This window comes from Phoxinus phoxinus (assembly GCF_949152265.1).
Source record: "Phoxinus phoxinus genome assembly, chromosome: 5".
Lineage (NCBI taxonomy): Eukaryota > Metazoa > Chordata > Actinopteri > Cypriniformes > Leuciscidae > Phoxinus > Phoxinus phoxinus.
The window spans coordinates 26155586-26299764 of NC_136880.1; the positions used below are offsets into that span (position 1 = coordinate 26155586).

At 37.5% G+C, this 144179-nt stretch overlaps 1 protein-coding gene and 1 long non-coding RNA gene across 8 annotated transcripts; one reads left to right on the forward strand and one right to left on the reverse strand.

Moving 5' to 3' along the window:
• Positions 1 to 12934: 12934 nt before the first annotated feature.
• Positions 12935 to 23669, reverse strand: LOC306998089. The gene is made up of 4 exons (XR_013797511.1): positions 23220 to 23669; positions 18564 to 18750; positions 18233 to 18285; positions 12935 to 14233 (listed from the first exon to the last, which is right to left on the reverse strand). It is a non-coding gene; the product is annotated as an uncharacterized lncRNA (long non-coding RNA).
• Positions 23596 to 119145, forward strand: cdh7a (cadherin 7a). 7 transcript variants are annotated; one of them, XM_079611843.1, is made up of 15 exons: positions 23769 to 23978; positions 24510 to 24641; positions 26056 to 26154; positions 69624 to 69732; positions 69851 to 70084; positions 85187 to 85481; positions 88537 to 88656; positions 89655 to 89822; positions 90312 to 90499; positions 92863 to 93116; positions 94285 to 94421; positions 98284 to 98405; positions 105113 to 105230; positions 105375 to 105626; positions 115666 to 119145. In XM_079611843.1, exons 1-15 carry the CDS (start codon positions 23956 to 23958, stop codon positions 116172 to 116174), a joined length of 2760 nt encoding a protein of 919 aa, XP_079467969.1. In that variant the 5' UTR covers positions 23769 to 23955; the 3' UTR covers positions 116175 to 119145. The 7 variants fall into 7 exon arrangements, with proteins under 7 accessions (XP_079467972.1, XP_079467975.1, XP_079467969.1 ...); XM_079611848.1 differs by having other exon boundaries at positions 24510 to 24594; XM_079611849.1 differs by lacking the exons at positions 23769 to 23978; positions 24510 to 24641 and adding an exon at positions 23659 to 23675.
• The last annotated feature ends 25034 nt before the right edge of the window (positions 119146 to 144179 follow it).

A 144179-nucleotide genomic window follows, 5' to 3' on the forward strand; every position in this document is an offset into this window, starting at 1 on the left:
CATTCTCATCTGCAGCGAATATGTATACATGGGGCCTGAAGGAGGGAAAATTACTTCTTTTTTTCCTCTTAATTAAGATAACAGAAAGAAACTGCTGAATTGTGTTTTGAGCGCAGAAAATATTTATTCATCACTAAATTAAATATTAATGTCCTTTTTTTGAGTACATGTAGAAAAATGCCCTGAATGTTTGACCTGGTATGGAAAAAAAATAGATTGTTTTGGGAAATGCTCAAAGGGTTTCTCTTAGTAATGGGGAAATTATTTTTTTATAGTACTCATGGTTATGAAATTTTAATCCACACTTCTGAATTCTCTGTTGGCGAAGGTTGATTTATTAGCCAAGGGTCATGCACAAAAACACTGTAGGTCATTCTCAGGTTGGTACCCAGAAGCCTACAAAGCCTCAAAGGTCCAATCCTTTGTACACTGTTCACAAGAAAAGATGCATTAAGAGCCAAAACACTGTCAAGTTTGCTAGCAGCACTGGTTCGATTTAAGCGAGAGAAATTCGGCTTGCTACGCACAGCTCCTTAACCCTGCTGTACTGGTGCCTAAGAATCTCATGGAAAAGAATAAGTGCTCTCTTTATCCATGCTTTAGACTGCCTAAGGGTGAAGGGCAGTTCTAGCTCAGCTGTCAATACGGTGTCCATCTCGAGAGAGAGTCAAACAGACTGAGGTCTTATTGGCTGCTCAGTCAGGTAGTGTCCTCAAGGAATTAAAGCTAAAAGCTTCCCGTTTACTTCACTAGCAGACAACCAAAACATACAGACAGCCTCATAAAGCAGAACAACAGATAGCCTCATAAAGCAGAACAACAGATAGAGCATAAAAACCCATAGGCGGCTCATAGACAGTGAGTAATTACAAACTTGGGCAAAACTTCACACATGACCTTTCAACGAAATGTAAACTGCACATCAACATTACACTAAAGCTATGCTAAACTACAGTATACTGATACTAAAGTTAATTAACAGCACAGAACAGATAAGTGGGGATTATTAGATTAAAAACTTGCTTCCAAGTGCATGGTGAGTTCACATTTAAGCATAAAAAGCAATATAACATGGCACCTCTTGTGAAAAAGTACATCTATAGCATGTTTTATGTAGATATAGACATAATGATTTGTATACTGTATCCCCTAACCCTAAACCTACCCATCACAGAAAACTTTATGCAATTTTAATATAATTTTGTATTATTTTGGTGCATTTTGTGGTTATCTAAGATACATTTCTTATTATGTAAAAATAATTTATTACATTTGGTTATCCATATCGGAAATTGCAAAACCGTTCTATAGAAACTTTATATAATCTATATTTGTAGAAATATATAAATGTACCAAATTATTAATTGATTAACCATTAAGATCAGTTGGATTAAATAATAGGCAAATGTATTAAACTGAATGAGATAAAAAATAAAACGTTTGGCAGTTACTGTGATTGAAAAGTTTATGAAACACTTATTTTGTGTATTGTACTACACAAATGAAAACATGCTGAAATATTTGAGAAAAACTGCACTCTTGATGATCTGCTGTGATATTAGTACTAAGAGTTTTGAAAATGTTACACTTGCTTATGAAAATTGTGGCAATTTTTTAAAATTGCATTTACATGAAAATGTACAATAGTTTAAACTTATATGAAATGATATTAGATGAACTTTAGAGATATTTTTTGCCCAACTTAAAGGGGTCATGAACTGAGAATTTCCTTTGATCTTTTTACAGTTAAGAGTTCGTTATACTATAAAAAATACCCTGTACGTTTCAAAACTCAAAACTTCCTTGTTATTCCAAAAACTGCTTTTATTGAAACCAATGCCAGAAAACGACAGGATCTGAATAGTGGGGAGCAGCAATATAAAAATTATTTTTTCTTAAAATATAAAATATAATGTAATTTCCAATGACACGTGTGATGCATTTAAAGGATAATTCCGGTATTTAACACCTTGAGTCTATATTGTAGTTTGTTTTGGATGAACAAGAGTGGTGGACAACATTTTTTTGACAATGGTTCCTCTCTCGAGTTTTTGACTATAATAGAATTGGCCATGGACCCATTTAACATTGGAGTCAATGGCCATGTCCGAAAATGTCATTAAAACAGCCAATAATGTTCGTTTACAAAACTGTTAAACTCACCGAGTGGTTAGTGGTGTTCGTTGATGATTATAAACAATATATCGTCGCAATATATGATTCCAATCCGTTTATTTTGCTATAGTGGAACTATTTTTTCAGACACTTCACAACCGTGTAACTTCCGCTCAATATTTGAATCTGAAGCGTTAGCACACTCCCGACCACTTGATGGCGATAACCGATGTTTATGTCTCGCGGGACACTCACGGTCACAGTCGAGTTCAACTTCATATTGCACTGGTCAGTGGTCACGTCTTTCAATATTTTCAAGGTTTTGTTTGTTTATTTCGCTTACTCTCAGTTGCTCTGCTCGCTAGCCTTATGAGAAACGGAAGCGAGCAAAAAGACTACATCGACCAAATGTAAACAGCCCCCTTTCCGTTTCCGGTAGCGCATTTATATTAACGAGCACTCAGTCCTTCAACAGAATTCAATGGGATTTTACAAAATGACGAATAAAACACGACAGAAACTGTATTTCGCAACACTTTTTGTTTCTGGAACATCAACTAACATCACTAATCACTCGGTGAGTTGCACAGTTTTGAAAACTAATGTTAAAGGTTGTTTTAATGACATTTTCGGACATGGCCATTGACTCCAATGTTAAATGGGTCCATGGCCAATTCTTTTATAGTCAAAAACTCGAGAGAGGAAAATTGTCAAAAAAAATTTGTCCACCACTCTTGTTCATCCAAAACAAACTACAATATAGACTCAAGGTGTTAAATACCGGAATTATCCTTTAAATCTATTTGTATACACAATTGTAATGATGAAGTTTTAATTTAGTACATTTAAAATATAACAACTTTAAATATAAACTCAAAAAAATATTTGGTCAGGATACAGTATTTTAAAGATAAAATCCAAATAAGCTTTACAGATCTTTATTGGAAAGGGTTGAATGAACCATAAACAATTATTGCACATGCACCTGTGGAACAGTCCTTAAGACACTTAAGCCCAGACAGGGCTTAGGTTAAGCCAAGATTAGGCCTTAGTTAAATTAAAACGTTTAAGTAGCTTTTATAAATGTGCCTTAGAAAAAAACAGTACAAGTTGCTTTAAGTTAAGACAGCTCAAACATGCATTTTAGTCTGAGACTGCTTAAGCCTGGTCTGTGAAACTGAGCATAACGGTTTACAGGTGGTAGACAATTAAGGTCACTGTTCCAATAACCTATAGGACTCTAAAGAGACCATTCCATTGATTCTGAAAAACACCAGGAGAAAGATACCTAGGGCCCCTGTTCACCTGTGTGTACATATTCCTGCTGCAGGAGCCATGAGAACTGCAGATGTGCAGAGCAATAAACTGCAATGTCCGTAATGTCCGTAATGTAAGACGTCTGAAGACAATGCAACAGAAAGACAGGAAGGACAGCTGATCGTCCTTGCAACCTGCAGTTTTTTATATAGCCTTATACTCCGCAAAAAAAGAAAGAAAAAAAAAGTAAAAAACAGAAACAGCCTCCCACTTTCAACTGCTTTTTCCAGCATGATGTTATTATATGTAAATATTTGTGAACAAATATACAGCAAACTGTAAATAAATCTTATAAATAAATCAGATAAATCTGTTAAAACAAGTGATGATTTCACTTTTTCCAGAACGAGTCCAATACTTTAATTTTTATTAGGCTATTACTTGCCGATACAGATATCTGTATTGTCACTGCATTTGTAATTTTTAAATGTATTGGGTATGAGAAACAAAAAAGAATAAAAATCAGTTGGCTTAATTTTGTTCAGCAAATGTATGTAGAAACATTTATTTTCTTCAGTTATTTACATGCTTAATTAAGCCTGCTAAAATGTATTTTATGATCTCCTGTTACTTTCACTGTTCATTCACTTGCTCTGTTACTGTATGTTTCATTATAACAGCACAGCATACAGTATATTTAGAGCTGCTTCAGCAGGGTTCAGTGCGAGGGATTGGGTCACTGGTTTAAATGTTTAGATACTAGTAAAATATCAAAATTCTCTTAAAACAGCAAAACTACAAGCCTAACTAATGTAAATTTAAACATTATTAAAGACAAGTAAACAGGCAGTAATAAAATAAGAACAAATAATCAAATTACAAATAGCCTAGCACAAATAAATACAATAGATCAAAGAAAGGCTTCAAATAACATAAAGTGTTTTTAGAGTTTTTCAGGTCTTGGTCTAACAGTAGTTTTCAGGTAAAGAAATGTAAATAAAGTAATAAAATGTCAAATTACACTGCATATTCATATACTGTATAAATTAAATAGCCTATATATGGATCTTTATAAAGTTACAAAAGGTATTTGGTCAAGAGCAGTGATTGATTTCTTTGTTTGAATAACATTAAAACACAGCAGCAGGTTTATTAGACCGCTGCCCCTTTATGAGCGAATGCACGGGTCCAGTATGAATACTGTCTACGTTCACTTGTGATGTAACCAAAGAGAATTCAAAGACGTGAAAGAGAATTCAATTCAGTATTCACGCGCTGTCTGAGACGCAGGTTTTCGGGGCACGCTCGTCAGATGTTTGAGTTCATGATACTTCTTCAGCTAAAAAATCTTTATTGTTCAACTGTAGAAAAAAGTCACTTACATTTTAAATTAAGTGTAAATTAAAAGCAATTATTTTCATATTGGGGTGAACATTGCATTCTAAGGGCCTTTTCAATTAGTGTTGCCATGATGGTCTAAATTTTAGTTGTTAACATTTTTGTTTTTTAAATTTTGTGTGATGTGAATTTGGTTTGGAAATGCCATTGAAGAAAGTTCTGAATGACCATTGACTCCTAAACCCTGTAAAGATTTGAAGGTCTCACACTCACTTATAAAATAATTAGAAAGTTCTGAATGAAACAAGACATACTAGACTACTAATCCTAATGTGTCTCACTGTTATTTACAATTTTTTTTTTTTTTTTTTGCAAATTGAAATTCAGCCTTTGATATGTTGCTCCAAGCCACAGTGTGAAAGAAAAACACTGCTGTTATAAAGGTGAGAACTGTAGGAAAGCTGCATGTTTATCACTGTCGCTAGGTGACAAAGAGTTCAGAAGACTTTCAGACTAATCACACAAACCAAACTTTAAGGTCAGTCTGCACCAAAAACCTGAGAAAGTCATTATTAAGAGATAAAATGTCAAAAAAGTCAAAATTATGAGAATATGAAGCAAACATTACTTATTATCTCTCTCTCTCTGTAAAAATTATGATTTGCAAAAACATTTTTAATCATGAATTACCACAATTTCGACTTTTCAAAATGACCTAAAGAATTTAATAAAATGTAACAAATACACAGTGGGGAGAACAAGTATTTGATATCACTGCAAAATCAGCAGTGTATCAAATAGTTGTTCTCCCCACTGTGTGTGTGTGTGTGTGTGTGTGTGTGTGTATATATATATCAAGCAAAAGTAATTGAAATAGCTTAACACAACATGTTTCAAGTGGTTTCCCCAAATTTAACTGAAAATGCAACTTTAAATGACTTCTGAGTCTCAAGATTATTGAACTCTTAATTCAATAATAAAACTAATACAATAATAAAACAAGAAGTTAGAGGAGTCCAAATTTAAAGAGTAAACTTCACCTCCCATCTTAGACCATGTAAACTAGGATTGTCTTTGTTACAGGCAAAGTGTAGGATTGATTGACAAAGGCACCACAGTAGTTTTTCACCACTATCCCCTGTGGGATTTTATATTTTATGTGTTTAGCCTTGACTTATCGGACTGTACAAGTGTTCATCCAGCCAGTGCCCACTCACCACACACCGTCATAATCAGTGTGCATGGCGCTGCTGCCGTGGCAACCAAACTCCCGCTGCTTTCTCGCAATCGAAGGGGGAAACTGGCGTAAACGGCGGATCGGTACAGAAAGCTGATTTTCTAATTAAGGCCAGTCCAATTATTTATTTTTTTATTCAGATCGTGTGATATTAATTATGATTTGTTGGTTGTTGACATATCAATAAATGAGTAATTTGATATTCTTATTCATTTGCCCCTTGGGTAATAAGCAGCCTGAATAATTGCTTCTCCTGTTTATTTGAAGCATGCTACGACTGATTATAAGATAACGCCACAGATTATGATTACTAAGGAAACAATTGTCTTTCCCCGTGTTTTGTGATTCAGACATCTGTTACAGCTTGGCAAGCATCATCGGCGTATGTCTCACATTTGTTGTCTTGCGCTTGAGAGCAGTTGTGTGTCTCTCCAAATGCGGAGCTGGCTGTTCTTCCTGAGTGTGGACATGTGTGTGTCTGAAAGCTACATCAAATCTCCCGTTAATGTGATCCCTGTCTCCGTTTGATTGACAGGCCGACCTGTCCCAGAGGAATGGGCGAAGACAACACATCGACAGAGTGATTTAAGGAAGGCAAAACAGACTCTTGTCATTATCTGGTCTTCAGATGAAGGTCAAAAACACTGTTTGCGTCCTAGTTTTGTCTTCTCATTCACACCCCTTACCACTCGTGAAGGCCATGCAAAATATTCATGACAAAGGGCTGGCATTCAATGCTTGACTAAACACCACAATTAAGATCCAATTTACTTAACTCGACCTTGGCGCTTTCTAATGCTATAAACATTTACCCGCTTTCAATTCTCCAGCCTTTACCAGGCGTTAAAGAAAGTCTCAAGCACCTCATTATTTGAATATTAATAGTACATTATGCATGCAATAAAAGCATGTGTGAGCCTGTTTAATCAGGTTTTGTTTAGTTGTTCTAGCAGTATGCTTCAGAAAATACTATTTCTTTACTGATGGTGTGTAATTTTGAAATGAAAGGCTCTGGAATGTTTTTAGCTATACAGCACTGGGATTGCCCATTAGTTCATATTGTAAGTCTTCAATGCTCGATTAATTCAGAAACAGATCCTTCAAACGGCAGGTCTCATACTGAGGAATGTCATTGGACTAAAGTGGAAAAGAACAAATTTTATATTTTACCTGCATTTTTTACTATTCAGGGTCTGAGCAGAGCAAACATTTCTAGGGTTGACTATTTGTCTTCCTGTCGTCTCCTGCCTGAAGCTAGCTCTGAGGTTTTTATGCCAAAGCCTTTTTGTTTATAACTCTATCTTTAATAAAGACACATTGATAGAGTGTGATGGGGATATTATGTGTAATTCTATAGATACACATGCAAATAAAAGACTGAATGGACAGCAAATGATGCAACATTTGGACTCCCATGCACTACACACTTACCACACACACACACACACCCCACTTCACGCCATTGACTTTCTGCCAGCACATTTTGCTGCCACTGCAGGACTTGACATTTAATGATCTTTAGACAGAGTGATGTCACATTTATCAGTCTTCATCAGAGCAGACAGATCCCAAACCCCCAGTGTAAAGACAAGCCCGCGCAGCACAAACACATTCACACACGGACACAGCCACACACACACTCACACTCAGTCTCGCTTCTTGCACACATGCATATAAACGCAGTCACATAGAATTTAGATAATTATCACCATGGTCATTTACATATCAAATTGTAGTAGTAATCTTAATTCCCCCAAAGGAAAAATGGTCATGAGCCAACAATTTATTATGAATCTTTTTTCTCATATTTCCGCTCGTTGAGTCAAGTACTTCATTCAGAGCCCAAATAAATCCTACAAAATAGCTATATATACAGTATGTTTTATGTCATAGCTCATTATGACATTAATGTATTTTACATTAAAGGGGTGGTAAAATGCCATTTTCACAAGATGTAAAATAAATCTCTGATGTCCCCAGAGTGTGTGTGTGAAGTTTTAGCACAAAATACCCCACATAGTTTTTTATATAGCATGTTAAAGTTTTAACTTTTTGAGGGTTTGCAAAAACGCACCGTTTTGTGCCTGGCCCTTTAAATGCAAATGAGCTGCTGCAGAGGGCGGGGTTTCAAGAGCTTGCGTGTGTTAGCAGCTCCATTTCCTCATGCAGACACACTAAAATGACAGAAACTGTTCTGCCTTTAATGTTAAAACGGAGTCAGACAAAGATGGAGAGACTCAAGAAGAAGTGACAACATGTAGAATGCAACAGGACGTCTCTAAATGGTTAGTTCATGAATTTCTGTTGCTGATGTGGAGTTAACTATCTTCAATTAGGATATTCTGTCATGATAAATCGCTAGTATAGGAACTGTTGTGAGATGCACACAGAGTGACTTTCTATTGAAAAGATGGATGCTAAAGTTTGAGCTGACTCACAAATGTACTCTTATACAACAACTTTTCCTCTTCTCAACAAGGACTGCGTGTTCCCGGGGGCGAGGTTTATGTACATTTTAGGGTTGGTGATGTCACTAACCCAGGAGGAATGTCGTGTAGTCCCTACCAGCCGTTTGTTGTAGTCCTTTTCTTTAAAAGCAAATATCTTCCTTTGCTTTGAACTTTGAGCGTTGTAACTTTGCAGATGTTGTTTATGCAAATTAATTGAGTTAGTTTCTAACTAAAGTTAGAAATGTGAAATTACTTTACCACCCCTTTAAATGTTAAATTGCTAGATGACAGCCCGTGATGGTCTGAGTTGCTCCATGATAACACTATCAACCGCAAGATTAATCTGCAGTGTTCAGGTGGTACAGCGGTCACATGGTACAAGTCGGAGCTTGTTTTCTATTGGTGCATTCACGCCATGTCAGAATTACCGCCATTATGATATTCCGACTTGTAAAAAACATCCTCATAAACATCTGACCGCTGCAACGTCATGTGGAAAGACAAAATGGCAGCAGAACATTAAATAATTCCCATAAATGACTAATGTCTCAATGTAAGAATAATCTAAAAATGAATACAGTTGAATAGCTAGCACAGAGTTGAATATCCAATAATAAAGTGTATGTTTAATAAAGCATTTGCATAATAATTTGTTACTAACTGCATTGTGGTTTTATTGATTGATTACAGTTTACACAGATTTATTTTGTTGTTAATAGTGTTGCCATAGAAACACACAATTCTGAGGCCAAAGACATAAACAACTCAGTGGAACGTCCGGGTTCATCTAGAATTACAGTAATTTCGACATGACATGGCATGAACTCTGCATATTTTGCAATGGTAGCCCCGCCCACTGTAAAATCTCATTGGTCCATTATCCTACTCCTCATAACTGTGCATTAAGCATCAAATATCTTTCAATTGGCTGGTCACGCCGCACTGCACTTTTGCATTCAGGGTGTACAAACAAATTGCTTGCAATGCACACAGTGTAACGTAACACCAGCAACCGCACTTCGATTTTTATTCAGCACAGCAGGAAAGGAATTAACAGCCACATATTTCCAAGTTACAAAGTGTCTACACCATCCTGACAATCAGTTTGGTTTTTGCACCACATCAAATTCATTCCATCGCATAAATGAACATCCTCATAAACAGAGACATCAGCGGAGGGCATCAGTCTGTACATCATCACAGCCATAATCTTGTCTTTGAAATGGAAAGTTCGACCGAAAGCTTATGCCCCTTTAATTATGTTTGAGTAAAACATCAGATGCATTGATCTCCTCGAGTAATTCATCTATTAGGAAATAAAGTCGTAAAAAGAGTCTCACATTAACGATCTGGCAGAGGATAATAGTTTAGATTGATTGGACCGACAGACCAGCTTTTTATGGGCCTTATTAGCCCAGCTAAGGATAGAGGATCCAGGGCCGACGCGGCAGTGCGCTCTGCAGATTTATGGGAGAATAATGCACCTTGGCCCAGGCTCTTTTTGCCCTCGACACCATATCCTATTAACCTCGGTAATGTTTATCAATTTAAGTGTGGCCACCAGCATAATACTGCTGAAATAACGTTATTGAAACATTGACCCATGTTGGTGACCCAAGGTGGAATGTGATTGCTCTGGAGGAGGTCAAGATGGGGCTGGGAGACCAGAGGACACCCAAGACATTAACTCCCCCCGCTGAATCGCTCTACCTACGGTAGCAATCTCTCCCTCATCTCATCTACTCTCAGGGAAGAGTGTGAACGGCAAGAGTGACTGTTCGATGAGCCCAGTGGTGCTGGCTTCATTTAAACATTGGGGCAGGGGGACATTGCGCACACACACACACACACACAAGTTATGATGCGTTTAAACTGCAGCAGCTAAACTCAAAGTGCCAATCAAAACGCTAGAAAGCCTCCACCTTGAGGTTTGCTTGTTGCTAGTGTGTTTAATCTATGTTCATTTCAGTGCACTCCATCATCATATATATACAGTACACACGATTTAGGATCGTTCACACCACAGATGACAACTATAAAGTTTTAATAATCATTCTAATTTTATAAGAATAGTTAAGTCCACACAACAGCTATTACAACAACACCAGAAGAACAATACCGTTAGAATCACTTTCATTTTTTTTTTCTTTTTTCCAGCTGATGAACGATAAAAATCAGCATATTTTTAAATGTTCATGACAAATGCTACACCTTAAATTGATTGGCTGGCGCCTGGTGTTTTTAATTTGACATTTGCATAAAGTTGAGCTTTCGATGCTCCAGAGTAAACACACTGTAAAAGTTTTTTTTAAATGTATATTTTAAGAAAGAAAAGATTTAATCTGGGTAAAATTTTTACGTAATTAATATCCAGGTTGGGAGCTTGTTTAGGCCAAAAAGTTCAGTCATTATACTGCAGATCTGCCACAGGCAAAAACCAAAGGTTATGCATGTAAATCTTTTCAATACTTTTTATTAATTCTCTCAGTGTATTTAAATCAGTTAAAAAAATACGAATGGCCTAAGGCAGAAATTAAATGTTTCACAGTTTCGCATACAGAACTGTTGTGAATTGTAATCTAAAGGTTAACAATTTAATAGCATCAGAATATGATGTGCAGTTGATATGTCGCCTTACACACGCTCACGTTGACTACACATACACATTCACTTTAATATACAGTACACAGTCCCAAGTATACAGTCATAAATCACATTTCCTACCCTTCTGCCAAGGCAGCACTGCTCAGGGTAAAATACACAGCATCACCCCAGCACACTGCCATGCTCGTAAATTCAGTGTGATGAGTAATGAGAGCGGTGGGCTCGCTGCCTCCCTCACTCCCTCTTTCGTCATTCAACTCTGACCCAACCCCAGCCCAGCTCAGACGGTCAATCTCCACTCCTCTCAGAAGAGACTTGCTCTATGACCAACACTGGATTGCATTGCAGTCACATTTCCTAGTATCCAGAATTAATTATGCATTAATTTACCAAGCTGATGAGCAGCATATGTAGATTGTGAAAGCCAAAGGTCAGTGTTCTGTGTGCTGGAGGTGGAATGAAGAATCTTTGCAAATTATTGCCCCACATTTTTAAAGGAATACTTCATTCAAAAATGACTTCTCTTCTGTGAAACACCAAAGAGAAATGTTGAAGAATCTACTGGCCATGTAATGAAATAGAGTGGTCCATATGATTAATTTTGTTTCAAGTCTTCTGAACTGTATTTTATATCAGCAACAGACTGAAATACAAGTTATCTAGTATTGTTCCCCTTCTGCTCTGAAATGGACTTCAAAACAGTAGGACTGTTAATCGAGATTAATCGCATCCAAAATAAAAGTTTGTGTTTACATAATAAATGTGTGTGTACTGTGTAGATTTTATATATATATATATATATATACACACACACACACACACATTCTTGTATATATTTCAGAAATATTTGCATGTATATACTGTATATAGATTTATATATAATTTATATTATATACAAATATTTTATACATAAATAACACATTTATCTTAAATATATACATGCACGTGTGTGTATTTATATATACAAAATAATTATACACAGTACACACACATTTATTATGTAAACACAAACTTTTATTTTGGATGCGATTAATCGCGATTAAAAGCCCTACAAAACAGCACATCAACACCATCTGATGCCAAAATCTTTTGTTTTTCATGTGATCAACATTGCTGCCATATTTTAATTTGAGAGCTACAGCAGAGAGAAAGACTTTCAGTGAATAAAGACAAAGTTATCATATGGCTAGGAATTTGATACACGTGTCAATTGACTGCTTTTATGATACATGTTCATGGTGTTTTTAACATTCTATGAGAGGAGAAGCCAATTCCCTTCCATTAAACAGAAGCTCACGCACGCACACAAGCTCGAGCTCTTGAAGCACCGCCCTCTGTGACGGGAACAGCAGCTCATTTGCATTTAAAGGGACAGACACAAAAACGGTGCATTTTTGCTCACCCTCAAAAAGTGACAATTTTAACATGCTATATAAAAATATCTGTGGGGTATTTTGAGCTAAAACTTCACATAAACACTCTGGGGACATCAAAGACTTATTTTACATCTTGTGGAAAAAAAGGGCATTTTACCACCCCTTTAACAGATTAGAGCATTCACACCGCAGAGGCGGCGCGGCATGCACGTAGCAGGAGCAGAGCAGAAGCAGCAGTGCCGCGATCGATTCGGCACAGAGTCTATTTTTGCCTCCGGGACCATAAATAGACCAAACGCTAACGCGTGCAGTGTGAAGTCAGCATCAGAGATCTAGTGGTCTGATAAAAAAAACAGCTTCAATTATAGTAACGCGCCGCATTTTTTGGCAGTAACGGTAACAGCGTTATTAAGATGGTAAGAGTAATCAATTAGATTACTTGTTACTGAAAAAAGTAACACCGTTATTCCTATCACTGCATATATGTGACTTTTGAAAGAGCTTGAAGCAAACTGAAACAGCAAAGGCTTGTAGAAGCAAGCTAAAATGGCATGGTTGCTTCAGAAAATTAGTTTTTTTTATTGCATGTTGCTTTTGTTAACAATATCAGATATGTTTAGGGTTTAGTGTAGTTGGTACATTATTTCAAAACACGATAGAGAATGAACCTTTTAGTGCCACTCACTGGACATTTCAATTCAGAATGCAGCAACACGTTCAAAATCCAACATTATACAACTTTGCCACATTCACGTTTATATGTCTCAGATAAAACTGAACACGCTTTTAGAGTCACTCACTGGAAATTTACTTTGAAAGTGTCACAGAACTTGCAAAAAACAATGTAATATAATTTTACAAGCACGTTTTTCAGATGAGCCTGGGTTTTACCCAAGTTGTGTTACATTTGAAGTTGCTATCACAAAAAGACAGTTAAAAGGATTTAAAGTACCATGTTGAGGCAAATTCCAATTTTAAGTGTTTAGATTTCGAATGATACCAAATTTATGATAACTAAAATATGTCATAGCAAAAAATAAAAATAAAAAGCAATAAAAAAAAAAGTGTGCCACCGCGCCACCTGGTTCTGCACCGGGAACCAGACAGTTAAGAGGTTACATTACACTTCTTATTTGACAGCTTAACACATAAAGCACATGCAATATCACAAGTTTCACACACACACACACACAAAAATGAGCATACTTGCAAACACTTTTCACATAACTCCAGTCTCTTCATTTAATTAATTCAACCCAAACCTGGTCTAAACTCACTCAGTCACAAAACATGCGGGGTAACTGGCAGCACTACACTATAAACATGATAGCAAGCCTTCAAAAAGTGCTAAACGAAGGTTGATGGACCAGTCAGACAGCAGTAGATGATGATAATTTAGACCTGCCACTCTAGTAATGGGCTTCACTACCTAATTGTTAAAGTTTAAAACTGCACTGAAGTCTGTTAATGTTGTTATAAACAATCTTCTTGCTACTTGGCATGTGTAAACAAAAAAGCTTAAGGGACGCAATAGGCAAATGTTATTTTTAAACTGATTTCTCTTTGCACAATATCATTAGCTCAATTAAAGGTGACAGCACTTCCACTCAGTAAACAGCTATGTCACAGAGAGCATAGAAACAGCTGTCACCGATTCATTGTTTTCTGTGTCACAGCCTCATACAATCTGACAAGGAAACGGTGACTGCTGGCCTCTTTTTGTCTTGTAGATATTTGCCAAAGCTCAGGAGAAAAGCCAGGGCTGAGAGAGAGAGAGAGTTTGTATGCGTGCGTCTATTCTGGGATGGTGAATTTGAGTGTTTGAGAGGTTGTGGCGTGACAGGAGTCGTGCTGTGCTGGGATTAATCAGAAAAGAGAGGAAGTGTTAGAACACTCTTTCGTATATGTGGGAGACTGACCTGGGTCTCACACACAGAGCGTTTAACGAACATCACTCAACATGTAATGCCTTGGAAATTTTCTGTTAAGAAAGTTGCAGACTTCCTAACATAGAAATGATTATGAACAAACAATAATACCTTTTTTATGCTACAACATCTTAAAGTTATACCGTAGCTCACCCAGAAAAGAAAATTCTAGGTTTACTCACCCTCATTTCGTTCCAAACCTAAAAGACTTCTGTTCATCTTCGGAACACAAATGAGGATATATCTATTTTTCTATCTATTCCTCTCATAATTTTTGTCTATACACAGGGAATTCACGGAACCAAAACTTTGACAAAATCAGAAAGTACAAAAAGAGATCGTAAAAGTAATCCATATAGCGGTTTAATTCTGGTATTCTGAGGAATTATTTAGGTTGTGTGGCCTTTTTAAAATGGAGGGACCGAAATCTCATAAAAAATATCTTCATTTGTGTTTTGAAAATGAACAATGGGTTCAGAACAACATGAGTGCGAGTAACTGATGGCAAAAGATTTTGGGTTTTTACTACAAGTTACAACCAAGCACAGTTTTTATTTTATATTTTAAAAAATAATAATAATCTCAAACGAAACTGATTAATCATTTTGTAATTAGTATTATGTAACACATTAGTAAACTGTGATGTTACTTTAATTTTAGATTTGTTTTTAGAAAATGCTTACATTTTTAACATCTAATAATGTAATATTTTTTAAACTTGGCAGATGTTTTAAATTATTTAGGGAAATCAGTAATATCATTGACTAACATCAGTAATAACATTGTCAACATTCAATCCTCTACCAAAATATTTGTATAAATAATAGTCCCAAAGGTCATCTTTAACTAAGGGGAAACATCAAATTAATTACCAGTTAGGCAACAAAGCCTTTTAGATTCTCCCACTCAGATGTATTAACATAATTTTAATTAGAGATTGCACAAAATAAATGATGAAGGCACAAATCAAATTTAAAGTGAAAGTTACGTCTTGACCTCTGAATAGTTATGCAGGTAAAATGGAAAGACAGAAAAATAGTGAATTGTGGGTGTATATTTTTTTTGCAATTTTGTAGAAAGAAATGTAGCGAGTCATGTATTTCCAATGAGTTTGGGTTGAAATGGAGGTACCAAAATAAAGCCAGTAGTCCTTGACTGGTTGCATGATCTTAACATTAGGCAACCTGATGAATATAAAAAAAAAAAATCAGGTTTTCTTAGGTAACTGATTCGTTGGATTAATCTCAAGTGAGTGCAAAAAGCACGGTTCATTTTCTTTGTGTGTAGAGCTTTTCTCAGTGCACCTTTAGCCATTCAACTTTTTTTGTCCAAACAGTTCTGGTTACTTACCAGAAGTTTATTCTACTGTGCCTGGTCTAAAGACAAAAGCAGGGCTCAACGCTAAGGATTTTTTCTTGCCCTGCCAAATTTTTTACTGGCCCCACCACAAAAAGTAATAAATAAATAAAACAGGCCTAGTTCCCTTTCGATACGGTTCACTCGCATTCCTACAGGAGCTGTTGGATGGTGGACACACACAGTATACACGGCAGCTATCACAGGTACCACACTACTATTGGTACTACTATATCAAGCGCCCTAGGCAACAGACTCGCAGGACTGCCTTCCGTTTTGTACTAGTAGTACAGCGTTTTGCAGTGCGTTGCCCATAAGCATCAGAAAACACTGATGCAATGTGAGTGAACCTTATCAAAAGGAAACGCTCTGATTACTAATGTAATTAAAGGGCACCTATTATGGAATTTTGAAATTTACCTTTCATGTAGTGTGTAACATAGATCTAAGTGAGCAAAAACATCTTGCAAAGTTTGAAATATGAAAGTGCACCGTATATAAAATTATTGTCTTTCAAAAGTAAGAGTCGACTCTGAGTCATTTTTATGAATCGTTAAAAGACCGAAGCTTTTTCTCTGACTAGATGACGTCAACTTGTCAAGTTATTTGAATACGATACGCCCACTTATTGCGCTCCAAGGCCAGGGAAAATATCATGGCGACGAGACGCTGTGTTCTGAAGTGCGACTCAAAAGCCAACTTTTTTCATCTGCCCAAGGAGGAGCATTTGAACACTAAGTGGCTGCAATTCATATATACAACTATACCACAGAAGTATAGTCCGAGCCTTGTGCTTTGTTCGCGCCATTTTGAAGACGATTGCTTTACCAACTTAAATGCAATCAAACTTGGATTCGCGAGCCGGCTGATATTGAAGGAAGGTTCAGTTCCAAGTGTATTTGCATCAGCTTCCTCCTCCGTATCACAACCTGTAAGTGTTATTAATAATTGTTGCTTTTATGTTTTATGTAGCATGCTTAATAATTATTTTGTTTGTTGTGTAAGCACCGTTTAGCTTCTAGGTCTTCAATGACAATTGTATTGAAATATGTGAAGTGTTTGTCGTTGTTTTCAGAGTTGTCTTAAAGAATAGAATAATACCTCGTAGTAACGTAACTGCATTTATTTATTTTATTTTATTTTTTGTAAAAACGTTATGTTTATGCATCGGGCTAACGCAAACAAAGACTGATTGTGCTTTTACAATATGAACTAACATAACATTAAATTCTTTATCTTATTTTTAGTTTTTTACTACAAACTACAAAGCAGTGGACTATAATCATTATTATAACACAATTTAATTGATAAAAGCATCATTGTACTCCGTGTTAAACAATAAGTATTATCTCTGTAAACACTGCTGGGTCATCTGACCAATCAACGATTAGCGTCGCGCAAAGGAGGGGTTTGGAAAAATGAGTCGTTGAACGATTCATTTGGGAGTCGGTGAGCAAATCAGGTAAAAATAAATGCATATTATACGACAACTAAAGTGTTTTTTGTCATCGCATGCATGTAAAACTGTTGTTGGGGACTCCCTAAACAACATTAGGAATATTTTAAATGTCATAATAGGTGCCCTTTAAATAAATACTATGTATTTTCAAGTTCAAATCCACTGACGTTAATCTATTAACTCTCTTGACTGCTTTGTCGCACAAAAATGGCAGATTATGATTGGTCAGATTGCCTGTCAATCAAACTCCCTGCGAAGGGTGAATTATGAATAATTCACTAAAAAGAACCGGTTCAAAAGAACGATTCGTTCACTAACCGGAAATCACTAATTCATACGGCAAAGAAAGATAGCTTCCTTTGTTGATAGACACTGAAAACTGTCGGTGGCTGTCGTTTTCAACTGATTCACATCATAACAACTGGTAAAACCTTAAACTTCAAAAGATAGAACAGTGAAACTGCTCGAGCGCAAACGGATCTGCTTGAGCGCAAGGTTAAAACACACAAGCAGACCATCCCGACAAGCCGGATTCCACAATATATTTATGTACACAAACATAATTACTTTTACATTATAATCCTTTTATTTTTAAAATTTGGCTGGTTTGTGTCCCTGTGTGTGTAATAAGCAGAGTGTACGCGCGTGTTGGACCCGCCTATAGGCGCACATTACTAACACACTCTTTAAATAACAAAACAAATATTGCACCATTGACTTTAGGGGTCCTATTTTAACAATCTAAGTGCATGGTCTAAAGCACAGGGCGCAAACGCAGTTAGGTCGCGTCCGATTTCACTTTTGGTAGATTAACGACGAGAAAAAAGCATGGGTGTTTTGCCTGTGGAGGCCTCCTATAAAAAACTGTGATGAGAAATTAATTGATTGGATATACATGTGTATGTATATATAGATCAAATTATTATCAAATAATAAGCATTAGAACTTAATGCATATGTGTGCACACAAAACTTCACCCTATTGAATTGAGTTCTCTTTCGAGTCTACTTGTGCTTGAATATTTAAATTAGCAAGGCTTAACATGTGCAAATGATAAACTTTCGTGATGCAGCACTGGCCTGATCAGGCAAGTGACAGTTGTGTTAACTTACCCGAGCACGTCTAAGCTGGCCCTGGGCCATCAGGCAGTCCTTATTTTCTAACCCTGAAAATACATGCAGAATATGAGCAAATAAGCAAAAAAGGGTAAGCTTTGTGTCACAGAAATAAGGACATGACACTAAGGGAGTAATATCCCTGGTGGGATGTCATAGCAACATCCCAGATACTTCTTTAGATCTTTTATGACAAAACCAGTGATGGGATTAACACATATTAATAATGTAATTCCAAAGCTAAATATACCTCCCTTGTCTAGAGCTCAACTAACTGTGGACAAAAGAAACAGTAGGAGGAAGGTAGGAGAGGATGAGTGGCGCTTACACAGTTTTCACACACACAGAGTTACAGGAGTCATTCCAGCCTGCTCCTCTCCACTGGAGAGAGATATGTGAGGTAATGGAGCACAGTGAGGGCTCTGGAGCAGTATCCTGATCCCAGTGAGGGGCCGATGAATGTCATAGGAGGCCAGCATTTAGTGTCAGCATGCCTCAGACTTGTGGAAAGGCTTCTGTTGAGGAAACAGAGGGGGATGATATTTGTCAGCTTGGCTGTGGTTTCTCACCCCACAGGTTGCCAGTAGTTTGAGGGCAAGCGCAAAGATCTGAAGATCTGAACATCTATAGCATGGGTGTTTTGCCTGGGGAGGCCTCCTCTAAAAAACTGTGATGAAAAAATAATTGATTAATTGTATATATACAATCAATAATTTCTCATCACAGTTTTTTAGAGGAGGCCTGTATGTGTGAACTTTTCTCTTATAAGTTCTAATGCACTTTGCTTATTATTTGATCGAAAAATGAAAATTCTGGCATCATTCTGGGCTCGGCAAGTGTGCATCGAGGGCGCATATCGACTGCAAAGGGGGCGCTCACGAGCACCCTTCTGAGACCTAAAATGACAAATGGAACACCCTACGGTCTCACGGACTTAACGGATATGCGTACGCATTACAGCCATTGCAAGTCCACAAGACCGAATGTGCATATGAAGTGTGCCATTTGGGACAGGGCCTTACTTACCCTCTAGTTGTTCCAAACCTGTATGAATTTCTTTATTTTTCTTAACGCAAAAGAAAGATATTTTGAAGAATATGGGTAACCAAACAGTTGAGATACTGTAGTAGTATGGAAAAAAGTAGTATGAATATAGTATAGAAAAAAATACTATGGAAGTCAATGGGGCCCATCAACTGTTTGGTAACCCATATTCTTCTAAATGTCTTCAACAAAATAATAATGTAATTGATGAAAGATTTTTTTGTGTGTGTGTGTTTTCATTAAACTATCCATTTAAGTTTGTTAACAGGCTAATATAAACATACACATTTTTAAGGGACTTTGCTTACTCACTTCAGAAGATCACAGATACTCCTCTGTTCAATATTACAATAGCTAAATAACTAGTGAGCTCACTGAGAACCCTGTTAAGCATGTTGATAAACCTCATTAGTAAGCATAATAGTGGTGTTATTGATGGCCTCATTGAAGATCTTATTTCTTAGATTACTGACTTGTCAATTTGGGAACAGTTAGCCTATTTAATAAATAATCATTAATTTGCACATAATGATGCAGATCTCCCTATAATGCATTGAAAATGTGCAATATGTTCACTACTCAATACATTTAGTAAGTTGTTTTATCTTAACTACTAAAGTAAGGATTTGTTTCGCCGGCTCACACTCATCCCTAAAGTTTGTACATTTCAATTTTATTCTGCAGCCAATAACTCATTGCAGAAAAAAGCTGTGTGGTTGGCACAAACCATGTTTATCTTCAGTGCAAGTGAACTTATACATAATTTAGTCTCGAGTTTTTTAACCTTGCAAAGTTTTGTTTATGGTTTACTTTTCAAGGTTGAGGGCATGTCATCCAACCTGTCCATGTTGGCATCTGTCTATTTTGGCTACTCCTACCAAGTAAAAAAATGAATTTTTGCCAAAATAAAACAGTTGACTGGGATACAGGATGCGTTTTCTCCATCCTTTTAAAAGCAGAAAAGCCCATTTATTTGTCTATATAACTATGCAAGATTATATTTGCAGTTAGCATTGTTTTCTCATGCTGCTGTGTATGAGATCCCCTGCAACTTATCTTAAGGTCATCATAACCAGTTCACTAAAATGGCTGTCTTCATCTTTTGTAAGTCTTCTCATTTTTTATTTATTTATATTTATCAAAAGTGTCATTCATTTTTTTGGGGCTGCTTTATGATTTTATTTGACAGTGAAAGTGGAGAGAGACAGGAAACATGTGGAAAGAGAGTAGGGGAATGACATGAAACAAATGGTCTGGTCATTGCTCAGGGTATATGTGTCCATGTGGTATGTGTCCTAAACACTTTAAATGTAAAACTTTTAAATGAGAGAAATAAATGACTAAGTGCACCTTTACAAGCCCGCATCTATGACATTCAGAAATTAACTTCTGTAGTAAAGAACCTGCGACATCAGGGACACTCCCGGGAGTTTGATTTCATTTTTGATTGAATTTCACATAGTCTGGATGGATGTTCCTGATCACTCAGCAGGCTGAACAAATGTTCGGAAATATCTCTCTCTGTGACTGGACAAAGAAAACACAAGAATGAGCCGAGGAGTGCTGTGACACTGTGTATTATGCTCTTTGGGGACTGATATTGTTTCATCTGGTCAATCAAGCATATCGCTTTACTTTACATGCATCCTGGGACTCCTCCGTGGCAGGGAAGACATATTCACAGCTGCTGACCGATATTACATATCTATCAAACAGGGCACAGACATTTTGGGGAGCTGGTGATCAAGTGGAAAAAAAAATGCCACCCCTCTTATAATTATTTAAAAAAAAGTTACATATGGTTGATCATCTTTTAATTAATTACACTATAAGGCTGTTATACCAATTAGCTAAATGAAATCAGAATAAACTAAATTACCATTTTATCGAAATCCATTTACACTGCAATTACATTGCCTTAATAATGTTACGAGATTAGTTTAGTTTGACGATGAAAAACATACCAAGCCCAATGTTCTGTCACCATTCCAGATTTCTAACTCGCCCTTACAGCGTTCACCGTGGTCTTGCTCTCAGAGCAAAAACGAAAGCTGCTGCACTCTGTGTGTTTTTCCGTCGTCTCCAGGCGCGTTCATATGTAAATTGCGTGCGCTTTTGTCCATTAGATCGAAAGATCTGAAAAAGCTCATACACGACCCTGTCCTTGACGAAAACAGGGCAGAAGTGGTTAAAAGTGGACAAATGAGATGTATTAAAACACCAGGGATAAATGGGTATGTGTGTCCCTCGTCTACTTGTGACCGATCGACTAAAACACATCTTAATACCAGGTGTAAACAGGGCCATAGAATTATTCATTCAACCGTTTTGCTCAAAGGAAAGAAGCAAGTGTCCACTAACTTTATGAATGGGTAATTTAAATCATTGATTCACCGGATTTCGTTCAAATGCGGCGAATAATTCAAGAACAAAACACTGCTGTGTGTGATTGGAGTAAAACGTAAAAAATAAAATAAAATTAAAAGGTCTTGCAAAAAGGGAACTTATCTAGTCAGAGGCCAAAAGGGCAGGTACTTGACACCCACTTAGGGTAGTCTATACCTGTGCATGTGCCTGCTATCAAACCACTCTGAAGGGCTACCACATCATTTTGACAAAAGGAAGAAAAGAACGCACAAACCCACAAAAGTCTCCTTTCTGAGAACTTTCTTTCCTGACTTCCACTGTTTTTATGCTGAGCTAATGATATCTTCTACCCTCACAGAAGTCTTTTTGCATGCTTACATTTTCATTAAGACATTTTTAATATGTTTATCAAGCTGTTTTCCTCATGGGAGCCATAAGGTGATTTCAGGTTTAACCATCCTTGTGGGAGCATTTGGTCCAAAATGCAGGTAAAAACTGACCCAAACATTGTCCTGCTTTACTTACACATACTTATTATTAAACAATGCTTGTTTACAGTGAATATTCCAAATAAAAAATATCTAAACGTTCCATGAAATCATTATGCAATTTGAAAAGTAGGCCTATTCCCAAAATCAAGCAAAATGCTTTCAATTTTCTTTTCAAAGCTAGCACACTTAACCTTATAAAGCCGGACATATACGATAATTATTTTTTAAATAGCCTAGACGTTTATTTAAAAAAAAAAAAACGTTTGCATTTGAGTTACATTAAGTTTTGTATCATATTTTGAATCATATTTTGATACATCAGTTTTTTAGTATGATAGTGAGAAAACAAAGCTCACATTCAGAGGTCAAATTGCAGAAATATGCAATTTGGTGCATTTGTTTATATTGCCAAAAAAGAAAGTAAGATAAAATATTTGTAAAATCACTGTTGACTTTTATAACAGTGTGACTTACATAAATGTTATATACAGTTATATATCAGTTGACACAGTATATCTCACAATAATAGGCTATGTCTTAGTAGGATGATATGAACATGCATAATTGTATGATCAAAAGCTCTGTAGGTTTCATTTTATTATATCAAAACATAATGAAATGCAATTCAATGATGATATAGAGAGATTAAGTAAACATTCCTCAAAAGCCTGGACATGTATTTTAAATTATGTATGGATAATCAAGTAAATTAAGTTGATTCCGTCCAGTAGCCTAAATGTTCATCTTGAAATATTATATGAAACAATATAAAAGTTGTTCTTACATTTATTTTTTATGAAAATCCTTACAAATTTCTCTGCAAAGAGACACCATGATCTGAAGGTGGACATTTTTAGATTTACACTAAAATGCATTTTACTTGTTAATGAACTATCAATCAGAGCCAGAAGGCATGTAGAGTGTGTGACATGTTTTTCAGCAAAAGAACAGGTTGCAGATAGAAACTCATAACGTTAAGCCTTTCAAATCTGATATAGGCTTTATAGGGTTAAGGTTGAAGGACATGACTGGAGGAGTCACTGCAGACTGTGTGCAAATTCAGATGTAAAGAAGGCTCTTACCTCAAAATGTATTCTGCAAGTCAGGTTGAGGAATACAGGTGGAGAAGCTCTTTAATGCTCCTAATGTATGATGTGAAACAACTCTGAGATCTGAGGCAGACCACAAGAGACGGCGCTGTAGACTCCACAGAGGCCACCGACACAAGACTTCTACAACCCTTCAGCATTCATTGTCCTCACTTTGGAGAGGTTTGTTTGCTTTCCTTTAGCGTGTAATAACAGCCGGAGAGTAGACTCCCATGAATATTATTTGTCTTGATGCTCATTATACATCTTCACAAACACCTGAGGGAACGCGTCTTACCGCAAGATGAATACTAATGTTGCCATCAGCTCTTAACGTTCGTACAAAAGTTTTCGGCAGGATCGTTTGAGATAAGAAAGTTCAGCACAGGACCGATCGCCGATTACAAACACTGTCCCATCTGATGTGACGTTTTGCCCTGATTCACAAAGGTAAGCCAGTGTTTCTATTTCAAAGAACGGGATACTTTTCGCGCGAAATTGGGTATACGTCTGTCCCCGGATGTGGGAGTGGCATAGAGTTGTCACAACAACAGAGCACGCTAAATGGGGAATCGGAATCACCCGTTTACAACGCCAAAAAGAGGAGCTTCTGTTTCCAAAAAGAGAACAAAGCTCGTAATAAAACTAGAATCAATATTGGTTATTTGGCTTGGCTTTTCAGATATGGCGAGAACTGAGGGATTTGAAATGTTGTAAAAACCATGCGGAGATGGCGTTTTCATTACTCAACAAGTAAGGGATTTTATTGAACTGATAAATTGCCATGTGAGTTAGAGTTAACAGAGCATTGTAAAACATTGTCTGTGAACGTGTCATTTCATTATGGTTATTGCTGAGCTGTGCTGGAATTTGAGAAAGAATGAGTGGGTAACTTATAGCCACAGTCAGAGCCATAGAGAGAAGTATGGCTCTATGGCTCTGGCCACAGTAATGTCTTCAGCTAACGTTAGTCATCCTTTCCATATAACGTTAGCACTACCTCTCATAACCCTAGTAGTGACTGGCTGTGTTCGAAATCGCTACTATATCTCATTCACCATTCCCTAGAATCCCATTACTCCACTAATTTAGTCCACCTGAAGGATTGAATGAAAAAGTGAGTAAATTCGGACACTAAGTGCGCCGGAAGGGCTGACCTTTTGCATATACAACTGGCAGCTCCAGTAGTAGCCTATACTAAAAATATTTATATTGAATCCTGTCATGGAAAGTAGCATGTTTAAACTATTTAATAACCAATCAAAAATGTATTTAAAACTGTAGGCTGCTATATTACGCTGTAGCCACATTGGACCAGTGGTTTGGAAAATGGATGGATGGATTATTCAGCTTGGGGCGCCATCTTCTGGTGAGATGCAGGAATTCATTCGGCAAGACCCTCACAGTGCATCATGGGTATTCCCTAGCTGTTGAGTAGGCTACATCAGTTGTACATTCGTTATAGCGGTGCATTTTGGGATTAAATGAGTGCACTCGATAACGTCCACTATGGTTTCATACACCACTACAAATGACTGTCCCCTGAAATAGTGCTCTATTTAAAGAGTTCGTTCATTCAAAAATGTAAATTCTGTCATTAATTACTCACCCTCATGTCGTTCCAAACCCGTAAGACCTTCGTTCATCTTCGGAACACTAATTAAGATATTTTTGATGAAATCTGAGAGCTTTCTGTCCCTCCATTGACAGCAACATTATTGCAACTTTCAAGGCCCAGAAAGGTAGTAAAAACATTGTTAAAATAGTCCATGTAACTACAGTGGTTCAACCTTAATATCATGAAGCAACAAGAATACTTTTTGTGAGCAAAACCCCCCAATAACCCCCCATAACGACATTATTACTATGGTACTATGGTACTACTTAAAGGATTAGTTCACTTTTAAAAAAAACTTTTGCAGATAATTTACTCACCCCGATGTCATCCAAGATGTCCATGTCTTTCTTTCTTCAGTCGAAAAGAAATTAAGGTTTTTTATGAAAACATTTCTCCATATAATGTACTTCACTGGTGACCAAACGGTTCAAGGTCCAAATGACAGTGTCAGTGCCGCTTCAACGGGCTTTAAACGATACCAGACGATGAATAAGGGTCTTATCTAGCGAAACGCTCGGTCATTTCAAAAATAAATTAAAAAGTTTACGTTTTATAAGCACAAACGCTCGCCTTGCTCTGTTCAATGATGCGCGTTCGTGACGTCACGTAATACGCAATTACGTTGAAAAGGCACATATTCAAATGTCTTTGTGTCAGTTTATCATTTAAAATGCCCATTGCGTGTGCGTATCCTGGGTGTTGTAATATTAAAAAGCCTAAAAGAAAATTTTCGTCAGGATGGAAATGTTTTACTTTTCATAGAAGCGTGACCTTTTCAACGTAATTGTGTGTAACGTGATGTCACGAACGCGCATCATTGAACAGAGCAAGGCGAGCGTTTGTGCTTATAAAAGGTAAACTTTTTTATTTATTTTTGAAATGACCGAGCCTTTCGCTAGATAAGACCCTTATTCATCGTCTGGTATCGTTTAAAGCCCGTTGAAGCGCCACTGAAACTGTCATTTGGTCCTTGAACCGTTTGGTCGCCAGTGAAGTACATTATATGGAGAAATGTTTTCATCAAAAACCTTAATTTCTTTTCGACTGAAGAAAGAAAGACATGGACATCTTGGATGACATCGGGGTGAGTAAATTATCAGCAAAAGTTCTTTAAATTGGTGGGGGAAAAATACACAGTTGCAATATTATAACAAAAATGTAGCCTAAGTTACTAAGAACACAAATGTGATACCTTCTTTATTGCTTGCACAGATTGCTGGTCCACTACGAGAAGAGGGGATTGTCCGTCTTAACAGCTCTTTTTTTGATCGCTTCCCTGCCTGCAAACGCCTACTCTCGTCTACTTTCAAGGTGAGGAGATTGACATCTCAAATGCTTGACATCCTAATCTCTTTTCTTTTAAAAAAAACACCCCTGTCCCTTTCCCTCTCTTTTCCAGTATTTGGTTTAAAACTCATATTTAAGTGGACTTGTACTCATGTACCCATTACGTTGACATGGAAATTTAGCAGAATACTTGCAATCACTGAAAAAGGGGAATAATAGCAATTTTCCCCAAAATAGCTATGTCTTAAAATGATAGCCTTTTGTTGAGTTCTGAAAAATAAATTTTTAGTCCACTGTATATGGGCAATAATTGTCTTTCCTCAAATTGTGGTAAACTAATCCATTTATGTCTTGAAGCAATGTCAAACCATTGTATTGCTTTGGAGACATGGCTAATGGCTATTGCGCTATGAGGTTCAGCAACTAATAAAGTTTTATGATGTCTTTCGTTTTTTTCTTTGTTACTTTTCATATAATATATTTTTTAGATTGACAAGTACTGTATGTGAAAAATGTACTAATTATTATAAGACTCTTTATGTGTGGTTCTCTAGTAAGTGCATGATTTTGCCTGATTGACCTGTCAAGCAACTGATTGCTAATTGTCGACACTTCAATGTTCAGTTTGTCTACATGCAGCACATGCTATGCTACATGTGCATACTGCATATACACAGAGTCTGTGTCAAAACAACCTGTCAAAACAATAGCATCTTAATAGCATCTTAAAAGCACAAAACAGTGTTAGTGTTTCATGCTTTCATACTTCAGTTTTCACTTTTTTTCACCCAGCATTTTATACTTTGGATACAGATAGGCAAGCATGCAATCCATATAAAAATACTGTTTTTTTTTTTTTTTACAAAATATGATGCAAATATTTTACATTTGCCTGTGCACATATATTGACTCTGAAAATATGAGTTATGATCCATTTTCTGCACTCTTTGTAAGTGACATTCAACCATAAATACTGGCTTTTGCCCCTTTTAATTTTTGCATGCTCACAGATCTCTCCTGTGATGGAAGGATAGTGTTGTAGATGTGTCATAGAGTCCGTATTATCCCAGTTATCTTTGTGACATTTTAGGGATGAAAGAGGCCCTGCTGTAGACTTTAATAACAGAAGGATATATCTGCTTCAACAGTTCTGCCTCAATCAGAAATGCAGACCAATTTGTCATTTTTTCAGGGCTCGAGTTATTGGGTTGAGACTTGTGAGCTAAGATGTGAAATAAACATGAATTAGAATTCAATGATTTAGTTTGCTAATGAGGCAGAGGACATGCACAAGGTCTTGCTGTAAGTCATGTATTTGTAAAACTGTATATATTATATACAATTTATATAAAACTAAAAGTGAAAGTGGGTGCTTTTTCTTTTGCAAACAAGATTTTCAATAAGCAAATGTAAATTTTTTGAAAACCAGACTGAGATGTTGGCAGGGACACATTGATTTTGACTTATGCCAAGGTCAGGGGTATTCTGAACTTTTTTTCCTGTTTAATTTCTGAGGTTAGGGGCAGGAAAATGTGTTACTGTATATTAGCTCGAGTAAAATCTAATTTACTCATTCAATAACAGATGGCTGCATTTTGATGGTATAGTGGATGTGTATTGTGGATTTGATGGATAGTATTTTTTCATACTATACAATGAGCTGTAACCTTATATTTAGTGTCTGAAACATGAAGCTGGTTAAGAATCGAGATAGCACTTTATTTTGATGGTCCCTTTTGAGCATTATGTTGACTATAAGTAACCTTGCAACTACATGTCAACTATAAGAGTATTAGTAGACTGTCTGCTTAATATCTGCTAACTCTTTATTGTGATGGTCCTCCAACAGACATTCTAAGGGTGTATTCACACCTGGCATGTTTGGTTCGATTGAGTCCAACTCAAGTTTGTTTACCCCTTGGTGAGGATCTTATGGGCAGGTGTGAAATCTGTGAATACAGCAATTCACTCGGGTGCGGACCAAACAACCGTACCGAGACCCCGCTGAAGAGGTGGTCTCGGTCCGGCTCCAAACGAACTCTGGTACGGTTCGAATTTCTGTACAATGAATGGATGACCTTAGCACACGTGTGGTTTTGTTTCCAAATTTTGGTTCACTTGCAAAAAGGGCAGTGTGAAAGCGACCCACACCAAACAAAACGTTAAAAAAAAAACATTGTATTTGGTCCGGACCAAGTGAACTAGCAGACTTTCCTGGTGTGAATACACCCTAAGTTACTTTGCAACTACATGTCAACTTATTCTAACCCTAACCCTACCATTCTACTAATATTCTTCTAACACTCTAATGAGAGTTAATAGATATGTAGATGCAATGTTACTTATAGTCAACAGAATGTGTTAAAGGGACCATAAAAACAAGTGAAACCAGAATCGAATATCCTCATGATTGGAGTAATTGATCAATTTCATATTTTGGTTGCTGTGGCACACAAAATTAACTTCATGTACATTTCTTAAGTATTCCGAGAATACACTTTCAGTTTTGATTATAGCATCCCGTTTATTAAAAATATTTGACTGGTGAAAAAAAAACACATCACTTATTAACAGACACAGCTAACATAAAACAAATCGATATATTGTTGTAGTGATGTTTTGTAAGATGATACATTTGGACTATTTTTATTCCCATAGTGTCAGAAACTGATTTGTATTTTTAAATCTGTCTGCCATTCTTGACTGGTGCATAACATTGTGGAGCTCTTTTGTACAATCAATATCCTCTGCCCCTTAGAAAATGGGAAGCGTTTTGTTGTTGTTCCTTTAAGACACCCATATACTGTAAATGCTCTTTTCACATGCTGAAAAGCACATTGTTGTGCTTAACTGACAAGCTTTTTGCATTGTGACAGGTCACATTCACAAAACAGTCCATACTTCTGCACAAACTATACTGTAGTCAGACTGAATTTATCAGGGAGGGACCTGCTTGGTTTTGTCTAACTTTATGGAGGAAATACACATGGCCAGAAACATAAGGTTTGCGAGACTTGCCCACATTTTACTTTTATTATTAGTTATTTTGTGTTAAGGAATAATAGCATATATTCAGTCTGCTCCATTTTGCCCCACTGTGACTGGATAAGCCAAGTTTCCACACACCAAATAGGGGTTGTTGATATTTAGTTGTTTATGTGTAATAGTTGAACTGAATGCTCTTGTTTCACTCAAGATGAAGGTTTGAGTTCTGAAAGTAAAACTTGTTTATAAGTAAACTTGTTTATGAAAACCAAAACAGGATTCCTCATATGGCCTATTTAACTTTAAATGTAATTCATATATCAGTTAATTAAACATAATTAAATACGTTTATTTAACAGGCCTCTAAACCATTTGATAATATATATATATATATATATATATATATATATATATGAAAATATATATAACATGAAAACACCATCTGTACAATTCAGGATGTTGTTCAGGGAATAAAAAAAAAAAAATCATTATAGTTTACAAAGCAACACACCATTTTCATTTTATGACGCAGACAGCAGTACCATTACTCATTACATTCGTTTTTTTTCCTGCTTTGTTTTAATGTAAGATAATTTTTTTTAGAAAGCACGCTGAGCATGTTAAATAAACAAAAGTGATTCATATTTTTGAGTGATTCATAATTTTCTTTTGAAAAACATTCAATAACAAGTAGGTTTCCTTTTTAAAAATAATAATCACATTGTTAGTGTTTGGTAAGATACTGTTGCAACCATAGTATGTTTTTTACACAATTATAAATCAGACTTGAGAAATCATAAACATTTACAAAGATTAGCAAATGGCCTGTTTTCATTATAAGACACGCCTTTTATTTCACTGTAAATGAATTAAATCAAGGCATTTAACTATTAATGGACATCTCAACTGTTTGCTGATAAAAAGACTCTTGAGTAAAACTGCCTCAAGGAACTACAAAATGCAAAGAAATTCTTTTTTTAACGGATGTCCCCATTAAAGCATTACAGCATCCCATCCTGCTCGCTACACACACACACACACACACACACACACACACACATACACACACACACACACACAGGCTAATGTCAATGACATCCTCAGGTCAAGCATTGGGCACATCAACCTTGTTGTTGAATACCCCCTTTGACATGTATTCTTGAATGTAGGAGATCTTAGAAGCTTATTTTGCACTTAAAACATAATTTAAAAGGAACATAAAACATATCTAAGTGTACTTGCAATGGGATTGTGTTTACGCTGACTTACATTTTAAGGTAAAACATGCAATTATTGAATAAATCTGCAATTACATGTAATACGGTATACAGTGTTGGGCAGTGGCTACTAGTTTAACTACATTTCTCAGTAGCGTGGTGGTAGCGTCGCGGTTTTCTGAATCAAATAGCTTTTCAGTAGCGAAGCTCCTTTTTTAATCAAGTAGTGCGGTAGCGTCCACACAAGCTACATTTTCTCAGGCATTTCTAAAGCTAAAGTTCGGAAATACAACTGCTAAGTATCACTGATGCTGGACCAGGTTTTGGCACTTTTGGCAGTGTGGGCAGGTGCCAAGTCCTGCTGGAAACTGAAGTCAGCATCTCCATAAAGCTTGTCTGCTGAAGGAAGCATGACGTGCTCTAAAATGTCCTGGTAGACGGATGCGTTGACTCTGGACTTAATAAAGCACAGTGGACCAACACCAGCCGATAACATGGCTGAATATGGAAACTTCACCATGGACTTCAAGCATCTTGGATTGTGTGCCTCTCCATTCTTCCTCCAGACTCTGGGACCTTGGTTTCCAAATGAGATGCAAAATTTGCTCTCATCAGAAAAGAGGACTTTGGTCCACTGTGCTTTATTAAGTCCAGAGTAAACGCAGCCGGCGTCTACCAGGACATTTTAGAGCACTTCATGCTTCCTTCAGCAGACAAGTTTTATGGAAATGCTGACTTCAGTTTCCAGCAGGACTTGGCACCTGCCCACACTGCCAAAAGTGCCAAAACCTGTTCAATGATCATTGGAATTACTGTGCTTGATTGACCAGCAAACTCGCCTGACCTGAACCCCATAGAGAATCTATGGGGCATTGCCAAGAGAAAGATGAGAGACCTGTGACCGAACAATGCAGAAGAGCTGAAGGCCGCTATTGAAGCATCCTGGTCTTCAATAACACCTCAGCAGTGCCACAGGCTGATAGCATCCATGCCACGCCGCATTGAGGCAGTAATTCAAAATGCAAAAGGGGCCCAAACCAAGTACTGAGTACATAATGATTATACGTTTCAGAGGGCTGACATTTCTGTATTTAAAATCCTTTTTTTTTTTTTTTTTTGATTTCATGTAATATTCAAATTTTCTGAGATTTTGAATTTGGGGTTTTCATAAGCTTAATGAAGGGTTGCCATAATCATCAAAATTATAACAAATAAAGGCTTGAAATATCTCACTTTGCATGTAATGAGTCTATATAATAAATTAGTTTCACCTTTTAAGTTGAATTACTGTAATAAATGAACTTTTGCACGATATTCAAATTTTTCGACTTTCACCTTTCTTTTTTTTCTTTCTTTTTTATATAAATAATTGTTAAATTGTATGTTTAATTTTTTTCAATTAATTAGACATGCTATTTGATTACTAAAATTTGATTTAACCATTAAAATGGGAGTCCAAAAATTTTTTTACTGAAAAAAATTATAATATATAGAATACAGAAATTAAAACAGAAAATTCTGAATTTGGAATGTGGGGGAAAATAAAATAGATTTCATAGAGCCCTAAACCAACTTTTTGATGCATTACCACCACCTTCTGCTCCGGATGGTGACATCACGTACCAATCTCAATCGATCTCAATCCTTGGGCTGGCTGACACTTGATACATTTACATACTGGAAAGACACACTCTCGAGACCTGGTTTTGTTATAGTTTTATATAGTTATGGTTTTGTTATTATTATTATTTATTGATCACTGAGATAGCATTGACTTGAAATGAAGTTGGTTCAATATAAAAATGAAATAAAAAAAAAATAGCTTAGATGTAGTAAACTACTTTTGCCCTATGGCTGTAGCTTAGCTTGCTACATTTCCCAGGGTGGTAGCTTCAGTGTAGTGAAGCTACATTTAATGTAGAGTAACTGCTAGCTTAGCACACTATTTTCCAAGTAGCTTGCCCAACACTGACGGTAGGCAATATGTGATCTCTCAGAGAACCTGTGGGATTACATTGCATATTATTTTATTACAGGCCTACGTGATACTTCAAGTCATATTTACAGCTCAGAAATATCAATGAGAATATGTTCTGTCACATGGCAGGCTTGCTAGTAAATATTGAAATGACTGCTCCATTATGCTTGTTTCCTGGAATAAACACAATAAGAATATCCAGCATAAATATGGATTTCATGTCTCCGGGATTTGAAACTCACAGCAAAGTACCTGTGTGTCAAATGCCTTTGACAGCAAGAGTTATGTGTTGCCAGATATTAAAATGAATGAATACTTCACAGCTCCACTGGCTGTGTATAGCCATGGGGGAAAATTAATTTGAACGTGAAATCTGAAAGAGACTTCAGTTTATTTCTTGTCTTGTTAAAAATGAATAGATAAACTAATGGCAAAAAATACAAATTCATGTTTTGGCATTTCTTGTGTGTCTTGAAATTTATTTTTAATTGTTTTTTATTAGTAGTGAAAAAAATCAACAAAGGTATTTATTTTTGTACTTACAAAGAAACAACAAAGAGAATATAACAATCACAAATTTATACTGATTTCACGAAGCTTTTTGCTGTTTAATAGCTGGAACAACAAAAGTACTCTTTGAAGCCTGCCTGTGATTTTGCAATTTCACTTTTCTCTGGTTAGGTGCACTTCTAGTTGTATGTCCTCTTACTGACATCCTGGGGGAACATATAGAGCCCCTGTAATTGATTCACTTGTTAATGCTGACGCTTAGAGACAAACAGGAGCTCTTGCGGACGTCCTTGTTCAAGCTGGAAACAATTTAGGACTTCCAACACTATGTGTCTCACACCCTTGCAGTAGGGGAATCGACTTGGTATTGATATACCTTCCCTCTCATTGAAGCCAGGGAGATAGAGAAAAATCAACAGCAGTGGGCCTATGGGAGAAACTTTTGAAGCAAGATTGATGCACCCCATGTTCACAATCCCTGCTAATTCCAGTCCTGTTGCTCCATAGATCAGTAATTATCATGTATTGAAAGCTTGTGGATTGCAATGCTTCATGTAGTCATGAAAGTCTTCTCACAGCTGAACTGAACGCTCTTCATCAGGTCACAATAGGGTCAATCCACCGCCAAATCAACCAAATTTTGGAAACTTCCCCAGCTCAATTTTTTTATTTTATTTTTTATTTCTGAAGAAAGACAAACATAAAAATTGATGAAAGCTAAATTATTAAATGTCATGTATGTATATTTACTGAGTAACCCACTATTTTGTAGATGGGGGTCAAAATGACAAATTTGGGGCCAAATTACAGAGGGGAAAATGACTTTAGCTCTAGATTTTATTTTGCACAATAGGTAGGTCTATTTGTAAAATCTGTTTACTTTAGCAATCCTTGTTGCATTATATGCCAACGGTGATAGTTCAAAAAACGGAAAACACTTGTGTTTTTTGACCGAAGTTTGCATATAAACTCAAGTATTGTAATGCCTGTAAGTATTAAAGATATCTTAATATCTTTTTATATTTTGGTTTTTAACAAACATTTCTTTTGGTATCTTTATTTTAAAGGCCCTATAGTTCAGTACCAGTACCTTAATGCTGCTCCATGAGTAAATTGGTCAATTGTACACTTTTTCAGACCCCAAAAACCAAATGTGGGTCACTTTGCATACAGCTTATACTTTTTTCTTTTAAAAAAGAATATCTGAACAACAAATAATGTTACTAGAAATGTTTTTTTTTTCTATCAACACAATTGCAGAATAATAGAATATACCTGTCTGAGTGCAATAAATATTGTTTTTCCAAAGTTTGCGTGCCTGTCACTCAAAAAGTATTAAAGATATCTCAATATGATTTTAGATTCTGGTTCTAAACAAACTTTTCTTTTGAAGTCTTCAAGGCCCTATGGTTCAATCCCATAGATATGGTGATTTCAATGCAGCTCCATGTTCAATTTGTTGTGTTTTACCCATTTTCAATGGTCAAAAACTAAATGTGGTTCACTTTGCTGATACTTATTGCATTTAAAGGGGAATGTCTGAAGAAAAAATCATGTTGAAACTATAAATATATCTTGTTTCCTAGCAAACCAATTGCATAGCCTACAACATGCTCCTCTGAGTCCACCAAAAATCCACTGAAATGGTCAAGTTGAGGGACATAAACTTACACTCAAAAGTGTCCTTATAATAATAATCTATATTTGAATCAGTTTCATGGATATTTGGAAGAAGGGATTTTGACCATTTTAACAGCTTCTGTAACTACAAAGAGTTAAACTACGCAGTATCATAAGTAACTACATGTGACTGTCTGACCACATCGACATCCCAATACCTACTGTATTGAAAGATTCCAAAAGAAAAGTTTCATAGGAACAAGAATCTAAAATTGTTTTAAAATATCTTTAACACTTGTCTTCCTGAGTTACATGTATGTAAACTTCAGGGGAAAAAAAAAACAGTAAACATCAAATTATTCAGAAATGTTGGCTCTCAGAGAGGGCTGTTGTATGTACCGGTAGTTATACTGATAAAAAGGAAACTGGATACATGTCTAGTTTCAGTATTATTTGTTCTTCAGACATTCCCCTTTAAACACAATAAGTATCAGCTGTTTGACAAGTTAGCCACTTTTTTTTTTTTTTGCCATTGAAAATGGGAAAACTATTTGAACATGGAGCCACATGGGGATCCCCATATCTATGTGATTGAACCATAGGACCTTAAAAATTATAATTCCAAAAGAAAAGTTTATTAAGAATAAAGAAGGATATTAAGACATCTTTAATAATTTTTGAGTGACAGGCACGCAAACTTTGGAAAAAGAGTATGTATGGCACTCAGACAGGTATGTTCTATGCAATTGTGTTGATAGAAAAAAACGAGATAGGTAAATTTCTAGTTTCAACATTATTTGTTGTTCAGGTATTCCTCTTTAAAAGAAAAAAGTATCAGCTGCATGCAAAGTGACCCAGTGGGTTTTGGCCAATGAAAAGGTGTACAATTCAACAGTTTACTCTTAGAGCCATATTGAGATCCAAATAACTATGGAATTGAACCATATATGGCCTTAAAATATGGATATCAAAAGAATAAAAATTAAGATATCTTTAAGTTACAGGCATGATAATTTCAGGCAAAAAAAGCAAGAAGTGCTTTTCCCCATCTGTGAACTGTCACCGTTGGCATATAATGCCACAAAGATTGCTTAAGTAAACTTATTTTACTAAGATCTACCAATCTTTATCTAAAAATAAAATAATGATGCTGCCATCTTTCTAAAGTAATTTTTTACCCCCCTGTAATTTGGCTCCAAATCTCATGTGAAAATTGTCATGACCCCCCTCGACAAAATAATGGATTACTCAGTAAATATACATCCATGACATTTCATATTTTGACTTTCTTTTTCCATTATGTATTTCTTTCACCAGAAAAAAAAAATCAAAATATTATTTTTTTAGCAGAGGACCTCTGATTGAGTTGAAACGGAATGACGCAACATATGTCTCACATTTGACCTGCTGCAATGTGTTACTAGTCATTAGTTATTTGAAGTGAAATCAATGTACATTTTGTGTTGTAAAAATGTTATTACGTACAGACCAGACTGGCCACTCAAACAAACAAGTTACGTTTCACCTTTAAAAACTGTTTCACTGAAAATGTGTGTCATGTATATTTATGCTTATTAGATTATCTTGCGCCATTCTGCCCATGTCGTCTGCAACAGTTGGCTTCCGGAAGCAAGTTTCATTCATTTTCTCCATAAGGAAATAGATTTTTAATGATAGCTTTAACCTTTGAAGATTTACCTATTATGAGCTATAGATATGTGCTTTTGTTGAAGCCTGAATTATTGTGTTTAGCAGCAGAATTCCTGGTGAAAAAATAATTTGCTTCTGCAAAGAAAGGTCTACCAATCAGAAAATCGTAGAGAGCAAATCACTGCAAAACCACCCCCTTTCAAAGCACTGTGAATGAAGTAATCTCCCCAGGCTCTCAAAATACTTTTCTGGAACCAAGGCCGCTGAAAAAGTGGGCAGGCACTACACATATTCAGTTGTGATTTGCGTCTCCCGTGTGTTTCGCATGCGGTCCACTATTTGTGTGGCGCATGACATTTCTTCCCATGTAGAGCATTCCAAACCAGTTGTTTATTAGGCTCAATGTCCATTGGATTCCGCTTTAGCTGCTTTTGTTGGCTGTGAGGCAGCTCTTGGAACAGAACTACTTTGTTCTTTTCTATCCTTCTCCATCACCTCAGCTTGTCGTTTGAGGAACAGGTCTTAATTACTTCCCTCAGTAGTTAATAGGGAGAAGCTTGGTGTGATTGCAAGGTGTCACTTCCAGAGTTCTTTTAGGCTGTCTGCCTCAGCACACGCATACACACACATTGCATTTAAAGGGGAATGTCTGAAGAAAAAATCATGTTGAAACTATAAATATATCTTGTTTCCTAGCAAACCAATTGCATAGCCTACAACATGCTCCTCTGAGTCCACCAAAAATCCACTGAAATGGTCAAGTTGAGGGACATTAACTTACACTCAAAAGTGTCCTTATAATAATAATTTTAATATAATATTACACACACACACACACACACACACACACACACACACACACACACACACACACACACACACACACACACACACACACACACACACACACACACACACACACACAGCATATTCAGTGCCATAACCTCCACTCATTAAAAGATAATTAAGCTTATTAGAATTTTATTCCGTTATTTTTATCTTAGCATCTCCATCCAAAGTGGTGTGATGTTATTCAACATTCGCAGACTAAAATTAGAATTAAGGACCTGTAATGTATTTATGATGATTCCCCCCCCCCCCCCCCCCCCCCAAGCTTAGAAAGAAGCATTTTAAAGATATGTCTATGCCTTTGTAATAATTGGTGAACTAAAAAAAAACGAGGGAGAGTTGGATACGAATGCAGTTATTTTATTAACAAAAAATAAACCAACAAATCAAACAAGAAAACCAGAGAACTAGGAACTGAATGAGCACACCAAATATACTGCCATTACTGTAAGAACAAGACTTGACAAGGAACACAACAAACAATGGGGCTGAAATACACAAGGGGTATACTTGGCAAACAAGACATCACACTATAGGAGTATATCGATATTTTAATTAATAAAATAAGGCGCTCTAAATAGGTTTCCCTGCTCCATGCGTCGCTACTTTATGGCTCCTCGAGGTGGCACTCAACACATGAAAGGGGGGAACGTGAACATAAGTTTAGTCTAAGAAAAATAGTTTTTTAATAGAATGGCAGATAACAGTGATTAAAATAATAGATGCCCCAGCCAAGTCCAAAATCTGGACTCACTTCGACTTTTATACCATTGATGGGCATCTTTGACGTTCTTCGCCGAGCGCTTTCACAGATACACACGGGAGCATTTGAAAACAGGCGTCTGACTATCAGGGGATCCATCTATCAGTGGATATATTAGGGATCCGCTGATAGACGCCTGCTTTCAAAGATGTCTATTTACAACATGTTTTGGAAGCTTTGATCATTGTAGCCAATCACAGACATATATGTTGAGCTTGTGAACACAACAGCCAATCAGAGGTGTTTAAGAATCCGTTCAAAATGCTAGGGGGAAATGCTGGTATCGTCACATTTAAAAAAATTGTAAATACCCAAGTCGGTACCTTTTGTTTTGATAAACACTATTCCCATGTTTATTTTAAGGAAGCTGGTAAACACTGAGATGTTCCCAAGTATAAATAAAAGAGGTTGGTAAATTTTGAAATGTATCTATCCAGGTTTATATAAAACGAGTCGATAAGCAGTTAAATGTGTCAGTTTACACACAAAGAAAAGTTTAGGCTTTTAAAAAGTATAAGCATAACATTTTTAGTTTACTGAAAATGTTACATTTCATTTACAGACTGAAAAATGTTGTGCTGTTTTCTAACAGTTTGGACTTTAATAAAGAGAAAACCTAGGCCTAAACTTAACCTTTTCACAGGCATTTTGTTTTCATAGTTATAATGATATCTTGATGTATCATTATAGGATTGTCAAGCAATATATTAATTATCACATAATTGCTGTATCGCGTTATTATCGGTATCGTGAGCTGTGTATCGTATCATGACGTACCCTGTGATTCCCACCCCTAGACACACCTTGACAAATCAGCAAGAAAAACTACAAAGGACTTCAAAACATGGCACAGAACATAAAATAACATAAACGTCCACACAAGACACATGGCTGGGATAATGACAGCCTTCATATAGCATTAGAATTATTACCATCCAATGAAACCCATGTTATGAAATAATAGGCAAAATACAGGTTAACAGGGAAAAAGCCAAAACTATAAATGAAGCAGCTTGTAAAAATGCTTATCACCTACTAATTTTTCCTTATGTTGAACTTCCCCAACAATTAATGGCTCAGGTATAATAATTATACTTTAAGAATTAAAATCCCAGAACCTATGTCATATACCTTTATATTAGTATTATGGCTAATCTTTTTTTATGATAAAACATGTGACTTTACATTTTACAATAAGACCATGCGTTAACCATAGTTAGCTAACATTGACTAACAGTGAGCAATATATATTTTGAAGCATGTATTAATCTTTGTTATTATAAAATATAGTTATTGCATATTGTATTATATAACATATAAAAGCAATAGCTTCTGATTTTGTGATTTTCTTCTTAGCTTATTGAAATGCCCAGGAATTAGTTTTACAGTCACACAATCAAGATAAGATAAATCAGTAAAACACATCACTACACATTACCATAGTGATTCATCAGAATGGATCTCATATACTGCTCTAAGAAAGTGCACTCATTTTGCATTTTGAAAATAGACTGATGTAGATGAAATGCTTCAAAGACCTTATTAGCATCTCATTTTGCATTTTTGCACTTATATTGTTGTGCATGTCAGAATTCACATAACAAACCAATATGGAGAATGGCTTTGCCAGAGCATCAGCATTTCCTCATAAAGCAGTAAATTTGCCCTGATTCCCTGCCTCAATTATTTTCTTAACAGGACTCGCAGCTTGAGAAGGGATGAATCATTCTGAATAAGGTTATGATGTTCTCAATCAAAGGCAGATCATAGCTGAAGATTTCATGCTTGATTATATTTGGCCATTACAGAAAGGAAACAGGATCCATTCCTAAAAATTATGCAAAACCCCAGGTATTCACCCACTGCATTTATTATTAACCAGGTAATGGGAAAGGTCTAAAATCTAGAAAAATCCTACAATCCCTCAACTGATATATCACGATGAGATTTCTAAGATTATGTATATTTTGTATGTACTTTGTGTATTCTATTTCAGTGTTTTCCTGTGTGTGAAATATATCATAAGTATGTGATCCTCTTAACAAAATTTGAAAAATATAAATAATCATAGCAAGGGGTATGTCATAAAGCTGGAGTTTTGTTAGAAAATGTGAAGTTTATTTAAAAAAAGAGCTAAATCCTAATTTGCATACTTCTGTGCACTGTAATATCATGCCATTGAAAAACATATTGCATACAAAGACCACTTTGTTTTAAGTGTTTCTTTACACTAAATTCATTACCGTAAAGAGATTGGATCATGAGGAATCAAAATTCCTTTATCTTTTGAAGTGAAACACTATTTCTGATTGCACTATGGAAATGTAGAGGAAAAAAAACAACATTTATTTTTATTCTAGTTTCCAAATATCTGCAACTTCCTGATCTCAGACAGATGAAGGCATCAACATATATGACCACCCACATTTAATTTGCCAATACCAATTTGATGTCCGGAAACTTGGCCCACCCAGTCATGGTGATATAATATGCAGGATAGATACAGTATATCATTGCTAAACACCAAAAATAATGATATTACGAGAACGCCTGTTTAACCTGGCTGTATAGCACTACAGCAAACTTTAAGAAAGAGTTTATTTAGAATGCTGTTTTTTTTAAAGAATAGATCACAATTTAATGCAGAGCTGTTATGTCGAAAACATAGAATTTTCATATGATTTGGTGGGAATTGTTTTGTTGTGAAAAACTGGCATATTTTGCCTACGTGGGATTGTATTTGGTTGCACAAGAAAAATCCACACTCTTAAAAATAAAGGTTATTTATTGGCATCTAAGGTTTCATAAATAGCCTCTATAAAGATCCCTTATTGCAATGAAAATATTTCATGGATGTTAGTGTAAAGGGTAGATTATTAAAAGTAGTTCTAGAATAAATGGTTAAGAACTGTACACTGAAAGGTTCTTTGTGGGAACCTAAAATGGTTCGTCTATGGCATCACTGCCTTTTTGGAACCTTTATTTTTAGGAGTTCAAAGTAAATGAATGTGACTGCAAAATGTTCACAAAATCAGTCCGTAAACTGAAAAAAAAGAAATCTAAAGAATCTAAGGGGGAGGGGAGCCTTGGGGCCTTCTAATCTTTTCTGTGGTGTGGCCAACCAGTGACTGTGCATTTGGGTGAGGGAATTAAAGCAAATAGTTAATTCCACCCCTTTTGTCACAGAAACGAGCTCTCTAAGCTCTAAACAAACTTCACCTGCTTCTCAGTTCATTTAGTTTTTTTCAAAATAACAAAAGACTTGTCTGAATGGGTGAATCCTTTCATAGTCCTGTTGATGCTGATTATTAACCTTCCACTGAACTCTCAATTAATCCACCCGAGGGTCATGTCAAGCAGAGCAGGAGTACAACAGCCCACTGTAGCCGGACAACCTTGCTGCATTCGAACAGCCTGATAGCAGGCTGCCGACGACTCTCATTGGTATTCCACGCAGCAGCGAGTGTGTGTGGAGAATTAATTTGTTACATATGTCATGTTCCTCATGCAGTCCTGGCACACATTATGGCTGTGTCTTCTGGGACTACCCTCAAACCATGCTCCAGGACGGTTTCCGCACTCCCAGGAGGCCTGGATAGAGAGAAGAGTAAGAATTAAGAAATTAAAATGATGCACGGCCCTGGAGGATTAGCAGCCAAGGCCTGGTAGCTCTGTGGCAGGGAGAATGATGTACATGAAGCAAAGCAAAAGCAATTCACTTTGAAAAATAATCAAAATACTGCAGCGTAAGCAAGGTAATGCTTTGTCTGATATTGATATGTTGGACTCCTCACAACACGAGAGAAGAAAGACAAAACTGAGCAATGACGCAAATACAGCCATCAGATAAATTTCCTCCATGGGCCGAGTGCAGATTAGGTCAAGTAGGATTTTCTGTACCTCATAGTGTAATCAATAAAAGCAGAAAGAAGGTCCCGGTGCTGGCCTATTTTAAACATCAGTGTAAATGCACTCTTAAAAATAAAGGTTCCAAAAGGGGGTTTGTAGCGATGCACTCGGATGTACATTTTAGGTTCTACCGACTTGGTAGGCAGATAAACATCCTATAATTTTTTTCTCCAAAAGAATTTTCAAACAACTATGAATTTATGTCCAGTCCAGTTACAGTCTTATCACAAAGTTCTTTGGCATAAGCCTCGTCCTTAGTCCAGGTCTTGACGTAAACTGGCAAGTCCTGCCTGAAGATAAAGGCAGGGGTGGATCCAACCCTGGAAAGGTGGAAAGGGCCAACCTAGTGGTGATGGTGGAGGGGAGGGTGTATGGAAACCTCGGCCACGTCTTCAATGGCAATAAAGAATTTTAAAGAGTGTGGTTGCATAAACCTATTGCACCATAACTTGAGAAAAGCATAGAAGACAAGATCGATCACCACAACGATGTGAAAAAACAAAACAGGAAGTGTCTAAAAAAAGCTCAATGTTTTTTCTCACACGCCAGATGATTGAATGCCTCCAACACAGGCCCAAAATTTTGAAGCATGCTTCTCCTCAGTGTAATTTCTCTGTCTTTCTGTCTGGCGCGCTCCCATCCTATCTAGGGTGAGATGAAGTGCTCTAACTCATTAGTGTCACATCTGTTCTCACTGGCTGAGGTGAAAGCTCGTCCTTCTTGGCCACTCCTCTGGGTGATTGACACATTTCGGTGAGCTCCGGTTGATCGATTGCTCTTAACAGCAAATCACAATGAGGACTCGGCAGCAAGACCGCTTTGAGTTTTGGCTCCGGCTCAGTCAGAACACAATGACAGAGTGTGTCTCAGTGATGCTGTCCCTGGCCAGTCTCTCCTATACTCTCATCACCCCATGGGACTCTTTTTAAGTGACATTCCCACAATGAGGCTTCCGATGTCCAACGGCTCTAAACGAAGAGGATGGCGTTCCCATCAGAATGACCAAGAATCTGCAGGGAATTGATTTTTGTCTCAAGCTGTCCCCCTTTCTTCCTCCTGTATATTTAAATCATTTGGGTCGTTTACTGTAGCAAGAAATAGAAAATAATGCGTAAGAAAAGTTTTGTGGAACATTAAGGTCACTATAGTCGGTTTCGTTTATCTTTCCCTAGTTTAATAGCCTTTCAGAGCTCAGCTGGAAATAAGTTGAGACCTACCTATTAAATATAGGACATATCTACTTATCTACTGTATGCCAGATTTTGGCTGCAGGGCCACTTGGGTGCTAATATTACATAAACAAACTTTTTCATCTAAGAGCAGAGAAAAAAAATACATATTCAAATCAGACTGTAAGAAAAAGAACACTTCTGTGTCCTAAAGACCATTGTTTGCGTTACATACAGCATACAAGAATAGAACCAGATTGAATGTGAGTTGTGGAATGTGGTTAATATTTAATATTTAAATGTCCTACAAGCAAGAGTGCTGTAATATTAAAAACAATAAATGGAAAGTGATATTGGGGACACAAGAAAAAAAACTATACATTGATTACCAATGACTAAGAAACATGTCTTGTTAGAGAAAACATTTTGATTAGAGAAATACACTACCCGGCCAAAAAAAAATCTGAAATTAATGCACCTCTTGATTGAAATAATATCACAACATTTATTTTCATCAAGAGGCGTGTCAATTTTTGATCAATATCTTGTATTTACATGCACTCTGGAAAGTCTACTCCAGCATATATATATCAGTCATGGTATATCAAAATTAATGGCACCTCTGGTAAATATGATCAAAACTGGCTGTAAAAAATAAATCTGCATTGTTTATCCTTTTGATCTTTCATTAAAAAAATTGCCAAAAATCTAAACGTTCATTGAAGTAAAAGAATTAGAAGTGGGGGTGTCAGGGACCAAGCAGTTAAGCTAGAGGAGTCACAAGGGAAGTTCAAAAGTAAGGAATTTTATTTCCCAAAAATCATGATAACAAAAATAAAAATAAAGGTTTGGGCCCAACAAAAAGGGTCAAATACACAGACAATAACTGAAGCTCTGAACGTAAAAGACTCAAAACACAAAATACAACTGACTTCCCACAAAAACAACAACGAGGACTTATATATTGGCTGATCAGACCAATTCTGACTCACAGGGAAAGACTAACAACAACACTACCACATAAGCTACAAATAACAGTAAACTCTACATAACACTTATACCAAAAAGAATGTACTTTTACTTAAACTTAACTCAACAAAAATACTTAGATACTTTTGGGGTTTAGATTTATACAATATTAAATAGAGAATGAACTATCCCCCCCCCCGGACATAACAAACAATGGTAGTGTCCAATTAGGCCATCTCCACTATAAAGCTGCTCCTGCTCCTAGCGCCACCCCTTTAAGCCAGCCGACTTCCTGGATCTCTCCCGGGTGTGGAATCCAACACTGGTAAGCTCAGAAACAAATAATACAAACAGAATGACAATCCCAAAAATATATTTCTGAATGGTCAATTAAATAAAGTATAATATATGTAAAATGAACTACGTGTCCTGTGAGTTATTTGTAACTAAATAAATATTTGCAACAAATGTATAATGTGTATGAGAAAATAGATATATAAACTAATCCCAAAGGAAACAGCATAAGCTCAGGAAAACTATAAGTGCATGAGGTTACCGCTCTTAAACTGGTTGTGAGGCCATAGCTGTGGCCATCACAGGGGGGAAATCACATTATGAAATAAATATTTTTCTCCAAAACACGTTGGCTACAATTATTGGTACCCCTAGAATTTTTTACGAGTAAAATGTCTCTGAAGTATATTCCCATTAATATTTACTTTTTTTTTAGCACACCTGGGTGACTAGGAACATTAAATTGTCCAGCCATGACTTCTTGTTTCACAGGAATTTAAATATGAGGAAACACAAAGGCCAAATCCAAATTCCATGGCCAATTCTATTATAGTCAAAAACTCGAGAGAGGAACCATTGTCAAAAAAAATGTTGTCCACCACTCTTGTTCATCCAAAACAAACTACAATATAGACTCAAGGTCTTAAATACCGGAATTATCCTTTAAGAAAATAGCTAAAGAATTAAAAATCCCCATTTTGACCATCAGGGAAATAATTAAGAAGTTCCAATCAACTAAAGATGTTACGAATCTGCCTGGAAGAGGATGTGTGTCTATATTGCCTTAATGGACGGTGAGAAGCAAAGTTTGAGTGGCCAAAGAGTCTTCAAGGATCACAGATGGAGAATTGCAGAGATTACTTGAGTCTTGGGGTCAGAAAGCCTATTAAAAAAAAATCAAACAACCCCTACATCACCACATGTTGTTTGGGAGGGTTTCAAGAAAAATCCTCCTCACTCATCCATAAACAAACTCCAGCAAATTCAGTTGTCAGACACGACAGGAACTTCAAATGGCACAGGGTTCTGTGGTCAGATGAAACTAAACAAAGAGCTTTTTGGCAGCAAACACGCTAGATGGGTTTGGTGCACACAAGGATAAAAAATACCATGTGTACATTTTAATATACCGTTGGATCTTTAATGTTGTGGGCATATTTTTCTGCTGGAGGTCCTGGACTTTTTGTTCAGATACATGGCATTGTGGATTCTATAAAATATCAACAGATAAAAAATCAAAACCTGATGCCTTCTGCTAGAAATCTTATAATGGGCCGTGGTTGGATCTTCCATCAGGACAACGATCCAAAACAAACATCAAAATCAACACAAAAGGAAGCTTCTGCCATGACCGTCCCAGTTCCCTGACCTGATGAGTGGAGTGAACTGAAGAGAAGCACCAACATGGATCTGGGAATCTGAAGAATCTGGAGAGATTCTGAATGGAGGATAGGTCTCTGATCTCTTGTCAGTTGTTCTCCAAACTCATCAGGCATTATAGGAGAAGACTCAGAGCTGTTATCTTGGCAAAAGGAGATTGCAAAAAGTATTTAATAAAAGGGTGCCAATATTTTTGGCCAACGTGTTTTGGAGAAAAACATTTATTTCATAATGTGAAATTCTGACCATGACTATATATATGTATAGTTCCAAAGAAACAAAGCCACAGCAGAAATTGTGCATGATTCTATGATTCACTTATGAAGACAGTTCCTTTGAAAAGTGCCGACTGATAATAGACCGGAAAACAGCCAGTCTAGAACACACAAGTGATACAAAAAGTGAAAAGTCCCATTGTTGAATATCAGCACTCTTGGAATGCCATTTAGCTGAAGAAATTAGAGGACATTAACTAACTGGTAACGCATATCCATGGGTTCTGGAACTTTTAGTTATGTAGCCCCAATTTATGGAACTCGCTTCCACAGGATATTTGAAATAGTGATAGTTTTCTTGATTTCAAATTTAGTCTTGACTCTTTTTAGACAGGCTTTTATGTGATTGTATACTATTTACCCAGCTTACCTAATGTTGTTTATTCCCAATATTTTGACAACCATGTGCTTTAGTATGCTTGTAAGGTATCATTGAGTGTCAAGAAAGGTGCCTAGAAATAAAATGTATTATTATTAAACAATTTTGGTGGGAAAATAAGGAAGTTATTCCTGTCAGATAAAGTTATTACTGTACATTTTGATGCAGGATGACTAAAACCATATACATTAAATACATTTTTCACAGAAAAAAATAGCATTGATTAATTATTCAGAATATTTGTAGAAAATTGCATTAATAAAGTACATAAATAAGGTCAGTTATGATTTTGTGTTGCCTTAAAACAACAGCTCTTCTATAAGCTTTCATCAAGGGCCCATTTTTTAAAAGGAGGATATTTGGGTAATACTTGACAATTTTTTGAGAGTTGCTGATGTGTAGGTCTTATTAAACATGATATCAGTGACCTTTATGTGTGCCAAGACATTTCCTGCGGCAAGACCAAGCAAAGGCCTCAGCGTAGAGAAAGGATGTGCTCAGTATGGAAGATGTTTGTCATAATGGGGGGTTGTCTTTATATGCTGGGCTGTTGTTACATATAAGGGTTTTGACCCGTGTCATTCGCATTATGGACCAAGAGTGTTATGTGACCTTTTTTAGTCATTTAATTACATTACTTGGAAGAACACTGATTCTTTTTTTATAAGAAGGTGCCTCAAAAACATAATCCTTTAATAATGGCCGTGACTGTCTTACACTGTATCCCATGGAGATCAAGGCAATGAAAATCTCTAGGTTTAGTCCCTTCTTCATTTTAGCATTATTCAATGTGTCATCTGCATTCTCAGACTTTACAGACACAGTTATAAATTAGATCGGGGAGCTGGTGGCAAGAGGCCGGTCACTCAAGTACAGCGCAGCAGTGCCCTGTCTACGGCTAGGGACCTAATGTGATTTAATAAAGATTTCTATTGAGGCAAGGAGCTTGATATTTCAAGCAGTGCTATGATGTCAAAAGCGCTGTGACTGTAATGAACCTTTATGACCTTGTGTGAGGGTATAGACGTCTTGGGTCTTGTTTTATGTGACCTTGAGCTCTAGGCTGTATATCCAATTCATTTCAGCGTCCCCGTTAAACATCACTCTTAAGGGACACCGGCTCACATTCACCATTCTTTATCACTACTTTATTTAATACACAACGAGCCAAAAGCAATTAATTTAACAATAAATTCCTACAGTACATATGTTAATAATTAGTCTTGCATTGTGCAGTTCTATAGACTATGACTATAATGATTGCAATCGCAACAAAAACACAAATTTGCGTCCAAAATATAGTAATTTGGGAAAATGTTGTTTGTGTCCATTGGCGGTTTCAGATATGATTCAGATAGCATTTCATTTATGCATCAATGAACAAAATTGACTCTTTTGAACTGATTATTTTTTAATGACCAAGAAAAAGGGGTTTGGATCCCTGAATGACTTGGTTTGTAATCCATACATTTGTGCACGTAATAAATTGATATCCCTGAGTGCATTGTTATGTAGCATTAACTATAGACTGTAAATCAACGCTGACCTCCACTGCATAAAAGGTTAAGAGGATTTTACTCGTCCAGATGTCGATAGCTAAAACAAGCAGCTGGGAGAGTGACTGTGGGTGAGCAGATTTAGGTGATAAACTCTGTGTGGAGTCAGAGGTCCATTGACTTGGACGGAGGGGGTAGTAATTCTCTAGCTGCTGGTGCAATAGCCTCTGTGTGCACGCTGGTTGATGGAGACTAACTTGGGGATCTTTGATGTGGAAGGTCACTGTAAAAGTCCTCATTAAATAGAGTTTTATTTGCCTCCCAGCCGCCCATCTCCCACCTCGGTAACCTCTGCCACTGTGTTCCATTTGCATGATAGTGCTACAGTACTTTCTATCTGGGGTGCATATTATCAATAGCTTCCTCTCCTGGAGTGTCTTGTTACCTGTCCTGGGCATTCATTGAGATATATCCTCAAGATAGAGGCTTTGTTGCTGTCCCTTTGAACCATGTTCATCATCTCAATGATAAGTCAATGGAACTCCCTGGGTGAGATATGATATGTGGAATGAACTGCAGATTTTCTTGATGTTCAGATATAGAGAGGTATATGTGGACTGGTAATTGTCACTTTGTAAATGGTGCCTCCGTACGGATAGAGATTAGATTTGGACTGCATAAAAGGCCATGCAGTAAAATTACATGCTGTGGCTGTTTATGTGATGTGACAAATGACTATATTTACCAAAAGAAATGCTTTGGAGCATTAGGCCTATATTCAAAGTGGACAACGAGCAAGTTTTGATGACTGTACTTAATGATCGGAGTGAAAATAATGGAACATAGTCAGCTGTGTGTAGAGATGACATGGGGAATGTGTGGGTCATTCCTGTTATGCAATGCCTTCTGAACTCTGTAACTTGAATGAATACGTTGAATGTGTTGTCATTTATATACAAATATTTATATACTGGGTATGCAAGGATTTCAGAGACATGAGGGTAGTGCTTCCAACATGAAAGGAGACATTGTGATTGTGGGGAGCTGGGTTCAGTCTGGGTCATGACCTATTCATGTTCTGCCTCTCTCTCGTTTTACTTTCCATTTGGTTTTCCACTGTCACATCTGATAAAGGCAAAAAACTAAAAAAGATCACTGGGTTATTTACACAATGTCAAGAAAATTAAAGGTACAATATGTAAGATTTTTCTAATACAATTTCCAAAAATCACTTGCACAGTGTGATATATTTCCTGCAGTTGTGCACTTACAATATCCCAAAGATTTTTCATTTCAGAGAAATTCCAATTTTAAATAATGGCTCGTCCATGTACACTTGTCACTGTGATTTTTGACCAAACTGTTTGGAAGTTATAAGCAAAAAGAGACATTTTTCATATCTCCTGACCACTAGGTGGCACTGTGCTGAAACTGTGCAGGTCCCCACAGATCATGGTTGTCATAAAACAAACCAAGTTTGGTCAGAATATGCTAAAGAGCTGTGGAGATATAGCCTCATGTTAATTTTGGTGTGGTCTTTGTTTGCAAGTTATTCAAGAACAGTTTGACGAAACAAATTTAATTCCATAACTTTTTGCCGTCATGGTCTGAAGATGATCTGATTCCTTTTTTGTGAAAACCTGACGAATGGTCTAGCAGGAGTTAGAAAAAGTTGTTTAAAAAAATAATAATTAAACATGAGTGCAACTTTGAACAGTTGGTGGCGCTAGAGCGATTGAGTTAGAGGTTCCAAAATGTTTGCGTTTCAGACTGTCCGCCATAGACTTCCAGAGCGAAGAAGAATAACAATAATAGGAACACTAACGAATACAATAGGTCCCTACGCACCTTCGGTGCTTGGCCCTTAATGACACTGGCTCGTTTCCATTGAGCGGTACGGTACGGTACGGTATGCAATTATTTGCGTTTCCACTGTCAAAAGTTGTGAATGGTACCAAAATGTCAAACCGTACCGTACCACTTTTTGGGTACCCTTCCGTTGGGGTACCTAGCACAGTGGTACAGTACTAAAGGGTGGAGCTAGACTCTCTGCAGAACGTTGATTGGTTGACAGAAAATCGTCACTTGGTTGAAATTTTAAACTACATTTCGTGACACAATAACAGTAGTATTATGAGTTTTTCAGGCGAGAATGTAGCTGTTTAAAGCTCAAATCTGTGGTTTATTTATAAAGACTTATGAAAATTTTATCCAGGTTATGAGATCCATTCCAGGCGATCACCGGGCATTCGGTGCTCATGTTCCCCGCCTGGAACAGCTTTTCCTCGGCTAGTCGTTCTTACGTTTGCCACTGACTCTGACGTCTCTGTAGTGGTTAACCCCCTGGGAATACCTCAGTGCTGGTTTGTTTCACTTCGAGGAGCAATGGATCCAGCTGAGGAATAGGTAGGTTAAGTTCTTTATTCGTATATGCTTTGTTCTAATCACAATAAATACTGTTTAAATATGAATCGCGTGTGTTCTCTAGCTTCCACATTCTGGTGAAATGGTGAGATTGTGACTTTGTTCTACAGAGGCATTTTATTTGGGTAGCACGACAGGGCTACTGGCCCAATAGTGGAAACGCAGCTTGATTTTGGCCTCAGGGCCCAAGATCCGAGGCTATTGGCCCCGCCCTGCACATTGTTAGCCCTGGCTCGCACTGACCCCAAAATTGGAAAAGCGGCTAATGTTCACGACAAGCCTGCGTGATTCCAAATGACTGGACTTCTTAGACTGTACCTATAGTTAAACACCTACTTCACAGACCCCCTGACCTGAAGGCCTGAAGGCTTACAAAGGCTTTGGGTTTCTTCAGAGTTATTTTCTCCCTCACTGAATTTGTCGAAGCTAACATTCAAAGAGTGACCTGCAGCTCTTGATCATTATATTGTGTAGAGCTATTTTTTCTTCTTTTCATTGAACTTACATGAAACTTTTCTACAATGGGATAACTATGTTGGCAATTTCTGTTCCTCTTTAGAAAATCAATGCAGTCTTAGTAAAAACTTGTGTGGTCGTCTTTGGAATTGTTTGCTTTTCTTAAGCTCTGAAGGTTACTGTAATTATCTGCTCCTAAATGATAATTATTAAAATGTCTGTAAAAAAAAAAAAAAAAAAAAAAAAAAAAAAAAAACGAAGGGATTAAACACAACACAGGGATTATAAGGGATGAGGCAATTATGAAAAACGTGTTCCAAACTCAAAGTAAGGTCCAGTGTGCAATTATTTGTACCAGTTTTATCAGGCATCGGGTTCAGGAGGGACAGGGGAATGATTAAGCTCAGCCAATCACAGCTTCTCCGCGTAGTTATGGTCAACTTGTAATGTTTCTTTTGGAGAAAAAGATGATGGCTTTTTCAAAAGCCGTAAAATCTAAGTGCCTCTGGGTGATTGAGAATGAAAATGCACAACTTGATAGCCAATTCAAGTTCGAGTATTGACCATTAGCATCTCATTTGTGCTTATTTGAACTAATTTGAGATGGTTTCACAAATAAACGTGAATTATTTGCAGTCTTTTATATATGTAATCTACATTGTTGCTTATACCAGGCATCAGATTATCATTCTCATTAGTGCCTTCAAAGCTCATTCTACCCTGTGAATAAAGTATTCTATCAGTCAGTGCAGCATGCAGAGAGAGTGTTATGATATGCCATGTCATATAATGAAATGTATCCAAACACACAAGCAGTCATTTCAAAGTGCAGTCTTGAGACTGTCACCACCGAATCGTCCTGATTGTGTTTCCTGCGGTAACGAGGCGAGCTGGGAGTGATCGTGATCTAATAGAGCGTGATTGAATGAGAAATAATTGAATTATGAGGGGACAAATCTCCACAGATGAGAAAATGAATCAAGGCGAAACGTCTCAGCTGTTGACTGATGAGCAAAACTGTTTACAGCTGTTTATGTGTGCTTCTGCTGCTTTTGACAGATGCAACTTGACTCAATCCCTCTCAAAAACCGAGAAAACTCAACCAGAAAGGCTTTGCATACTGAGTTGCCTCTTCAACTTATGATTAGTCTCATGAAGACCAAACTCTATTAAGTGAAAAGTCACTTCATTCAGTGATTCCTTTACAGAGTGCAGTGGCTTTAATACACTCCCCACAGCATGCTCTTTAGAGACTAATACCTTGTTGATCTAGGCTTGTTCAATAAGATCAGTAGCAGAAGAGAAGGCTTTGTGCGTTATCACATCACCCCCCGGTAACCCGGCCTTCTACCAGCTTTCATTATTCACATTTCTTTTTTGAGAATGAATTACACAAAATATGTTATCAACATAAATCTATGAGATATAATTATATAAATAATCAATAATCTAGTTTATTTTGTTTATTAAATTAGTTTCATGGATTAAAGTCTTCAAATGGATTCAAACATCAATATTAAACAATATTCCTTTGTAAACATTTACACACACACACACACACGCACGCACACACGCACACACACACACAAAACTTCTGGAATAACAAAATGGATCATGCTTCATCATTTTAATACTGTATATCAACACTCCTACTTTCTGTTAATTAAATAATCATTTAAATTGTCATAATTAAAAATATCTTAGCCAAATATGGTGTTGGGGGCCTGAAAGTCAAAAGGGAAGTATTAGGAAGTCTACAGTATTAGGAAATAAGTTAAAAATGTAACTATAACAATTTTTGTTACAACATTTTTTAATGACTATATCAAATTTCTTTTTACAATGTAATTTGACTATATCGAATTTCTTTTTACAGTGTAAAAAAATCTTTTTACACTGCATTTAAAAGCCAATTTTTTGCCCACTCATGAACTAAAAGGGAGTCAATTAATAAATTCCAAATTTTGCTCCCCCATACATTGGTGCTCACTTATAAACACTCATTAGAAAAGAGGGCTGATGCACGGTAAGTGGAGCAATCTGCATTTCTCTTCCCACTAGAGAATGCATTTTCACTTGATAAATGCTAATTATTTTTTTTAGACCTGTGAAAGATTATACATATTTGTTTTCTGCATCAGTGGTTGTAGTACCTCACTCTCTCTATCGGTTTGTTCTAAGCAGGAATCAAGCTCACAGTCACGCATATGGGTGGCAGGCGCTGTAAAGTAGTAAGGCAGAGGGACAAATGAGGCTTCATGCATAATATAAAGAGGTGGACAGGCCCTTGAAAAGTGTTTCTGTGACATGAACAATGCCTGCTTTGCTGCATGCCTCATTATTTCCTAGTGTGGTCATGTGTTTGGAAAAAAAACAGTCAACCTGCAAAATAGACACATATGTACATACATAAACTCTCCACCCCCTTTTATGTGTGTCACACACACACACACACACACACACACACACACACACACACTTTATTAGGTACACCTTGCATTAACACGGGCATTTTGTATGTGTAAATATACTTTTTTTCAGGATTTTTTTATGAATAAAAAAAAAAAAGAACAGCATTTATCTAAAATAAAAAATCTTTTGTAACAATATACATTACTGTGCAAAATGTTGTGGTCATTAGTTTTATTTATTAGCCGTGTGTGTGTGTGTGTTTGTGCTTGTTGAGTACATGGCCATCACTCATAAATTATACATTTCACAACTAATTACAAATAATTGGCAAGTAACATTTAATTAAACGTGAAAAAAAAAATTCCCTACTATTTCATTCACAATATTGTTAAAAATACGTTTTATTGTGTACAATGTGTTTTACAAGTTCAAATTAGCTTTTAAATCACAGATTTCATTCTAAATCTTTTGAACCCCAGTGTTTTTTTGGACACAATTTTTCCTTATTTGTTACAAACGAGTCGGGAATAGACCTCTTCACCCTTCATGGAAATGCACTCATAGATTTCACAAGATATTATTCCCCAGCGTTTAACTCACACGCTTGAAAAAGTGGCACACCTGAGATACAATGGCTCGCCTTATTCCGGAGTGCCCGAAGGCAGTGACAGCAGCGGCAACATCTGGGAGTGCTTTTCAGATGTGTTTTCAGATGTGTTGAGTGTTTACTCAAAACAATCTTGTTACTGATGTATTCAGACAGGCTTCTGGAGAGACACTTTAGCAACAAAGCAGACATGCGGGGTTGCCTGATAGATAAACACCCATTTATCTTGGTGCTTTCCTTTTGGGTGGGGATTCGGGGTTGGATTACAACTGATAAAAATTAGAGAGATCAGTCAAACGGGATTCTTTGGGGCTTTCGCACATATTAGCCATGTTTCTGGCCTTACACTAATCTATCCTTGTTCCTTTTCATCTCGGCCTTCCTCTGACTCTCCCCTTGAAATGGATTTTCATGCTCTAATTAGGTGTATCAGCGTAATCTCTGTAGCCTCCTCCATCGTCATCTTCGTGTCATTTAGAGATACTCACTTCATTGTATCCCTGACAGCCCTGGTTCAAACCATGTGTACAACATGGCTCCATATTGACTGTATCAAATCCAATCCCATGGTGCTTTGTTGAAGTGATCCAAAGTGCGTGTAAAAGTGACTTGAATGGCTGCAGCTAAATATGTTCACACCCTCAGTTGTGGCCTGCGCTGCTCTGATTGGTCACAGTGCATCTGTTTAAAGGGTGCAGATACCGAGAGAGTGGTTAAAGATGAGGATTTGTTCGGATCTGCGCAAGCATGATGACGGGCCCAACCGTGTGAATAAGAGCAAGACGGGACCCCAAGTCTTTCAGCACGAGCGCTGAAGCATGTGCACAAGCGCACGCCCCGCAGGAGATAAAACCATAGACGCACAAAGCCGCCCATCTTAAAATCCGCCCTCTCCCTCTGTGCATCTCCTGATCAATAGAGGAGAGAGATGTGTGCGGTTCGGGGGGCGGGTCACCGAGTTGCTGCCACAGTGTTGATGACATCTGCTGCCCTTCAGTAAGAGCCTGATTGATTGAAGACACGGTCAGTCTCCCAAAGAAAGGGAGCATTTGTTTGAAGCGAAAGAAAAAGTATTGAGATAACCAAAAAGAGCAGTGACAGTTTTGTTCTCCTCCTTTTAAACCATGGGAGGAGATTGATGCAATTTTCTGGCTTTTGAGAGCCTGTAGAGTTGGGTTAGGGTTTATTGTGTTCTGTCTGTCACTCCATTCACTCGTCAGACTCTGATGAGGGTCGTGTGAATGCCCCCCTCCCCCATCCACTCAGGGAAATGGAGGAGAAGCGAATCATCATTTCATTATGAAGTTAAATAAACTTGATCTGAAGGGAATACTTATTGTCTTAGCTTTTTTTTGCTTTCCTTTGGGCAGTTCATATTTCTGCTTGACACAAATAAACACATCTTTAAAATATTTTCACACTTATTACTTTGTGTCACCTTTGGTGTTTGGTGCTATTGTAGTGGAAAGCTAGTGAAAAAACTGTTTTTTATCCTCCGTCTCATGAAAATGTTGTTTTGACGAACCTCGCTCCAACACAACATTGTGGTGCTTATTCAGTTTTTTTTTAATGTGTTGTTGTGCGACTATACAGACCGTAATAATGGGGTGACCGGCCGTATGTGAGAAAATACAACATAGTGTGATTGAACAAAACATCTGCACCAAGGTTAACAGTTTTTGCCATTGTGAACCATATAATTTTCAGAAAACAGCAAATTATCATGATCCAGGTAGTGTAGCGAGCCTCAAAGCTGAGTTCAATAGAACCCATACGTGTGGTCGAAATGTGTTCTTCCAGGAATACATAAGTGCTGTCTACCAATTATTAGTCAAGACTGTGGGGTAATTTATGCTGCCTGTGAGCAGGACTTGAAGAAAAGAGATAATTGATTGACATGGCAGACATTGTTACACCCATTACCTGTTCTGAAATACTGGGCAGCCTCTCAATGGAGTCTCATTGTCCCGTTCCAAGCTCCCTCCATGGACTAATACGAGCCTCACATCAGGAAGCCCAAAGTAGCCCAGCAAGGGGACTGCGGTAACCACACTGATACAAAAGAAGCATTATTTTCACTCTGTTGCTTAACCTCGGAGACACAGGGTTTCCATGGTGCCGTATGCTTCTGGTGTGGTGCTCTGGTGGGGGGCACAAGCCAAACATAAGTAGACTTAAACACAGATGGAGTGAAGCTGGAACAAAAGCACTTGAGGTTGTGGTATGTAATGCTTTGTTAAACTGGTTTGAATTAAATTATGCCATTTTTAATAGTTTCAAACCTCTATACATTATAGTGATGCTTTCCTTCCTAAATTTGTCAACATATATTACACCTCAAGGAAAAGGCTTTAGTTGTTGATAAATCAATTATTTTTAATGGCATCACCTGGTTCATCAATATGCTTTAAATGCTTTAAAGGCACAGTTTACCCCAATATGAAAATTCTTTCACCATTATTTTTTGTCCATTTAATTTTCATTTGGACCTTAGTGACTTTCAAAAGATCTTCTTTTGTGTTCCACAGAAGAAACAGTCATACAGTTTTGTAACGACGTAATGGTGAGTAAATGATGACATAATTTTCATTTTTGGATGAACAGTCAGTATTTAAATTGTATAAGGACATGGATTGCTATAAGGGCAGAGATGATCTTACTAATCAATCATCTGACAGATGCCAAAAATCCATCCATCCAGTAATCATCATTCAGCTTTATCAAACAGTCTGACCTGGGTTAATAAGCAATATTTCTCTCTACGAGCAAAGGATCAAAGCTAAAGGTTTATTCACATATTGAGTGAATATTCGGTGTGAACGAGACTAAATCAATTCCAAATTGACTTATTTACTCTAGGGATGAAATTTGACAGAACAGGTTTCTGTATCACAGTTTCAGCACAGCATTTTTCAACATTGATAATATACAGTATAGCAGATACTTTTAGCCAAATCAAGAACATTAAGACACATCACAAGCAATTTATGATAAAACAGCCAATTAGTCTCTCAGTACCACAAATGGCAAGTTTTAAGTGCAAGCTAAAGTAGCACAGAAGCTGGAGCTTTATTACAATAAAGGAGAGAAAAAAATAAAAAAATATTTTAATACCTTTGATTATGGTTGTGGTTTAAGTGATCACAGAGGTTGTGTGGCTTTATCTGTTTCTTGAATGTTAGGATGGGGTCTGATTCAATGGGGTTGAGGTTGAAAACTCACTCTACCACAAAGGTTTTGGAAAGCAACATCCCGTCACTCTCACAAACTATAGAGGATGGGAGAGAACATCTGTAAGAGTGTGTTCAGGTAAGAGGCTGTTTCAGTACCAGTCTTGAAGCACCAGTGCTGATGCTATAAAGCAAGACCAGATGACCATTCAGATGTGGGCAGTAAATTTCAATTGGTCACTAAACAATACCCCCATATACCTGGCTGTCCTGGTTGGCTTTAGTGTTGTAAAACCCAGCTGTGCAGTGATGGTGTGGACTTGTTGTCGACTGTTGGCGTGGCTGGGATGGCACTTTTGGGTAATAATGTGTCAGGATTCTCCAGAAATAGTATTCCAGATATTCCAGCTGTTGATATTTTCTTGCACAAGGAACGTGTACAAGTCATTAAGTGATATGCCAAGTTTGTGACAAAAGAGTAACCAACAGAACCACCAACCGCACAATAACATCAATACTGAATAACATTTAACAAAACAGATCTTTGTGCACTTATTTGTTTTTGCATCCTCCTGCCCTTTGTTATTATTTTATCTATTTTTTTGTGTGTAAATGTGAATGTCTGTAATTTAATGTTACCAATGCTTTTGCAATGTAAATACTTTTTTTACCATGCCAATAAAACCACATAGTTGAATCTGAATAAGGAATGAAAAGCAATTACTTACAAAATGGAAACATATTTACTATGCCTATACCTAGCACCATTCTTTTAAAACAACTGCTATTCGTATTAATAGTACATTTCTTGTCATGCAATTATACTTCATATAAATTCTGTTTGTGTGTTGTATCTTGGATTAAAGCATGTGAATGACCATGGCTTTTTTCTTCACAAAGAAGTGAATAGAAAACCTTCGATGTCAGTCCATTTCTTTTTATTTTGTTCTGTAAACACTGGCTTTTATAAATTAAACTTTAACATTTCAAACTAGGGATGTCAATTTACATATATTCCCATAATCGATCATTGTCTAAATTAATTATCAATTGATCAATTTAATCGTTAACTACTCACTTTAATGATGACCAGGCTAATCGACCAAGTTTTCTAGATTCAATTATTATCGACAATTAATCAATCGTTGATTTAATCGTTAGCATCCCTAGTACAAACAACTCTCTTATTCTAAACATGTCTGTCAGTTTATATGGATGCTTATTTTGGATCTTTTATAGGTTGCTCAAGAGACAGAACGCTGAGCGTGTGCCTTTTCGAGTATGAATCGTGTTCTCCAGAACACCACTTTACCTTTGAGGCAACCCTTAAAAAAACATTTCTTAGCTTCTGTGCAACGTCACAGTGCTCTGTGCTTGCTGTCTGTACTTGTTAAATTGTGCACTTAAAGCAAATGCAATATCACAAGGCAGACACTTACTTGGATCGCAAACTCAACCACACTTTGACAATGTCCTTTAGTATCAAGGGCATGGTTCTATCTGTGAATGCCACGCATTGGCACAACTGTACAACAGCAAAAATTAAACCTTTTCTAAATATTATGCCTCCCTCGGTTGCACCCTCACTTATGAACTAGAGATCTGGTCTACCATGCACTTCTTCAAACAAATACTCTTCTCCTGCCTCAGCGCTTCTCAACTGTGGGATTAAATGCAAGAACATTGGACTCCGCGTAGCTCAGTGAAGCTCAGGGCTCTAGCTGTCGCCAATGTTCGTTAATCCAGGGCAATGTGACACTGCAGAGTGTCCTACTGTAATTGAGGAGTTGTTGCATTTGTGTAGTTTTGACTGGCTCAGCACTGCTGTTGAAAGCATAGGTCTATTGACGGTGACATAAGCCAGCAACAGTTAATTAACTTTTTCATAAAGTAATGCTCGCAGCTGGATTAGGGGACTCTCTTCAATATAAAGTTTCTCTTGTTTGTTTTAGGTCACAGAGGGATTGAGCCAAAGGAGCCTTGCAGCTATGTGACTTAAATCACACTGGAGTCGTGGATGATAGACACAAGCACACTTTATCATTGGGAGCTTTTTTGGACACGTCGTAATTCCATTAAAAAACTTGACTTTTTACTTTCTCAATGTCAGAAAAAACAGGCATGCTATTACAAATGAAGGAAGATCGAAATTTCAATTATTACAAAAAAAGTACTGTAAATCTTTCTCTCTTTTCGAAGAGAGGGTGGAAAGGACGAGATACAGCAGACTTCAGCATTTATGTAACGTTTCATTCAACCATGCCAATAAGCTTTATTCTAATGATATGCTATACAGCTAATGTCCAAATGTTCGTTTTACAGAGTAGATACATTTTTAAGTTAATTAACACCAAATTTAAAAAGCTTGATCTGTATTCATATGGATCCAGGCCATACTGTACTTGCCCTTATGAAAATATTCTGTAATTATTGTGCAGGATCTAAAGTTAACCTGCATCACTTTAAATAAATAAATAAATAAAGATTATGCATCGGCTGTTGTATCTTGCAGTATTTAAATTACAGGGTTTATATAATTATATATACCACTCTTACTAATAAATAAGTAGAATAAATTAATTTTAAGTAACTTTCTGACAAAAACTGGCTAGTTTGTATATCTCTTTGTATAATCTAGAAGACCAATGAAAGTACCGGTAGTTCCAAAATAGGCCAATACAAAAGAAATCCCCTCTGCTTAAAGCGTCCTCTGCCTCAGCTCCACTCCATGTTTTCCATTTTACGCTCCCTGTTTACTTTTAAGAGAAACCCATTCCAAGTGATCATGAGGCTATGGAAAAACACAAACAGTTTGCCTTTCAACAACCAACACGCTCCTCCTCGCTACAGGGGGAAATTACAAAGCTACGATTCTGTTGTGAGAGAGAAAACGGCAACACTCTGTCTTTCAAAATACGGACTCCTCACTCCAGGCAAATCCACTTCCTCTCAGCATGGCACGAATTAGCTGTGTCCCAATTCGGAGGCTGCATCCTTCTAAGGTTGTGAAGGTCGGACCGAGTGTTGTTAAATGAGACAGTCTAGCCCACGGAGAAAAGTTCTTGTCGCATAGCAACTGTGACCGCTGCCGGTGATGAGTGAAAGTAAAAAATATCCAAAAAACTAAATTGAAAGTATCGGTATCGGACTGGTTCTGGAAAAAGTGGTATCTGTGCATAGTTTGTACTGGACTTTTTTGAAAGTTATAATCAACTGTCTTAAAATGAAACCGGGTTCACAGCCTGTCTAAATACGTTCACCTTGGTCCATTTATTACATTATAAAGAGTAGAAACTAAATAAAATCGCATCTTAGTAAGACAAAAGTCAACATGTAATCCACTTTAAACTTTTTGATGATTATGGCTTACAGCTTATGAAAACCCTAAATTCAAAATTAGAATATTGTGAAAAGGTTTTCATAGCTGTAGGGCATAATCATCAAAATTAAAGCAAATAAAGGCTAGAAATATCTCACTTTGCATGTAATGAGTCTATATAATATATTAGTTTCACCTTTTAAGTTGAATTACTGAAATAAATGAACTTTTTCACCATATTAAAATTTTTCGAGTTTCACCTGTATACAGTATGTATCATTAGATGTTCGAGTAAGTTGAAACACAATACTTATATTTAAAAGTGTAAATCCGGCAATATCTCTCAAACAAATCCTGTCACCGGCACAATTCATTCTGAGGTAGGCTAGGACGCGAAGGATCCATTGCTTCATTCAAAATCAAATACTTTCCTATTACTGTATAACATGAGAAAACTGTATTGCCGCAAGAGTAGTATGTCCGAAAACATAGTATCCGAATAGTCCCTGGATGACCTACCTCCGCAGAGATTCTGAAGTGCGCATTCGATGGACACTTTACTATCCCGTGAGGTCCTGGGAGGGGATTTATGAATAGAAGTCAAGCGACGCAACTGACGTTTGTAGATCACGTGACAGTAAAAACATGGCGGATGTATGTTCGAATTTCATTCTTACTACCAGTACCCATTTTCATATTATAAAGAGTACTTTTTTAATGGTCACGAAGTAAATTCAAATGTAGTACCTACTCAGACAGTACGCGATTTCGGACGTACAGTAGCGCATCTGTTGTATCCTTTATTGTCAGGGAAATGAAGGACACATTTCCAGGCTTCATTTGAAGGAGCCTTTGATTTGGGACAGCCTTTGTCTCTCGGCTGTGACACAATTGGCCTTTAAATGCAGCCTTTGAAGGACGCTACCTCTGAATTGGGACGCAATTATTGAACGTTAAGAAGTCACTCACTTCTCATGCAGTGTTTTGTTTATAAAGACACAGCTTAAGGAAAATGGTTTTGATTCTTAAATCCAAAGTATCGATATTTTAGTCTATTTTAGTCTGTTGATGCGTTAACAGAACTTCACTTAATATTCGTAGGACTCCTCACATCCAATAAATCACATTAAGCTTTGTTACTTTTGATATAAAACAAAGCCTCCGCTTTCAAATTCTGTCAATTTTATCAGAAATACAAACAATAAATACCGCTTTAATGTGGTTTGATAGAGAGCTGCGAAGCGGCAGCGCACGTGAACCAATCATCTCTTACTCCTTACTGCTAGTTATAGCAAACAATACAACTTGGATGAACATCAGAAGGTATGTTGAAAGAAAAGCCCCTTTCACACAGCGTGTTGATCCCGGGAAATTGCCGAAAAATTGCCAGAGTGCCTTCTGTGTGAACGCAAACACGTCCCAGGATTGATGTCGGGACCTAGTAACATTGCCGGGATCAGTCCCGGAACGCGCCCTGTGTGAACAAAAGCCAGGATCAATGCCGTAAGGGGTGTGTCATAGTGTGACTTTTAGTCTTAGAAGAAAGTTTGTTCTCGTCATCAACAAAGAAAGAACGAAAAAATGTCTGCAAACTGGAACGAAGCAGAGACGAGGGAGCTCCTTACTATCCGCACTGAAGCTGAGATCGTTCGCCAGCTTTGTGGAACGGTACGCAATGCGTGTATATGTTTTCGATGTGTGCGTTACACGTCTCATCCTGACATCACGTGTCTTTACGGGATCTTACCGGGATGTGTGTGAATGCACTCACAGATCCCGGAAAATCACTGGCAGTGTGAGTGAACCAAAATCAAATGACACATTATCTGTGTAGCTATTTTCTGGAATCTCTGTGTGAAAGGGGCTATACTGTACAGTGCAATTTACCAAAATGTATCATAACTACTCATATAACAACTCAGTGTTTCAACCATGGTAAAGCCCGGGACACACCAAACTGACGCCAAAGATCTAGCACTGATCTAGCACTGTGTAGTCGCCTCGCGTCGCCTTGCGTCACCTCGCGTCGCCTGCGTTGGGGGAAAAAGCTGCACTTGAACACACGAGAGAACTACAGGCGACCGTCAGCTAGAATTCTGGGCCTGCGTGTAAATGAGACAACTGTCTATTTCTGCAGATATATTCATCATTCAAAAAGAGAAACCAACGCTGCAGGCTGCAGATACATAAACCATAAACAAAGCAGTGCGTGCTTACCGTTTTGAATATCAATCCTGTTAAAAACTTTCTTTATTCCACTCCGCTTATGTTCATTTTTAAATATTCGCCAAGGAACACTCAGGCAAGATGACGTAACATTAGAACAACCTTCTATCTGTACCGTTTTAACTTCTTTGTACGCTGTTTTGCTATTATTCTCTAATAGTAACTTTTCACTAAGCTGAACAGCCAATCAGAGTTCCCTCTTTCACCGACGGCCCGCAAAAAACCCAGATGGCGTCAGATTAGAGCCAACAGTGCGGAACACACTGGGAAAACTACGTCGGCCAACGCTCAAAAACGGTCCGACGTTGCCCAACGACCGATCGTCGGCTTAGTGTGTCCTGGGCTTAAAACGTCAATGCAAGCAGCTTGTGAACAATGTCACGTGACATTATACTTACCATATTTATATATCCTCAGAAAAGCCATTCAATGACCATAACTCATTATTTATTTAGATAAAAAGTAATCTAGAGGGGAGCATTGTGATAAATATATGCAGTATTGATTTGTATTTTTAAGGCACACTGTCACTTTTCGCCACTAGAGGTCGTTTATTCAAAACAAAGGCATAGCTTGATGTCGCAGAATCATGGGAGCTGTTGTCTTCACCTCTACAGCCGGTGGAGAATACAATGGGACTCAGGCAGAAATCATATTCATGAATGACTGGCAATTTTTAAAGTTACGAAAGCCGCTGGAGTGGAACGAGCCACTGGAGCGATTGCTAATGAGAGACAAGCACAATACTCGGCTCGAGAGCAGTGAAGCTTTTATTTTGCCACAGACCGCTTCCGCTTCTTCTGGTCATCCGTATGTGGGGTAACGCGCCACTGTTTTATCATACATTTAGATACATTTGAGTGTGTTGAAAGTTATTATAATGCTACTCTTTGCGCTCGCTCGGTGCATGGCTACAATATGAGACACTTGGTGCACACTAGATCAATATTAGGCATGGAAAAAAATGGTACTCGCGGTAAATCAAGAAAACAAGATTTAAACAAAACAAGATTTAAACAAAAATACCAACTGTTGAGCTGTTTTCTGTCGATGAACAGTTGCTCACCTGTCTAATAAAACACATAATATATTAAAGCAAGATATTAATATATATAGAATATTATATTAAAGTATGGTGTTTCCATGGTTTCTACAAAATAAAACGGAAAACGAGTGTAACGCGGGTATGATGTCATTGATAGGCGTCCACACTGACTGTGTCCGTATCCTGGTTAAAACTGCTTATTTCTCTGGATTTAAACATTAGAAACATTTATGATAATGTAAGTACACAAATCAACAAAATATCTAACATTGTTCAAGTGGTTTTTGTATATTTTAATCCAAAAATCTTACATAGTGTGCCTTTAACCTGTTCTCCAATATTTTAAGTATTTTCAAATAAATTGGAGTAGAAACAGAATTATGTCAAAAGTTATTATTATAAAACTACCTTATGTGCAATTTAAATGTTTGGAAATCAGTTGTAACCCACAGATGGGTTTGCCGTAGAGCACACCATGAGATATATGATTCTTAAGTAGATTGAAAAAATTAATAATTGTAAGTGCTTGAACCCACATTTCAGGAACACCGAATCACACTGACGAGATTTTAATTTAGTCCCTTTCTGCACACTTGGGGCCCCTCTGTGCCCCCCTAGAATCCTACAGTCGCCACGGCTCCTTGGATACGCTGACTGACATCGGCACCTCCCCTCAGTGCAACGTTTCCCTGATGAGCGATGCTCCTCTAGCACACTAACAGAGACTTGTCCATTTTGTCAGCCACTTTTCACTAGAGACAATAAGTTGCGCGTTACCACTGTTTTCCCAGAGTTTGTGGGGACTGAGACTCCCGAGGCATGCTTCACGGATGGCCGACAGTGTTGTGGTCCCTTTGTGAGTTTCTCCACAGTGCTCTCCCCTGGCTGAGGTTCGCTGCAGCTGTGGCTTCTCAATAGGGCTTATTGTAGACGCGCGGAGTGTGAGCGAGCAGCGCAGTGATTGAGCGGAACGGAGGGAAAGACGCCTGTAGTGCAGGGATGCTCCTGAATATGTTTCCTTCACTCATTCGGGAAGAGCGCGTCTAGAGCGCCTGCGACGTGACGGAATCCTTCTGCATTTTCACAAGAACATTTACAATTTATACGCACGCGAAGGACTAAGAGGAAAAGGTGAGCGTGATTTTTTTGCAGTGTTTACTGAGGTGCAATACCGTACAGACTGAGTTTATTTGCGGTGCCCGTTAACGGCTACAAAACCATTCTAGAATGATATCTAAAACTTGAGAAAGGGCAGTATTGTTTGTTATTTTATGAATTTATTTTTCAGAAATTGTCTGTTTTGTTTAACGGACTGCAATAAAAATATTGCATTTGCTATGGGGAAAAATAATAAAAAGGAAAAATGAACGAAGCCTTTTTAATTCAATTCAATATATCCACGCACTATGCAGTTTCAAATATTGTAGAACAGTGTGGTCAGCATCAAGATTTTAAGAGCCGCTTCTCAAAGTTTCTCTCACTGCCTGTGATGTTTTAATATTCAGCGCTTTTCCCTCATGGAGCATCTGTGATGTCCAAAAGTTAAGGTCTGGCAGTCAGCATATTAATCGAGCCGCTGCGAAGTACAATTTCTCAGTCCTAAGAGCAATAGTTGGGACCTTGCCAGAGAGTCGCATTTGTGATGCAAATACTGTCGTCTGTAGTGAGACTGTGAAAGATTTATTTTTGATGGGAAAATAACCCAATGTCTGTTACACTACAGAGGTTGTTGTTTTCCATTTTCTGTGTAGTATTATACCAAAACAAAAGCAGATATAACAGGTTCAAAGGTGCAGTTTTCCTCACACCTCTGTATCGATATCAAATACCTCTGTCAGGACGCCACTGCAATGCCAACAACAGCACGGAGGCTCGTAGTGGAAACTTCGCTTGTAATGTGAAGCTGGCGGCCGCTAGGTGGCGCGTTGAGTGTTTTGTGACTGTTTGTGAGGCCAACTTGATTTAGCTTATATGCTGTCCAAAAATGTATTGTGGATTTGGGTGTTTGTTGGTCAGTAGGCCTGTAAAGTAATTTTCAGTATTATTTGCAGAATATGTTCAGTTCCCTTGTGCTGTGACAATTGCTTACTTCCTGACTTAACATCTGGTTGTAGCATATTTGCACTATCGTGCCTAAGCAGTGGCTGTCTTCAGAGAGGGATGACCAGTAAATGTCGCCCTGAAATCAGGGGGTCCCACTAAGATTTGATATGCTATAGCCCATCATGGCTGTCGTGTTGTTTTTTGGCCCCAAAAGATTATGAAAAAGGGAACCGCTGTTGTAAAATGGTAGTTTTAGGGGTTTTGACATGTTTGTGAAACGGGACTGGTGTAGTTTTGCCAAGCCATGCTGTACACTGAAAAAAAAAGTAGCTAGTAAAATTCACAATTAATTACAAAGACACTGCAAGGGACACTTGCAGAATTAGAAATAGTATTTCTTCTCAAATGCAGTCCAATAATATTGGTTTTATTTACAACTTCAAAAAATATATATATTTTGGCTGGGTCACCTATAAATATTTTGTACCAGAAATTTTAAATCGACTGTGTTTTGCATTGACATGATGCACTGATTGCACTTTTAAGAAAAAGGCTTTTTTGTGAAGCATGTGATGAAACAGTGCCAGAAAAATTGTCTTTTAATAAATTATAAATGTATTCTTTATTAGAAATTTTCATCACGCATTCTCATGAGCAGCCATATCCAGCCCAGATCCTTTCGTAATCTTGTCATAGTCACCCTCAAGAGTCTGCACAGCGAAGGGCAGCCATAATAAGAAGGCCATATGCTACCAGTCCGCAATGTGCTGTGTTTGATGTCCAGATGCCAGGAGCCTTGCTTTGCTCTGTGTTGGAGCATACTGTCCCTGGTGCGTGCCACAATCGCTCTTGCACCGCAGGGGGGCTATGACTAGATAGTGTGTTGAGATGGGTTTTTGGAGCTGAGTCTCTGGCTGTGGCTGTGGGCGCTCTCTCACAGGGCGGTCTGCACTGAAGCCTAAGCTCCTCTCGTCAGATGGCATGGGGGGCTAATGAGACTTCATCATCCTGTCCCAGACCATTTGGGCGATCTGTGCTGAACACAAAGTCCGGGGCCTCAGCCAAGCCTGACAGCGAGCAGATTCGGGCGGGGAAAAATGATAGTGGGGGGCTGGACGGAGAAGAGAAACAAATATAGTGCACTCATGGTATGGCATATTGTCGCCTTGTAATGTACAGTAATGCGTAATAGCTTTTTAGTCACGATCCATTATTTGATCCATCCAAAATAATCAGAGAATAATCAAATAAAACCAAAAAGGATTTGTGATGGATCCTAATACAGATTGTTTCAAAGAAGCTTCAAACTGAAAAATAACATTGAAAATTCATCAATTATGGAACAATTTCAATTTAAGCTGTTAAGCAGCACAGAAGATGATAGAGTGCAAGAGTTGGGTTCCAGAAGTAAAAGCTCCATTCATTTTCTCCATAGGGGAACGACAACGATAACTTGTAAAACTTTAAAGACAGACCTGTCGTGAGCTCATAGATTGTTAATTGATGGTATATACTTTTTTTTGAAGCCATCCGTTTCAACTTTCAGTTTATTCAGTTCAATAACTGTCAATGCTGCAAAGTTCATCAATTATAAAACGAGTTTAGTTCAGAATGCTTTTCAGAGGGCATTATACAGCTAAAGTCAAATCAATGTTGATTCAGTTCAGTTCAATGATGGTGTCGATGTTGCGAAGGTATAACCATGATTGTGACACGCAGCCCTCGTGCTAATTTCTGGAAAAAATTCATTTGCGTATTGTGTTATCATTTTCCTTCATTATAGTTTCAGTCCTAATCTGGGTCCTAAGCAATTTAGTCGAGCAAACTTGTCCTAAGATATTGCTTCAGACGCAGAGCATTAAAAAATCCCTGGGTTTGTTTCCTATGTCCTTGTTTGCTGTGTTTTAATGCAAGCGAATGATAAATGATCCATATCACCTTCCAGCTCTCTATTAGCCTGCGCTACGCTACAAGCATTCCAGACTCAAAGCTCTTTTTATTTCGCAGCGGTGTCATGTAGCACTTCAATGAAACTATTGGAGGTCAAAGATAATTGAGATGTGTGGAGGACTATTTTGCCACAACTGTGCTTTCTTGATACCCATTGTCAACCATTTTTGAAAACTTTTTGTTGAATCGACTCAGTCAAACGCATAGAGATCTAATCAGCTGCTAAGCACTTGTAATTCCCCTATAAAGTGAAGCTTATGATAGAGATTACAGGCTTTAGATGAGACTTTTCCCCACTGAAGGGTCCTGGCACTGTGGTCTTCTGAAGCAAAGCGCAAGACGTTCTGTTCTTCTCCAGCAGCGCTGGTGCTTTTGAGCTTGGAGAGAATACAAGGAGGGAGTGGAATCCCAGAGGGATGCTTCTGTTCACCTTTAGAGCTCACGCTTCAATTATGCTATTATTTTGCAGAGTTACAGTATCTGTCAAAGCTTTAATGTTGCAGATGTGTTTAACAGCTTTTATTTAAACCCTATATTACCATCAACACTTTTTAACGATGCGAACACTTTAACACTTTGAAACAGTGACATCGTTTGAAGCCCACCTAAACCTGCAAGAAATATAATGAATCTTATGCACATTCTGCAATAATGGCGTAGTTTTGAATTGCCACGCACTCTAAACCCAATATGGAAGTTGTTCTCTCTGTAAAGCGTAGGTCAGATCTCATCTTTTCTCGGACAACGAAGGATTTCTGTGGAGATTTGACATCCCGTTCAACATCAAAATAAGCTGTTGAGGCGTGAATCCTGCTGCTGTTGGTTTGAACTGCTGGAAGGACAGATTTCTCTAGAGAACGTATATGTGCTCTACCCAAATCCCTTTTGAACTGTTTTTTTCCAGACTTGTAAGTGTTTCACTTTAAAAGGATGTTAGAAACACCTAAAAGGCTCTCTCGGACCAAGAAGCTCCAGGGACCCCTTAGGAGAATTTTGTGCCTGGAATTTTGTCACTTCAACTTAGAGTGCACACTTTTAAATTGTAGTCCTCCTTTGCAATTTGGAGCATGAGGGTTTTTATACAATATAAAAATCCAGTGTCACTTACATAACACACTTTTAAGGTGCAGTGCAGCTTTGTAGTTCTTAGTAGCAGCTCTTGAGCTGGAGGTTGTAGGTTCAAACCCCAGATGGGTCCATTCATGAGCCACTGCCATTGTGCTCTTGAGCAAAGCGCTTAACCAACCCCAGGAAAAGTTTCACACAGTAAAAAAAAGTCACATTAGATTAGAAAGTGATTGGTAAATGAAGAATAATATAATGGAACATACCTGTGAAGTATGATGATGATAAACCGTGGGTCAAAGAAATTATGCTCATTTTTATTTTGTCAGGAACTATTAGTTTATTTAAAAATACATTAAAATGCAATTCATACATGTTATACCACTTCTATGAATATTCAAATTTAAATTAATTTAGATATTTTGAAGTTAAAAATGGTACAACTCTTGGGAAAAGGCCTTATTAAAATAATTCAATTCTTGAAAAGAAACCATTAAGTACTTGGCATAATCTTTTGTTAGTATTTCTTTAAAAAAAGATGCATCTCTGCTCATTAATATTTATTAATAAGATCATTTGACCTTTTTATGACAAAGCAAGGTTAGTTAAGGCTGTAAAATGTCATGTGGTGTTAACCTTTTTAAAATATTTTTTTAAGTTTTTTTAATGATTAAGAATAAGATGTGTACACACATTCAAGATATAAGGTAAATGTTATTACGTTTTGCTTGATAGATCACTTGACATTATTATTAATTTTGTATTAAATGAAAACCTTTTTTTTGAGAATGGTAAAAAAGCCATATAAAATGGTTTCAAAACCATATGACACCATCATGAATACAGAGAACATGTGTTTTAAACTTATTTGACATGACCCATATGCTGCCTTGCATAAGATAAGTACACTGTATGCTCACTCCTTTGTTGGGATGGTACATATTTGCTTTATTTCTCCAAACCTTTGCATTGGATCTCTATCCCTCTCCTTCCGTCTGTTTCCCCCACCCACCCCGGTTCCCTTCAGCCCTAAAGATTAATGTGCTCCACTTTCAGCAGTGCTGTCAAATGCCCATCCAGAGGAAAGAGCTGAATGTCCGTTTTGCTCACCTGTAGTGGTCTGCCTGCACCTGCATCTCAGACTGCAACCTCTGAAATGCCAAAAGTCATGTTGTCTAAATCTGTGGTTCAAATGTGAAGTGATATTATAAAAATGACGGTGCATCAAGTCTGTATCTGTGCTGACAGACTCTCTTTTTGTAAATTTCTTTGACTCTTTTCTCTCACTCTGATTTTTTTCAACCTCTCCCCCTGATGTCTGTTCTCACCGCAGGTTTGAGAGCTTCAGCTACAATCATCGTTCATTCCTGTGGTCTCTCCCATCAATCACCGGTCAGACGGTCTGCTCTATCCCGATACCCGCGCCAGTGCTTGAGAGTGGGGTACAGTTTCCCAGGAGCAACTTCTTAGCCTCAAGATCTCTGGTGCCCGTTCAATACGGAGGAGTGTATTTTTTTTGTTTCCTTTTTTTACTTTCATCCTTTCATCCAAATGATGCAGATAGGCTCTGCAGTGTGGACTGGACTGACTGTGATGACTATGCTGCTGTTGGCTCAGTGGGACGTGGGCTGCAGGGGGATGACACTGAACTCTGTCCCGCTCCGTCCAGCTTCCCTGAGGCCCATCAGAGCTAGTGTGGGCGCATCCCTTCAAAGACACAAGCGCAACTGGGTGTGGAACCAATTCTTCGTCCTGGAGGAATACACAGGAGATGAACCTCTCTATGTTGGCAAGGTAAAGCAAAATATATCCTCTGCCTCTGATATTTTATGTACCAAGTCTAGTGCACTGAGGCCATTTCTGATGACAACTAGGGCTGAGCTCTATTGTTTAATTTTTATTTTCATTCTATGTTGTATGCATTATGTGAAATTCATAAATTTAAAACATTTCAACAGAAAGGCGGAACTTTTTAGAAAATACTGAGAAGGCTAAAATGAATACCTGGGATTGTTCAAATGTTTGGGGTTATAAGATGAGAAGTCTCTTATGCTCACCAATGCTGTATTATTAGATCAAAACAATATTATTACAATGTAAAATAACGGTTTTCTCTTTTAATATATATTAAAATAGAAATGATACTGAATTTTCAGCATCATTACTCCAGTCTTCAGTGTCGTTCTGAAATGCTAGTTTGGTGCACAAGAAACATTTCTTATTATTATCGATGTTGAAAACAGTTTCATATTTTTGCAGAAACCGTGATACATTCTTTTCTTTGAATAGAGATAAAAATAGGAATCTTGTTTTAGCATTATAAATGTCTTTACTGTCACTTTTGATCAATTTATTGCATCCTCGCTTAATAGAAGTATTAGTAAAAATAAAAAAAATCTTACTGACCCCAAACTTTTGAATGGTTGTGTGCATCTGACTACTTTTGGTCAGATACAGTGTGGTCACTTTTCGGTCAGTGTGTGACTACGTTCACCTCTGAATGTACAGTAGTTGATGTTGCACAATTAAAAAAAAAATTGGGCTTTTGTTTTCACTCTTATTTAGCAGTGTTCTTTTTCAAAGAAATCACCCGAAATGGATGTTTATACCAGGTGTTAAGGGGATCTTAGATCACGTCCAGTGGCTGCCTGTTAACTGAGCTGACATGTTTATTTAGATAATGTACTTGGGGTGCCCAGAAGCCAGTAGAGCTGTCCAGTCGCAGACTTATTTCTCTGGAGTGTCTGGCAATGTCTCGTGCCTTAGCACATGATCGCTATTTCTGCTAAACATGTGATGCTAATTAATCATGAGTAGCTAGCTATTGTGCATAGACCTGGCATATGCAGGCCTCTTAAGACAGACTCTTGCTTTTGTGAGAAAGTTTTCATTTTAAAGGAGTTGTATCATGAGGAATCACAAGGAAGATATGTGGTACTAAAATAAAATAAAACACAGAACTCAAACATTACTCTTTAGTAAACGAAAAAAAACTGGAACCGTAGAAAGGCTGCAAAGGCGCTTTGTTGAATGCATCGACACATCAGAGAGAGTGAGAAAAAAATACAATTTATAACAGAAAAAATGACGTGCTTGAAAGTTTAAACACTTTTGATTGTCACATTTTCTGAACTGATGTTTTGATATAGCAGCATTATATCTGCAGTGCCAATTAGAAAGCATTTCTCATTATGGCACAGTGAAACAGATACCCTCGCATACACATGTCTCATGTTTCTGTCATGGTGAGGTTTAATACTTTGTGAAGATGTGTCAATCAAGCTCCTTAATGAAGTGCATGTGAAGAACAGATGCTCTTGGCTGCATATTTCCTACATGTGAACATTTGAATCAGTAATATAGCATTACTCTGAAGCTATTTTAAAAGCTTTGCTAATATTAATTTACAGAGAAGACAGGGGTTGATGTATGCTGTTCCATCAAAGCCCGGGCATTGGCTTTTAAAGTGTTTTAGTCATTTTCCCTCATAATAATGACAGTCTGTAGATGAATGTGTAGCTTGTGAATATCTGATGCATTGTTTGATCAGAACTCTTTGGCATGTGGATGATCATGTTTTTAATGAATATCACATGTAGTGTTTGATCAAACCTCTTTGATGCGATGTGGATTTTATAGTCGTACTGTGATCTACAGTAAATGAGCCACACAAAGAGGAAAAAAAGCATCATCACAAAAGGAAGCGTATTTTCTTTTATGTATTGGCTCCAGTCCGCTAGCAATGTGATTGCTTTATACGCACAGGCTTGTAAGTAGTTAGCTCGATGCTAAACGCAAAGACAGCCAAGCGCTTTCCTGTTTTAAGGATAATGAGCCAGATACTCCAACACGCCACCTGCTCTACTATCCTTGGCTTTTACAATACATTATCTCTCAGCCACTACATCACACACCTCTCTACCTTCACACACTCAAAACCCTGACAGCCAGGTTGAACCTTATTAGATTTTGGCTCATCTCCAATTCACTCTAGCCAGAGGGATCCGGGTAAAAGAGAAGTGACTGAACACAAATGTTTCCCCCGTTCTGAATAATGATCAGCGGAGTAATGTACAGTATAGGGTGACTTATCTCTCTATCTTCCCATAGGAAAGAGAAGTCGCAAAATCTCTTGAAGCTCTCATATGTTTCTCCTGGACCATACAGAGATTATGCTTTGGTTCTCATTAGAAAGAGGTGTTAATATTATACCTCTATTGCTATATGTCAACATATGACACATTTGCGTCTATTTTTTAATTAATTTTAACAAATTCTAGGATAAACATCTCAGACAAAGTTGATGAGGCAGAACTGAGAACTCCATTAAGCTATGAAAGGGCGACCTTTGAGCAATAACATTTTCCTCCTGGTTTCTCTTTCAAATTTCACGTCTCAAGTGCTGAATGTATTCTGTATGATGGTCATTGGCTGGCTGCTTGTTCTTATTTCTTGGCTTTTATGTAGACATTCATCCTTTGATCTCTAGTGAGTATGAAAGATGGTCTTGTTCATCAAGATAAGAGTGGCATAATGCAAACATAAAAGACAGGGTCCTCATAAACAACTAACCATAAGATCTATAGACCGTTTTCATATTTTCTTTCTGTTTATGCCTATGCCCCTTTTGATGATATCAACAGCAAAACAATAAAGTTAAGAGTAGTGGTTGACTGAGATGGACTTCTTTTTATGGCTGATGCTGAAATCTGGGGGGCAGGGAGGCTGATATGTTGATTTATATTTACAGATTTTATGTTAATACATATTATTAATATTGCTGAATTAGCACCTATTTTAACACTATTTAAATGTAACTTTAAATTGACAAAAAAAGAATTTCAGCAATTTCTCAGCAAGGACACGTAAATTGATCAAAAATGACATTAAAGTCGTGTATACTATTACAAAAGGTTTCTATTTCAAATAAATTCTGTTCTTTTGAACTTTTTTCTCTATTCGGCAGAGAATACGTTTATTACAGTTTCCACAAAAATAAGCAACACAACAACATTGTTTTCAACATTGATAATAATGATAAAAAAGCAAATGTTCTAGAGGCCCAATTCACCAGAGTGAGCATCTGTTGGTGAGCATAGGTACACTCTCAGAAATTATGGTACAAAAAAGCTGTCTTCTGTGTACCAAATGTTCTAATGTACTATTTAGGTACTAATAACTTTTGGTACCAATATGTACCTTTCGAAAGGGTACCTCCCCATTGACAGCTTTTGTCCCTTTTTTCTGAGAGTGTATGACCGAGAGTAAGTGTACCGCTACTCTGCTATTACCATTGGACACAATTGGATAGTTGTTGTATTCTTGAGGTTTGAGGCAAATAGAAGAGCAGGATATAAAGTCTGGGACCAAAATCTTTTATTGATTTTCAATACATGTAAATAATGTAAATTGCATGTATTTTAGTGTTTCATGTAAATTGCAATATCAATCATAACATAAAAACTTTACATAAAAGGTAGACATGCACACTGTTGCAAGGCTTCTGACCTTTTGACCCTGATCTAACAGAGACAAGAGACTAAACCTTTTCAGCAGCAATTTGGCTTGATGATGCTCTTAACTTCTAACAACCTGATTTGTATGTTCATGCAGAAAGTGGAAAGATGCGTTGTGCTCCTATAAAGAGACAAACACACTTCCTAGGCAAAGACTTGATGTCGAGACTCCAGGCTGATTGAAGAAATACTTTGATGCTTCCAGAGAGTAAAAGAGTAGAACCTTTTGAAGCAATTTTCACATCAACTATCTTCATCTTTTCATTTATATCTTTGTTTCTTTGGTTTCAATCAGCCTTTGTAAGAAACATAAGAAAACTTTCATTTCCATCTCTAATTAACTCTTGAAATAACATTTTCTTCGTTTGGTTTTATGCTTTATTGATTGTTTCTCACTCTTGATTCATGCTGGAAAACAAGTTTTTTCTGTTACTGAGAACAATGAGCAGAGAAGCGTACAGAGCGGCTTATTCATAATCAAACAGGCAGTCTGACATACAGCAGTCCAATCTGCTCACCCGTTATTATCAGTGAAATTATACCAGAATGAATTTAATGAATATGTCTTTGCCATCTTGATATCGTACCATCAGCGACTGGGATTATTGCCCATGGTGACCTCTTTGCAGCCTGATGAATATGGATATGATAGGTCCAGCTTGAATAAAATGCTCAAACGAGAGGGATGTCAAAGAGAGCGCGATGAATAATGCATATCCGTGTCTCCGGGGTGAGTTCAGTAATATCAACAATTATTAGAAATGACCCCAGTGTCTCCACTGAAAGTACACATTCATTACAGTACTTCCAGGCGAGTTCACTTCGGAATAAGCATAAACAAGTGTCCGATGTCATTAATAGTTCCATCGCAATTCCAAGTTTCCCGGACTTTTATCCTACCGCGTAATTAAAAACCTTGCCTCTGGTTCGGAATCACACTGATTTGACGACTCGCAGCTGCTTGTTGCCCTCTCATTCTCATCTTTGAGCATCATAAGATGTGCAGGGCCCGTCGGTTTAAATCCCTCAGCTGGGTGTTGAATGTCCGATCATATTCTGCCTATATTTGTTGAGTACACAAGAGAAAAAGGCTTTGAATCCAGCTCTAATTGGGAGGGATCCTTTGATGGTGCAGTTTGTGCAATAGCAAGGTGGGGAACGTTCCCAGGCCGATTTCCGTCATGGCACATTTGCATTTCCTTTTTCCTAGCCTGCCAAAAACAACTCGTAGCTCACCTTCTAAATGCGCGCTTAATAAGAAGCAGACCAGGAGTGCCGCTGTAACCCGGCGGCGAGGATGAGAGATCTAGACTTTTCTCCCCTTCTGGCCACCGGGAAGCCTTTCGTCAGCCAGGCCGAGCAGATTAAACGCGCCCTCCGTCGCGCCCGCCCTCCCACCACATCAATGATTTGCGCAAACTGAATTAAACAAAATGAAACAGAAGAGAAAGAGCTCTTTTCATGTTGCAGATCAACAAGCGTTCCCCCAAATCCTCTTTGGAGTGATTTCTAACATATGCTGGGTAATTAAATGCAGTGCGGGAGAAGATGGGCCGCTTTTCATCTGCTTCCAGTCCGTACTGGTCCATGCCACGGCCATTTGTCATCAGTGCAGATGAAAGTCATTGGGTTGGCAGTCACGGCCTGGGCTCTGGTGCCAACCCTGCGAGCATGTGTGCGCGCACATATACAATCAGCAAGTATGGGTTTGCAGTTTGCACCCGAACGCACACAAATGGAGATGGTAAAGAAAGTGAATTGTGTCTTTTCAGATAATTAAGGCTGAGGGCATTGAGGGTGTCTAGTCGCAGAGGTGCTTTTTAATAGAATCTGGCAGAGTCTTTCTCATATGGAGAGTGATATGAGCTGACACCACTGAATCTAATGACAGGGAATAAGGAATCCTCCACAATAAGGGAGAGATGTGGCTCGCACCTCCTTGGCGAAGAGCAGCTCCACAACACAATAAAATACCATTTGCATTTATATAGCACTCTGCAGGTGTTGATTCAGGTGAAATATTACAACAGGGGGAAGACTCCCACACCACGAAAGCGTATTGAAAGGCACAGGCAAATAGATCCAGTATGTAAAAAGCTATCAAGTACAAATGACTGCCTTTCCTCACAGAATCAGTCGTTTGCCTTTTATTATAGACTGGATTTTAGCCTGGCTCTTGATTACCCGGGGTGGTAAGATGGTTTTAAAAGCAAAGGAAAATGACATTGGACAGCACTACATCATCTGAGCTTGGAACAGGGAAGACAATGCATGTCCCGGTTCTGTCGTTATCCATAAGAGTCGCAAACAGCAAGCATTGATGTACAAACAGCTCCGGAATGCCAAGCTAGGTTTTTTTTCACCTTTAAATGGTGAGCCAAGGGTATTTCTGAGGCAATTGTCGCTTTAATGAGACTGTGCGTGTCTATGCTTATGTGCTTACACAGCGATTATTGATGGCTGACAAACATGCCTCAGTTCAGTCCTTTATGCTAAAAATATGAGTTTGGATTTGTTTAGTTGGTGTGAATGCAGTTTTTTTTCTTTTTTTTTTCTAAATGTGTACCAGTGATTTATTGATTATTGATGAAGGGCTCCAGACTAACATTTGAGAGCAGTGGCACCAGATTTGATAGTGCCAAGGGAAGGGACAAAACAAATCATCCTAATTCGCATATTACTATTTAATTTCACAAATAATTACAGTTACTAATAATATTACATAATTAATCAAAAACACACATTTTCTTTTTAATATATATTAGCAACAGTAACATCTGTAAGAAGTGTAAACTTAAAACCTAATTATTATAGGGAAATAATTCAATATTCTGATGGTGTGACAAGTTTGTATTCTACAGCCCTTGATTCTATGTACTTGTTTTCACATAGTATCATACATTTGGAGTTCATGGAAAAAAAGTAACTATTCTAACTAAAATACTGTAAATATATTCCCTTATATACCTACAGTATTCAATATGTCTATCACCATATTTTTGCCAAAATACCATGCTTACAGTTAATGTTAGTACAGTATATCCAAGTTGTAGGTGATTTGTGGATTGATCAGCCTTCTAACTTTGATCAATTCAATGTTTCTCCTATTTTCCACTTTAAAAGGGTCATGAATTGAGAAATACAATTTTCCTTGATTTTTTGACATGCAAGAGGTCATTGTACTATTAAAACATCCTGCAAGTTTTAGAACTCAAAACTTTCTTGTTCATCCGAAAACATATTTTATTGAAACCAAGCTCCGAAAACGACCCATTTCGTCACATTATGACGTAATAGTGCGACTGTCACACGTGCTCAGTTTTGTTTGTTCTTAGTTTCTGTTTTCATGGACTTTCAGTTTGTTTTCATAAGTCACTTAGTTTCCCGCCAGTCAGCAGTTGTCATGGACACCATCTAATCACTATCTCATCTAATCACTATCTCATCTAATCATCACACCTGTTCGTTATAATTTTATTATCTCTGTGTATTTAGTTGTATCATGTGTTTTTGTTGGACACACGGTTATGTCTTTGCACCTGCTTTTGGATTAAATCTTGTATACATTTGAAATTTTCAGTCTTCTACATCTGTTGACAGAGACAAAAGATTGCCTCTACTGAATCAGATCAACACCTATTTCTACACCATTGCATATTTGGCCACTCCCACAGGCGCAATAGTGAGATGCTAACTAGATACAGGATCATTCGACTAAAAAATAACATTCCTTATTAGCGGTGGGAGAAAAAAATCGGTGCATTGCCACTCTCTCTCCAATGATTCTGGATTCTGAGCTTAGTTTTTAACCAGATGCGCTGTGACGCTGCGTGTGCTTTAGAAACACCCGTATTCTACTTGCTTCCAATTCCTCAGAACACCACTCGAACCTTCTTTAAAATAATCTTTCATAAAGTTTTGAGAGAGGTTGAAACGAATTATAACAACATTCACTGGCTTCATTGCATAAGATATGCGCTGTGAGAAACACACGCTTTGCTTTGTTACGCTTGCATATAAAACTTGTATAGCCTACGTGTGCAGTCTCTCCCGCCGGTATTTTTTATTACAAATGCTCTACGAAGGCATCAATTATGTCGTTTGGAATGCAGTGGGCTTATATTTTAAAATATGAAACTCACTGACAGAAGGCTGCTTTCAATTTCAAATGCTCGTGCGCTTTGGGAAGAGTGCTCGTACAGGCGGCTGTGTGCGACTCTGTTTAAATGGTTAAATGTACTTGCATCTCAAAAGGTTTTTTTTTTTACGTGAAATGAATGTACTGTAAACACAATCAGTTATGTCTCAAGGAATTAAAACAGACAAGACAAACCACATCTTGTATTTCAAAAGATATATGTGTATTAGTGTGAATGCAGCTTACTAGATCTCCTGATGTCTATGATGTCATCAGTAACAATCAAATAACAGTAAAGATCAGAAAGAGAAAAATCACATTCAGATACTCTTAAATACAGAAAGCACTCTGTTCATTGCATGTAATATGAAGACTTCAGATGCAAAAGCCTCTAAGTGCCACCTGAAATTTTCTTCTACAATGATCATTTTTATCAAGCTTGTATGTTTATGTTCAGTTATTTCACTTTAATGGCAATGAAAAGTACCTATTAATTGTCATTGAAGTGTAATTACTGAACCTAAATATACAAGCTTGATAAATATTACTTATGATAAATATATTAATTGTTTCTCTTCATTATTTTCTACTTGCTTTTATTTTTTGATATGCTATATTAGCTTCTATAATTCAATTTTAACATACGATTTTTTTTATTTAATTTGTCATTTGTAATTATTTTCAAAAGTACTTATAATTACTTATGTAATTCAATAAAAACAGATTTAAAATTCCTCAAGTTGGTAAACACCACAGTAAGACAATGGTTTTATGCAAGTTAATAAATTATGATAAAATAACTCCGAATGGCAACGGTAGGCCTACTTCATGTTCATGTTCCTAGTCGTTTTAGCTTCAAGTACTAGATCAAACAACCTTCATTCTTTCTGTCATTTCCTAAAGGAGAGGGTAACCTATTTTTGCAGTGATAGCATGATTAGCATTGCTCTTTGAGGATGACTGCGCTCTGTTTCAGGCTGATGAACAGAACAGGAAACTCCCACACATCGAGGTTAGCACAGTGACTCAGCATCTAGTTTGTTTAAGAATCATCTAACATTACGAGTTTTCCACATGGCTGCTGGTTAGCATTATTGCAATTAGCTTCCATGCTTCATTAGCACCACTATTCTAAAGCTAAGGGATTTAAGTCTAACTGATTAGACGCATTCAAATGTCATTATCTATTTTGTTTCATAATGTCTTGTTGGTGGATGCTTCATTTTTAGTTTCTTTCTGTAATATCGGATTCCATTATGGCTTTATTATAATGAAAAAAATCATATTGAGCTAATTCTGTCTCTTTAAAAAGCGTCACCAACATGAGTACCACTGTGAGTTTAGGTGAAGCTGTAGCTACAGTAGGTAATGGCTCAGGATGGGAAAATGCCACTTCCCTGTTTTATTCATATCTTTGTCACCTTGGATTTACCATCAAAACTTTAAGCACAAAAAACGGCACGGCACTTGGATTTGTCTGCCAAGACATGCAAAGAATGCGAGCTGTTATTCTGAGACAAGAAGCGATGAGAAATGCTTTACACTATACTAAAGGTGAACAGGCACATGCAAAGCATACATAAACAGGGCTCCTGAGTCCTGACTGTGAATAAATGTTGCATTTTGGGAACTTTTTCCCAGCAATTAAGTTTTGTTAGAGGCCCCACTGGTTCCACTGCAAATTAAGTTCTCTTAGATTATTGGCTGACATTCGTATGGCAAATAAGAAACATCAAACGGCAAATGCTACAAAGCGGAATTAAACAGCGCAACTTGTCTGAATTGTGCGGCACAGACCACTTATAAGCTCGGCCTAACAGGCAGCGCAGCGCAAGCTCAGAGCAGATTCATTTACTTGCAGATCGATCACACGACAGCTATTAAACTGAGCTGCGACATCCAGTGAGAAGCGTTGGAATTTGGCAAAAAAAATCTTTCACAAACCTCAAATGTCTTGGTGATTTAAGTTTGTTTAAGTCCAAATGAAACAATACTGACATTCTCAGCAGCATTAAAAGGGCATTTTTAATTATTATTTTGTAATGTTTCCTTAAAGGGGTCATGACATGGGTTTTTTTATTTTATTATTATCTTCCCTTAGGTGCAATTATAGTATTACTATAGTTTTTTTTACAAAAAACTTTTAAAATGTAGTGATTTATGACCTTTTCCCACCCTGTTTCTCATCCTCTGATTCAAACAGTCTGTTTTGGGGGTGTTTCCCCTTTAAGAGTTCAGTGTTAACGCCCACTGTTATGATTGGCTAACGTCAGTGCCTATGCATCAATTATTAATTAATAATTAATAATTAATTAATCCCCCAGCCAGAACATTTGCGGATTCAGCGTATTTAAAAAGTATTTTAAAGTTTTAAATACATTACTTACAGTTTGCGTCGTCGTTGTTGAGCCCAGAATAGTCGGCACGGACTTATCTTTGAGCAACAGTTTTCTGGCAAAGCCAGCATCATTTTGGGATTTGTTCTCAAAACAGTCATCCTTCAAATGGACTGGGACATCCGCAAAAAAATAAAGTGCATACATTTTTCCCTGACGACTGGATCTTTCGCAGCGTATTCAAAGATGTTGTTTGTCCACAGCCAGGAACAGCACATCTGCGTGGCATCATAATTTCCCTGTACACAGACCCACTCGCTGTCCGTCGACTGAACACTTGGGAGGCGCGCGGCGCGCGGGCGCGACAATGATACGAAATGAGCGTAGTTGTCTTGCGCTTAAAGCGTAGTTGTCTTGCACTGGAGCCGGTCATATGCAAACGCTGGTACGTCACTTCGTACCGTGACGTCACTTCTTACCATGGATCCAGAACGAGCTGTATTTAGAGCTTGATTAAATAAATGATTCGTTTATAATAGGGAGGACGTCTTAAGCTATGAAACTTGCAGGACGTTTTAATGGTACAAAGACCTCTTATATACCAAAAGATCAAGGCAAATTTGGTTTCTCATGTCATGACCCCTTTAAGGGTGCACTTATAATGTTAGTATGATTTTTACATCAAAAATTATCATAATTAAAAAAAAAAAAAAGTTGTCTAATTATGTTCTGTGATATTTCTTATGATAAATAATACGCATTGTTGTTTTGTGACTGTGGGTAGCCTAATACGGTTTAAAAACTGCTCTATTGTGGTGAAAAATGTATATTCTTTAATTCTCTTAATAGATTATTTAGTATGAGTCTACTATATGTATTGGCAAAAGATCATATAAAGCATGATAAATATGCATTTGTTTCAATACAGTTCATACTGCTCATAAAGTTTGGAGTCAGTAAGTAAAAAAAAAAAAAAAAGAAGTTTCTTATGCTCACCAATGCTGCATTTATCACAGAAAAAAATTGTTTTCTACTTGAATTTATTTTGAAATGCAATTTATTCCTGTGATGTCAAAGCTGAATTTTCAGCATCATTACTCCAGTCTTCAGTGTCACATGATCCTTTAGAAATCATTCTAACATGCCGACTTGCTGCTCAAGTTGAAAAAAAGTTGTTCTGCTTAATATTTTTTGTGGAAACCTTGAAAGCCACGTTTATTTGAAATAGATGTTTTTTTTTGTGTGATCATTTAAACGTACTGTATCACCTTAATTGTCCTGTGCGAATGTAAAAATAAGCAATTTCTACACATCTATATGATGCAACTTATTTTGCAGTGCTTAATTCGCAGACAAGAGGCATGTTCACCGCTTTGATTGAGTAGATGTAGTTAATTAAGGGAGGCACCATCTGTAATATATCTTGCTGTGCAATTTTAGTCACAGCTTCTGAATCGCTAAGAAGAAATTACACTAAATCAGTGTGAACGCCTCGCCAGTGCCGATCACTCCAGCAACAACACCCCTATCAATTGTGTTATTTATTATGAAGTTCGTTTCAGATTGAAAGTCACTCATTATGTGAGATTGTGAGGAAAGTAACCGATGTGCGCTGGCAGGCAAGACACTTCCACATTTGCCACATCCATAATCTTTCCGTATTTGGAGGGAGTGAGAGTGGCTAAGAGAGGGAGCATCATATTAAGGGCACCCCTGCAGGATCCAAGAAGGAGACAGATGAACATAAATTAGCTGTGTGTAAAACAGGCAGCGTTTGTAATCTCACAACGTAATTGGGCTCGCTGGTTTGCCAGAGACAGATGACAGGGATGTAATGACACTCTTCATTTATCTTCTTTATTGTGGTGGAATGCGTTGGCAGCGTGAGACTGGTCCCGGTCCAGATGAAGGAAACGTTACGTTGTGGTATCATCCACATCAACAACAACCCACATTGCTGATTTACAGAGTCAGACATGGCATGACTCAGCCGGATAGTTCGTTAGGGGTGGTGAGATTGCCGGCAGGTTGAGAGAGAAAAGGTGAGCACTCATCCCAAGACTTCACCGTCCTAACTGGCTTCCTCCAGTATAGTTTTCTTCCTCAGGCTCAGTTCTTCCTTCCTCTCGGTAATGTTTTAGCTTCTTGTTCTTGTTCTCAGCAGCCCATTAATGTGCACCTTTTGTCGCTCCTTGGTTCTTTATCTCTTTCTCTTTCTCTGAAAAAGAGCCAATGGTCGAGAGCTAGAGGACTATGTCAAAAAGCGACCCCAGTTTTCCTCCTATTCACGCACACACACACACGCACACACTCCACGCAAGCGCACACACACACACACACACACACACACACACACACACACACACACACACACACACACACACACACACACACTTACAATGAGCTATACTCAGAGAGCTGATCATATTGATTGAAATACTTGGCACAGATATTCCAATATTGTTTTAAGTCTTTGTTGTTTATATTTCCTGTTGAAACAGGAAGACTGGGCAGGTCATATTGAAGGTTTTGAAGGATTTGTTTTCTTCTTCTTTCTTTCTTACATAGCCAATTGATTTTAGTTCCGTCATAGCCATGAACCATGATTTGCTTCTTGGTAGTTGGTTGCTTTTGATATTAAAGTGAGGTACAATTACATTTGATTGGACAAAAATCTGTGTAGTGCAGAAATTAGTCATCAATTATTTCATTTATTCTTATTTTTGCTCTTTTTCCCTAGAATTATGTGCTCAGAGTTTGTGCCTGAAACTTTTAGGAGTACACTGGCATATACATGTGTGTATATATAACGAGTCTGCCGTGCTCACAAAGGCTGCATTTGTTTGATAAAAAAAAAAAAACAGTAATATTGTGAAATATCAGAAAAATAACTGTTTTCTATTCCTGGTATTCCTGTTATGACAACGCTGAAATTCACTGTCACATGATCCTTCAGAAATCATTCTGATATGCTGATTTTCTGCTCAAGAAACATTTCGAATTATCATTAATCATCATCACTATCATCAACACAGTTGTGCTGTATTATACTGTTTTGGAACAAGTTCAAACAAACAGCTATTATTTTAAAATAGAAATATTTTGTAACATTATAAATGTTTTTACTTTTAATCAATTTAATGCAGCCTTGTAAAATAAAACCATTAATCTTTAATAATAATAAAAATAGTGACGCCAAACTTTTTAACTGTAGGCAAAATACATTCTTTATCAGCCATACTGTTGGAAAAGAACCAAAAATGTGTTTGCACTGTTTTTGGATAAAGTTAAAAGGCAGTAAAGCATTTTTGAACTACCACTTTTCTAAAAAGTCAGTGAACAAACTTTTTGAACTTCTGAGAATGGTAATACGTTTGACAGCTTTATTCATATGAAAAGATATATACATTTATTGTAATCGTTTTAGATGAGTTTGTGAGCTGGAGCGATATAGCTGAGCACACACAATCTAATGATCTGCAGTCATCATCACGGTGAATTATGGTCAGAATAAACATTTGAAAAAAGAAATGCAGAGCCGAGCCACACAACAGTCATCAGACTGGAGTTGGCCTTGGAGAATTGCCAGCACTGACATCCAAACACACATTTACTTTGATTAATTAGCCTCAAATGTCATTAGCACACTCGGTTTCTGCACTGAAACCATTGTAATTTTTGATTAACTCACATCATATGTGGAGCAGCGCTGTATTATTGGCAAGTAAACTGCAACCTAAACCAGATGTGACTAGATGGGAGCATTTCTTTCCTTTTTGCAGTCCTGTGGTGTGAAAAATGAATTAAAAGTACAATTCCATATCGAGACTCAGTTCAAATGTGGTCATAAACTGCATGCGTAATATAAAATCATTAAAATAATGGTCTTAGATGAATTATAGCATGTCACACCACAGGGCATTGCATGCTTTCTACCCAAATACAGTCGTTCATTCACTTTCTCCCATGAAAGTAATGCAACTATGACACACCAGCCAATCATTCTGAGTATGTCTGTGAGAAACGGCATCATAAAGGCTTATGATATGACAGGACTGCTTAATTGAAGCAAACAAGTTGTCTTTTCATACCGGCAAGATCCTGTACATGAAAGTATTGTTCAGCAGTGAAAAGGCAGTGCATTGTGAAATGTGGATTTGAAGTCCAAAAATGTTAGATTTATATAAAGGAAAGAAAAGCAAAGGGAGGGAAAGCTAAGGACTTGGCTTATAATCCCCAAGGGAGCAAAGAAATAGTATTTCAAGAAATAAACAAGTAAATAAAATCATTCACTGCTGGTGACGGAAATACCAAGTCAGTTTCCATAAAATGGTAACGGCATGAGAAAAAAGGCTCATATTGAGGATTTCTGGACTGTGAATTAAATTGGTTTATGGTTTATGACGGATGTGCATTGCTGGCACTATTATGTAGTGTAAACTATTATGCTGGTAAATATAAAACAACAAACCGTGGATAATTGTCATGCTTCTCGCAAAACAACTGTACACTCATAAATCTGACCAAACATTTAGGACAGAACGACTGACCTCAAATAACTGAGATTCCCTCACTGTTGTTCATGTTTCTTTCTTTGTTGGAAAGGTAACTCACAGCAACAGCACCTCAAGCCATGTTCTGTATAACAAGAAAGATTTTTTTTTTTTCATCCATTCATGTGTTTTGAGATTTGTGAGGAAGAATAATTTGAGTTATGACATTTATTGAGTCCGTTCTCTTCTCTGCTGGAGATGGTTTATCCCCATTTATTATTTAAACCACTGCAGAAGTACTTTCACATGAGTAAACAGAATTAATGGCATTATTCATTACTATGCTAACTAGACAACCGTTACAACGATGATAGATATGAACAACTGTTTCCTCCTTTCATCTTACCCTGTAGCTTCATTCTGATGTGGACAAAGGTGAGGGCAAAGTGAAATACGTGCTCAGAGGTGAAGGTGCAACCTCCATTTTCACCATCGATGAGAACACAGGCGACATACATGCCACGAAGCGCCTGGACAGAGAGGAACAGGCCTACTACACGCTGCGAGCTCAGGCCCAGGACCGCGCCAACAGCCAGCCAGTCGAACCAGAGTCAGAGTTCGTTATCAAAGTGCAGGATATTAACGACAATGAGCCCAAGTTCCTGGATGGCCCTTACAATGCTCAAGTTCCTGAAATGTCTCCTGTTGGTAAGTGTCTTGGATTTATTCCTACAAAACTAAAGATGGATATACAACTAAATGATGCATTACTGCTGATTGGTTTGATTTTGCATGCTCATTTCCTCTAAGGTAATGTGACATGTAAAAATACCTTTTTAAAACACTCATAATTTAATACCGATAACAGTTACATTTATCTTTAGCAATTTTCAAAATGAATATCCATTTTTCCTACTGTACATTATAATGTTGCCAAGCCTACATTTACGATTGATTTAAGTTTTTATTTTATTTTTATTTTTTAGACAAAATACAAAAATATCAACCATTTATCTGTAATACATTGTGAAGATAATTATCAGCTTATCATATCAGCCAGGGTTTATTGGTGCATCCAATTTAGTGATGATTATTGGTAATTGTGTCATGTATTTGTTTAGGTATGGAGGGTTAGCTGAGGATCACCTCAGAACAGTGATATACATAATGAATGCCCCTGGTACAGGGCACTTGTTTGTCAGTTCAACCACGCAGAGCGTAGTAGCTGACAATCACGCAAACATTGACACGCTTTTTTAGAAGAGCAATTAACATGCTGACTGCCACTGTCTGTCCAACGGCGTGAACAAAGCCATTAGCCTCTGTGAATGCAAGCGACCCTTGTCCTCAATGACTGCTTTATAGATCCATTTAAATTCATTAGCAGTCAACCGGTGATGAATGGATTTGATTAACGAGAAAATGATTAATTTAATTTGGTAATTAAGAAACAGGAGATTTCTGTTTTTTTTTTTACACAAGTCTGAGGACCACAACCTAACCCAGGCACCTTTCCCTCACGCCAGACGTCAGCATGAGACCAAATGGAAATTCACAACATATGCCTTTACTCCCATCCAATCGCTTTCACACATAACGGTTTCAGAATGATGTGAGTTTAAGGGCTCACCATATGCCATGTCCTTAACTGGCTATAAATGTATCAGCCTGTTGAATCTAAAGCGCCTAAAGTGATTCTGCAGAGGTACAAGGTTACCTATAAGAGACTAAATCACATCGCACCATCTTAGAAAGAGTAACACTCATTTGGCCTTGGTCCCTGCAGTGAAGTGTTGCCATGGTGCTGCGTTTTTGTACACTCAGCTGTGCCTCCAGATGCTTAGGTTACCAATATGACAACATCTGGGCCTGTCCCCAAATGTCTGCTCTAGTTTTTTACAAGCAAACGCATTTAAGAATAATCTGCGTATTCTGAGGAACACCGCAGTTTGGAGTGGGCCTGTAAATTGTGCTCAAATGAGGGCCTGGCACTTTCCATTAGCCATTTAACAGTTTAAATAAAAATCTGGGAAATATCAGTAAAACAGCACTAAAACTTCCCCTTGTGCTCCAGTTCTACAGGACAAATAATAGTATCTGGAGTATATAATCTATTTCACCTTTAATAATTTAATAAAAAAATTAACACTTTTATTCTGCAGCACTGATGTATTGGGTTGATCAAAAATAGCAGTAAAGACTTGTACATTTGTTACCAAAAATAATTTTTCAAACAATATGCTGTTAAATAATCTTTCTAATCCTGTATCACAATTTAAACAAAACTATTAGCAGCCCAACTGTATTCAATATTGATAAGAAATGTGTCTTGAGCACCAAATCAGCATATTAAATTGATTTATTAAGGATCATTTGACACTGAAGACTGGATTAATGATGCTGAAAATTCAGCTTTGCCATCACAGGAATCAATTATATTTTAAAATATATTAAAATAGAAAACTGTTATTTTAAATGGTACTAATATTTCACAATTGTAATGTTTTTGCTGTATTTCTGATCAAATAATTGTAGTCTTGGTGAGCATAAGAACCTTCTTTCAAAAAAACTAAAAAAACCATAAAATCTTACAAACCCAAAACTTGTACAGTATATGCTGTGGATTTCAATGTGCAAAAAAAAAGAGAAACAAAACAGAAAGTCATGATAAGATAAGGGGAGTTAAGTGCAGGCCACATACAGATTTGTGTTTAAAGTTCTTGTTTTGCAAGGATGCATGGCGTAATGAGAACTGAGGCAACACCAGCTCAGTACTCTGTAATCAAGAAAACACTGCAGAACCCACGCAAGATATGTTTCTATCCAAGTTTCATTGTTAATTTATGCAAAAATATATGAAAAACAATCACGAAAATAATTTACGGATAACGCAGTATTTCTATCCCAGTGTTCAAGAAAACATCATCGTAATTTCTGGTGAAATTGGCATACAATGGGAATGAAAGTTGTCACTGGGGAAGCCATTGTGACTCTTATCAAATGTGATTACAAAACGCTCTAATGAACTTCATGTGTGCGTTTTGCAGCAGATGCCTCGTTTCTGGAACTGACACCGTGTCAGATGGTTCAGGGATGCAAGAGCAAGATGTTTTAAATGCGCAATTTAAAAAAATTGACACTTTTTTTTTAACCATCTCAAAATCCTCAGAAAAATACAAATCCAGTCAGAACTTTGGGATCAGTAAGATTTAGTTTTTGTTGTTAAAAGAAATTTGTACTTTTCTATTGATCAAAATACATATTTTTGATAATGTATATTTCTATTTCAGATAAATGTTATTCTTTTTAAATGTATATTTATCAAATAATTATTATCACGGTTTCCAAAAAAATATTAAGCAGCACAACTGTTTTTAACATTGCTAATAATCAGAAATGTTTCTTGAGCATATTAGAATGATTTCTGAAGAATCATTTGACAATGAAAAGTGAAGTAATGACTGCTGAAAATTCAGCTTTGCCATCACAGGAATAAATCAAAATTTAACAAATATGACAATGTTTGTTTTTTACAAATAAATGCAACCTTGGTGAGCATAAAATATTTGCTGGATCAGAACAATGGACACTGATCTACATCCGTGCATCCTAATGTTTCTTTATAGGTTTACTTGAGCTCGTTCATGTTTTCATGATAGGCTGCATCAGATTTCAGTTTTGTAATCAAGTGAGGCCCAATGCTTATGAATGCAGTGTATGTCTGGTAACATTTTGACCAAATTAGGTGGATAATCTTTTCCAGGCACATCTGTGGTTGAGGTTAAAGCAACTGACGCAGATGATCCCACATATGGAAACAGTGCCAGAGTTGTATACAGCATCCTTGAGGGACAACCCTATTTCTCAGTGGAACCAAAAACAGGTATGCAGAATTTACAAAGGTCTATTTCTTTGCAATGTTGTCAGTAAAATATTCAGACACTAAAATGTTGAGATTTAAAGCTTATCCAGCAACATCATTCTCACCCGTCAATCTCTTTAGCTAAACAGTGTGCATTTTAAATCAGATTCATAAAAAAAAAAAAAAAACCTTCCTTTCCATTGTAACTTGAGTAAGAAGTCTTCTGAAGGCATTGATGCAGTAACCACCAATTCCTGTAATGGAAATATGGAAACGTCAAGAGAACGCTATTTTGATTGACTCACTTAAAGACAGAAAAAGTTGATGGGACTTGTGATGAAGTTACTGCCGCACATTAGCAACTGATTACAGGGAATGAAATCCTTAATGTAATCAGCACTCTAGCTGTAACTGAGGTCATTTCCACATATGGACTCAATCAACTGGGTAAATTACAAACCTTGATTAAACTTTTTCTCCCTTTTCTTTTAAAGTGTACAGCTAATTTTAGAGACGCCACCACAACATGCGGGGGGAAAGAAAGCCAGATATAGCAAATAGCAGTGGTTATTGATTAGGATTTATCGTAGCTTTCTGTGTGCAAAAAGGAAGTAGGTACTATTTAATCACTCTCGGTGTGCCAAGAAATAATTCCAAAACTAACAATGACTTGGAGAGGAAATTGATTTACAGTCCTGCACTGGCTTCAGTGAATTTGACTCATCGATGAGAGATCCATTATGATATGGCCTAACAAATCTGAAAAAGGTCCTTGCTGTTTAGATTACTAAATGGTAATCCTATTTTAATTGATGCACACTCCATATCCCTATAATACAGAAGGGAAGTGATCCATATTGTAATCTAGATGCTTTTTCACAGCTCTTTCAGGCCAGGAGGATGTTATCATTACACAGTACATCTCATGCATCAACACCCCCCATATTTCTTACATTTTAATCAACACTAGACAGCAGGACGTTCAGTAAAACAGTTAAAACTTTTTTTTTTCTGTGCAGGCATTGTGAGGACAGCTCTCCCCAACATGGATCGAGAAGCACGGGACCAGTATCTTCTGGTTATACAAGCCAAAGACATGGTTGGCCAAATGGGTGGACTTTCAGGCACCACGTCGGTGACGGTCACGCTGACGGACGTTAACGACAACCCACCCCGCTTTTCACGGAGTATGATTCTACTACCAACTTAAAGCAAACGTGGACCTGATCCATCATTATCGCATGCTGTCTCTCCATTTAAATTGAATCAGTGCAATCTAAGATGTTTAATAACTCAGGCTGATCTTGTATTATAGAGATCAAGCGCTCACTGTAGTTGCTGTGTAATTATCTGGGAGATGATCTTCTGAATAGAACTGAACAATCTTCTTTTATAATAGAGGATTTTTTAGATCATTGTCACAGTCATTTCTGGCCCTATTTTTAGCTGTACGATGCCTTAACCACCATCAGTATGTGTCGGGGGAAAGTGTAGAGCTCAGACTGTCCTCGTGCTTGCTATATCTATAGAGTGGCTTACCTGCTACGGAGCAGAGGGATACATTATTAGCTCAGACCCGGCCCTAACAGCTGGGTGATAAGGAAGGAAAAAAGAGAAATAGCATCATCAATAACCTCTGTGTGTGGGTGTGTGTGTTTGCCGGGTCTCTTTTGCAGAATCCTATCAGTTTGCTGTGCCTGAATCCCTGCCTGTGGCGTCAGTGGTGGCCAAGATAAAAGCCTTGGATTCTGACATCGGACCCAGCGCTGAGATGGACTACAGAATTATAGAGGGCGACGGCCTTGGGGTGTTCAGGGTCGCACCAGACAAAGATACCCAAGAAGGAGTCATAACTCTGCAGAAGGTAGGCCATAGACAGCCCAAACCTTATATGTACTTTCAGCCCCATTGCTATGATAGCAAGTAAGGGAAGGCAATACATTTTTATGCCTGTGAAGGGAGTGCGATGAGAAAATGTGCTAGATGTAACAAGTTTGTATCTTCAGTTGCTGTCAGAGGCTATGCATACAGACATTAACAACTACGGCTTTCATTTCCAATATAAGACCCCTTTGAATTCCTGACAAAGTCATTTACTCTATGCCTGTCTGCAGAGTAGGAGCGCTGAAGAACATGCCCTAATGGTTTGCATCCTGTTGCTCTCACATCCATAAAAATGAAATGCTGTTAGCAGCTGGTCATGACCCTTAACAAGACCTCCAGCCCACCTACACTTGACTTCTGCCATTTTGCTTATGGGCAAAACTATCCATTATGAATAACATTTATTAAAGAATTCATTGTTGTTGTTTTTTTACTTGAATTCCCTTTTCAACATTTTTGGTTAAAATATACTGCATAGCAGGCATTTTGCTTTAAAACTAAGCATCGCAATTTAGATTTCCTGAAAAACAGACCGCAGGCAGTAAAGATCCATGACCAGACCTCACAAATTGTCACCCTGGCTACTGGTGTCCCCCAGGGCCATGTTCTCAGCCCTCTATTGTTCTCGCTGTTGACTCTAAGCCTGGTTGCCAGGCACCCCGGCAACCATATCATCAACTTTAGAGATGACATTGCAGTGCTTGGGCTCATCAATAACAATGATGAGATATCATGCAGAGAGGAGATGAGAGACCTAGAAAAATGTTGAGGAGTCAACAACCATCTCTTAATGTCAACAAGACAAAAGAGATAATTGTTGACTTCAGGAAATCAAGAGTGTTTGGAAACTGCTCTTCCTCTCGCTGGAAGCCCCTACAGTGCAGGCTGCTCAGCATGTTACTTCCCCCAAGCAGTGTCTAAAGAAAGTCAGTAACAGCATGAAGGACAATACTTTGGCCTTCAGCTTTTTTGCCCTTCTTCATTCTGGGAAAAGCCTCGGGAGCATACACTCCTGAACCACAGTACCCGGGAACAGTTTCTTCCCAAAGGCGATCATGCTCCTCAACTTCTTTGACCCACCTTACACCCACCCATCCCCCCTTGCTTGTGTACCATATGTTATAGAAATAAAAACTCAAACAGGGGCATTTTTTTGCAGCCATATCTTGCATTTTGGGGGCATTTTAATTTATTTAGCTTTCCAGTCCTTCATTTATCATAGTGTAATGTGTTTTGCTTCTAGCATATGTTGTATATATTTTTATATGGGTCAATGACATGACACAAAACTATTTTGGATATAACACTCTATTTTAGATTGTTCACAAATATCTCTATTATAAATATGTTTTCAATTTCTGAATTCAAATACATTTAATATTTTTTTTGTGGGGCATAAAGAAAAAAACTGTCTAGAGATTGAAATGCTTGGGGTATGGAGAAAACTTTGGAGTTTGGCATACAAATTTATTGTTGTTTCTTTAAAAATATGCCTTAGTATGAATCTGTTCTGTTTCATAATATTACGATTTATGAAACTCTTTTTTTTCAAGGCTTTATTATCATTTATTTTGAATAAAGCCGTTTTTTGGAATTTGGGGACTAGATTTGTACACTCGCGCTTTATGGAAAATATTTTATTACTTCTTACCTGGTTACACCTCTTGACATTTACACTGAGAAATTAGATTGAAATATTTGTAGAAAACGTTTTTCAAAAAGTATACAGCCAACATGAATGCAAAGATAATCTGTCTGAAAACTTGTGTTTCAAACTCTGTATGTTGTATATATAGTGTTTTATATATTTGCTCTGTGGTTTCCAGGGAAACTGTGCAGGATAGAATTGACAATAAACTGACTCTGACTTCTCATTTTAAAGCTACATTTAAACGTTCACAAGTCCTGGATTTGGCTTTGTTGCACCCTCAGGGAAGTTATGTATTGTCAGTGATATGAAGGAGGCACGGAAGGTAGTTTTCAATGCGTTGCATATTACAGCAGACAGGAGTGATAAACGACTATATGAGAAAGTATTCCACAAGACATTTTCGGCATCATGTATCTCTGTCTTAAAATCAATGTACTGCTTTGACACTGTTCTTTTCTGTCCTGTCAATCGATAGCAATACTTAAATGAAATATGAGAGCTAAAAGGAGAGGATCAAGGGTTCTTGGATGCATTATATATGTACACACATCACATGGCTAGATTTCAAATCTGAACTCTGTTTTTGTCTTGCCTGGATCCTTACCACATATTCTCTGTCCTTATAATTTCAAAACTATCTCTTCAACACTTTCCCCCTCTTTCCCTCCCTCCTTTTGTGCTCTTTACCTCAGAATCTTGACTTTGAAACAAAGTCAAGCTACACTCTGAAAATTGAGGCATCCAACAGGAACATAGACCCACGGTTCTTGTCTCAAGGACCGTTTAGTGATACGGCGACGGTGAGGCTGACTGTGGAGAATGTAGATGAGCCTCCTATCTTCTCCTCTCCGCTCAGTAAAATGGTTGTCTCTGAAGCGGCTAAAGTGGGAACAATCATAGGGACCGTCTCTGCGCTGGACCCGGACTCCACCAATAGTCCCATCAGGTAAAGCATGGCCTCATGGAATTACTTCACACCGCAGTGATACTGGTTTTATGAAGGCCAGATTAAATCTTGAGAATGACTACAGCGTTTTATTAAAGCTTAAAGCCTTAATAAAAATATAAGACCTGATTTTCGTATTTAGATAATATCTAGATTGTCTTTTGCTGGATTGCATTCAACCCTTGCAGTGTAATATGTCTCTGGATAGAGATCTGATCACACAAACCTGTGCAAAATGGCTGATGAAAAAATACATTCACTACCATTCAAAAGTTTGGGGTTGGTAAAATTGTTATTTTGTTTTTGAAAAAGTATTTTATGCTCACAAAGGCTGCATTTATTTGATAAAACATAGAGTAAAACAGTAATATTGTGAAATATTGTTATATTTGAAAATAGTTTTTAAATTTGACAGTTAAAAAAAAAAAAGTATGGTAAAGCTGAATTTTCAGTGTCCCAGAAACTTAATAATATGCTGATTGGCTGCTCAAGGAACATTTATTATTATTATTAATGTGGAAAATATTTTTATACAACAACTATGTTGCATTTTTTCAGGATTCTTAGAAACTAGAAAGTTTATAGAACAGCATTTACTTGAAATAGAATTTTTTTGCCAAATATCTTTGCTGTCACTTTTGATCTGTTTAGCACGTCCTTGCTGGATAAAGGTATGAATTTCTTTTTCTTTTTTTAAATAATTCTTACTGACTCCAAACTTTTGAATGGTAAAGTACATAATACTATTCACATAGTTGCATGTGAATAACGAAAATGCATTGAAGGTGTCATAGTTTGTCTCGAGTACAGCTCAGTGTGACTTCTAATAAGGTCGTGTGCTATCTGATATCTGAGTCCATCACATAAACACATGTTAATGTAAAGGAGGCCAAAGACAATACTTATGCAAGTCATTAGTGTCATTATTTTTGAATTAAAATATATATTGTGTTTATGTGGGAGTGGATGCTTGACTGTTGACTGTAAATGAGTTGGGGGGCTCAGTTGTTTTGTGCTAAAAGACAAACGCTCATAATGAAGTAGTTCTGTGCCTAAGAGCCAGTGAAAATAATGATTGCTGCTTGGGCTTGTAGCTATGGCTAAAGGGCATATCTATAGAATTCATTTAAAAGTCAAAGCTTGAAATTCATTAAAACTTTTTCCCCAGGTATTCAATAGACAGAAACACAGACTTGGAGCGATTTTTCAACATTGAGTCATCAACAGGAGTCATCAGCACGGCTAAGCCATTAGACAGAGAAGCCAATGCTGTACATAACATCACCATCCTGGCTACTGAAAGCTGTAAGTAACCTCAAATTAGTTTGTGCAATTATGGGGCTAATTTATATGGTTACTGTTATGGTTTGAAGGTCTTCTGTAAATTTGTGGTTAGATTGAAAGTAGTTATCTTTCTCGGCTGAAATAAAGAATGAAACACAAAATATGATCTGTGAAAGAGGCCTGATTTATATATATATATATTTTCTACGGCGCTTCTTTTTATTATCGAACAATGTCGGCCAATTACAGAAACTGCTACTGCTTGATTTGTCCTTCATAATTGAGCTCTTCTAAATGTTTTATTGAAAGATACCCAACTCGCTTTCCTTTCGGTTTGAATATTGAAGTGTTGAGCAGTTGTATTTTTTTTTTTTGCAATCATAAATTCTATTAGGATGAAATCCTGCATAAAATAAAAGCCTTGAATTTCACAGTGAATATCATTATACCAAGGCTGCCTCGGCTAACAGTTAGCACTGCTCAATACGTTCAACCATATCCTATGTGCATGTCGCGCCTTTCTGTCTTACCGCACAGCAAATATAGCATAAGCGTTCAATCTATGCGAGTGCGCGCTGGCCAGGATGGGAACAGATGCTGCGCCACTGAGTTGACCGCTGTCCATTGGCACCTCCAGAATCCGTGTAGCTTGATGGAGTCTTGTCCTGATTGTAGCCGATGGGCAGAACTGCAGCTTCCTCTCACCTAACTTTTGATGCTGATTTTCACCGTGACCTTCACTCAAGTGCATCTGTTTTCGCAGATCCCCTGCAGTCTTTGCACAGACAGCCATAACCATATTGACTTGAGTGATGGAGGGGAATAATATCCATCATGTGGTTACATTTTTAACCCATATCCATAAATGTGGACACACTTAACCAAAGTTTGCTGGTTTACCCTCATAGACAATCAGTCATTGTCAGAGGCATCCACTGTCTCTGAAATGGGGTTTGGCAGAGAAGATTGAAATGTCCTCTTCTATTTGTCTGTAAGAATGAGACAGAGGCTTGCTAGCTACCAAAAGGTAGCCTCAAAGTCTTTTGTCATTAGGCAATGTTTGGTGGTGTTTGTGGCCTTGAAAATTTTGGATTTTGGAAAATTTATATTTTAGATTCTAATGGCAACCATATTTGAAAGGGACATTCAGGATAAAATTGATTCATATGCAAGAATGTCTTTGAAGTTATTGTAAAATTACTATAAATGTGACCACACAATCTGTTAATGTGCAATATTCTACGTCTGTTACCGTAAACAGCCTTCATTTAGGAGCATTGACTATATTACAGAACTGTTTATTCTGATAATTATTACCAGGGACGTTGTGATATTTAGTTTTTCTGCAATATTTATTGCGATATGGAGAAAAAGATTTAATCACTTTAGAATGATTTGGAGGTTTTATTGGGGGGTTGCATCTGCATATAAAATTTAAATAATTGAAGCTGAAAAATGACTATTTACAGTGTAGGTTTTCCATTTTTCACTTTAAAAGATGGCAATGTTAATCTTTAAAAACAATAATTTAATATCACTGTAACGACTGCAATGAATAACGACATAATGATTTTAGATAGTTTAGTTGATTGACTTATCAGACATTTTTCAGTTATTGGCCATAACATGAAAATAATCATTAATGGCTTATCAGGATTTATCACACTTTTAATATCAATACATACTTGCTATTAGTTTACAACATTGTTACCTGACATAAGCTCAGGAATTATTCAAAATTTATTTCTCAAAACAGTCCTTATCAAGTAATCACAAATGACTGAGAAGGTCTTGGAAATGTCATGGAAATTCATTGGTCAAAAAAGTGTGGTTCTATTACATGTGACTGCACTTAACATGGCGAATTATGAGCCTGTGCCCAGGGTGTCAGTTGTGACATTATAGTCATCGCCACGACAATGTGCTTAACAACCACTGTCCGTGCCATCGGCGCTGAGGCAACTTATCACCCGTTTTATTGTTTAAAGCATTGTAAAGCCAGCTACGATACGTATGCAGCGATGGCAATCTGCCTGGATTTAATTCATGGTAGATCCCTCATCCTCTAAAAAGTCAAATTAATAAATGAATTAGCTCAAACCGCACACCGTTTCTCTCTTCCCGCGTGCAACTCAGCATGTTTCCTGCAGGTGTGTACGGGACGAAGGCAGATGGGCTCTATATATCTTGGGCTGAAGATAGTGGGAGGCATGAGTCATATATTTACTAGCGTGGTTTTGTTGGGATATGCGTTTTCCCTAAACCAGAACAGCGTTTGTATTAGACAGTTAGGCTGAATTCTGCTAGCCACGTAAAGAGTCAAGCTAGTGTGTTGCGTACAATAAATCACTGTGTTTTCAATGGAGATCAACTCCGAATGAGCCAGCATATTTCCAGCCCACTGCTGCTTTGTTCACACCTGCAGAATAGATTTATTTTTGCTCTCCATCAACTCATTTGGCTGAAGACCATGACCGCGTTTTGTCCTCATCGATGCCCCCCAATATCATCACCGGTGCCAAAATTATGGAAATCTCATAATACAGGACAGCTTGCAAAAACGCATGGAGATTTTGTCGATTAGCACACAACTGAAATGCTCTTAATTGGTTTTGTTGTGCATTGTGAGCATGGAACGAATGTGAGGATGTACTAGCAAACAGCAGTCAGCCCACTCAAAGAATACTAGCAGCTGTGTCTGTTCTGGTTGACTAGAGGCAGTTTGCCCTCAACAGGTGTTTGCTATTGGCTTGTGCTTAAGCGCCAATACCATTTGAAAGAAATCTACATTCATAGTTACACAACAAAAATAACCCAACGCCCTTGTGCAGTCTGTTAATTTGTTGATTGCCAAGTGCAGCACGCCTGATGGTTGAAAGTATCACCTTATTTGCTAATAGTAGAACGAAAACTTGACTCAACGTTTAACGTTCAACTTCAAACCATTCATGTATGTACCCGAGTCGTACAAAAAAGGCCCTTTACGTCTGCGGTTTTGGATCATATTACTGATAAATGGTATGATGTTGCAACTGGCCTGTATTTTTTGACAGCTCATATTTGATTCAAACTCACATAAAATTCTATTGCGTGTATTGCAGCAGTAAATTTCCTGCAGTCTTTTTTTATAGCACTCATGGGAGAAGTGAGCAACAAAAAAACCCAGCAGCTAATTCCTATTTCAGTTTGCTGTGTTGCATAAATCGCAGTGACTATCATGTCTTAAGATAAGATTTACTCCTCAGTCCGGCCTTGTCTCTTTTGTGCCTCCTGTATACAAAGGGTCAAATTGTTAATGTTACTCAGCTTCAAATATAAATGTTTGTTTCTCTGGATAAAATGGGCCAAGTGAACAAAGTTTAGGCAGCCGCAGTAGGAGAAGTACATTTGCAATCGCTTGTAAGAACATCAATGGGAATATTTAAGTGGAGCCTTTAAAAGAAAGTTCAGGGGGAGAATGTTCATCTTATCCTGTCAATCTCAACGCAAGTGTAGCTAAATGGCTGCTTGGCACACTCGTGTGACAACTGCTTCAGGATCCCCTCACAACCTCTTCTCTACCTTTATTATACACTGATACATAATGAATGTACATCATAATTATACTTAATGTTTTGTATACTATTCATTTGAGCTTTTTTTAGTTTTATAACACTTTTTTTGTGTGAAGTCTTTTCATAATGATGATTTAAAGCCCCCAGTGAATAAACTAATGGTGACTATGGCCGGAAATATGGCAAGGCACATATTTAAATAAATGCGACCCATTAAGAAATGTAACCCATTTAAATAAATGAAACATATTGAAATAAATGTGTTGGTGTCCTCATGTTTTTTCATCTGTTAGCCTGTTCATGCATGCATATTTTTCTCTGTGTTTCAGTGGATCCGTCGCAGGTGGGGAAAGGAGTGGCTCTGATCACAGTGATGGACATTAATGACAACGCGCCAGTCTTTGCCATAGAGTATGAGACCTTCCTGTGTGAAAACATTGGTCCAGGACAGGTATTGTGGCTCTTGATTCTTCAACAGAAAGGCTTTCATATCAAATGTGATTTCAATACTTGTATAGTGCAATTAAACAACAAAATCTTCTCTGATACTACACTAATTATTTGTGCACTATTACTCTTGGAAGCAACTAATAAATGAGAAAAGAGATGCATTGCAGTGCAGCTTAAAGGAATAGTTCACCCAAAAGTAAAACATTTTGTCATCATTTACTCACCCTCATGTTCTTCCAAACCTGAATGAGTTTCTTTTTTTTCTGTTGAACACAAAAAAAGATATTTTGAAGAATGTTGGGAATCAAAAAGTTGATGGCACCCATTGACATCCGTAGTTTTTTTTTTTCTTTTCTACTATTCCGTCAACTGCCTGGTTACCAAAATTCTTTAAAAAATAAAAAATCTTCTTTTGTGTTCAACAGAAGAAAGAAACTCATAAATATTGCTTTTCATTAGTTTATATTTCTGATAGAACTTAACCAGAAAGAATCTGGACCTTAGTGCTGATCAGTAGCCAGTAAAGAACAGCGAGAGCCACAGATGGACAAAATGATAACAACAGGATTCTAGTGACTTTCTGCTGCAGATCACTCTAATCAGGGGATCAAAACATTGTGCGCTCATGCAGAAAAAGCTTTACACTGATGCAAATGAGACAGAGGTGACTGTGGCATGAAATTGGTTTGTTGGGGAGCGTGGCATTGTCAAGTAGCCAAATGTGAGGTCCTGCAGCAGGCAATTGCTGAAAACAAACACAAGCAAACCAACGGATTCCTCATTTTTCGAGTCAGCAACATGCCCTGATTCAAACACATTCTCTGTCACATTCATATTCCAATGTTTGTCAGAACGTCATTACTAAGATAAATGTGGTATAAAGGGCATTACGAATGCCACATACTAAATGCATGGAGAAAACATTCTGGACCTTTGTTCTGTCCAAATGGGAATGATAAAAGCCGCTGATAAAGTTTGTGACTTGATTCACCATTGATCTAGAAAAGCGCTGGGTAATGTCAGAGGACCAACACCAGTGGTGAAAACAAGACTGATTCTACAATCAACTAGAGGCACCTTTCCTTCTGAGAGCATTCTGAGAGCATTTTTTATTTTCTAATACTAGAATAATACAAACAAGAACAACGCTTGATTTAATAATAATATACAATAAAACAATATGTGAATAGCTGAAACCTATGGAAGCCTGTTTCCAAAAATATCCGTTTATTTCTAATTTGCGACATATCTTACAATTGACTCTCATAAATGCGAATTTATCTCAGAATTAAGACTGTATCACAATTGCAAATGTATTTCTCATAATTTGTGGCCTTTTCTTACAAATGCAAATATCTAATGATTTCAAGTTTACAGTATGTCTGTCTGTATGTCAGTATGTCTGTATGTCCTTTAACTTATAATGATTTCTTGATTATTTCTTGCATTTGTGACTCACAATGTGACTATTTCTTGTTTTATTTTGTATCTCACAATGGTCACCGTGATTTCGCTAAGTAATGTTCCTGGGACAGCATCCCTGTCCGAAAATTAGATCCTAACCATATCCCTACCCCTAAACCTAACTTACCCCTAAAATCATAGGGAATGATAAGTGAATAACACTGATGTAGAAAAGCCTAAAGGCGGGCATACACGGTGCGATGTCTGTGCGATTTCAGCAAGGTACCTACTCACACTGAGCGAGTAGATCGCATGTGATGTAAAGCCAAAGCTCAGGATTTATGTGCTCACACTATACGGTCTAGACTCTAGGCGCAACCCGGCACGGGGGTTTATCGCGCCGATTCGCGCATATTTCACATCATGTATCCAGAGGGAGATATTGTCAAAACAAGCATCAATATCATTAGGTAAGGCCTAGGCTACTTTTATTATTAAATTGATAGGCTATCATAATTAATTTGCCACGCAATAATTTTATAGCGCATCACTGCATAACCAATGTGAGGATAATAAAATATTACATAGAAGCTTACTCCTCATTGAAAATTGTCTAAAACATTTAGGTCGATTGCAACAAATTATAGGCATATAATTAATTATTACCAGTCTATAATATGTCCGAACACTGCAATAATTAGTCATCAATGAAAATTAAAAACATTTATTTCAAATGCATTGTTTAACAAATGAATAAAAGAGGCACGGTGTAGATATCGCAGATGGGTTGGAAGACGTGGGTAATGGTTAATCAATTTTGCAACACGAACGGGAGGTAAGCAACAGTAATTTGTAGATAGTTTGAGCTACAGAACTTAAAGATATCCCTTTTTTTTTTTTTTTTTTTGCTGCAGGTGAAATGGTTAAACTTCTGTTTTCCCGCAGGCGGAGTGAGGGAAAAAACACAGAGTTTAGGACAATCGGTTCGTAGCTCTGCTTCAACTGTGCGATATAGTCACGAGGAGCGACCAACATTTCTAACATACCAGAAATTCATCCGACCATCCGATTGCCGGTCACGTTCACCATCTCGCAAACATCTTTTTATATATAAATAGTTGAATAAAGCAAGCTTCCATGGAAACCCCACTTAGTAATTGTAATTGTTTCATTTAAATCTCAGAAAGATATATTTAGAGGAGAGTTAATAGTCAAGCATTTGCAGAGGTGTTTGAAATTTTTACTCATTTAATTACGATGTTGTTTTTATTAGTGTATCAGAAATTGACTTGATCTGATCAGTTCTTTTGGGAGCGGTGAAAGAATACTGAAGGATGTTTTTCTTTTTCTTAAGAAAAAAATAATCCCTCCCACAAGAGCTCTCGAAACAAAGAGAGAACAGAACAAGGCTACAGGGTTTACTGAGCATGAGATACAATCCCCTGTAGTGGCATGATTGTCTGGGCCATAACAATTAGTCCTGGCCTGCCTGTGTCCCAGAGTCACAGGGAACTGTGTTTGTTTTGCCTAAATGAAAAGGTGCTGGTGGGCTCTTTTCACAAACGCTATCGTAGCCTTGAAATGCATTACCTAAGTCCCCCAAGAACACTCTCCATGTGTTTTGGACACCTCAGACTTCTATCACTTCTAACTTTCAGAGCTCTCTCTCATATTAGAGGCTAAATTACTTTCCTGCCTCTCCGAGGAACAGTAGAACGGTCTCTCTTTCTCTGAGTAGAGATGAAAGCGTCTGTATGTTTTCATAATGATTTAGTTTCCCCTGTGATTCATGTTCACTTCCATATCTTCAGCCATGGGAGCACTTGAGCGATGCAGCAGTGATAGTCAAATGCTGTCTTGATTGCACGGATCCCTCCTGTGATTCTTGGCACGAGGACTCTGTCCTTATCACGGCCCTTAAAACGCTGTACCTGCAGAACAGAGGCTCTCAGACATCCTGGAGTGCTTTTGGAGACCAAATCTGAAAGTCAAAGCCTTTGAATGAGGTGTTCTGGAGCTGTTAGATGAAGAATTTTGATCAGACAGAGTGTTTGCCATGAGGGACAGTATCATCAACAAACAGTGATGGCACTTTTACGTTCTTTGTCACTTCAGTGGCGTGTTTTTGCGTCTGTGGCGGAATAGGCTCTTTTTCAGCCAGCTTTCATGCTTGCTGTTAAATTATCTTTGAGTGTATCTCCACTTTGTTGTTTTCGTACACCTCATCTGCACATTTGTAAATTTAGAGCTTCGCACCTGCTCCATCAAGAAGCGAGCCCCTCTGAAAGAGACTGTATGGAGCTCTCGAATTTAAATTCAGAATTGCCTGGAGGAAGAATGAAGTGTTGCATATAGGTGTGCGGTAATGCTGTTGCCAGGTTTCATGAGCAAATGAAACCAGATTTGAGTGCAAATTTAATTCTTTCTCTTTTTTTCCTACGTACTCAAAGAGCTAGATTGTGGGGAAAGTACATTATTTCAAAATGAGGGATGTCTGAATGACCAGTCGAAGTCCTGTATAATTAGACTGGTTTTGTGTTTGTTTGATTCCGCTCAGACGTAAGATGTGTTCTTGTGTTAAAAAGAAACTATACAGTAGTGCAATGTAACAAACCAGAATGCAGATTCATTTTTTATCTTGATACAGCGTCATAAAAAAATAACACGCTCACTGCAAGACATTAAAAAATGATGCAAGCCAGGCTCTAGTCTTTTCTTCTTTAAAACCAGAAGTTAGTTGGAATTATTTGTGACTGGATTATTTAATTCTTTATTATTTCATAATTGTTTCATTTTGAAAACATTGGTTAGTACATTGTTAATATCTTATTTTCATCAGCAATATTGTTTAATTAGCACATTTTTGTTTAATCTTCGCTATTGTTGACAATCAGTTCTATTAACAATGAAAAATTCTAAACTTTATAAGATAAAGTTTTATAGATAAAATCCGTTGTTGGATGACTAGGTGATCATAATAATCACCCATCTCCAATGTATGTGATACGAGGGGGAATATTCCCCATCATTGCATTCGAGGCTAAAACAGATGGCTTGTTGAAAAAGGTCCCCAGATCCCCATCCAACAAGTGCCTGTAATGGGGTCACATCCACCAAACGTATGTCTTCACCTTTGCTTCCCACGGCAAAGCTCTTTTCTCTGTGCCCTTGGTTTCTCTTTTGTTCCTAATATGCCTTTTTGAATTTAATAGAAGCTTAATATGAATTGAAGCTTCGGTCTCTAAATGAGCCAGATGATTTGTTACAGGTGATTTAGCAGATTAGATTATGAGGAGTGAGTGTTTTTTTTTTTTTTTATCTCTTTAAGGTCGTCTATATTCTGTCTTGTTTCTGTATGCCTCAGAGACACGGTCAGCAGTGGCAGGCTGACAGACTGGTGTTTTAAAGCGCTTGTGACTGCTAACTCTTCACGGACGGTCTTACCACTTTTCCCCTCTTTAAAACCAGGTGCCACAGGGGAGATTCCTTGCCCTCCAGCCATTTTTACATGTACTGCGAAAAGAGCTTAAATCACCCATTTTATTTTCATACTGTATATGCACTTCTTGGCTATACAAGAGCTATTGCAGTATTATTCTTAAAAAAAATGTTATTGACATTTCTCCTCAGTCAACTGCAAAATCAGGTTTTGTTTAAGCTGTTCTGCCTTGGCAAGATGTTCTTATTCATTTTAAATGAACCCGTTGCATCGATGATTTTATCAATACACTTTGCATTCGCCTTAATGGACTATCTGTAATTAAATTTGTCACAGTTTACTGTAATCAGAGCTTGGTGCTGAGGGAACATCCTGTGCTGCTTGTGTCATTTATGCAGGTTTTTAATAGTGCAACGTTTTAAAAATATTTACAGATAAATGATAAATCCGTCAGAGTTCCCATTGCCAAATACTCACTTAGCGTAAATGTGGGGGAGGGGTGTTAAATAAAAATAAATGAGTGGGGTATTAAAGTGCTGAGAACTCTCTGTTAGCACAAGGTCATATTCCTCGGACGAGCAAGGAAAAGATACAGAAGAGTCTGTTAGCTGCAGCTCCGCTGCATTCGGCCTGTGTGTGAGGTTTTAGGAGATTTTTCAAGCAGATTGAGTTTGTGCTGACTCCAGCCTGACACAAGGGAAGAGCTGTGCACAGTATTTAACCCAGCCAAAGCCCACAGATTAGGCCACAACAGTGTGTCAGGAGAATCTTCTTAGCGTACCACCTGATGGGTCACCCTGATATTCATCACTAAAACGCAGCACTTTGCCCAGCTTTAGAGGGGTTTCGGTCCAGATTTAGACTGGGATGGCCCTCTACTCTGCTAAATCCCTGGATACCGTACGAGCGCCATCTCTCACAGATAGCTTACTGGCTTCGCCTATCCTCCTGATGTTGTTTTCAGTGTGATTTAAACTTGTGAATTGTGTATTTGTTTCTTCCAAGTTCACCACCTTGAATTCAGCTGATGGCTGAAATGTGTTGTGTGGTGTTACATGAAAAAGATTTAACATGTTATATTAGTTAATTAATTTGGTAACACTTTACAGTAAGGTTTCATTTGGTAACATTAGTTAATTTATGAACTAACATGAGCAATACTTGTTACTGTATTTGCTCATCTTTGTTAACTAATGTTAACTAATGAAACCTTATTGTAAAGTGTTACCATTAATTCGGTAAAGAAATGTGTTAAAATGGCAAGGGTCTTGGGGTTAATATTTAAAAGATTAACTGTTAATTGTCTTAATATGTGGCTCTCATGGCGAGAGATGCTGAGTTTACTGTTTATAGTATCACAATTGAATCTAAAATATTCATAGAGTTGCATCTAAATAAACTTTTTATTAAGCTCAAAAATATTAGATCATTTGACGGTTTCAGTTTGATTACATTAGGTTACATCAACAAATACAATAATGGTCAGCTCAGTTAGATATGACTGCTTGAAGAAGCCAGTTTGTATCCACTTTGTACAGTGTATGTTCAGTTATATAGAAACAAAATATACATTGACTTAATTCATTACATAATTAATTGACTTATTCAGTGCTTCAACTTGCCACAAAAATGTAATGTCTTGAATTATCTTTCTTCTGGTGCCTTACTGAGCAAATATTTAAAAAAAAATGTTTTAACTAATTAGTCAACTCATCAATTAAATAATTCAATTCATGAAACATTCATTGTTATTGTGACAATGCAGTGTTTTGAGCGAGAAAGCTGTGGATTATTTTGTCTGTAGTGAGGCGATAACAGCAGTATTCATCTTCCTGTTCTTTACTCCCTCTTCAACACTGTCTTAGGTCATTGAAACAGTAAGTGCAGTGGATAAAGATGAACCACCCAGCGGGCATCGCTTCTTCTTCTCCCTCACTGCAGAGACAGCTGGGAACATGAACTTCACCCTCCGAGACAATAAAGGTGCGTCATTTCATTAAGACAGTTTATAGCGAATCCTTGAATCTCAGCTCTTATTCCTAAGACAGAAATGGTTTCATCTTATCTATTCATAGGAGTCATTTTTTCACTTTTCTCATGATATCATATGTCTCTTTCTCTCTGCAGACAATACCGCTTCTGTACTAACTAAGCGGAGTGGTTTTCAGAGGAGGGAACAGGCTATGTATCGACTGCCAGTGTTGATAGTGGACAGCGGGTCCCCTGCCCTCAGCAGCACTAACACGCTGTCTATTAGAGTGTGTGACTGTGACTCTGATGGGACGCCCCAGTCATGTGGCACAGAGGCCTTCATGCTGTCAGCTGGACTCAGCACCGGAGCTCTCATCGCCATCCTGGCCTGCATCATCACCCTGCTTGGTAGGAAATACATTTATTCCTCCTGCGCACATAGAGCAATGGTTAATAAGCCTGTTTAATGAAACAAACTGACATTGACAAAGTGCTGCTTTTCTTTGTTTGCTTGCCGTCATTTCCCTTTCTTTAATAGGTCTAAAAACGCATAATCCTGCCTCAAACTCCTCCCAATGATTTAACCAGTGTTGTTGTGTCCGGCTGTTTGGGATGATCAAATCAACACTCAAATGGCTTATTATGAAACAACATTTAGCTTTTGTAATGTACATTTTTTTCCGAGTGAAACAAAATATTCTGCTGGAAATTTGAAGAAAAGGTTTCAGAGGCTTAGAATGTTACATTTTTAAAATGCACTACTGTTCAAATGTTTGGTGTAAGTTTAAGAATGTTTATATACATTTTATTTACATTTATATACAATAATACATTCAATTAATCAAAAGTGACAGTAAAGACATTTACATTGTTACAAACTATTTCTATTTCAAATAAATGCTGTATATTAGAATGATTTCTGAAGGATCGTGTTACACTGAAGACTGGAGTAACAGATTTGCCATCACAGAAATAAATGACATTTTAAAATAAATGTATTTTAAATAATATTGCACAATATTAAAATTTTTACTTGAGAGCATAAGAGAGCTCTTTCAATTAACATTTATCCAATTGTACCTACCTCAAACATTTGAACAGTAGTGTATTTTGTATTATTTTTTTTAATTTTTTTTTTGATAAATTATGTCCATGGGCCAGGGCCATTTTATTATTTATGAATAACATTATATTTAAAAAATATTTTTATTTCATGTTGTCTTTAAGAGAAAACTAATGTTTGGGTATCCGCATTTAAAAATACCAGAGAGCTTTGTGAACGCAGCTTCCAATCAAAGGATATTTTCCCAATTTTTGTTATTGTTTTTCAAATCATTTTTTAAGAGCATTCCTTGCATTTCCACCTCCCCCGTACTGACATTTAGCACACATTTGGGCTGCCGTTACTTTAGAAGTGCTGGCACGACTGCTCTAACAGTTGGGACTCGGCATGCGCTGAGAGGTCTGCTTGGCCACAATTGACTTGTTTACCTTCTTATAGGGAGGCTGCAGGTCTGGATGATTACTTATTATTTGGAGCCTTATTAGCTGATTGTTTGATGAGTGACCTCTACCTCATATGTGCCATTCACTTGGTCTGATTGGTTGACTGGTGTGCCTTTGTGTTGATTTGTCGACCTGAAGACTGCACAGAGGGAGTGAATGCAGTCCTGATGGTTTGATTGATTTCTTGATTATACCATTGATAGGTTGTCTCTCTGGCTGTGATGGCGATGTGGAGATCTGTCTACGGACACAGCCACAACTCTATTTACTGACAGATGTTGTCTCTGTCTGAGTCCTATTATTGTGACAAGACAGGAATTTGTGTGTACATTTTGAATCAAACCCCAGTAATTTCCTTTTTTTTTTTTTTTCTGAGTGCACAGATTACAAATATGTAACAAAGGAAGCTCTTTCCGCCTCTTTTGTGCCATTACATCTAAGTATGAACTAGTTCATTTTTATCTGAATAGATACGTTACAACTAAACAGTAGATCTGAAATAATATGTTGCAGTGAAGCTGAATGCAATGTGTTTCAATTTCACATTCCCTAAGAACTCTGTGCTGTGCTCACACATGACTTGGATCACCATACATAAGATCATGATGAAGCAAAATTCCATGAGACATTAAGACTTGATTTCAGATTCAAATTCCTTTTTTCCTCTTATTTTCAGTACAAATCTAACTAAATGTATTGAGGTTTATGCTTAAAACATGGAAAACAACATAATAAGCAGAAAAGTAAACATAATAAACTACCCTTTAAACGTTTTTGAAAGAAGACTCACTAAAGCTGCATTTATTTTAATATTAATATATATGAAAATGTCCAGTCTTCAGTGTCACATGATCCTTCAGAAGTCATTCTAACATGTTGAACTGCTGCTCAAGAAACATTTCTAATTATTATCAAAGTTAAAAACGGTTGTGCTTAATATTACTGTGGAAACCATGAGACATATTTAGCTTCTCGTTGTTGTCTTTCCTCAGGTTCAACAGGAACCTGTGAGAAATCCCATCTTCACCAAACAGCACAGCTTGTGGCACACAATAGCAGACTCCATCACTGTTTTGATTGATCGCTGTTTTTAAGTATTTATCATCTGAATGTGAGCTCCGCTAACAGCTGTAACTGATGTTAAATAGTCATTCCTGTGGTTTGCTGTCTCGTGTGAATGTAGGGATCTCCAGTGCCGCCACCCCATCTCCTCCCAAACTACACGAGTTGGATTAGACCACTGCGCTGCCTGATCTGAGCAATGCAGTTATTTTTGGCAAAGAGAGTCCGGCCCCTAAGGGGCTCAAGACTGCTCACTCATGGTTGAGGGGAGGAGGATGCCTTCAGAGTAGGAGAGCTGCAGAGGGAAAAGAAGCTTCTTTTTCGCTTTTATCTTATTCAGAGTAATGAATCAACAAGCTTTTTGGCTGCTGCTGCTTTAGTTATCAAAGCAGCGCACAACTAAACCGCGCCAAGCAATGAATGATACACAAGGACATGTCAACTTTGAGTCTTTTGTCTTTTTTTATCTAACAACGTACAGTACAAAAGAGTTTCTCCATTAAAGGATTTTTTCACCGAGAAAATAAAATATTGTTATTTCACCCCTGCATGACTCTTTTGAGCTGTCGTTGAACACAAAATTAGATGTTTTAAATCAAGTTCACGCTGCTCTTTTTGATAAAGATTCTTTATTGCCATCTATGGTTCCATAGAGAACCTTTAGAACCATTCCACAAAAGTTTTTTTTATTTTATATTTGGAATTAAGATTCTTTGTTATTAAAATGTACTTTTGACTAAGAAAAGGGTCTTTTAAGAACTGTTTGCTGAAAGGTTCTTTGGGGAACCCAAAATGGGTCACATCACTGCGAAAACCCACTTTTGGAGCCATATTTTAAAGGGCTGGTCGACTATGATTTCACTTTTCTAACTTTAGTTAGTGTGTAATGTTGCTGTTTGAGCATAAAACAACATCTGCAAAATTACAACGCTCAAAGTTCAAAGCAAAGGAAGATATTTGCTTTTAAAGAAAAGGACTACAACAAACGGCTGGTAGGGACTACACGACATTCCTCCCGGGTTAGTGACATAACCAACCCTAAAATGTACATAAACCTCGCCCCCGGGAACACGCAGTCCTTGTTGAGAAGAGGAAGAGTTGTTGTATAAGAGTACATTTGTGAGTCAGCTCAAACTTTAGCATCCGTCTTTTCACATGCAATCGAAAGTCACTCTGTGTGCGTCTCACAACAGTTCCTATACGAGCGATTTATAGATTATCATGACAGAATATGCTAATTGAAGATAGTTAACTCCACATCAGCAACATAAGTTCATCAACTAACCATTTAGAGATGTCCTGTTGCATTCTACATGTTGTCACTTCTTCTTGAGTCTCTCCATCTTTGTCTGACTCCGTTTAAACATAAAAGGCAGAACAGTTTCTGTAATTTTAGGCTACTGTCTACATTAATCCGGATACATTTTAAAACGGCATTTTCGTTTAAAAACGGTCTCCGTCCACAGTAGCGTTTTCCGACGTTTCAGTGTGGATGAGAAACATCTAAATTCACCCTACTGCGCATGCGTAAAACCTCACAAAAGCTCACTGAGATGATACAGATGAAATAATAAATAATAAAGTTATCGCTCAATTCTTCTAACAGTATAATTTTATTTAGCAAAATATCTCACCATTCACTGATGCGTCCAGGTCGCACTCACCATATGTTTGGTCTAAAACGCAACTGCTCTCCTGTATTGCTGCAGGACAGAAAATGTGAGTACATTTTCTGTCATCTTTGCAGGACTGTGATATGAAGAGTGTGCAAAGTAACATATATTTAACAACAGTGTAAAAGTGAATAGCACATAACAGGCACAATACCGGTAAACATGAATATCTATTGGTACAACATGGATCACATGACTAAACTTGCGTCAACGTTTTCAAATACCTCCGGCTTCACAGTCCACACTACAACGCGGAAACGGCGTTTTCAAATTTATCCGCTTTGGAGAGCGTATTCCAAAAGCTACGTTTTCGTTGACTTAAAACGCCGTCTCAGTGTGGACAGAAGGCCAAAACGGAAAGAAAAATATACGTTTTCAAACGAAAACCTATTAGTGTGGACATGGCCTTAGCCATGAGACACACTGCATGAGGTAATCGCAGCTGCTAACACACACGAGCTCTTGAAACCCCGCCCTCTGCAGCAGTTCATTTGCATTTAAAGGTCCAGGCACAAAACGGTGCGTTTTTGCAAACCCTCAAAAAGTGACAACTTTAACATGCTATATAAAAATATCTGTGGGGTATTTTGAGGAAAAATTGACTGAATGTCATACCTTGACAGTTGGTCACATTCACTTCCATTGAATGGTAAAGAGCATCTTGGATGTTGTGCTATAAATAATAATCCCTTTAGTATTCCACGGAAGAAAGAAACTCAAGCAGGTTTAGAACGAGTAAATGATGACAGATTTTCAGGTGAACTCTCTATTGAATGCTTGCCTAGTGTCATTGCAACATCTCAGTCACACTATCAAGCCCGAGCATTGATAATGGTTCAAAAAATTTCAAAAGAAGGGATCTGTAAACACTATTTATCAGTGTTTTCATAAAGTAATCTAAAGGATTCCTGTAGCGCATATCACATGATGACAGCCGCTGTGTCATTCTAGTTGTTCTGAGGGAAACCTTGTGCTCATTATTCCAGTCTTAGGTGGAGGAATACAGAGAGGTCAGGTAAGCCCGAGGCGCTCTGATACATCGCAACATTGACATCACCTTTTCAATTTCTGCTCGACCGATTGCAGGGCATCTTGTCTTCCAGGCGCGCTTGACTATGGCCTCTGACGGTGCAAGTGGACGGCAGTCAGTAATACTTATGAGGGCCCTTAAGGCGATGTACTGTGCTCTTGCATCACCCAGAATAAATCACATTTTATTTTGCAGATAATGTCACCACTGTTAAAACGCAGGGACAGACAGGTGTCATAAAGCACAAACACCTTGTGTTGGGCAGCGGCATAAATGTCAACAGCCAGATAGATCCGCATATCGCCAGTATATCTTGATTAGTCTTCACTGCCCTGGGCTATTGGCAGTGGTTGAGATATGTGAAGGGAACGCATGAGACCGAGAGAAAGAGAGGGAGGGAGTGAAAGAGAGAATGAAGGGCAGTGCATAATCTAGTAGTCGCTGCCTCATTTTTAAGAGGTCGATGAGAACGAGGCCCCCACAAAATATCCCACTTGTTGTTTAATTGATTCTGGATGACGGATTGTTTTCTCAATCCAATTACTGCAAATTGAGGATAATGTTAAATTGATCTGCTGCTCCCGTTGAACATCCATCTTGTGTCAAAACTGCAGAGAGGGTAAATCAAGCCTTAAAGTGGGCACAGTCTGTAACAGTTAAGTTTTAAGACTGCATTAGATCTATATAACTCTTCATAACAATGGCTTCAAAAATACAAACCCTGCACTCTCAGAATGTTTTTATTTTTTACAGGATGCAACAGCTTGATACTGCGCAGAACCCTTAAAGAGACTTTCAAAGAGATCTTAGTACCTTATTTTTTCCCTAAAAGCTTTATATATAGTGCCAGGAGGGTACATATTACTAGTGACCCAGTGACAAGCTGTTGTACCCCTAAAGGTAACTTTGTCTACATACAAAAAAAAAAAAAAAAAACTTTGTCTACATTTTTTTTCTGACTTTGTGTGTCTTTTAAAGAACTCTTTTAATATCGGTTTGTTAAACAACAGGTTCACATTGTCTCTAATAAAACAATGCTTCACACAAAATTAGATTTTAGCTAAATAGACGTTTCTGTTTTAAACCGAGTTGCTTTGAGTTTAAAAGAGAAATAAACCATTTACATGTAGAAATAAAATTATTTGCTTTTTTCCTAGAAAATATTCAAAAAACAACTGCATTGATATATGCATATATACATTATTGATAGATAGTTCACCCTAAAAGTGACAATTGTCATCATTTACTAACCGTTGTGTTGTTCCAAATCCAAGTCATGCTGTTTCTTTTGTGGAATGCAAAAGAGATATCCAAGCTGCTCTTTTCCATACCTTTAATGTTGAATATTTTATTTCAGTTAAATACAATTTCAGTAGATTATAGTGGATTGCCCAGTTATAAAAAATGCATTATTGCACATCATTACATATTCTATAGTACACCCTAGAAATCATATCCAAAGCAACCTTTTTGCTTTTTTTTTTTTACTGAAACCAATGCTCACATTCAATAAGAAAGTAAGAAAAGATTTCCAGATATGGAAAAATTTCATACATCATTTTCTCTATTATGTAACACTCTACTAAACTCAAATTTTGGTACAAACTCCAGGTCTTCAGAATGTCTCCTTTGCTACTGTTATACTCTATAGTTAAGGGATCTGTCAAGCTCAGAAAAGGACAAAAAAAAAAAAAATCACCATAAAAGTTTTTCAAATGAATCGTTTCTCTATACAAGGCCTTTTTTATGATAGCTTTGTGTGAGGAAAAGACTGAAATTTTTTTTATTTCTTGAAAATCTTGCCTTGGAGCCATGTCCATTCCTCACGCCATTCACTTTTATTATAAAGCAGCTTGGACATTTTACATAAAATCTCCTTTTGTGTTCCACAGATTTTCAAAAAGAAAATAGGTTGAGTAAATTATGACCAATTTTTCATTTTTCCATTCCTTTATCTCCAGTTTTATACAGCATTTCCTTTGTTGGCACCATAAATGGTTGTAGACAGTAGCTCTTGAATTTAAGGCCGATATTGGCTTTGCTTTTGTTTATATCATTCCCGGAGTGTGTGTGTGTGTACTGTGATTATGACTGCACTCGTGCAGCCGCTGCCTCGCCAGCCCACTCGCCCAGCTTGTCTGCCCCTGCAAAACGACACTAGGCCTGAGGATGAAGTATGAGACTTTGGCACCATATTTCACACTTGCTGTGGCAGGCCTGAAGGATGGATCATTAGACGTTTGCCTCCCTTTTCCCTCCACTCTATCTTTCTCTCTCTCACTTCAGCCTGCTCCCACTTACACCTCCTCTTTCTCTCTCCCTACTTTATCTGCTCCCTTCCCTCCCCCTCAAGCTTAGTAACGGCAGCCAAATACACATATGCGCTATCTACATTAAGAGAGAGAGAGAGATAGACTCCCGTGGGAGGACTGTGTTGTGGCTATACTGTAAGATCCCTCGCATTCATGGGTCTGAGAGCGGCAACACGGAGGATTGGTTTTTGCATTCCACACACCACAAAAATGGATTTATTTGACTTTTTTGTGCATGTGTCTTGTTATGTTAGTTATTTCTCGCTATGCGCTTCACCCTTTTCTCTTTTTAAAATGACAGAATTTCTCCGTCTCTTTCACGCCATATTTTTCCGTGCATTATTTGATCCCCGGTTTGAATCACCGAGACACACGTCTTTTGTGCGACGGTGCAACCTTGCCATTCGTTGATAGTTTTGATGTGCTGTATACGGTGTCTGTGCTTTCAGGGCAGGGTGATATTTTCTGACTGACATATAATCCAGTCTTATTTTACACATACAGTAGGCATATGCTGCACTCATTAAAAGGATTTAATGCTGGCCTTTCCCGAATAAGCAGCTTGTGTTGGAGCGGGAAGGAAGCAAGTGGCCGTTAAAGCCTCATATTTACAGCAACGCATCCTGCCCTAAATCTTGCTCTTCGTGCATCTATGTGTTTGTCTCTGTCTGTTTGCTTATGTTGTTCACACATGACAGAGCTAAGAGTGAGAAGACAAAAGTGCTGGCATGTGCTTAATTCTCAGCTGTGCGTGTGTTTTTGTGCGCGGATAAGGGTCCGTACAGTTAATAACCACTGTAAACTAACATGCAGGATGAGATTGAATCTGACTGTAACTCCTTTGACACCTCCTGCTCCCAGGAGCACCTCCCATGATGAAACGCCTCCTGCTCAGGATTTGTCAGCAGCGTTATTAAAATCACTACAGCCCAGTCTGATGAACTTATTGATAAAACTAATGTACCAGATCTGCCCTAATTGAACTGCAGAGATAATTCAGCTTATCTTTCATGCTGTACCTTAAAGTGTCAGGCCTTGAGGCAGAATTGTTCTATAGGGTGTTAAACAATGAGAGCGTAAAATATTTTGGTCCGGTGTCATAAATATTTTTGAGATACAGTTACGGTCGAGATTCTGATCTGATTCTACACCTCTTATGTCTTTGCTTATCTTGCACCGAAGGTAAATGGACTGCTTGAGATTTGAAGTTGTGTGTGTGTGTCTTTGAAAACCCTATATTATGGGGACAAAATGTCCCCACGAAGATGGCAATATCCGAAATAATGGTCCTTGTGGGGACATTTCTTTGTCCATATGCGGAAAATGGTGATGTCATTTGAAAATCTAAAAAAGCATAAGGTTTTCTGTGATGGGTAGGGTTAGTGTAAGGGGATCGAATATACAGTTTGCACAGTATAAAAATCATTATGTCTATGGAAAGTCACCATAAAACACGAAAACACAACATGTGTTTTCTTCTTCTTCTTCTTTTTCTTCTTCTTCCTTAAAAAAAAACTTACTTGGTGCTTGATTTTTCATGGAATTATCGTTTACTGTGGACATGAATCTGTAATGAAGCAATTTATTAAACACTACTCTCATATAAAAGGGGTTTCTTGTTCACATTGTTAGCAAATAGTTTAATCGTAATGACTATTTGCACAAAGTGTAAACAGCACTGTGCAGCTATTTGCGCCCCAGTAGTCTGCTGGAAACAGAACTATGAATAAATATACTTAAGATGTCAGAGAAGTGGCCTTGATTTATTTTTTTATTTTTTTATCGATGGATTTGAACAACTTGTGACTTGTTCGAATCCATCTTCTCTTAAGACTCATCTCTTAATGTCTATTATTAAAAAGGAAAATAAATAAATTAAATTAATAAATGCAAGTTACTTCTTACTTATAGTTTCTAATAAGTTAAAAATAAGTTAGTACTCTCGTGATATAGTATTTAAGGTTTTAAACTTTATAAATGAATACAATAATTCATAATAATAACAAACTATTAATGTAGGCTATGCATCAATTATTAAACTATATGTAAGTATACTAGTCAGTAAACAACATGCAAGTTATTATATTACCTAATAGTATAGTAATTATACAGCATTTAATATCATATGTAAGTACATACATATACACTCAAAATAGTATACATTATATTATTATCATTATTGTTACTATATGCTTTTAATAAGGGTGTATATTTCTTGACAGTGTGCAAATAGTGTACAGTACTATTCAAAAATAATATTTTGTTTTTAAGTTTCCTCTTATGCTCACAAAGGCTGCATTTATTTGGTCAAAAATACAGTAAAAAAAAAAAAAATTTATTATTGCAATTTAAATTAACTATATTCTATTTTAAAATGTATTTTATTCCTTGATGGCAAAGCTGAATTTTCAGCATCATTACTCCAGTCTTCTGTGTCACATGATTCTTCAGAAATCATTCTGAAATGCTGATTTGCTGCTCAATAAACATTTTCTTCTTATTATCAATGTTGAATGTTGTTCCGCTTAATATTTTGTGGGAAACCATGATTAATAGACAGTTCAAAAGAACAGCAAATCTTTTGTAACATTATGAATGTCTTTACTGTCACTTGACAAATTGAATGTTTCCTTGCTGAAAAAAATAAAAATGTATGAATTATTATTTTTTTACAAATCCCCTAACTATGGTAATGTGTGCTCATATATACTGTATATTTGAGGTCTACCAGTATGTATACTTAGCATACATCACCTCTGCCTAGCCACTGTCTTGCCTCTGTATCATCAATGTGTCATATGACTGACGATAGCTCTGGTTTGCTTGTACTAACACCATATGATTTTTCTGTCTTGGGTTTCCAGTTCTGGTGCTGCTGATTGTGACAATGAGGAGGCGGAAGAAGGAACCTCTCATCCTGGATGAAGACCGGGATGTGCGGGAGAATATTGTGCGCTACGACGATGAAGGTGGAGGTGAGGAAGACACGGAAGCATTTGACATGGTGGCACTGCGAAACCTCAACGTAGTGAGGGACAGCAAAGCCCGCCGAGACGTCACCCCGGAAGTGCCCACCCTCTACTGCTCCCGCCCTCCCCCTTACAAAATCACTCCCGACAACGGGATCTTCCGGGAGTTTATATGGGACCGCCTGAAGGACGCTGACGTCGATCCTTCAGCACCTCCCTATGACTCCCTGCAGACGTATGCTTTCGAGGGCAGCGGCTCTGTGGCTGATTCCCTCAGCTCCCTGGACTCCCTTAGCACAGACTCGGAGCAGAACTATGACTATCTGAGCGACTGGGGACCTCGCTTCAGGAAGCTAGCCGACCTGTACGGTCACGGCGACAGCAGCAATATATTCTCCTCCTAGCCGGGATTAAAATTACTGCCAAGGTCTGCTCAATCAAGGGCATAATGGAAATGAACAATGATCAAGAGAATACCACTGACTCATTGATGCTTGACAGAGGAGGAGAGCAAAAAAAAAGGAACATTCAATGCGCAGGGGGGAGATTTATCTGCAGAGAGCAGCAGTTTTGATAACGAATAGACTGTGGAGATTCGATTCGGAAGCACTTCTATTTAAATTACAGTTAGATGCCAAGTCTGGACTTGGGATGTGGTTGCAAGCGCCCAAAGAGCGATCTTCAGGCCCAAGAGAATAATGGACGGTGGACCGCTGCGCCATGCGAGCTGGTCCAGGAATACCAATTGTTTCTAAGAGACATTTGAAGAGCTCTCCCCATGGTTATAAATGAGAACAGTGCCATATAGCAGTGATGCTCAAAAGATCAATGTTTCTGTTCTTTCAGATGTTTCTATGACTCATAGGTTCTTCAACAAAAAAACAAAAAATCAATTTGAATTCAGCAATCGAGAACACGATATCTTTTCCGAACGCATTGCCTAGCGAGGATCTGCAGCTGTTGCTTTGTAAAATATCCGTTATGCATAACTTCACGTCTGTTATCAGGCCTTAGTTCCATGAGAAAATTTGGGCCGAGGCGTATCGCTATCACAACTTCTGAAGTATCCTGCAGTAACGCCGACCAAAATACAAGTCAAACTCGTAGTGAATAGACTTTGATGTATCGAGCTGGACAGGCCAGAGTGGATTTAATCATTGAAAATGTATAGTACTTGCCTTTCAGTTGATGCTGTCAACCTGAGTTATTTTGAGATGTTATTTTGTAAGTTTGTAGAGAGAATCCTTACGACAGCGAGCGTTTGAAGGGGAGTCTTTTGTATTAAGCCTATTCCTTTCTCGAAAACCTCAGTCTCAGTGGAGAAACTCTTAAGCGGCAAAATGTTTTTGTAGTGCTCTATGCTGTCCCGTGTACAGTTTTTTTTTTCTTCTTCTTCTTTTTTTTGCAGTGGTTCTTGCTGAATATCTTGTGAGAGCTGTTTGTTTTAAAGCAGGCCTGTTGTTTATATGAGTCTGAGTTGCAAAGTGTAAGGGGAAAAAAAAGAATGTAAAGACATTATCCTAAATAATATCTGGCGACGTGTGAAACGGTGTATAACATACGGACAACACAGACCTTACTACTACAGTATATTCAATGTTTAGCTATTGTCCGACAGGTTATTATCATGGTTTTGAATTGTAATGATATGAAATGACAGTAACACATTCTAAAACTGGGAAGACATTTTGTACAGATTTTTGTAATAAAGCACACAAATTGCAGCACACAGTGTGGCCATTTCCTGACGACGGCTTTCATTCATTCAGACATCCCGACGGTGCATATTTTGATGTGGAGATCTGGCTGCTGAATTGGCGGCTTTTGTTTGTGGAACAGGCTGGTTTGCACACAGACATGATATGTAATCAAGGCTAGCGGAGAGAGCCAACAGGGCTTCGAGTTTGATAAATGACACGAAGCTTGTCAGAGCATTTAAAAGGCCTCAGCTAAATTAGCCTCCGAAAGAGGAGATTGATGATTCAGTTAGCGAACACAAGCATACATCCAGAAATACGATCACGCGTCTAAGCACGGGCAGACTGGGTGTGCGACGACACGGTCGGACGTGAAGCTTAGCCTATAAATTGTCTCGCCCGGGCTAGTTAGATCTCTCAAATGAGCCTAGTCTCGCTGTCGGACTCGTACACAGCTTGACGTGTTAGGATGGCAGTCTTTCCACGAACGCCTGTTGCAGCCTGGCCTGCGCTATCACAGTGTGAGATAGCTGTGATCTGCTCTGAGTCATGAAACATGTTCCATTTTAGTTTCTTCCCCAGCAACTTCTGGCACTCAGAAAGATGCTGTAAACTGTTTTTCAGATTGATTCTCAGTGTCCAAACTATACACGCTTTTAATATGTCAGTTTGTTTTGCGTGCTCATTATCAACTGTGGTTGTGCCTGTCAAAATCTGAGATATAAGTTAGATTTGAACTATATGGGATATTTCGTGTCTTGCCCAGTCTGTATGATTATTAAGTGATCATGTTACGCCGTCGATAATGGATTTGGCTTTCAACGCAAGTGATAACTTGTCATTTTGTTTGTTTATCTGACTAAGGGTAATAAAGACTGAGAATACTGTCTGTGATCATTAGAGGGAAGCTGCTATCAGAAAGCAAATGTAATTATTTGTTAACTGGCTCACTAAATGAAAACTAAAAGGGCAATTGAAATCTCGTTTGACTTGGCACTAAGTAATAATAAATACAGTTTTAATTAAGCAAGTCACTGCAGCGAGCAGATAATGCAAACAAAGGAGGATAGGGTCACCCCATCATTGTTCTCTTTACAGATATCAGACTCTATAACACATATATCAAAGGGACTGAAAATCAATGTCGCTTTTTCTTTTCATGAGTTTGATTCGGTTTACTTTACTTTTACAAGCTGGTCACTGTTTGCTTTGGAATTATGGACGTTATTAGGAAATGATCTCATAAGACACTTGAGAGGAATGCTGGGTGTGTTACAAGTGGCTTAATAACACAAACTGGTCCTCTTTTAAAAAGATATAATCAATCATTCACTTCTTCAAGATCTCTAGCAGACCATCATTTATTCAGAATAATTATAAGAACAGCTCTGAATAGAAAGCTTGTCGAAATTTTTATTTACTTCACATTGAGTCATGTCTTTACTTAACGACTTCACATTAATTTCCATTAAATGTAACGTGAACTCCGAGTCAGGCTGAGTGTCTACTTGTCTAAGTGGCCTTTCCTTTCTGAACCGAGGAGAAGTCTTAGCATTAGAATGGCTGACAATCAATTCAACACCTTCTTCTCAAAGACTTGATGTACAGACGCGTGTTTTTTAAAAGAAAACCACTACAATTTATATGCATCGTTTCTAATTAAATAATATATTGTTTCAATGTGCGTACAGTGTGAGGTCATTTCAGCTACTCAACTTCTAAGTGATTGAAAAGTGTGATAATGACAGCTTCAGTGCAATAACTGATTACCTAGAATTAATATGACTTGTAAAATTATTTTAATACCATAAAAGTAGGTCTTACGTTCCCTTCCGTTGATTAAAGTAATTTAAAAAACACTTCTGAAATGGCACTTATACCATTAAATGTCTTGACCAGCACAATTTCTTTCTGTGATGTTTTATTACAAAACACGATGTTTGTGAGGGGCATATCGACGGACATGCTCTCTTGCTGAAGACAATAGAGTGCAACAGTGCTCTGCCACTTCTTCACTGGCACTAGTTCTGGATGTATTTTTTCCATAAGGAAAGTATTTGAAAGTATTTCAGAGTTCTAAGCTATGAATCAAACCAACCAGCTATGGGGTAAATTAAAACAATACAAACGTTTGAAGCGAAAAAGTAGGCTATTTAAAAAATCGGACAATTTGTATGTGTCATTTGTTACTTTTTTTAACTTTTTTTAAAAACTTTTTTAATCAAAATGACATGCGTAACTGCCGCTTCTGTTGAAAACATCCAAACTTATCCAATCTGCTTAAACACACTTGTGCAAGCTTGCATTCATCTGCCTCTATTTTTGAGTGCAATGCCCATATCTCAAAATCCAATCAACAACCGGTGCATAGAGCAAAGTCCCGTCCTATAGTTTTTCTTTTTCGAAAAGCTGTTACACTCTAAAAAATGCAAGAAACCATCAGCCCCTACTTCAGAATCATGGGTAACAGCTGAACACGATTATTTCATAAATAAATTGAAATGGGTGATTGGCCTTAACAAAAGCATATACCATCAATTAACAACCTTGTAGATCACAGTGAGTCTTTCTTTTACGGTTTATAAGTTACTGTTCAAATCAGTTCCCCTATGGAGAAAACGAATGGGGTTTTTACTTCCGGAACACGACTGATGCACTTCTATGGGCTTAAGTTATGTCAGCCATGACCCAGTTCATGTCAGTATGTAGTATACAAAATAAATACTTTTTTTTAAGAAGAAGAATGTTATGTACAGGTATCAGAGAATAAATTGCCAAGACATACTGAAGACACAAAGGTCACAGATGCATGAGATATATGTCTCTGAGAACCTCATTATTTAATTAAGTTTGAAAATTGGACAGATGCTAATTTTAAACCTGAATTTTGTCATTATTTAGGTGTTCACAAAGCAAACTCAAATGGTGTAAAAAATGATTAGTTTTGATTTCTTGGGTACTTTTAAGGTGCCTGGACTCAGTTGAACTTGGAACTGAAAGAGCACAGCTATCATCAGCATGTCATCTTCATGCGAATCACCACTTGCGAGGTGTTTGCAGCTTGTGAGTCAAGCCACCTCAGCTTTCCAACTCGATGCCCTCTCAGATTTTAAATCAGTTTGACAGACACAAATGTCAGAGACAGAGCTCAGCAATATTGATTAGAATTGTCTGTTCTTGCTTGACTGAAATATGACGGCTTCGGGCGTTCCGTGAAAAATTGTGGTCCATTTAGAAAATTAACAGCATTAATAAAGTCTCCTTAACACAACAGAATACCCGAATCTTGCTTATACGGTTCCCATGAAACACTTATAAAGCTCACGCTTTGGATTTACAGCTTTCATTACAGTAACGAGATGTTAGTGTGTGTGTTAATATATTGCCGGCTTCTCCTCAGCGGCGCTCGTTGCATGTCCACTACTGCACGAGCGCTGCCAACGACACTCACTACGCCATCGATTTCCTCTCTAAATTAAATATACGATTTTATGCATTTAACAAGATTGCTTCAAGAAAAATCCAATTACCTCTTCAAGCCAGTAGAAAACTCATTAAAAGAGCCAGGATAATTATGCAAGCAAGCAATGGCACTTTAAACCAAGGGAAAGGCGGATTTGGAAATGTTACGAAAACATCTGGGATCCGGGATGAGTTTTCAACTCGCGTAATATTATTAGAAGATGTTATAATAACAAAATAATAAGAGCGATATGCAGAGAAAAGCCTTTAAGGTCTCTACTAATGGTGTTCTGATCAATAATTTTAAAGAGCACGTCTTGGATCTGTATTCACAATCAGGCACATCTAATGCCGGCCAAATGCACAGCTGTCCTGTTTTCAAGTCGCATGTTAACATTCACAGGGGTTTGTCCTCTAAGCTGAGCCCTGGGTTGAGTGTTGATTCTGTGGCTTGTGTATGTTTAATGTAGCCTAGACTAGAGCCTAGACAAGCCCAAAATGGCTAAACACCTAGCGTTTAATTGTTTTAACCAGAAATTATTGGTCAGACAATTAACTAAATGTAGGCAAATTCACGACTTGGTTCGTTTCCCACATTTGAAAAGGTGTTATCTAATGAGGAATTATGTTATTTTCCAAAAAGACAATGCTCCTGCGCACATTTCAAAGACAGCCAAGAAGTGGCTTGGCAACAATGCTCATGTTTTGGCCTGACCAGAGTCCAGATTTGAACATATATAGTGAATATTTAGTATGTGAGATATTTGATATTTTTCAACTATTTTCAACTATTTGAAGCCATACATTGAGTGGAACAACACTGACTCTTCCTCCTGTAAAAAAAAAACTGTCTCCAAGTTGGGGAAGGCTATTCTGTGCCAATTTATGTTATCTACAGTATTTGTGCAATTCCTGCTCATTTCCTAACCAGTGATTTGTAATTAAAATGATTAAGACCATTAAAAGACCACTTAATATTTTGGCATTGTTGGATTGGCCCTTGTTTTTTTTGTTTTTTTCAGAAGTGAAGTATGCTGAAGTGCATGCATATCTTCACATTGCTGAGTGTGCCTTTTATTTGCTTTGAACTGACCTTGGGATGACTATGATGCTCCGCTTTGAAGTGTTGATTCTGTCAAAATACTCATACATACATACAAACACACACACACACACACACACACACACACACAAACTCCTTTCTATTGCTCCCTCTCGCTCGCTCGCCTTCTGTTTATATACAGTGCTTTGCAGAAGTCTTAAGTATACAGTATAAATTACAACATTGTTGAATGCTAAAAACAACTTTGAAGGAACTTTGCTGTTTAATATTTTATAAAAACGCACATTCAAAAGATACTTTTGCAGCCGATGACAGCTGCGTGCACGGAGTTCAAGAGCTATTTCAGTCTTTCTTACGGCCAGATTTGCTTGTTCAAATTATTTGAATGGTGCTTGTGCTCTGCAATTTTCAAGTATAGCGTGACAGAATCTCAATTGGAGTGAGATCAGGGCTTTGACTGGTCCATTTCAACATTGAATCCAAAGTTAATTTTGCCTTTTGTTTGTCCTGCTGAAATATGCTCACAAATTTATTTTAGCGGGGTGAAACATGCATTCCTCATTGTATTTTTTCTGCATTTTGCACCATCTATTGTTCTATTTATTTCAACAAGATTCCAAGTCCTCAGTCTCTCAGCATGCACACTTCTCTGAAGGTATAGTGCTTTTGAAGGTGTGGGCAGTGTTAGATTAGCACCACACGCATCGCTTACAATTTTGGCTGAAAAGCTCTATTTTGGTGTGATCTAACCATGGAATCTTTTTACACTTTTTTTATATTATGCCTTTTGACAATCTCCAGACGTGGTGCTTAATGGTTCCTTTTGTGCCTCGTTCCTATACAATCCAGCATTGTGCATATTTATACTGTAGGATTGGCTAGTGCATTGAATAGTGCACCTTGACTCCATTCATTCACAGCGGCTGCCCTCTCTGCAGCTTTTCACAATGTTTTATAACATAAAAAACATAGTCTTTATACAGTAAAGTCTTTTGCAATGTTTTCTGTACAATATATATATATATATATATATATATAGCCTATATATATATATCACTTTTTTTTTCATCACGTTAAAGCTGAGATAATATGCCGTTATTGGCAGAGTTATCTATTTTTCAGTGTGCAGCTGGCAGTCTTTAGATGAATAAATAAGATATCATGCGTCTCTGGAAATGTTTTAAAGTTATTGACTGTTTTATTTATTTTTACATTAAATATATTTAACAGTGTGAATCAAAACTAAAAACGGTCCCAGAGCTGCTCTCAGTGCCTGTTATTAAGGCTTCAGCTACATTTGCACATTTCACATCTCACAAGAACAAAGTACAGCAGAATGCTGGGAGAAGTTCAAATTATTGCATTTGCTTTTAAAAATAGCAAATCATTAACACACATTTCAATTTCGCAGGTTTACTTGAAGAAGAAAAAAAAAACAGCTACTTTTTGCCTTGCGGATACCTTCTTTTTTTTCTCTCAGTCAATTGTTATGATCAAAATAGGGTGCTTGAACAATGATGGGGGTAAAGAAAAACTAGCCAATCAAGAGCAGGGGGATACAGCTTGGGCGAGGGCAGTTCCCCTCAGGGAAACCGAGAGCAATCAGACACACATAGAGCTATCAGAACCTCAATCTGCAGATTAGAACAGACATGCCTCAGGCTCCACAACTTTAGGATAAGACAGACCCCTCTATACCTTTCTTAAGTGTCCGCAAATCAACTGTAAATTGCCACTCAGAAAATGAGTTCTCTAAACCGGCCGAGCAAGGCTAGTTTTCGAACCTCGTAAACTCTTTCAATTATCTTTTGGAGATAGGCCGCCAAGCTGTGTGTCACAGTTGCAGAGTTTTGTGTTGGCTGGCAGAAAAACTTTTTTTTATGAGGGGCAGCAGACGGGAATGTCATATCTAGATCATGGTTCATCTGATGAGAGCTGTAAGAGGCTCTCAGTTAGAGTTGAGTCTTAAGTGCTCTATCTGCTTTGATACTCTGTCATCATTTTTCAGCCAGATCTCTTCGCTTTCCTTCGGTTAAACGCTGCCACTTCATATCAAAAGCATGCCATTATACAATGCATCTTCTTGCATCTTCAAAGAGAGATGTTAAAAATGTGAAGTGCAATACCACAAAATGGACTGTTCTTTTGTGAAGAATATTGTTGGTATACCACTTCACGCTATATGCAGAAGCTGAGGTGCAATTGGTTCTTTTTTTTCCTGGAACTAAAATACAGCCTGTCAGCAGCACCACATCTACTTTGTTTAAAATCGACCGACAGTTGGTGAATTGACTTCTACCTGCTGTGTACCGCAAATCTTGATGGTCCCTGTGAAGTGTGAACTGAGCTGGGGCCCCGCCCACAAACATTGATGTCACGTGTGAACGCTCCAACATGGCATGGCGCATGACATCAATGAGGTTTAAAAGTATTGCTGATGGAGACAATGATGTTATTTACTGCAATAATACTTTATTCATATATAGTTTTTAATCATACCCCGATCAAAAGTTCGGTTGGTAAGATTTTTAAAGTTTCTTAAACTTATCAAGGATGCATTAAATTAAATTACCGTAAAATCAGTAATATTGTTAAATCATGTAAAATATATTTTTTCCTATTTTAATAAACGTTACATTTATTCCTGTGATGCAAAGCTGAATTTTCAGCATCATTACTCCAGTCTTCAGTGTCACATTCAGAAATCGAAAAACATTTCCTATTATTTTCAATGTTGAAAACAGTTGAGCTGCTTAATATTTTTAAGGAAACCATAATACTTTCCCCCATTCAATTCTTTAATGAATAGAAAGTTCAAAAGAACAGCAAATATTTTGTAACATTATCCATGTCTTTACTGGCACTTGCATCCTTGTTGAATAAAAGTATCTTTAAAAAAATAAATAAATAAAAATCTTACTGACATCAAACTTTTGAACAGTGTATTAATATAATTAATGATATAATAAAATAATGTTAAATTTATTTTAATAATGTGGTCACCAAAATATTTTTATAGTAATCTCTTTCTAGATTTCTGTAATTTAGATGTGCAAAACTATTGGGCTACAGCAAGTGTTTTTCCAGTTCATACATAAATTATATTATATGATATTTATATTTGTGATATGGTTAAATTTGCCTGTTTACAGGGTGGTTTTTACACTATAGATGCCAATGAGTATCATAATCAGATGCCAAAATTGTAATGATCCAGCGGGCGTTCTGCTGACTTTTGCATCTTCGTCCACAGGGACAACATCTCAAGGGCACAAGATATTTGGTAAACCGTGCTTGTAGCCAGGCGTTTGAATGCTGTACCGGGGGCTGGAACATTTCATGTAAATGAAGTTTGGAAAGAGATTGACCTGCATCCTTGATCACTGTGGCATCATTCATTCTGATTAGGGCACAGATCCACACGACTCATCTCGGCTGGTCTGATGGATTAGATGGCCAGACTGAAGCCTCCTACAGGAATTCAAAAACTCTAGAGTTTAATCACCCTCAAAGCTGGAGGATGACAATATTTAAGAATGGACAGGCAACAGTGAACTGCATGCATGGCAACGGGATGCTAATATCTCTTAGATTTGTTGGATAAAATACATAAATGAAAAAGAGAAGCCTCTCAACTGTGATGCCATTTATGTCTCCTTCTAAACCTTACGTTGTATCTGCAGTGCAAATGACATTGTAAAAGAAAGAAACCCTCTGCAAAGTCACTTTGATTGGATCGCTATTGAAAAAAAAAAAAGCGAATGGCCCTTCATTAGCCCTCAGTGGGAATGAATATTGACTTTAATATACACTGTCAGTTTTTTTCAGTTCTTCTTAGTGCCTGTCATACTCAAGGGCTTTCTCACTGCTAATGCTGAGTAGCAGCAATCACCACCCTATTGTCTGCGAATGGCCTCCTGCTGTCGATGGACTGCATCTCTGTTTATCATCCCTGAGCGGTTATATCCTCCTAACCCACCCTACAGGATTATCACGGACATAGAATAGCTATAATCAGGTTAATCTGCGCATGGGGAGATGGTCTTAAGGCGTGCGGCTGTGCTCGCGCTGGGTGAAATACAGCTGCGGTAACATGTTCAGACACAAGCCACATAAGTTCTGCCACATTAGTTGTCCTCTGTATGGAGCGTTGCCTCACATCAGTGTACTCGATGAGCCATTGTCCCCACAATCAACATTCATATGGAACGTTGTTGGCATTTGATGTAGGGGAGAAAAAAACTCTTGCTGACATGGTGAATGAATTCCACATCAGTTTCAGTGGTATGAACAAAAGGTGCAGAGGCTGAAAAGTCTGCTTTGAGATTGATCCTGTACTTTGTGTTTGTGTGTGTAGTGCAAGTCCTGAAGGATCTAAAGGTTCTGAGTTTCTTAAGTGTGTGTGTGTGTGTGTGGTTGTTAATGTGTGTGTGTGTGTGTGTGTGTGTAGTGTAAGTCCTGAAGGATCTAAAGGTTCTGAGTTTCTTAAGTGTGTGTGTGTGTGTGTTTATAATGTTGCAAAAAGATTTTCTATTATAAAATAAACGCTGTTCTTCTGAACTTTTAAAAGATGTATCCACAAAAATATTAAGCAGCACAACTGTTTTCAACACTGATAATAATAAGAAATGTTTCTTGAGCAGCAAATCGGTTAGAATGATTTCTGAAGGATCGTGTGACACAAAAGACTGGAGTAATGACGCTGAACATTTACAGGAAGAAACTACATGATAAATTAAATTTAAAATAGATAACATTGAATTAGTTTCTGGTTGGACCAAGTCAGGTTACACTTTATTTTTTTCCACTTTTTTTACCAACTATAAGTAACTTTGCAACTACATGTCAACTAACCCCCATTATTAGAGATATAGTATTATCATTAGAGTTGACATTTACTTGCAAAATATAGTTAGTAGAATGTCGGTTGCGGGTACGCAGAGATTAACAGCTAATACTCCATCAATACTCTAATAAGATTTAGTGGTATGTACAGTACATAATCCTGACAGTTACCCAAAGTCATAATAATATTTGGTAGAGATAAGTACGATTATTCAGTGACTGACTTTGAATATCAGTCAAAATCATGTATTACCTGATATAGTCAGAGGTGGAAAGTCCAGGGGTCAGAAAGTAAAAGTCCTGCCATATGTTTATTCCACCCATGAACTCAGTCAGCTGATTTCACTAATTAGTTCTATCTCCTGGCTGAAAAACTGAGCTAATTAGCAAGTCCAGGTGATTGGAACAAAATACTGAGGAGGACTTTTACTTTCTGAACCTGGACTTTCCACCTCTGGATATAGTAAGAGATATACAATATAACTGAATCATGGCATGAATCAAACAGACTTTTGCTCTGTGTGACTTTAGACAACGTCTGAGAGCTGAAACGCATATAAGACGATCAGATCAATGAATGCAATTGCTCATACGGTTGGAGGGATTGAGTTGGGTCAACTTACAGTTTCTACTAAAAGGCCTCTGAAGATCCAGATCTGTTACATAATAAACTTCAAAATATCCTTCCTCCTTGTGGGCTTGTGAGAAGAAAGCATCAGCTAAGGCTGAGCACCTAAACATAAAAAGTGAATTCCACTGTACTCTGTGGATTTTTTTCCTTGGGCAGAGTCCAAAATCACATTGAGGTTGCTCCTCTCCTTTTATCAAGTGGATCCAGAGCAAGCTGACAGAAGGGATTTTAGGGGCAGAACGCTTCCCTAAACCGGCGGGCCATAAGATTCACGCTTTAAAGGTGTGGACAGGGAATTATAGTTTTTTAACCTGTGTAGTCACACCTGACACAGTGAGTTGAGTCATGATATTGGTCATTTCGTACGTCAGTAAATATATAGCGGCTCTGACCGTCACAACACATGACTCTTGGCATTTTAATCTCTTTAGTGGCCAGACTGATGCACAGCCCTAAAGCTCTCTGGAGAAAAGTCTGTTGCAATCTCAGTACCATCCTCCTCTGCACTTGTGGCTTCACACATCTCACACCTAACCGGCTCTCACAAGCTGATCCTTTCACCCTCACCTTGTTCAGGTGTGAATGGAACCATTCGGATTGTGTTCGGGTCCTGCTGGACTTGGGGAAAACGGGTGGATTTGTATTTATACAGCGGCCAGTCACTGTATGGTGTGATATTGTATCTCTTCTTCAATCCTCTCACGTCACACACAGCCATGGCACGTTTCTCAAAGCTTGAGGTTATATATTCAACACCGAGAAGTTATTTAAATGAAAAATGTGAAGAAGATTTTACATGGATTTGTACACTTGCATTGTGTGCCTCATTTAGACCTGTCTAAATATAGGCAATTACCTAGTTAGAAAGCTCGTTTGAGATGTCTTGAATTATGTTGCTTTCAAGAAAGCCTCACTTTGCATGAGGTATAAAGACTTAAGACTGGTCAAGGTACTTTATTATGCTACTTTTTAAAGTTACTTCACATTAAAGGAATATTATGGTGCCAGTACAAGTTAAAGTGCCCTTGCATATTATGCTAGTTTAAAGGTTCCTCATAATATACATTGCACATCACCAAAATTTTCAATGATTTTCAAACGACTCATCTGATGAATCGGTCTCTCTAAGTAGACGTTGTTAACGTCTAAGTAGACGTTGAAGACCATAGGTGGGGATTATGCATAGCCTACGTGTTAGCGCATTACGGATAATAATAATAATAATAATGTTTAATTTATATAGCGCCTTTCCCAAGCTCAAGGACGCTTCACAATAACAATAAAGAACAAACAATCAGTTCACACATAAATGGACAATAGACATTTGCCCAGTCCAAGAAAATGAGCGATTGCAGTTGCATATCGCATTACATTTGGAATACAAACAACAATAAACAACACTATTTACAGACAGCATGGAAGGTGGGCAGTTAAAGTAAAGATGCAAAAGACTAATGGTAGTATGGTACCTAAGTTAACATTATGACTGTAATACAGCGTTATGAAAAATGATTAAGAAAACGTGTCCATGATGCTGGTCACGGAAGTGAGACTGGAATTCCTGACCACTCGTTTAGGTGGTTCAGGGTCAATTCTTTCTTTTGGGAGACAATAACTTTATTTATCGCGCACTTTCAACTTTACAGACTGTTTACATTCACAGACAGCTATATTACACTGGATAAAGGTAATATTCGAAAAAGCATAATTGGGGCACTTTAAGATCATTTAACAGTATTTTTAAATAATGTTTATAAAAAAAGATTTATTATTCATTAAATTATTTTGATTATATTTTGATCTCAATTGGCAACCATTGCCAATATATGTTTGTTACATCCCTATTAAGTCTAGGGTTGGAGGAACATGAAACAGAATAAAAATGGTGTGATGTGTGGAGGCAGCAAGGTTCAATTCCCAACCCCAGTGCTTTAACAAAGACCGAAAACAACTCAATGTCAAAAACAAGTTCTTTTATTTTACAAATGTGGGAGGATTAAGGCTTGAAGAGGGGGCAAGGCCAAAACAACAAACATAAACCCTCTAACTATTAGGGAGAAACTAACTAAGAGAAAACAAAAAGAAAAGAGAAAGTGAAGAGAAGAGAAAACTCCTTAACTAGCTTAAACAGGAGGAAAGCAGATGTAAAGGAAATGGCACCCACCTCTCTACTAATCCCTTCCCAAAGAATAAATCATAGAAAATTAGTAGGTAAATAACAAAAACAGAAGTATACATAAACAAAAAATAACTTACAAGACAAAATAATTTTTACAGTCATTTTTACAGTTGTTTGGGTTTGCAGCATTACTTTTTATGGCAATGAAGTTGCAAAAACTTGATAAAACTAAAACGATCTTGTGGCTACTATTTAGACAGTTTAAGCAGGTATTTTAATGATTACGGTTTTTAGTGATTGACCCCATTCAATTCCATTGTAAGTGCCTCACTGTAACCCAGATTACATTTTTTAATGAAAAGGGGGCCACAATTAATAATTGTGGTAATGAACATTATGCTTTTAATTGAATTTAATTTGTACTGAACAAGTTCATTTAAAATTGTCTAAATTGTTAAGATATTTGAACACAGAAGAATCGGGAAATGATGAAAAAAAGTATTTACTTTGTGGCCTTGCTAACAACAGTAGCAAGATTTCCCCCCCACCATTGTACTGCTTTTTTTAAAACCAGCTTTTAACAGTTTGTCAACCTCCAAAGCCTCACATTATTCAGTGCAATCTCTCTGTCACATGCATCGCAGCTACAGTGCAAGTGCATACAGTACATCACCTCTCATTAGCTGCTTCTCTCGGTGTCTGACTTGTTTACCTACTCCTCTCTGCCTCCTGGCAGTTGAGTCACATCCTGTGGTGTTCCAGGCTTGCCGTCGGGAGCCAGCAAACATGCAGATGATCTGTGCAGAGTATCCTGTCCCAATTGAGATTGACAGGCTGGGGCTGCAGTGGACCATGCCAGCCGCTCTACCCCGAGAAGCATTCATGTAGGTACGTCTAGCCCTGTGGCAGGCGGTGAGGGGGTTGGGGTGCCTAGGGCTGGATCTCTGCATCCTGGGGCACACCACACAGTTTCCTCTTCGTGGGCTGAGGTAAGCATGGTTAAACAGTGGGAATCTAAGGGGTGAGGGAAAGGTCAGAATAAAATGTTAATAAAATAAAATGTAATGTTGTTGCATTTTATAACACATTTTGTTTTAAAGTCTGTAACTCAGTGTTTGTTTGCGCATGCAGCGTTTCAAACTTTGGTATGATATTCTCAAATTCGTCTGTTACAAACTATAAAACGGTGTAAATGAATGCCAGGTATGTGCTAATGTTACAACCAACACCATTAACAGTATGAATTTGAATTCATGAATCTTCATGAATTTACTTTGATAATCAAATGTATTTGTTCAAAACCATTATTATGCCATCCAAAACCACTCCATAACAGTGCTGTTATTATTAATTAAACTATTAAAATTGTATTCAATTGTTAATTGAAATAAGCTGAAAGCCTTGGCAACTAACTGAAAAAGTAAAAAAAGAAATACTTAAAGGGTTAGTTCACCCAAAAATGAAAATAATGTCATTAACGACTCACCCTCATGTCGTTCTAAGCCCGTAAGACCTCATCTCAGTTCATCTTCGGAACACAGTTTAAGATATTTTAGATTTAGTCCGAGACCATTATGTCCCTCCATTGACACTGTATATACAGTATACTGGCCATGTCCATAAAGGTAATAAAAAGATCATCAAAGTAGTCCATGTGACATCAGTGGGTTAGTTAGTAGTTTTTGAAGCATTGAAAATACTTTTTGGTCCAAAAATAACACAAAATAAGACTTTATTCCGCATTGTATTCTCTCCCGGGTCTGTTGTGAATCTGCGTTCAGGACTCCGCAGTGACGCACGCTGCTGACGGAAGACGCTGATGACGTGTTATCTGGTGCGCCCGAGCTTCGTTTACAGTCTGAGGGAGACGCACGCTATATTCAAGCTATTCTACATTGTTTGCGTGGATATCATTTTTTTAATGGTGCGTAAATGTGCATGTCGCGGATGAGACACTTTTACAGCGTGCGTTTCCCTCAGACTGTAAACGAAGCTCGGGCGCACCAGATAACACGTCATCAGCGTCTTACGCCATCAGCGTAACTGTGAAGGATTGACAACAGACCCGGGAGAGAATACAATGCGGAATAAAGTCTTATTTTGTGTTATTTTTGGACCAAAAAGTATTTTCGATGCTTCAAAAACTTCTAACTAACCCACTGATGTCACATGGACTACTTTGATGATCTTTTTATTACCTTTATGGACATGGCCAGTAGACTGTATATACAGTTTCAATGGAGGGACAGAATGCTCTCGGACTAAATCTAAAATATCTTAAACTGTGTTCCGCTGATGAACGGAGGTCTTACGGGCTTAGAACGACATGAGGGTGAGTCATTAATGACATTATTTTCATTTTTGGGTGAACTAACCCTTTAAAGATAAATAGAAATATTTTATAATATTCATTAAATAAATGAATAAAAATAACAAAAGCACATAACAAAATAACAAACTTAAACTGAACAGTAAAAGATCATTCAAAATATGAATAAATACTATAATATTAACACTGCAGCCCACACACCAAAATGTTTGAAAAAAAACATTTAGAAATATATATTTACAACAACAACAACAACAAAAACAGGCTTTTTTTATAGGAACAGTAGAAGTACTTTGGAAAGTAGTGTTATATCCAAGTTTAGATGTAAGTGAAAATCGTGTGTGAATCTTGTGTTATAGATCAAATTTAACGAGAGAATCTGCTAATTTAGATGATACAAGTTCTGTCATTTAGCCTAACATTAATTAACGCTACCAAGCTAAGTCAAATGTGATTTTTTTTTTTTTTGTCCTGCAAATCCTTGATATATTTTTTACAACTTCTGCTGTCACCTTAGAGGGTGTTGAACATACATCTAATGGATTAAACCGACTGTATCACAACTCGCATGTTCACTCTCCTGCAATATATCGACCAGCTTTCCTGTCATCAGTCGCAACTAATGGGAAACAAAAACAAGGAGGAATAAGAATGCAGTTTATTAAGTTTAATGGTTGTGCTGTTTCTACGGTATGTAAGGAAGGCTATTGAAGGTGAACTCCATGCAGAGGCGGTCCGTCTTTAGTTTTAGGACAGCCGAGGGGTGTGGGGAGTGTCAGCACTAACTATAGCAGAGAAGCGTCAAATTGAACTATCAATATGCCACCCGGAGAGCATCACGGGAGCTGAAGAGGAGAAACGATGGTCTTCATCTGTTTGTGCGCGTAAAAGGAGTGTGTGTTTACAGCAGCTTTGAGGTGAAATCAAAGTCTGTAGTGTTTACACACAAACATCAACACACACAAGTCTCTCTACAAAAAAAAAAAAAGAAAATCAAATGCCTTTGGTGTCTCTCTTGAACACCTTCACTGATTGACTGGGAGCAGAGAGATTCTTTGACCCAGCCCAAACATCAAGAAGCCTGTTTATACTGATTTAAGTCACTGCCATTAAATTATACATATTGTATTTGGTTCTGTGCTGAAGTCTCAGCCCATGACATCTGAAGGATTTTTGAGCTCTGTGAATAGGAAATGATTGACAGGAACCACTAGCTGCATAGCATCAGCATATGCTTACACTGACTGATATAGAGCAGTGTTTGCTTTAGTTGAGTTGTCTATCTATCACACATTCCCGTCAAAACTTTGATATTTTTGGAATGCTGTCTTGGAGATCCGCCATGATTTTTTAGAGATTGCTGGGTTGAAGCAGAAAGCTGGCAAACTTGAATAAAGCGACAAGCGTTTCATTTTGTGGGATTATTAATTAAAACAAGACATTTTTCAATTACTACTGCTATTGTTAGGAAATCAATAACCTTTGCATCGACTTTAAATATAAGCAGGATCTTAAATTAAAAACAAAGTGTTGGCAGCATCTTAACATCTTTTAAAATCCAAATATTTGCTATCACTTCAAAGGCTAACTTCTCTTTGCATCTATCCAGACTTTATTTTTACACGTTCCCCTTAAGCGATACAGCAGTGAATGGTTGCTAAAAGATGAGTGACATGTTGATGCTGGAGCTTGATCACAAAGAAAGGACCTTCAAGGTTAGAAAAGAAACAGTGAAGATGCGTGGCCCTCAAACAGCTAGTATGAAGCGAGAATTCACAATAACCGTTCTGTTCCTGTGAGGCAGATGAGTTTCTTGTTCAAGGACAAGAGGTTGAAATACTCGCAGAGCAATAAAGAGAAACTCTGAAGGAAAAAAAACACATAAATGATACATTGTGCCCATTGGTTTGAATTGCACAGTAGCTTAAAGATTATTAGGCCTATAATAATTCAATTCAATTCACATTTATTTGTATATCGCTTTTCACAATCGTTTCAAAGCAGAGTGTGTCTACATTACAATTTAGAGTGATCTGTTATTAGAGGTGACTGTGTCCAAGTAATGGATTTCAGAAAGGTACATACAAATCACGCAGTTAGCTAACATCATGTATTAATTTTAGGCAGAAACAATGAGCTCAGATAGAAAATTATATGCACCTATAAGGAGAGGAAAATCTAAGAAATCGCCTGCAATTGAACATGAAAAGTTTCATGTAATCATTATTTCAATAAATACATAGTTATAGTGTGAATATAGACATTTAACATAATCCTTATTGTTTTTTTTAATTATTTCATACATCTGTTTGGAAAAAGGCCACCTTTTGATTGAGTGGGACTCAATGGCCATGCCCACCTGGGTCCACCCATAGCTTCGCCACTGGTCTTATCTAACCTTTAATTCTATCTAACCGTCTCTTTCATAATATAAACTTCGATTTGTTACCACTATGCAGCTAGAAAAGCATTTCCCTCACTGCTGTTATTAGATAATATCACATGAGCTGAGCTAATATTCACACCAACCGCGTGACTGCAGGCGTGATAGGCCTATTGCTTTCATTTTATTTATTTATTATTTATTATTAGTATTATTTTTATTTAACAGTTCAATAAAGAAAATGTTCAAACTTTAATTTTAGACACAAAATGCCATGTATTTTTGTTATGCTATTCAACAGCATGAATTCAGTACGAATATTTGAACAAACTCAAACGTTTTGTTCCTGAATGAATCTGTTTTTTTTAAATGAATAGGTTAAGTGAATGATTAGTTGACTCCCTCATAAAGACATCCATCCTAAATAGTAGGCTATGTGAGAACAGGCATAATATACTGAAAGATGGTCTACTATTTCTGGTAGGTTTCCGACATGTGGATCAGTGCACTCTCTAGAATATTGCCCACAACCCATTGCTCTTGCAGGAACTAACATGACAGATGTGTGTGAGTGATTAATAATCTAAATCGAACCTGATAAAAAAAATATTTATTTAATGTTATCTGTGTTATATTTCATCTGCAAACAATATTGTGAACTGTCCCCTGCACTTTATTCAAGGGCCATATGACCATCTCATAAAAGCACTGAACTAAAAACGGGATTTTACTGTTCTCAAAACTCATAATACACATTGGTTCAATAACGTAGTCTTTAAACACATGCAGGCATGACGTTTTGTCCTATGGGTGCCAACCACCAACAAGCCCAAATATGCCAATATTTCTAACTCTGGAAAGTCGTAGACCGTGACTGCTAGACTTCTTGATGAACAAGTCCAGAGTTGCTTATAAGCGAACAACGCGCAAACACAGACAAACGGAGGTATACAGACAGTGAAAAGTCTCAGTGGTGTTGGGCTGTATATCAGCGCTTTTGTAATGCCGCTCATCCATCAAATTGGAGAAGTGTAAGTTTAATTTGAACATTGCATCCTTACTTTACTGTCAGCTCCAAATAAAATCTTTTACACATTGATTTAAAAAAGAAAATGCTTCCTTCTCCTGGTTCAAATCTACGCGTACGATTTGCCCAATATTCTTGTTTTTGGTGATGAAACAGCATCTGAGGGGAGATATTGACATGTTTCTCGAACTGTATTAGATTAAAGCACCATTTGGACATCCAGCTCTTGTCTTTCATCGTGCAATCTGGGCTCCAGGAAAACATTCCGATAGGAGCTTCTACAGGGGCATGAATCTGAGTTATCTCCGCTCTTTGATATCAGCAGGTTTGGGTACGGCATCAGAGGACTTTCCATCTTTCACCATCAGCCATCGCTTTGATTTGCACAACAGAGCGTAGGCTACTGTAGATTTCCCACCTATAGCAGTGCCCGCGTGAAGTCTTTTGACACATTCATAGCCTACTGCACTTTTATATCGCACGGTTTCATGATATGAATTACTGGGGCCGCTTCAATTTATGCTTTGTTATTTTGCTGTGCAGAACTATTTTGCAGAACAGTATTAAGATGTCCAATCATTTGCTAAAAGGAAAGAAAAACAAGTGAATTATGTAGTGTTAATCACACTTGAAGTTGAATATCATGGTTATTAGGCTAGGTTATTCATTTAAATGCGATCGCGGCAGACGCTTAACATATATTCACTCAAAAATATTTTGGCCTATATAAATGTAAGATTTATGCATTTGAATTGCATATAAAAATGCATTTATTCAAAATTGCTCAGTATTAGCATGAATCTGTTTATTGTGATAACTGAAAACCATTACAATTATTCTGTTAAAATAAAAAGTGATAAAAATATGAAGATGGTTAAAATATGGCTAGCTGTTGAACAAGCAATATTCAATTGAAATGTATGACATTGAAACAATTTGGATATTGATGATAAATTTAGGCTATATCAACCTTGCTGTGTTTTTAAAACACATTCAGTTTATTAGCCTTTACCTGATTTTTATGTGTATGATAAACATGCAAGACATTAAGTTTATTAGTTATGTAATCCAAATTGATGGAAATTGTATATGCAATTTAAATACATAAATCATATATTTAGGCTTAAATATTTTTTTTTTGAGTGTAGCATCGATTTCCAGATTAACTAACCAACTTCAGTCATTCAGGTGCTCATTAGCATAACATTATTCTGCTTAGTGACCGAGAAGGGGCAAGGTAAATGATTGAACATCTGTTTTATACAGAAACTAAACAGACATTAACCGCTGCCAAGGTTATCTGCAATATAACCAAATTAGTGAAAAGTGCCATACGGTCCTATATCATGAGCACAGGTCACACCTCATCTTCTTTGCTTCCCATTTAAATGCAGCAATAGTTGTGTGAGGTAAGCAGAGGCCAAATATGTGTGTGTTTATCTCATTGTTTCCTTTTGCCTGACATTGACATGCCCGATCCCTATAGACTCTAGCATTATGCCCTAGTAATGATGCTCATTATAAAGCCATGCTTAAGACCCGCTTCATCAGATAAAGAGAAAGGTTAGTCTGATCTTTCTACTATTTTTTTTTCCCCCGCACAAAAGTGTCATCAGTCCAGCCTTTATGTGTAGCCAGGTACCCCTCCCCCCCTTCAGATGACTCAAGTTTTCTTCCATTATCATGGAGAAATGAATGTTTTGATATGTAAATGATTTAATTAATTAGACTTATCCTTTTGGTTCTTTTAAAAAAGAAAGTTGAGAGGTTGAATGGGCTCTATTATGCCTTTCTCTCCAGCAATCTCATTCAAAAGACCCTGTATTGCTGAAATTAGTTTGCTGCTGTAAGTTACACTTGAAAATTTCTACTGTTACCTTTCATCCTTTGAAGTAAAATATGTGATGGCGTTCAGGCTTTTAGTTGCCTTTGTGAGCGAATATATTCTATTGTTTCGCAAAGCATGCCGGCATGCTTTTGACTCCGAATGCTTGGTGGCTCGTTTGACTCGCTACGTAAACAGAGGCTGAAGCTCCGCAACAAATATTCACTAATCTGAGCTCTGCATCAGATCACGCCAATGTTTGAGAGAGTTGTTTTGCGAGGAAACATCGTCCCATCTTCCTATTTAGTGCATGGCTTCAGTCCAGCTCACATTGTTTCCCTATAAAATTATGATCTAACCACAGTTGGCTGGGGTTTACATGAGAACAATACAGCTAAGCATGAGCATTAATGCAGTTAAATCTATTATGGTCCAGTGTGCACTTTTTAGACTGCTGTATATCATTATGCTATAAGGGCTGTGAATCATTTTTCTTCTATGTAGCTTCTGTGACTGAAAAGGGCATGTGAGAAAAGAGGGAATATTTCATAAAATGAATTTTAGATGTATGTTTTCCAGGGAACTGTAAATTCGATGGAGTCCACAACTAATGGACTGACAGAATGTCTACAAAATATTTGAGATTCTTGAGCAGATATGTTTGGGATATTAGAGTCAATGTGAATTGTCGTTGGCACACATTTTACTTTTGTAATTTGACTTTCCCATTTTGATGGATTATCCATTTTTGAATCCTTTTTTTGAATTAGTTGGATGGTAAAAAAAATAAAGTTACACTACTGGTCAAAGTTTGAGGATGGGAAGATTTGTTTATGTTTTTGAAAAGTCTCCTATTTTAATATATGTTACAATGTAATTTATTCCATTGATGGCAAAGCTGAAATTTCAGCAGCCATTAATTCAGTCACATGATCCAGAAAGTATCCTTCAGAAATTGCTCAAGAAACCTTTTGTGAAAACAACAAGTAATGCATTACTTTTTTTAAATTTACAACAAAATATAAAACTTACTTTTTTCAAATAAGAAGCACAAGTTACTTTGTTTCCCATTTATTGACTGACAGATCTCCTGTCCCCATGTTGAGATAAATTGTTAGTAAAGTGCAAAGGCGTTGTGTGCTGTGTGAACATGTAGCTATTGTAGATCCAGACTAAATGTGAACATGCATTTACTTATCTTACTTGCACGAAAACAGATTCAGTATTCCTTAAAATAAAAAAAACGTGTGAAATACAAACTAGTAAACATATTAAGTTGTTTTTTTTTATGCTGGTTTAAAGTCTCCTCATATCCTGAGAGCAATCACTAGGCTATGTTAAGCGGTCTAAATGTATTTTTTTTATAAATATATATCGTCTGTGGAAGGCGTAGGACCATAAAATGTGCGTTCAATCATTTCATTCCGCATGTGTTCCCCCTGTCAGTCAACGTGTGTTTGCACTTTGCACCACTTCGCAGGCTGTAGTTGTTACGGTACGTTCACACGGGGCGTGAGCGTCAACGCTTCCCATTGACTTTGAATGGGTGACGTCAAGCTTTGCCGAAATGAATTGTGGATCCGTCGGCGGCGCTTCACTGGCGTTGCTCGCAGCAGAAGTTGAGAATTTTTCAACTTCTGCCGCGAGCAACGCCAGTGAATCGCCGCAGGCGGAAGCGTCAGCCAATCAGGATCGCTCTAAGCAAATACAGTAGCCAGGCGGCAGCCAATCACGTTCATCACGTTCATCCTGTCATTCCTGTCTAATTTCATTGGCTGACGCTGCTATGACCATGGCGTCGTGCCAAACTTCAGCCACGCCTTCCGTCAAGCGTTGACGCTCACGCCCCGTGTGAACGTACCGTTAACGCATAGGCTATCATTCGTCATCAGCGCGTTTCACGTACGCTTTTCAGACAGAGCGAGCATGGCAGAGGAGCAGGCAAACAGCAAAAAACTAACTTTACTGAACCAACAAGTAGCACTAGCAAAGGATCTACGATATATCTATCTTCATCGGATTCAAAAAGACATCGTGGAAACCCTGTCATGCAAGTAATATTATTAAACACTGACACAGTTTGGTTGCTACACAATCAAAAATTTGCCGCATAAGTTACTCACGGTTTTAAAAAGTTGTTTGCCTTGGTTAAGTTATTTGTCGTACTGTTACTCACTGTAGGCTACTGTAAAGTTTCGATGTAATCCAATAACGTTGTTTCTGGTCGACTGCTTCTGCTCTGTGCACTTTAATGTGTTTTGGAGGAGGTGTGGCTTTGGACTTCGATTTGATGGGTGGCTGGGTGGGATCGTATGCTTTCAATGCTAGCAGGCTAAAGTTAGCATTTCCCAGAGACCTATTGCACCTTTAAAAAACACACATATATTTAATGTATCTCACTTTTTTTAATCAATGTCTTTGCTGCTGACCTTCAATTATCCAATTCCATACAACTAAGCTATGCGTTTAATTTTCTTCATGTTTTAATTTAAAGGTAGGGTAGGTAGGATTTATATAAAAACTTTTTACCAAATTTGATTAAACTTTCTATATATATCACTGCATAATTAAAATGTAAGTACTCTGATAAAAAGAGTATAAAAATCGAGTGACTCTAGACCGTTTAATCTTCATTAAACACAGCTCATTATTTCCATTTGGGACGAATCACAGGATTGGCTTGCGCGACTGTCACTCTCCGTCGCCATGACTACCGCCGTTATTACTGGCTCTGCCCACGTGCGCGCAGTCGCGCACCCGTTTTTAGGTGGGAGTGAATGGAATTAATGAGCTGTGTTTATTGAAGATTAAATACACTAGAGTCACTCGGTTTTTTATACTCTCTATTTCAGAGTACTTGCATTTTAATTATGCATTGGTATAAAAAGAAATTTGAATACAAGTTTTTTTTAGACAATTCTGACCTACCCTACCTTTAACTTTCTACTCCAGGGGCCGGTTGCACCAGCTGTGCGTAAGTTACAACTTAGCCTAGTTTTGACGTATATGGGCACTAAGATACAACTTACACACTACTAAATATTTTTGCGTTGTTGAAGAGTAACTCTACGTATAAACTAAATATTTACGGCAGCCTCCGATCAGGAGTAACGGTTGGAATAAAATATCAGACAGACCGAACTGCATCAATAAGCTCTACCTGACAGACTTCAATTTTTTAGACATATATGATAATGCTGATATTAACACTCGCTTACATTTTAAGAGAGAGAACATTATGTGAAAAGATTACTTTGTTAGCGGCTCACACGAACCAGTCCTAAACAGCCCGCCGCTGTGTGCATCGGTCCATGTTGTGCATATGTCAAATATCAGTCATAATCAATAAACGTAATTTCTTATGTTTTTTGTATCAATATTTATTTATTTTGTTTCAAATACAGTTTCTGAATGTTATTTACTTAAAACACTGTTATTCATGATGATCAAGTCGTATTTAATATTTTTACCGTTAGTAACGTGAGGCAAAATAAGTTATAATGAATGATTAACTGAAATTCACAGCATTTCAACATCTTCTGCTCACGTATTTGAAGGCTGCTATTGGATCATCGAGGCTAAACGTCATATTATGCAACTATGCATTACTTTACGGAGAGCTTACGACCTACTAGCTACGTTCTACCTTACAAACAATGGTGCAATGAAATAAAGTACAGAGTTGGCTACAAACTAGCTAGTAGAGTTACTAAGCCTCTAGTGTGGACTTACGTTCCAATTTAAGAAAGAACTTACGAACGGCTGGTGCAACCCTACCCTGGTTCCCTACCTTCTGCAATCCAGAATGGCATTATATAAATAAAACGTTTGTTTGAGCTGCGCTCTCTACTGTATAGGTGTGAATGTGCATTTCATTCAATAAAAAGTAATCCATAGTTAATTGTTATGGGAGTAATGCAATATAACATTACTTTTAAATGTAACTTTCCCCAACACTGTTTGTAACAATGTATTAAAATCATACTGACCCCAAACAATAATGTAAATAGCAAGAAAATGGAGCCAAACTAAATTGAGTTTGTCTAAATAATTTAAAAAGTTTAAAGGAGAACTTGGGAACTTTTTTAACTTAATAAAACTGTCTAGAAATCATTTGGATGGTTAAACAACCTGTTCTGGAGATATTGGTGACTTTCCCCGCTCCCCCCAGCGTTCCCAGGTGGAAAACCAACCTTGCAACTTGGGGACTACCGTCCCGGCAAGATAGAAATTGGAAGTCTCTTGAGAACGAGAACGGGCGAGAAACACGAACTGCTTTATGGTTGATAACAGAATGCAAAATGTACATGTCAATGTTCTATGATAATATGTATGATGTATTACCCACCTCGGTAGACATAGTGCACGATAAAGTTGGCTGGCTCCGATCATAACAAATGCATATGAGCAGCGGTTGAAAGGGGGAGGAGGGTGCCGCAAGTGAGTTTTTTATGAGAGTGTTGTGAAATATACACCCCACAGCTGTAGGGGGAGCTCGTGGGGAAAACATGCGACAACAAAAGTGAAAATCAGCGAAGAAATTACTAGAGTTGCCGAGTTCTGCTTTAACAGCTTTTTGGCTATTTGTTTAAAGGGCACCTATTATGACATTTAAAATGTTCCTAATGTTGTTTAGGGAGTCCCCAACAACAGTTTTACGTGCATGCAATGTCAAAAAACACTTTTGTTTTCGTATAATATGCATTTATTTTTACCTGATTTGCTCACCGACTCCCAAATGATTCGTTCAACGACTCATTTTTCCAAACCCCTCCTTTACGCGACGCTAATCTGCGATTGGTCAGATGACCCAGCAGTGTTTACAGAGATAATACTTATCGTTTAACACGGAGTACAATGATGCTTTTATCAATTAAATCGTGTTATAATAATGATTATAGTCAACTGCTTTGTAGTTTGTAGTAAAAAACTAAAAATAAGATAAAGAATTTAATGTTACGTTAGCGAGCATAGCCCAGAGTTCATATTGTAAAAGCACAATCAGTCTTTGTTTGCATTAGCCCGATGCATAAACATAACGTTTTTACAAAAAAAAAAAAAAAATGCAGTTAGCCTACGTTACTACGAGGTATTATTCTATTCTTTAAGACAACTCCGAAAACAACGACAAACACTTCACATATCTCAATACAATTGTCATTGAAGACCTAAAAACTAAACGGTGCTTACACAACAAACAAAATAATTATTAATCATGCTACATAAAACATAAAAGCAACAATTATTAATAACACTTACAGGTTGTGATACGGAGGAGGAAGCTGATGCAAATACACTTGGAACTGAACCTTCCTTCAATAACAGCCGGCTCGCGAATCCAAGTTTGATTGCATTTAAAAAGCAATCGTCTTCAAAATAGCGCGAACAAAGCACAAGGCTCGGACTACACTTCTGTGGTATAGTTGTATATATGAATTGTAGCCACTTAGTCTTCAAATGCTCCTCCTTGGGCAGATGAAAAAAGTTGGCTTTTGAGTCGCACTTCAGAACACAGCGTCTCGTCGCCATGATGTTTTCCCTGGCCTTGGAGCGCAATAAGTGGGCGTATCGTATTCAAATAACTTGACAAGTTGACGTCATCTAGTCAGAGAAAAAGCTTCGGTCTTCTAACGATTCATAAAAATGACTCAGAGTCGACTCTTACTTTTGAAAGACAATAACTTTATATACGGTGCACTTTCATATTTCAAACTTTGCAGGATGTTTTTGTTCACTTAGATCTATGTTACACACTACATGAAAGGTAAATTTCAAAATTCCATAATAGGTGCCCTTTAAGTAATTTCATGCTTTTGTAAATGGCATCAGTGTAAAAGGAAAGTCATTTTAGAAGAAGAGCAAGGTATTATCAAAAATAACCTTTTTTTTAAAATAACATGCACAGATAAATCATATAAATAAGAATATTACAGAGTATTACAGTAAATGGAGTCACTTTTGATTTCATATAGGAATATGAGGCATATTCTTTTCATGCGGAACAGCGCCAAGCTGGTCTTCATTAAAAAGTCTCGTAAGATATCGACTGCTGCAGAAATCACTGAGACACTTAGCAACAAAAGTTCTTGGCCGCTTTGTGTTTCATCTCTGTTGCAGAGCCGTAGCAGGCATCCTTTTCTTCAAAAGCCTTTTCTGCTTATCTTACTGTGCCAAAAGAAACACTGGATGGAGCAAGACATGAAATATCCTTAGAGAACTCTCTTAGTTTACTGGCAAGCACACTCATCCTTGTTTAGAATGGATTAACTTAGTGTCTTTTGAGGGGGGTGTTTGGTTCAGGAAGTTTATGGGCAAGTGATGGAACATCAGCAGCACTAAATCCCTCTCAATCAACCTCTTCCTCTAGCGATGCCCCTTCTTCACACATCCGCCCAAACATATGAGGCTGTCAGAAACAGATGGGGTAAAATGCACTTTCTTTTATATTTTGCTCTTAGGAGACAATAGTGTAGTAGACAGAGGGTTAGGTTTAGTGAGGACACAGTGATCCATTTTCTCTCTCGTGTGACTGCTTTTGCTTTTTGTGTCTGCTCACGTTACAGCAACTATTTCATGGCGAATCAGTCTGTATGGATTTTTAACGGACAATAAATGAAAAAATTCTGCAGTAAAAACCTTAGTGTGTACTGTATGTTAGTGACACAATAAGCGCAGCGCACACAGGATAAAGTCAAGAAGTTGCCTCAGGATTACGCAACAAAAAGCTATTTTGCTTTAAGATTTTAAGTTGATTAAGATTTTAAATTAAGAGGTGTATTTAAGTACTTTTTAGAATGAGTTGAATTTTTATAATAATAATTTTAACAGAACAATGCGTACATTTATTGCAACACTGTGAAATTATGTTTTTGGGAACTAAAAGTATGAATTATCATAAAAATGACAGTGACATTTTCACTCATTTATTTTAAATAATAATGTTTATTATTATTATTGTAGGTTATTATTCTTGAATGAGCACATATTTTTGCATATTTACTTGAACTTCTCAGGTAATATCTATGGTT

What these genes read in the sequence shown, in the direction of transcription:
- cdh7a (XM_079611843.1), top strand. Translation starts at nt 23,956, where the DNA reads ATGGCGTTTTCATTACTCAACAA. An exon ending in ACCCTCACAGTGCATCATGG is followed by an intron (nt 24,642 to 26,055) that starts GTATTCCCTAGC and finishes TTGCTTGCACAG; the next exon opens with ATTGCTGGTCCACTACGAGA. An exon ending in TCCACCAATAGTCCCATCAG is followed by an intron (nt 93,117 to 94,284) that starts GTAAAGCATGGC and finishes CTTTTTCCCCAG; the next exon opens with GTATTCAATAGACAGAAACA.